Source organism: Chrysemys picta, chromosome 18, assembly GCF_011386835.1.
Source record: "Chrysemys picta bellii isolate R12L10 chromosome 18, ASM1138683v2, whole genome shotgun sequence".
In the NCBI taxonomy this organism is placed as follows: domain Eukaryota; kingdom Metazoa; phylum Chordata; order Testudines; family Emydidae; genus Chrysemys; species Chrysemys picta.
Window position 1 is genome coordinate 6,674,742 of NC_088808.1, and position 140,644 is coordinate 6,815,385.

Consider the following 140,644-nt stretch of genomic DNA (forward strand, 5'->3'; position numbering starts at 1 on the left):
TGGCATGAAATCCCCAATGGTGACAAAGTGGAGAGGCCATGGCTTATGTACTTAAAAACCCAGAATGCTGCATACTGTTTTGTTACAAGTCTAATGTTCCAGCCACATTGGGTTCTACAGGAACAAAGGACTGGAAAAATCCGGCTAGAAATCTGGTATGCCATGAGAAGGCAGCAAATCACCAGAGAGCATTCCATAGATGGAAAGAGCTTGAGATGAGACTGAGGTTAAAGGCCAGCATAGATGATCAGCATCAAGAGAAGATTGCATCAGAGTCTCTTTACTGGCAAAATGTTCTGAAAAGGCTCATTGCCATTGTAAGAATGCTTGCTACCCAAAACCTAGCGCTGCGTGCCACTTCAGATCAGCTGTATGTGCCAAACAATGGAAACTTCCTTAAAATTGTGGAGCTGATGGCTGAGTTTGATGCTGTACTCCAGGAGCAGCTAAGAAGAGTCACCACCCAAGAAATGTACACACACCACGACCTTGGAAAACCAATTCAAAATGAGATCATACAGTTACTGGCAACAAAAGTCAAACAGAAGATTGTGGTAGATCCGAAGTCAGCAAGATATTACTCTGTTATTCTGGACTGCGCACCTGACATCAGCCATATGGAACAAATGACTTTAATGGTACGTTTTGTAACAACAACAGAACCTAGTGAAAATGTCCCCGCAATGGTGACCGTCAGAGAGCATTTTCTAGAATTTGTTGACATTGATGATACTACAGGAGCTGGTATGACAAATGTGCTTCTTAAAAAGCTGGAAGATACAGGAATTGTGATAGCTGACATGAGAGGTCAGGGCTACGATAATGGTGATACCATGAGAGGAAACAACAGAGGAGTGCAAACATGGATCCGAGAGTTAAACCCTTGAGCTTTTTTTGTCCCATGCAGTTCTCATTCATTAAACTTGGTGGTCAGTGATGCAGCATCAGTTTCTAGTCAGAATGCTGAATTTTTTAATGTAATTCAAAGTATCTATGTATTTTTCTCTGCATCAACTCATCGATGGCAAATTTTGAAGCAACATCTGGGAACATTCTCTCTGACACTGAAACCACTGAGTGTCACACAATGGGAAAGTTGAGTGGAGGCGATAAAGCCTATCAAACACCAAATTGGGAAGATAGGTGATGCCATAGTTGACATTATGGAGGATAATGCTATGACAGGAACTGTTTGTGGGAGAACAGTGGCAGAGGGAAATGGAATCACCAGAAACATACATAACTTCAAATTTCTGTGTTGCTTAGTGTTGTGGCATGACATACTGTTTGAAATAAATGTTATAAGCAAGAGACTCCAAGGTGTTGACCTTGATATATCTGGAGCAGTGGAACAACTGGACAAAGCAAAGTCATACCTACAGTCTAACCAGTCAGATGAGGGATTTCAAAACATTCTGAAGAGTGCACAGAAGTTGGCAGAGGAACTTCACACTGAAGCTAGTTTCCCACCTATTCAAGAATACAAGAGTCACTGAAGAAGAAGACATTTTGATTACGAGGCACGGGATAATCCCATAAGAAACCCCAAACAACAATTCAAAGTTGAATTCTTTAACCAGGTGCTAGATTGTGCAATACAGTCAATTGAAGAACATTTCATGCAGCTCAAGGAACACAGCAGTATATTTGGGATGTTGTATGATATTCCAAAACTCCTCAGTATACCTGAAGAAGACCTACACCAACAATGCAGGGCACTAGAGACAGCGTTGACACATGATGACATATTGATGCGAGTGATTTAGGTGATGAACTGAAAGCCATTTCATGATATATTTCAGCAGGATCAACTCCAAAGGCTGTTCTGGAATATATGTGCACAAATAAGATGACCACCCTCTTTCCAAATGCTTTTGTTGCTCTGTGCATACTTCTAACACTTCCTGTAACAGTTGCCAGTGGAGAACGCAGCTTCTCCAAGCTGAAGTTAATAAAAACACATCTACGCTCCACAATGACACAGGAAAGGCTGGTCAGCCTTGCAACCATCTCAATAGAGCATGAGCTGGTCCAGACTGTGGACCTTCAGCAGGAAGCAGTTCAAATCTTTGCAACCAAGAAGGCACGGAAAGCACCATTTTGATTATTCAAACAGATAAAAATGCCAGTGTTTACTATGCAGACAAGAAAAGTTACATTTGCTGTTCAGGCATTTGAAAGTTAAGTGTTACTTAAAATTTTTGAACAAGGCATTTAAAGTTGTTAGTTATCCTTTATTGGGGTAGGTAGCAGAGCAGTGCCATGAGAGGAGTAGAACAGGAAGAAGACAGAATTGAGACCTTTCAAAGTTTTGGCCCAAACGAGCGGGCATAGGGGTGTCATTTGAGCTCCCAGCCTCTGGTGCCAAAATGTTGTGGGCCGGCCCTGGCCAGGCAGACATGGTCGTTGCCTCCACCCCAGGCACACCTCTCTTCGGCACAGACAGCACCCCAGCCAGACCAGCCATGAGTCTCACGGCTACACCTGCTGGCTCAGCCCCTCCTCTCTCAAGCAATGAGGAGGATGAAGTAGCTGTAGGGATGGGCACCCCATGCCATTCATCACCCAAACCTGGAACCTCAGGGCTACAACCCACAGTGTGGCAACCCGCTCAATGGATGCCCCCCCCCCCCGCATGGCTCTCCCACCAAACTGGCCATACTGGGACCCATGGGCACTGTATAGGGCTCACAATATTCAGCCATCTAACCAATCCAGGTCCAGAACACCAAGAACAGCTAGATCTACTTCACTGGTTGCCCCAGCCTCCCCTGAAGTTGCCGGGGAGGAGCATGAGGGCAATGAGGACTTAATAGAGGGTGACATCCTACCTCCTACCCATATTTCTTCATCATCCCCAGAGGACACAATCATGCTTCCCCCCACACCGGGGGACGACTTTAAATCTTTCCAAGATCTATTCAAGCATGTGGCTGATTCCCTAGGCATCTGCTTAGAACTGCTGCCAGAGACACAGCATAAGTTCACTGACATTCTCCAGACCTCTTCTGTGACCAAGATTGCATTGCCTATTCATTCTGCCATGATAGACCCGGCAAAAACGGCCTGTCAGACACCGGCCACAGCCCCACCTTCTTGTAAACGTTCAGACAAGAAGTATTATGTGCCAAGAAAAGGGGCTCAGTTCCTCTTCACTCACCCTAGCCCAAACTCACTGGTTGTGGAAGCCGTTAATCAAAGGAGAAAACAACACCTGGCTCGTATCAGGCCTTATGACAAAGACTGGGAATGCCTTGACCTGTTTGGTAGAAAGGCCTATTCCTTAGCGACTCTTCAGTTACGCATCGCTAACTACTCTGCGCTACTAGCCAAATAAACTCACAACATTTTTGCACAGATGTCTATGTTTATTGAGCATCTCCCAATATACAAAAAAGAACAATTCAAAGCGAGCATCTCAGAAGGTTCCCTGATTGCCAGGACGGCCTTGCAGGCATCATTGGATTGCAGACAAGGCAGCTCGCTCCATTGCCACGTCAGTAGTCATGCGGAGGGTCTCTTGGCTCCACCTTTCCAGCTTCCCCAAGGAAATCCAGGCCACGATCAAGGACTTACCTTTTGAGGACAGAAACTCTTTGTGGACACCACGGATGCAGCCTTGCATACACTCAAGAACTCCCATGCCACACTGAAAACCTTGGGAGTTCACATACCTGATAACAAAAAGAAACAGGACGTATTTTACACCCAGCGCTTCCGTACTGCTCTGTATACCCAGCCGCGGAGACAGTACTACCCATGTCGCAAAGATGGTCAGCCAAGACGACGACAGACACCGGGGCAATCCACCACGTCCCAACCATCTACTTCTAATCAGGCATTTTGAAGTGTTGGTTGAGGGCATGAGAGACCCTCAAATTCCATTGCCACAACCATCTCCCGATTCCAGTCCATTTGGAGACTGCCTAACACCTTTCTATCCAGTCTGGGCAACCATTACATCGGACAAATGGGTTCTGGAAATTATACGCAAGGGCTATTCCATCCCCTTCACCTCTATCCAACAACCCACCCCTGTTCCCCATCCCTCTTCAGGGACCCTTCTCATGAGCACCTACTACAGAAGGAAATAAATCAACTTGGTGCCGTAGAACCTGTACCTCCCAAACGCAGGAGAAGGAAGATTGTCTCTTGGCCCTCAACATCCAGGATGCTTATTTCCATGTTACCATACATCCTGCACACAGAAGGTTCCTTCGTTTCATAGTATCTCCCTTCTCCAATGCCGGGATTATGGTTGCCAGGATACCTCCCTTCGTTTCACAATAGGCAACCTACACTTCCAGTACAAAGTGCCTCCATTTGGATTTTCCACAGCCCCGCGAGTTTTCTCCAAAGTCCTTGCTGTGGTCGCAGCCCATCTTCGCAGACAGGGGGTAATTATATTCCCCTACCTGGACGTTTGCCTATTGAAAGCTTCTCCATACCAACAGGCGGTGGACGCTTTATTGCTCAATGCAACTCTGTTCATAAGACCAGGCCTACAAATCAATGCCCTAAAATCCACCCTAATTCCCACCCAACAGTTGGAATTCATAGGTACCCACCTGGACTGCACCACGGCATTGGCAAGTCTACCCCAACAACGCTTCCTCACATTAACGAACTTCATAGCAACCATACAAAACAGACTGCAGACATCTGCCAGGTTATGCCTCCAACTTCTAAGACACATGTCAGCAACCACGTTTGTCATGAAACATGCACGACTTCATACGAGGCACCTTCAAGCATGGCTCCATACAGTATACATTCCTCACACACATTCCATTCACAAGTGACTGACCATGCCCACCAGGATAAAAAACTTGTTATCCTGGTGGACAAACCATTCCAACATCTGCACAGGTGTCCCGTTCCAATGACACACCCCATCAGTAACAATAACCACTGATGCGTCTCTCCTGGGCTGGGGGCACACCTGTCTGAACATACCATTCAGGGCAGATGGTCCTCCATGGAGTCCATGCTCCACATAAATCTATTGGAGCTCTGGGCGGTCCGCAATGCATGCCACCATTACCTGCCCCTCATTCGCAACAAGACAGTACAGATCCTTACAGGCAATTTGGCCACCATGTTTTATATCAATTGCCAAGGTGGGGCTCGGTCTTACCTGCTCTGCACAGAAGCGGTTCACCTTTGGGAGTGGTGCATCTCCCACAACATAAACTCAAAGCAGCCTACCTACCAGGAAGTCAAAACAGCACAGCGGACGAGCTAAGCAGAAACTTCTCCCAGACACACGAATGGGAAATGGACCCAGAAATCCTCACCACTATCTTCTGGGTCCATTTCACTGGGGTTTCCCCACAATAGACCTTTTTGCAACGCCCCACAATACCAAGTGTCCTCAACAGTGCTCCCGGGCAGGACCTGGGGGAAACTCCCTTGGGGACGCCTTCCTCATGAAATGGGAAGCGCCTCTAATGTACGCTTGTCCCCTGATTCCTCTGATATCTCGTGTCCTTTACAAGATAAAACAGGACAGATCCCGAGTAATCCTGATCGCACCAACGTGGCCCACACAAACCTGGTTTCCCTACCTCAACCAGATGATCACACCACTGTGGCCCCTCCCACTCATACCTCACCTACTCACACAGGACTCAGGTCGTCTCCGTCACCCCAACATCCCAATCCTCTATCTCAAGGCATGGCTAATCTGTGGCTGACACCTCTGGAGACAGGCTGTTCCACAGAGGTCCAGGATATTTTGATGAACAGCAGATGATTAACCACATGAAAAACATATACTCAAAAGTGGCGTCATTTCTCCATATGGTGCGGAGACAAACAACTCTCCCCTCAAACAGCTCCATTACCCGCAATACTTGAATATATACCAACCCTAAAAAAATCGGGTCTTTCTATCAGTTCACTCCAGGTACACTTATCTGCAATCACAGCTTTCCATTCCAAAGTAGATGGCCTCACTATATTCACGCATCCTCTCACTAAACGCTTCCTCAAGGGTACACAGAATATTTACCCTAAGTTAAGGTCCCACAGACCCTACCCCTATGTGGGACCTTAATTTAATCCTCCATACCCTCATGGGCAAACCTTTTGAGCCTCTGGCTACCTGCTCACTATTACACTTGTCCATGCACGTCACCTTCCTAGTCGCAATTACGTAGGCACGACGGGTTGGAGAGCTTGGTGCCCTGATGGTAACTTTACCTTACACGATATTCCTCAAGGACAAGGTACTCCTTCACTCACATCCAAAATTCATACCTAAAGTGGCCTCATCCGTCCATCTCAACCAGCCCATCTACTTACCTGTATTCTTCCCGAAGCCGCACGCTGACAGCAGGGAAGCATCTCTTCATACGTTGGACATTCGTAGAGAACTCGCATTCTATATAGATAGAACAAAAACATTCTGAAAATCCACCAGACTGTTCGTTTCCACAACAGAACGATCTCAAGGACTAACCATTTCCAAACAATGACTTTCAAAATGGATATCAGAGTGCATTCGATTATGCTACTGCGAATATGACCTAGAACCCCCTCTGGCCTTCGCACGCACTCCACCAGGGGTATATTCACATCAATAGCCTTTCTTAAAGATATACCTATCATTGATATATGTAAAGCAGATACCTGGGCATCACCCCACACCTTCACAGACATTACGCCATAGAGAAGCAATCAGCTGCTGACGCTCATTTCGGGGAATTGGTGTTATCCACCGCTCAGTAAACATCTCCGAAGCCCCTTCTTCCACTGAAGGGTACTGCTCCATAGTCATCTAAAAGTGGAGCACCCAAAGGGACATTCCTCGAAGAAGAAGAGAAGGTTACTCACTTGGGAGCCCATGATAGCATCGGAGATGGTATAAACTGGCACGCCAGCAAAGGCAGCAAATATTCCTTCAAACTCTCAGAAATGAAATTTTGGCCTGTTCAGCAATGATGAGATGGCAGCACATGGTCCTCCTGCTTTCCCAGGCATCCGTTTGCAGTGAGCACATGTGGAAAAACTGCAGAGAGGAACCAGCCCAAACCTCCGGCCACTAGGAGCAGCTGCAGGAGCTGCCAAAGCAGGGACCTTCAGCCATTCACAGAACTTCCTCCTGTTTCTCTGCCCTCTGCTGATTTGTCTTTTGGCCCCAACCCTTTCCTCAGTCTCTTAACCTCACCATCACACTTATTCCTCTTACCCTTTTCCCTAACCCTGCCCCCTCAGCCTCCTTTCCTGCAATGTCCCTTCTCCCTTCCCCTTTCTTCCCATTTAGCTGATCCCCTCCTAATTAAACACCCCCTCTCCCCGCAACAACAAAAAATCGTGGCACTGAACTGACATTTGCTGCCATTGCATTGTTCACTCAGCTTGTGTGTTCTAGCCCTTCCCTCTGCGTCTGTCCCGTCAATGTAGATTGTGAGCTCTTCTGGGCAGGGACTGTCTGCTCTTCTGGGTTTGTTCAGGGCTGAGCACGCTGAAGCCTGATTCTTGGTTGGTTCTTAGGTGCTGCCATAATAAATATGGTTAATAATACCGTATATGTCTGCACAAGCGTCTACATTGCAAATGCTTGCATTGGCATTGTGAAAACACTTTGTGGATTGGGAGCTGTAAGAGGAAAAATGGGGTACTTTGGAAGAGGAGCAGGAGAAACAAAAACCAAGTAAGATAATGAGGGACAGCAGGAGAGATGGCGTGGGAGTGTGGTTTTGCAACTACTATGAAGAAAGGCGGTTTTACAGCCTGGCCCAATAACCCTTTACAGGGTCACCGGTCTGCTGGAAGTGGGCACAAATGCTGGGCCCCACGTGCTTCCAAGCTGCCTGGGTCTCGGCAGAGTCTAGCCACTATATATAGCTCTGGTGTGCTAAGGGACATTCCCAGACTCCACCCTTGTGTCTGATGCCTCTAGTAGTAGATATCCCCTGCCACACACACAAAAGATTAATGGAGGCGATAAGGAGGCGATAAGGAAGTCCCACCCACCTTATTTATACTAATAAATCATTCTGGAAAGAATACTAAGGGTAGGGTTTTCAAAAGCGCCTGAGAAAGTCAGAAGCAGAAGTCCCATTTTGAAATCTCTTTCTAAGTCTTTCTAAGGTCAGTTCTTTAGCATGGAGAAGGCTCAACAGGCCGTCTCTTTATTCTGTGTCCCTTATCCCAAACACACAATGACCTCTAAAGTTTTCTACCAGGACAATACAAAACGAGGAAGGGGTGAAAGGCCTTTTTTGCAACTGGCTAGAAGTTCAGAGACATTTTCTTCGTCCATTTTCTTTATGTGAAGCCTACAGCTTTCAGTTCAAAAATTCTGGTTTACGTTCATAATGTTTTTTTGACCAACTCTTTAAAGTCCTATCCTCCGCCTCACATGGTTTCTCTGGAAAACAGCTGGCAAGCACTGCCAATATCTGCCACCAGGGTCAGAAAAAAGGACCTTTGTTTTCTCACTGTCTTTAACAAGAGCACTGATCAAACCTCTAAACATGGATTTCAAATTATTCCTCTTTTTCATGGCACCTGGAAGCCTTCAATGCGTCTGTAAATGGCAATTTGACTGTCTCTGTGATACCCTTTTCCTCTTTTATCTAAAACCAGGAGGCCTCTTCACTGCTGCTTTACTTTACCTGCACTCCTTGTTCTTTTTTTACAATCCCTTCCTTGTCTATAACAGTTGTGTTTTACAAAAAAAAAAAAAAAAAAGCAAAACATGAACTCAGTCTGAGCAGAGGTTCTCAAATAGGGGTCTGCAGACAACTTGCTGTCATTCTCCAGAGAGCTGGCTAGTTGCATAGTAGTAGGTCTCCATCTTATATCCACCAGTTAAATTGCATTAAGAGAAAATATAATACTTTCCTAATACCACTTTGCCACCTATGCAAGTGCTGTAGTTGCCACAGGGCTGTTATGTGATCATGGATAGCAGTGAGATGGTTAGCACATTTGTCATGGGAAGGCCAATGTGCCAATCTCCGTTCTAAAATGTGGTTCTTACTATGAAAAACATGGAGAAGCCCGGCCTGAGGTGACTATTTTAGACTAGGGAAAACAACAAACATAAAATCTCCCCGAGAGAGAAAGCGGAGTCCCCCTCATTCATTGAGATCCCCCTGAGCCTCGCTCCCAGCAGACAGCAGCACACGTCTCGCAGCTAAGGGTTCAGTACACACAAAACGGAATCCTAGCTGCACAGAATCACAACATCCTCATTCAGGCCTCCACTTATCGGGGAATGAAATTGCAGCTGAACTAAGAGGAGGTGTGGGCCTCTGACTGTGAAGCACAGCAACATAGAAGATGGAGCGGAAGGGCTGCCTCTTCCAGCGAAGCTCCATACATCCATGCAGGAAAGACTTTTCCCTTTCTAGCACCTTGGCTCAGCTTGTAAACTGCTGGAAGAGGCCGAGGTTGATACTTGCTCTGCTGACCCAAAGGGCAATCAGAAGGGAGTACAGAGGCCCAGTTTTTTTCCATGGGTAAAGGATTACGCCTGTATCAGCTAAAATCAATGATAATTTCCCTCACGGGACTCGCCTAGCCCTGATTGCAGCCTTTTGTTCTGCTCATTTACTATATTAATAGACTGTCAAATTTAGATAATAAAATATCCCTACCCTTCTTGCTGGAGAAAAGAGAAATATGTTTGGTCAGCAAATGCCACTTCGCCAGAAATGTGAGCTTGCTCATTTTTCTCTGCAGCTGCTTCACTCTTCTCTTCATGATATTCACACTTCGCTATACATGACTTTCACTTCCCTTGACCTGATTCACACTCCCCTTTAAGCCAATGGCAGATGTGTGTGTGTGCATATCAGAGAACAGTATTTGAGACCAGATTTACAAATTGGGGTGTCAAAGTAAGTCACTTAAGTATCATGCGCTTTAGTGAGATTTGGGCACTTATGGCCAGATTTTCAAATGATTTCAGCTTAGAGTATGTAGCGAGATGCCCAGTGAGATTTTCAAATTCTATGGGGGCGTTCGATACCTTGGCACTTTTGAAAATCCCACTACACGTCTATCTGCATCTTAGGATGCCTAAATAACTTGGAAATTCTGGCTCCTCGATCCTAATTTAAGTCCCTACATAGGAACTTCAGGTGCTGAGCCTTAGGCACCCAGACTTGAAATTTTGACTCTTGACCACTAGTAGTTCTGTTTTGGAAGGTTCTCAACACAAAATTTCACAATTTTTATTTCAGCAAAGTTTGGAGAGAAAAATCGAATTTTTCTGAAATTTCACTACGATTTCTACCAAAGTTGGACAGAGTATTTATAATGCTGTAGCTGGACTCATCTCTTTGAAATATCCTGATACATAAGATTAAAAATTAATACTTAGAAATGGGCTCAGGGTTCAAAATTCTGATCTAGGTTCAAACACTCACAAAGTTAGGTGCTGTTTTGACCTGGGGTTTTATTTGGAACCATCATCATCATCTTGGCCAATCACAAAGGGATGTGGCCTCCTTGCGTATGGAGCACTACCTGGATTGATTTCTGGCTCTGTCCTTAAGGTTGTCTGGCTCGATATTCAGATTATGTCCATCACTTGCAATCTTATCACTCCACCAAAACTTTTGGCACCCACCATGCGGTGGCATTCCTTGGTTCATCAGGGGAAGTTTGAGTCGCAAAACTGAGGTCCCAGTTATGCTGGTACGCCCTGAATATGAGATTTGGACATTGGACTATGACCTATGAACTGAATTCTAAAGGAATTCTTTGCAACTACAAAGCTCACCATCTCTGCTGTGAATCTGAACCTCAATGAATTGAACTCATGTCTGTATGTACATTGATCTTTTAACCATACTCTCTCTCTCACATTTTTTAATAAATTTTAGTTTAGTTAATAAGAATTGACTGTAGCGTGTATTTGGGTAAGATTGGAAACATTCATTAACCTGGGAGGTGATGTGTCCGATCCTTTGGGATTGGTTGAACCTTTTCTTTATATGATGAAATAAGATTTACAGAAATTGTCATCATATTTGACGTGGGTACCTGGATGGAGGCCTGAGGCTGGATCACTTAAGGGAACTGTGTTGTTGGGACTTCTGAGTAACCAGTGAGGTAATAACTGGCCTGGTTATAACTGGTTTTATGCTGGCCTGGTGAATCTAGGTATTGGAATATCCACCAGCTTTTTGGGACTTGGTTGGCCCATTCTTTGCAGTTCACCCTGAGTGACCAGAGCTGGCTCCGCACTGGGACCCCGGTCACAGTGGCATAGTCCTGCTTGGATGCACATTACCACAAGTTAATTGGGTTTTTGGATCAGAACCACACGCTTGTCAAAATTTAATTTTGATATTGGAGAGTTTAAGGGTTAAAAATCAGTTACAGTGAGTGACCCAAGATGAACATCCTGACAGAAAAAGCCTGGAAGAATTGTGCTTACGGAGAGGGTTGTATTTTAAGCAAAGGTCCCCAGAGCAGGAACTGAAAACTCTGTTAATTGCCAGTGATAAGGAAGCAGACCCAGCAAAAATGCTTGCTGTGAGAAACCAGCAGCTAGAACTTGAATAAAAGCAAAACATAGCTGATTTGGAAGGAGAAGCTGCTGAAAGAGAACGCCTGTGTTTTGAACATGAACAAAAAATGGCATATTTGATTGCAGGAACCAGAAGCTAAGGCAAAAGCTAAATTAATCGCCAACTCAAGAGAAAAAAGGAACAACAGGAACTGTATCATACTGAAAACCAGTTCCTCTCAACAACAAAGATGGGGATAGAATCTATCCAGTTTGTAACAATGTTGGTATGTTGTGTGACTCTAAGCAGTTGTCTGTGTGTAACCAAATTTACCCCAACACTGCCACCTTTTATGTAAATACTTTTACTGTGAGCTCAGGTGAAGGTAACCCCATAACTTGTGCAGAGAATGTAAAAGTCAATGTTAAAAACTGTTTAGGGCAAATTACTGCTTCTAACATCACTCTTGTTAAAGCAGATTTTGTCAAAGAGGAAGATTATTTACCAAATCAGAGTGTGAATATTGTATTCCTCTATGAGTTTACTGTAGGTGTGCCTTTAGCCAGACTCCATCTTGACTGGAATGGTGTTAAACATGAAGTTATAGCTGGTGTAAGGAAGTTATTGCCTAAGGACAGTTTGTTTGGGAGACTTGTTTCAGTTCCTAACTGCCAGAGTCTTTCTGAGGTGTATAAATCCACTGTCTTTGCTTTGGAAAGACCCAGTGTGGATAGCTTTGAAAAGGGTTTAAATGGAATAAAAATGGTCAGAGAATGTGAACAGCCCTATGACCAAGTGGCTGCGCTTGACCAGCTTGTTGGGAAGACAAAGTTGTTGGCACAGGAATGTCTCCATATTGATTCTTTGAGTAAGCAGTCTGTGCCTCAGGGTCTGAGGAAAGATTGGGTTACTGGTTTTTCAGAGCAGAGCAGTCTTACGACTGAACTCACAAGGATGCAGGGGAGCGCAGGCAAACTCTCACCCTTAACCCTGGTCTACACTACGAGTTTTGGTCGAATTTAGCAGTGTTAGATCGATTTAACCCTGCACCCGTCCACACAACAAAGCCATTTTTGTCAACTTAAAGGGCTCTTAAAATTGATTTCTGTACTCCTCCCCGACGAGGGGATTAGCACTGAAATTGACCTTGCTTGGTCGAATTAGGGTTAGTGAGGACGCAATTCGATGGTATTGCCCTCCAGGAGCTATCCCAGAGTGCTCCATTGTGACCGCTCTGGACAGCACTCTCAACTCAGATGCACTGGCCAGGTAGACAGGAAAAGCCCCATGAACTTTTGAATTTCATTTCCTGTTTGGCCAGCATGGCGAGCTCATCAGCACAGGTGACCAGCCAAAATCACAAAAAAGCTCCAGCATGGACCAAATGAGAGGTACTGGATCTGATCGCTGTATGGGGAGAGGAATCCGTGGTAGCAGAACTCTGTTCCAAAAGACGAAATGCCAAAATATTTGAAAAAATTTCCAAGGGCATGATGGACAGAGGCTATAACAGGGACCTGCAGCAGTGCTGCATGATACTTAAGGAGTTCAGGCAAGCCAATCAGATGGCCGCTCTGGGTCAGAGCCCCAGACATGCCGTTTCTATGATGAGCTGCATGCCATTCTAGGGGGTGCCCCTACAACTACCCCAGCCCTTTGCGTGGACTCCGTCAGTGGACTCTCACACAATAGGTATGCGGATTTTGGGGATGAGGAAGATGAGGAGGAGGAGGTTGAAGCAGAGAAACTGTTTTCCCCGACAGCCAGGAACTGTTTATCACCCTGGAGCCAGTACCCTCCCAACCCACCCAAGGCAGGCTCCCGGACCTTGAAGGCGGAGAAGGGATCTCTGGTGAGTGTACCTTTGTAAATATAATACATGGTTTAAAAGCAAGCGTGTTTAATGATTAATTTGCCCTGAAGACTTGGGATGCATTCGCGGCCAGTACAGCTACTGGAAAAGTCCATTAACGTGTATGGGGATGGAGCGGAAATCCTCCAGGGACATCTCAATGAAGCTCTCCTGTACTCCCAAAGCCTTTGCAAAAGGTTTCTGGGCAGTGCAGCCTTATTCCGTCCTCCATGGTAGGACACTTTACCACGCCAGGCCAGTAGCACGTACTCTGGAATCATTGCATAACAAAGCCTGGCAGCGTATGGTCCCGGGGTTTGCTGGCATTCAAGCAACATCCATTCTTTATCTCTCTGTGTTATCCTCAGGAGAGTGATATCATTCATGGTCACCTGGTTGAAATAGGGAAATTTTATTAAGGGGACATTCAGAGGTGGCCGTTCCTGCTGGGTTGTTTGCCTGTGGCTGAACAGAAATCATCCCTGCTGTTAGCCATGTGGTGGTGGGAGGGGTGAAGTGATCATCCCAGAGAATTGGGTGTGTGTGTGGGGGTGGTTTAGCTGGGTTTGTGCCGCACATTAAGCCGAAAACCACAGCCCTCCTTTTAAATGGCCAACCCAATGGGTGCTTGGTATGGAAAATGAGGGCGCTGCTGTTTGAAACCATTTCCACATGTTATGAAGGTTATGAAGGTTAAAGAAGCCAAAAGACTGTGGCTTACCATGTCTGCCTGCAAGCCGAATTCTGTTGCCCGCAGTCCCTGCGTGTGTGATCTCTCACACCAAACTGGCAGGGCCTCGATATAAGAGGCAAAATGCGACCTTGTAAAGAAAGCACACATCTAAGATCTGGTTAGACTTCATCAGGGGAAGTTTGAGTCGCAAGACTGAGGTCCCAGTTATGCTGGTTCGCCCTGAATATGAGATTTGGACATTGGATTATGACCTATGAACTGAATTCTAAAGAAACTCTTTGCAACTACAAAGCTCACCATCTCTGCTGTGAATCTGAACCTCAATGAACTGAACTCATGTCTGTATGTACATTGATCTTTTAACCATTCTCTCTCTCTCTTTGTTTTTTTAATACATTTTAGTTTATTAAGAATTTAGTTAATAAGAATTGGCTGTAGCGTGTATTTGGGTAAGATCTGAAACATTGATTAACCTGGGAGGTGATGTGTCCATCCTTTGGGATTGGTTGAACCTTTTCTTTTCTATGATGAAATAAGATTTATAGAAATTGTCATCATATTTGACGTGAGTACCTGGATGGAGGCCTGAGGGTGGATCACTTTAAGGGAACTGTGTTGTTGGGACTTCTGAGTAACCAGTGAGGTAATAAAGAAGCTGTTTGATGCTGGCCTGGTGAATCTAGGTATTAGAATATCCACCAGCTTTTTGGGGCTTGGCTGCCCCATTCTTTGCAGTTCACCCTAATTGAGTGACCACAGCTGGCTCCCCACTGGGACCCCGGTCACCATTTCTGAACCACTAGCTCAGACCACAGCATTGCTACAGCCTCTTTCTGTTGAGTTCTTGCTCCCTGGTAGAAGATAAGGCGATTCCAGCAGCAAGCCGTTTCTCCTCCAGTCACAGCTTTTCTCTCTCAAGCTGCAGCTTTTCCCACTCCAGTTGCAGCTTCTGCCACTCCAGGTCCTGTTGATTGGAGGAACCTGGTCTGGATGGGGCCTAGTCTCAGCTCTGGGTACTACATATACCCCTGTTTTCATCCTCCTTGCCTCCCTCTGGGAATTTGTCCTCCATACAGCCTCCCTACCCTGCTGGTCTATCTTGGCCTCTGTCTCCTAGTTCACCCATCTTCCCTGTAAGAGAACCAAGACCCTCCTCTAAATCCTGGTTTGGGTACGATGCCCCATTCTACTACTTGTCCATCTTCATACAGCAGAGACGCCAGCTGCCTTTGTATGATCAGCCAGCGACAGACCCCTCCGTAAGCACAAACCCACAAGCTGATCTTTCTGAAGCACTGAGTAATTCATGTTGCTCTCTGTCTTTCCTGAACAAATTACAACAAGGAGTCTGGTGGCACCTTAAAGACTAACAGATTTATTTGGGCATAAGCTTTTGTGGGTAAAAAACCCACTTCTTCAGATGCATAGAGTGAAAGTTACCGATGCAGGCATTATATACTGACACATGGAGAGCAGGGAGTTACTTCGCAAGTGGAGAACCAGTGTTGACAGGGCCAATTCAATCAGGGTGGATGTAGTGCACTCCCAATAATAGATGACGAGGTGTCAATTCCAGGAGAGGAAAAGCTGCTTCTGTAATGAGCCAGCCACTGTCAGTCCCTATTCAAGCCCAAATTAATGGTGTTAAATTTGCAAATGAATTTTAGTCCTTGCAAGGTATTCCCTTCTCTTCATGTGTGGATACAGACTAACACGGCTACCCTCTGATACTGAACAAATTAGAAGATCAACGCTCTGCATTCAGTTTAAGACTGTGGTTTAGTTCTTTGTAAAAACATCCTTTTAAAAAGCTTTATCCTCTGCCACACTCATCCTTCTCAAGCTACCATCAATGTGTTTATGTTGTCCCTTGACCCAAGCAGTTAACCAATATTTGGATTCTTGCCAGGTTGTTTCCATTAGGAGGAGAAATTGATGCTAGAGTCAGCTATATTCTTTGGTGATATCCTGTTTATTTACAAAGAATGTACGAAGTCCTATTTCCCTGAACACAATAGGAATAAACAGGGAGAAGTTTCCTTCTTCAGAAATCCACATCTGCCTTTCCATGAGTCCTGTGTCCCAAGGAGCTTTGTCTCTGCTCCCTTTCAGGGCAATCAATCTCCAGGGAAACCATTTGGCCACATGATTTAGCTTCTGCTCAGTCCCAGGAATGAGGACTTGCAGCTGCACACAATAAACACCCCTGCCCTTTCTGCAGCAGGACAGAAGTCATACATTTAGGATTATAAATAAATAATGTGCAGGGTCAGCTAATGCCAATGCTTTAGAAATAGGAGTCAGCTCATTTTTTCGCTCCAGATGCTTCATTCTTCCCTTCATGTTATTCATACTTCTCTAAACACAACTTTCACTTCTCTTTACACAATTCCCAGCTCCCTATAATCTGATCCACACTTTCCTTTAAGCCAGTTGTAGATATGTATGCACATCACAGGGCAGTATTTGCGACCACATTTGCAAATAGGCAGTTTAATGTTAGTCATCTAAATCCCTGTTTTAACCAGTTTAGTAGGATTTAGGCCCCTATAACCTTATTTAAGTGGCTACATAGAGATTTCAGGTTCTGGGGTTTAGACACCCAAGTTTGACTGGTGGTCCCTAATTGTTACGTTCTTTGGGAAGGGCCCTGCCCCCAAAGTCACCATTTTTACTTCTGGAAAATGTGGGGAAAATCTTTCATTTTTCTAAATTGCCAATAATGGGATTGTAGATTTTCCTCCTCTCTCGTGGGTGAATCAATGGGGTGCTGTGATGTGTCCATACTGGGAAATTTTTCTTTACAGCAGATATTGAAAATTGAAGTTTACCAACAGCGTAGATGATGTGATGTGGGGAAAAAAGCCAATACAAAGGCAGTTAAAAAAACTCCAAAATGTCGCCTCTTCCTCTGGTTTCAAACCAATGTCATTCTGTCAATGACATGGAGGTCCCATCCAAAGGAAGAAAGGACCATTCTTTATGGCTAATCCTCAACACAGGTTGGATGGAGATTTTATAATATGGGCACTGGATTCATCTCTTTGAAACACCCGAATGCATTTGATTAATACTTAGAAATGGGCTCAAGGTACAAAATTCTATTCTACATTTCAAACAACCACCCTTCTCCCGTCCCCCCATACACACAATTAAATAGATCTGGGTTTTTGCTTTGAGACAAACTTCATATTTTCTAAGCAGTTTGGTATTTGGGGAAGTTCCCTTATATAACAGCATGTTACTAAAGGGCATTTTGTAATAACCAGGCTGACAAATTTACCTGACTTGTGAGCTGAAGTGTAAAAAAGTAAGTACAAGTTCTTAATAATCTATAATAACAAATGTTAATGGGAAATGGTGCAAAAGGCAGTCAAAAAAATCTAAATTAGACTAATCCGAAAGGACTACTAATATCATTTAAGGACTGTGTTAAAATTATACCTGGTAAACGGGGGATGTGTAGGACTGGAAATCAATGAACCAAAACTAGGCCTAGTTGCGGGACAAAATAATAAGATTGGTTATTCCGCCCATCACTCCCTTTTGGGGTCCTCGGAAAGAGACTTTGGATGGACGGATGTGAACGCTGGCTGAGGAAAGACAAAAGAAGGGGAAGGAGTGAGCTTCACTACCATGGTTGCCACCTCCAACATCTCCTGGGACCCCAGGCCCTCTTCATCCTAATCCTGAGAGACGTCCTGACCAGGCCAAGACAGAGAGAGGGAGCCAGATGATATCACCACCTTCACCAGCTTTGGCTAAATCCTGTAGAGCACCTGGGATGTGAGACTCTTTCTCTCTCACACACACATACACCCACCTGCCCCTGCATGTTCTTTTCCTTTCCTACCTTATTTCTTCTCTTCCTAGCCCTCTCCTTTTTCCTTCTGTCTAAGAAGAGTCTGGCTTTTGCAACACTACTGTAAGCCTGTGACCAGACAGAGGCAGCTAAAAGCAATGCCTTAAGCAGCTCTATGCTATACAAGTTTCTGGCTAATAAGACAATGTTCTGGGCCTTTGTCTCTCTGGCAGGGAGGTTAAAAATGAAAATCAAAGCCAGAGCCAGGAGCTGCATTTTCTGTCTTTGCTGTTTTTTTCTCCTTTCGAGGGTGTTTGTCCTGACTTGTTTTCTAGAAAATGGATTAGAGAGCTCCAGCCCATCTCAGCTGCCTTCTTTCCTTTTCCCCAAAAGGACAGTTATTAACATCTCTGCTACTAAAAACTGTCAAACAAGGGGGGTTTCTTTTTAATGGTGAGTTTGTCATGCTACTAAGGTCTCTGTACACCAAACCTCAAACCTTGTCCAATGTGGTTTAATGCTGAACAATGACACGGTCATGCTGCCACCTTTGACTTTTGGGGGGCATTTATTCCATCTAAATTAATACAACAGTCACTGGCCCCTGAAGGTTTCTGACCCGCTGGCTTAGACCACAGTATTTCTACAGCCCCCTGCTCTTGAGATCTGACATGGCGGTAGAACATAACAAGGTAATTCCAAGTGGTTTTGTTTTTAAATTCCGTTGGACCCATTGACTAGGGAGCATGAACTATATGAAAAGTGGATTTGTTACTCAGCTGCCTTTTGGGGGCTTTTAGTGCCCGGACCACCAGATCGGTGCACATTAGTTCACTTTTTACTGAGCAGAATGTAATCGATAATCCCCCATCAGGGAATCGCTGCTTTGAGGGAAGACACTTTCTCAAAGAGGAAATCCAGGGAGACTAAAGAAGGGAATGACTGTGGTTTGACACTGTAGAAATACAACATGAGACCTTGTGAAGGGAGATGGTGGAGAAATCACACAGAGAGCAGACACAGCAGAAACCAGTGGAAGGTGCAGATTGGTGGGAGGAGCTGAGAGTTGAGGGGAGAGAGTTCATGAATATTTATTTATTTGCTCTCTAAAAGGCTGCAAGTGGTGAACGGCTAACGCAGAGAAGAGGAGAAGTCTAGTGGAGCTGCCGTTGCAGAGACCAGCGTCATGGGGAGAGCTGCCCAGCAAACCCTCCTTGCTTTATTCTGTCTAGCAGCAGCGGTTTGTAAGGCTGAGGATGAGGCACAAACAGGTGAACAAATTGTGGTGTTTGTTTTTCAGCCTGATCTAATTGAGAGCCAGTGAGAGCGATCTGTAGGTTCTGAGGACCCGTTTTCAAGAGGGAAATTCTCACCAGTGTAAATACCTCAGTGTGGTAACAACAGGATAAGCCACTAATGCAAAAGTCTTGCACCAGTGCAACATGGAGTTTGCACCAGGGTCAACAGCTTAGTGTTAGCTGGCCTCGATTTGCTGAGCTTATTTACCACTGGAATTTTCAAAATATTTGGGATCCTGTGACTTCAAGAAATGTCACTTATTGATTAATTTCTTTCCTCAGAGGTGAATTCAAAGTGCTGTGGAATTCCTGGACCACGAGGACTTCCTGGATTTCCAGGTATGTTCCCCAGAGCAGAGTGAGACTCCGCTTTGGATGGTGATGCGTGAAACACTCTGGTCACCCTACAGATCTCTTCCCTGTGGTGAGAAGTTGGGCTTCATCATATTTCTGTTCTGAAATCATGTCCGTTTCCTTTTCTCTGCCCTGATAGTGATGTGGGCGGGGTGGGGGGGGAGGGAATAGGGAATGTCTCATAGACTCATAGACTCATAGATTTTAAGGTCAGAAGGGACCATTATGATCATCTGGTCTGACCCCCTGCATGCTGCAGGCCATAAAACCGTCCCTACCCCTTCCCTGGACTCTGCTGTTGAAGTCCCCAAATCCTGTTTTTAGTGACTGCAATCGGCAGAGACCCTCCTGCTAGAGATCCCCGCCCCATGCTGCGGAGGAAGGCGAAAAACCTCCAGAGGCTCAGCCAATCTGCCCTGGAGGAAAATTCCTTCCCGACCCCAAATGTGGCGATCAGTAAGACCCCGAGCATATAGGCAAGAGTCTCCAGCCCGACCCCGTTAGCCATTATACTATTTACCCACCATTGCTTGGCTTTCCTTGACTACTATGTTTTACCATGTCAGTGAAGTACGGAGCAGGTCACAAAAGCTAGTGCACTATTGGATACGGTGGCAGGGATGATGGGAAATGGAATGTTGGCGGTAAGATTGTTTGGGGGGTTGATGGGAATTAGTCCCTTGGGGTCACTAGAATGGCCAGTGGGGGGTCACTGCTGTCACAACCACATTTCACCTCCAATTCCTGCCGTGCTGCTGTCTCTGGAGACATCTGCCCCAGCCCTGCTCCTGCCTCAATCCTGATCCTTTTCTCTGGCACCTTTTCTGCCACCCCCTTGAGCTCCGCCTCCCTCTTTCACCTCAGACCTGTTCCTGGCCTCCTTCCTGCTGCCTTGGGAATGCTCAATCCATCCTAGAACATCACAGCCAACTGTGAGCGTCTCCGCTCCCACTCTTCCCGTCTCCTGGTTCTCACAGAGACCTGGGTTTGTGGCTCCCATTCTGCCTCTACGGACACCTTGTGGTGGCCTTTTCCTCTTCCATCCCCCTCATCCTGAATCCTCCTGCAAACACAGGGGTGGGACATTGGTCTGTACCAGTCCCAACTCTCACCCTCAGTCCTCCCTCTCGTTCTTTCTCCTCCTTGGAACAATGCTCCACCTGAGCCTCCTGCTCCATATTGCTGCGGTCTGTCACCCCCCTTCCTTCCTCACTTTACCTCCTTGCTCTTCCACATGTCACAATCCTCCGCCTTCATCTTCGGTGACGTCATCTTCCACGTCATTGTGTCTGGCCCCTGACTTCCTTGTCTGACCTGCAGCCCCGGATCAGCTCCCCTCTCACCAATATGGCTGCTCACTCTGGTCTTCTCCACATACTGCATCCTCTCTGGTCTCTGCATTGCTTGATCACCACCTCAGCATCTCCCGCCTGACCTTTCTGGGACTTCCAATCCATCGGTATCCACAAATTCTCTTCTGCTCTCAGCCCCCTTCCCTGGCCTTTTCTTGCCTCCCCTCCAGTGACTTGTGGCAGTGATTCCTTCCACCCACTTAGGGTTTCCAGGCGCCCCGTTGAAAAGGGATCCTGGTGGGTTTGGTCAGCACTGCTGACCAGGTCGTTAAAAGTCCAGTCGGCGGCCCAGCAGGGCTAAGGCAGGCTCCCTGCCTGCCCTGGCTCTGCGCGGCTCCCGGAAGTGGCCAACATGTGCAGCCCCTAGACACAAGTGCAATCAAGGAAGCTCCATGTGCTGCCCCTGCCCTGAGCACCAGTTCCGCAGCGCCCATTGGCCGGAAACTGCAGCCAATGGGAGCTGCAGGGGTGGTACCTGCCAGCAGCACACACTGCACAGAGCCACCTGGATGTGGCCGCCCCTGCGCCTAGGAGCCAGACATGCTGGCTGCTTCAGGGAGCCTGCCAGCCCCATTGTGCTGCTGACCGGGAGCTGCCTGAGGTAAGCACCGCCCGGACGGAGCCCACACCTCCGCCCACACCCTAACCCCCTGACTCAGGTTGGAACCCACTCCCACACCCAAACTCTCTCCAAGATCCTGCATCCCCCCCTGCCCCCCAGCCTCCTGCCCCAGCCCTGAGCCCACTCCTGCACTCCAAACCCCTTGGCCCCAGCCCGGAGCCCCCTCCTGCACCCCAAGCCCCTCATCCTAAGCTGCACCCCTAGCTGGAGCCCTCACACCTTCAGGCACCCCAATCCTCTGCCACAGCCCTGAGCCCACTCCTGCACTCCAAACCCATCGGCCCCAGCCTGGAGCCCCCTCCTGCACCCCAAGCCCCTCATCCCCTGGCCCCACCCCATAGCCCGCACCCCCAGCCGGAGCCCTCACTCCCTTCCATACCCTAAATCCAGACCCACCCCAGAGCCCTCTCAGGCACCATGAACCCCTCATTTGTGGCCCCACTTTGGATCTGCACCCCCAGCTGGAACCCTCACCCCCTCCTGCACAGTAACTCCCTGCCCCAGCCCAGTGAAAGCGAGTGAGGGTGGGGAAGCATGATCAACGGAGGGAGGGGGACTGGAGTGAGTGGGGGTGGGGCTCAGGGAAGGGGCGGGGTAGGGGGGGGGCAAGGGTGTTTGGTTTTGTACAATTAGAAATTTGGCATCCCTAACCCCACTCTTTCCGCCACCCTCATCTCCTTGGCTCCCCTCTCCCATGTCAAGGCCCATCCTGCCAAGTCCCAGCCCAGGGTTACCCCCCAACACCTCCTCCTCCACCCCAGTTCTCTTGCCATTGAGCATCTCTGGCAGAAGCTCTGTGACCAGGCTGAATTCCTCCACTACAAATTCACTCATTATTCCTTCAGTTTTATCTTCTTTCCAGCCAAATAGTTTGACTTCCCTCCTCTTATCCAACCCCACACCAGCAGCCCCTGCCACCTTTCCACCATCTTTGCCCCCTCCTTTAACTTCCCCCCTCCTGCCACCCTCCCCCCTCTCCACACAGGACCGTGGCACTTTCCTCAACCAGTAAGATTCCATGTGACCTTTTCCACTAGGCTCCCTGGACTCTCCCCCTTCTCCCCCATCACCAGCACTGAGACATCCTGCTGGCTCTGCTCCTCCACACATCTGGGGGTGGCAGAAGGACTCCAGCAATTGCCCTCTAGAGGAGAGGTCAGGACCTGAAATTAGGGGGCCATATTTTCCCAAAGGGAAAATGGGACACCCCAGGCCTGGTTTGGTCTGGCCCGAGCCCTCGCTGCCTCACGCCCGCACAGGGCCTGGCTGAGGTCCCCCTTTCCCCCCAGCACCTGGGGCTGGCCCCAGACCCCCACCCTGCAGGCCACTATATGTCCCATTTTGTCAGGGACCGTCCTTTTTTAGGCCCTGTCCTGGCCGTCACAACTTTTTTGGGGCGGGGGGGGGGGGACTCGGGCAGCGGAGTAGCGGGCCGGCCGTGGGCACCCATCTGAGCCGCTCTCCCTATGTCTTCCTCCAGCGCAGGGCAGCATTGCCACCCATACCCCCGCACGTTCTGCAGTACCACATTAGGGGTCCCACCCCACTTTTTTGGCGAAGCCGTTCATTTCTCCGGTTTTCTCTTGCCAGCTGATGGTCAGTTGACAAGAGCAAATGGATAACTGCCCAGTTTTGTCAAAAAAGTTGGGTTTGTCAGGGTATGTGGGGGAGGGATAGCTCAGTGGTTTGAGCATTGGTCTGTTAAACCTGGGGTTATGAGTTCAATTCTTGAGGGGGCCACTTAGGGATCTGGGGCAAAATCAGTATTTGGTCCTGCTAGGGAAGGCAGGGGGCTCAACTTGATGACCTTTCAAGGTCCCTTCCAGTTCTAGGAGATAGGATATCTCCTTTAATTTAACTTTTTTAAAAAAGGACTAAAATGGGACATAGGGTCACCCTAATTGAAATGGCTCCTTTTCTGTGATGGAGATGCTGGCAGTGGACGCTCAGGGGCCGGTTGAAGGCTTTCTGTTTGCAAACCGACCACCTGAGAGCACTGAAAACATTTGTCATTGGCCTTCCATTTGGCCAGTTTTGCAAGAGCTGAGAAAGGGGGCTTGATCCTGCATTCCTGGCTCGAGGGAAATTCCCAATAACGTCAGTGGGGGATCTGAGGACCAGGGCAGAGAAGAAATGTAATTCTAATTTTGAAATCTGGCTTTGGGGGAGGCATGTAGGAACTGGCCCATCACCCCATTTTAACCCTAACAAATAATTCCCTATTGTCATATGCAGGATAATAACTTGGAGTCTTTTGTGCCTGTAGGAGTAATGGGTCCTCCAGGGTTCCCTGGGGCGCCAGGACCACCAGGGCAAAGAGGTAAAATAATAAAATATTAATTCAGAATCTTTTGTGCTTTTAGGCTCCACTTCTAATGGCAGGAGATCCTGGGCCAAGAGGGAAAATACTAAAGAGCAAAGGGGAAAGTTGTGAGTTAACTATCCAGGGGAGGTTTTTAGACTGCGTGGATCTTTCCAAAAGTGCATGCACAAAGGGGTGGGTTCTCTTCTCGCTTACACTGGTGAACACCCCAGCTGGAACCAATCGGGTACTGGTGTCACTGAAGCGTGTCCCTCTCTGCCGCTACCCAGCTCCACTCACTGCCGTGGAGCAGTGGTGAAGGCACGGCTTTGCCTCACCCTCAACGCACCACCCTAGACAGCTTCATGTCTGAGCACCTTCAGTGAGTGGATTGGGCCAGTCTCAGAGAAGGGTAATTCCTGGGTCCTCTTCAAGGGTAGCTCTGTGCTGTGCCCGCCGGGGTCCCCAGCTGGGACCGTGCCTCCTGGAGCTCCCGCTAAGGTGGTGTGTCTGCGCTGTCCCCTGTGCCGGACTGTGCCCAGGAGGAGCAGCTGCACCCCTGGGGCCTGGATTCTTTCTCACACGCAAATAAACTCATTGAAGCTGTTTCTGATTGACCCCAGGGTCAGAGCTCAGAATCAGGTCCATGGTGTCTAAGCCACAAATAAATCATCGCTGCTCATTCTTTTGAATTTTTTTTTTCAAACAGGAGAACCAGGATTTCCTGGCGCCCCTGGACTGATGGGTGAGAGCCTTGCGATAGTTCTCCTCCCTGTTGAGCTGTGCACCTCCTTTGCTGTCGCTATTGATCTGCCCTCAGATACTGTGCTGATGGGTGGCAGTATAAAGCCCTTATAGACAGAGAGAGACAGATGTCCCCTTACACACCCCTTTATGAGAAGTTAGCATTAGAAGAAAAAACAAAATACATAGGTTTGAAAACCAGGAATTAACCAGAAGCTAAGATGATACTTTCTGCATAACATAGTCACTCAACCCTAACTCTTCCTCCTTTGATCCCTGTCCTGAGGAGTCCCTCATAGAGATCCCATCATAGTACCGTATCCTCAGCCTTTTCGTCCAGTGATCTCTGCCAACCAGCTGCAAATGCTTCCTGGGTCATGGTACTGCCCAGAGCACCGTGAGGAACTGTGGGAACAGGAGGGCTGATTTGCAAATGTGGTAGACACAGAGGAAATGGCAGATTTTGCTAGGGCCAGGCAAGGTACTGGTCTATTCCCACTTCCTATTGCCATCGCCAAAGGGGCAGAGTGAAAAATCGAACCCTACTTTTGAAATCTGGACTAGGGAGTGACCTGTAGAAACTGCCCTTCCCCTCTCCCTCTCCCTTGTTCAACCCTAAAATATCATCCCCTACTTACAGCTGTCAAATATTAATTCTGAGACTCCTGTGTTTGTAGGAATGCCTGGTCCTCCAGGGATTCCTGGAGCACCAGGAGAACCAGGGATGCCTGGACCACGAGGACCACCAGGGGCAAGAGGTAAAGTACCAAAGAGCAGAGAACAACTTTGTTCATTCAGCCTGTGATTAAATAGCAGGAGAGATTCTTAATCCATTTGCATCTTCCCTCCATGGTACATTTCCCCAATGCATACCCCAAAGGGGTAGGGTCTCCTCTCAGTTACAATGGTGTATAACCCTCGTGAAATCAACAAGGTTGTATTGGGGTAACCATGAGGAAAACTGATCACTAGGGAATCTCGATTCTGAGCTCTTCCCCCATCCTTGAGATTTCCAGCCTATTTCAGCTGGAGGAGGTGCTAGCTCTGATTGCGTTAGCATGCTAATAATAGAGAGCAGCACATGCTGCTGCACATGCGATGGGAGAGGCTACCTCCCCGAATACATGCCCATGATCTGAGATGGGCACATACTCAGGGCAGCTGGTCACTCCTGCCGCTCGCGCCGCTGTAGCTACGTTCTATTTTAGTGTGATCAGAGTTAGTGGGTCTGTCTCCTTGACCTGGGAATCACACCCCTAGATCGAAGTATAGACCTACCCTGAGGCTAATAAGGGAGTCTAAATTGGTGTAACTCACTACTCCCAGCTCCCTTTACACCAATTCAGACTCACACTCATTTACCTTCCCCGAGAGTGGGGCCCAACGTAGTAAAAACCCAGACCTGAGATTCTCCATTAGGGCACCTCCATGTGGGCCAGCAACAGGGGTGGGCTCAGCTGTTTTTAGCACCGTGTCATGAAAAGCCTGGGCCGTGTCTACACTGGCAGCAGCACCATTGCTAGAAACAGGTACCATAGTTATATTGTAGCAAATCCCCGAGTGTGTCACACTCAATCTAGCTTACCCGCCTCTACATATTCCTCAATTTGGCCATACCTTACCTCTTATTTCCAAAGTGCCCATCACCATAGGGCCAGATGTGCCCAGCCTCTGGGCAGTTGTGCAAGTGCAAGGGATGGAGGTACGTGTGCAACCTGCTTTTCCTGCTCTAAGGCTTCCATGCAAGGGGGACAAGGACCCTGCAGGGCTTGGGCGACTCTGGGCTGCTAACGTTGTACAAAGCTGGTGGGCTCAGGAGTGCTGCCAGCTTTTCTGCCGCCCTAGGCGTCGGAAGGTCCCGCCGCTGAAATACTGCCGCAGTCGCCACCCCCCAAATTGTAGCGCCCTAGGTGACCGCCTAGGTTGCCTAATGGGTTGCGCCGGCCCTGGGTGGGCTGGACTATGTCCTCCCCTCCCCTCCACACTGGCCAGAGGATATGCACATGCGGTGTCACCTTCATGGGTGGAAGAGCAAGTGGACTCTTAAAGTCTCTGGGGCACTGCACTTCCCTGACGTACATGGAGTTCCACCAGGGCAGGGCTCCAGGCTGCGCCCAGATCAGGGCAGTGCCTGTACAGGAGAACTGAGCTCACAGAATCGAAACAACAAATCCCGTATCTCTGATTATTTTTTCTGTGATCAGGAACAAAAGATGATCCTGGGAGCTGTGGACTGAAAGGTGAGAGACCTCGGATAAGTGTGTGAATAACTGGGGGCCACATTCCCCCCCCCCCACGCTCACCTAAATGTTTAAAGGGAAAGTGCTTGAAGCTGCATTTTTTGTGCACTGGGCTCTGTTGCTTATCCAGGTTTCATACTTTCTATTTTCCATGGTCCTTCCAGCGTTTTAAAAACAACACTCCCCAAACCTGTGTGTCTCTCTGTTTTTATACTGTTCATTTGCCTGGCACTTTTTTAAAGTAGCAAATTGGCCCGAGGCATCATAACCTGTCGGGGAGCTTGGCTGTTCACTGCCTCAGCTTTTGGAGAGGGACCATTAGTAACTTATGATTTCTTGTACTTCCTACATGCATCTGCCTGGGAACACATGGCCCCAGTTCAATCACTTCAGCTCATGCGCCCAGCACCGCGGTGCTCTCAGGAGGAAAAGGAAGCAGTGAGAATTTTCAGGGGTTAAGTCACAGGGAGTGGGACCCAGATTCTCTCTCTATAGCCAGACATGATGCTGGTTTCTGTTATCCCGATTGCACAGCATGGCAGGGCCTGTTCAGCCACCACTGATGTGTGAATGAACCTCCTCTCAATAGCAGGTACAAGCGTGCACTGAAGAGGGAATATTTCTTTTACTTGATAATTAGTTGATTTGTACGAATCTTCCCATCCTGGGCTCAGTCCTGCTCCCATTGCCGTCAATCAGAGTTTTGCCTTTGAGATCAGTGGGAGCAAGGTTTGACCTCCTCTGGCTCAGCCAGTTTGCTCAGTGTGTTTGCACGTGGACTGACAGTTGGGTTGACTGTTTTGTCTGTTAATTGTAAGGGCACAACACGTGAGGTGCTCTGTGTCTCCCGTCACATGCTGAACCCATCCCCTATTCCACAGAAGCCAATGGGAGATGAAGGAGCTTATTGCCCGGAAGAACCGGGCCCCAAGACCGGATCAGAGCAAGTCTAAGCTAGTCCACTGGTTAGCAATGGACACAGGTTAAACAGGACACAGTTAAGGCAAACTTGGTCCTTTCTCTCTATTTCATTGCTCCTGTGTGTTGTCTTACAAATCAAGGCGAGGGAAACAGAGTGGAAACCCTAACTGTGTCTTCTTTAACTATTGAAATGATTGGCTTCATTTTTTTAAACATCTCCTTTCATAATTTCCACTTCCTTCTATAGCTAAGCTGCTGGTCTCTTTCTAACTTGGCTTTTTTCTTTCTTTGCCTCTGAAACATTTTGTCTGAAATAAATAGTCAGAACTATTAAACTGCAGGAGTGAACAGCTGTTTAGAAACAACACACTGCTTTGTTTGTGCTCCCATTTCACTGCCATTGTGTTCCTTTTCCTGCACAGAGGAGGAGCTGGCAGACCTGCTGTGTAAAAAGGGTGAGTGTTTGCTCTAATGGCAGGGGACATGGCCCTTACCTCACAGGGCAGCCCACAAGGCAAGGGGTATGGAAACTTCCTTCACTTCGGTAGAAGAAGTTCTATCCTTGCTAGCAGGACAGGATGACGAGGGGGGGCAGTTACACACACCTGCTGCTAATGACAAGGGGCCGACTCCTGCTTGCCTTACCCAAAGAAATACTCCCAGCAGCAAAGTCACTCACCGGAGTCAGGCAGGCAGGATTTGGCCCAGAGAACAGATGATCCAGCTTCAAAGGCCGTGGGAGCCCATTTGAGGAAAGGTGGAGTTCGCATTTCCAGTGTGATGCTGAAAAATTAATTCCCACAAAGACACTTACGTTGTAGCGACGTTGTTTTTCAATGGTAGCCAGGGTTTCTGTAGCAAACCCATGAAAATGCTGTGTATGTAAAACAGTTACGCTTTGTCTGGGGTGGATATATACAAAAATGATCAGTGTAGGGCCCGAGCCTGAGAACAGTTCATTGTCAGAAGAAGTTGCCTTTGCCTCAGTAAAACCATTCAGACGCAGTATAATTTACTGCTTTAAATGCCCCTTTTGCCCAGGCCCGACGAGCTGCAAGGAGCTGTTGGCCAGAGGGAACACGCTGAGCGGCTGGTACACCGTTTACTCTTCGGCCTGCACTGCCATGACTGTGCTGTGTGACATGGCCACAGATGGAGGCGGATGGACTGTAAGTGAGACTAGAGCGTAGGGAGCCTCCCCAGGAGCCCTTGCGTAGAACAAGTGTGTGTGTTTCAGGATGGCAATGAGTTCTTGCCGAGATTTTCACCTGCACATGTATAGTCTGAGCCAATGAGATGAGGCGCATGCTTGAAGTTCAGCATGTGCTTAAGAACTCTGCTGGGTCAGGGCCCATTTCTTCAGTGCAATTATATTAAGAAGGATCTTGATGATGGTGACTTTAATTACATTGGACCAAATCTTAAGGGCCTTATTGAGCTTCCACTAGGGCAAACTCCAATTTTCTTCCATGGGATTGTCCCCTTATTAAGGAATGACTAAAAACTCAGTAAGGACCTCAAGATTTGGTCACGGGAAAGGCTTTCAGCTTCACCCTTTTCACCAGCTGTTCCTTTCTCAAACAGCTGATGAAAAGGATGTCCAAATTATGGGGTACATTTTAAACTCTTACATAGATGTTCACACATATTCTGATTAACCATAGTGCGTACTACGCTGACAACTTGTCCTTGAAGAACTGAAGAACCGAGCAGCTATTCACATACAGCTAAAATGAATGCGACCATCTTTTCACCTAAGGTTCTCTAATTTCCTGGCAGGTTTTCCAGAGACGGGTGGATGGTTCAGAGGATTTTTTCCGTGACTGGGACTCATACAAGAGAGGTTTTGGCAACCAGCAGATGGAATTCTGGCTGGGGAACGACAACATTCACCTGCTAACATCTCAAGGTAAGAAATCACAGATGCAATTTAATATATATATATATATATATATATATATATATATATATATATATATATATATATATATAATCACCATGCCCTCCGTTTCCTTGGTAACATGGCCCAGAGTGATGATAATATGGTAGCTTTATGTAGTGCTTTTCATCTGTAGATCTCAAAGTGCTTTGCAAAGGAGGGTAAGTATCATTAACCCCACTTGGTGAATGGCGATTTGAGGGAAGCAGAGATGAGGTCGTAGAAGAGCCATGATGAGGACCATATCTAAGTCCAAGTTGTGCATCCTGTCCACTGGACTATGCTGGTACACACCAGCTGTAGTGAAACTGCTCCCAGACTCACCACTGGCTGTTCCTGACACACAGAAACCTGCAAGGAAAAGCTTCTGAGACGGATTACACAGGAGCTCTTTGGGCTCCGGTCAAGGCTAGCTCACCTTACAGAGCATTAAGTGAACAGATCTGGAGATGTACCGTTCTGTCCTACTCACTGGAACAAAGACTATCCGTGGAACCGTTAGAGCTAAGACAGGAGCTGAAATTGTCCCTTGCTGCTTTGTCAGTGGATTGGTACCGGCAGAGGCCATAGAGAGATGGATGCTATAGATTCTGATCACTTAGCTGGAGCGCAGATGTTAGCTGTGAGCGCTGTTTGCTAATGGACAGGAGAGATAGGGGCATGAAACTAGGTTATTAAAGGCATCCCAGTCTGAGCATATGGGGATAGGCTGGTGGATGAATGATGTAACAAACCCAGATGCTGAAAAATATTAGTGGAACACACGGAATTGCTGATATTCTTCCCGTTTTTAACAGGAAATAATGAGCTGCGCGTCGACCTCGTGGATTTTGAAACTGAGAAGTATTTTGCCAAGTACAAATCATTCCAAATTTTAGGAGAATCTGAGAACTATAAGCTGATTCTGGGAGACTTTCTCAATGGCACAGCAGGTAGGTGCTGGCTGGGTTTTACTGTGATCACAGCTAAGACGGAATAGCAAATTCAGCTGAGATGTGCTGAAGTCTGGGGCAGCAGCAAAGTAAATTCCGCCCTGTCTGCACAATCTGAAATTAGCCACTTCGAGAAGCACATGCTCAGGTTCCGAGACAACACCTGAAAGCTCTGTCCCAGGCCCCTTATGTGCCACTGGGTTAATGAACAGGATTCCTGGGCATCCCTCACACACACTGAGAACATGCTCTGAAATCTCCGACAGCTGGGTTCATTTGGGGGCAGTGAAATGCATTGGAGAGGATTCACCAAAAGGAGGAGGAAGAGCATCATCGCCTCTTCTTCTCCCAGCGGGATGGGGCAGTTTCTCAGCTCTATCCCTCTGATTACCTGTGGGGTAATGAGCACCTCCCCTCTCTCTCCTTCCCAGCAGTTCTCCCATGAAGGCAGGGAGGGAACATCATCCCCTTGGAACATGGCTCCCAATTTCACTCACCACTGAGGACCCATGACACTGGCACCAATCACAGAAGTGCTCTTAGATCAACCCACAGAGCAGGAAGTACATCCTGTGCTCATTGCTGTGCCAACTTTGCCGGGGCCTAGGGTCTAACCTGAACCTGTAGTGGTGGGTTTTGGTTCTGCCAAGAGCCATGGACCCAGACTGGCTTCAGGTTTCTATACTTTCCATCTAGCACCTCCTGTCACCAGCCAAAAGTTCAAATCCTGAGGCCCTTACCCAGCCCAAAGTGTCAGGTCACACTGAGATCAATGGGATTTGGGGCAAATGAGGTCTGAGTAGAGAGCTCAGGAACAAGGCCTCTGTTTAGAGGGGTTTGAAAGTTTTGGCTTGAAATGTGGCCAAAAAATATCCCTTGGATCTGAACAACCAGAACTTTGGGGGTAGTTGGGAACTGGACTTTGTAGCTGGACTCATCTCTAGAAAGGGATGAACCAAAATCCCTGATCTAAGCTGCCGGAACTTGGGGAACATTTGGATTTGAAGCCAAAGTTTGTGATTTGTGCCATCCTGGTTCTGACCCTAGCGGTAAAGCTTAGGGGTAGTTTTCAGGGTCCAGATAGTTGAGCCTAAAACCCCAGTGTAAGCAAGACTGAATGTGTCATTCTCGGAGCACTGTTGTAAAAAGTTTCCTCTTCCTCCCCATTCCTGAGAGGCCTCCAGAGTGAAACAGCAGCCTCCCTCCTGTACTGTGAGGGGTTGGGAGTGCCCACAGGGGGAGTGAGCAATCCCCACACTGGAAGGCCAGGCCCTGCATTTGGGAGACTGAACTACAGGGAGGGAGGCAATGTGGACTAGTGCATCGCGCACTCTGTTGGGACTTGGGACAATGGAGTTCTATTCCTGGCTCTGCCTCTGGTCTCCTGGGTGACCTTGAAAGTCACTTCCCCTCCCTGTGCTTCAGTTTTCCCATCCATAAAATCAGGATAATGTAACTCTCTTTGAGGTTTGCTGATGAAAAACACAATATGAGAGCTAGTTATTGTATTACAACTTGGGAGAAAGCTACATCTCTTTCTTACAGGTGATGCCTTAACCTACCATAGGGACATGATGTTTTCGACCAAAGACCGCAACAATGGTCTGAATTCAGTTAACTGTGCTGTGTCCCACGAGGGAGCCTGGTGGTTCAAGGACTGCCTGCAGTCCAACCTGAACGGGAGATATTTGCCGGGAGAACACAAAACCCCTCATCACGGTGTGTTCTGGAGCACAGGGAAAGGGGACCAATATTCCCTTAAACGCTCTGAAATGAAATTCAGGCCTGTTTAGCAGGGTGAGGGGACAGCTGCATGTCTTTGTCTCACAGGAATCATTCCGCAGCTGCGTCTGGATGTTCCTGCTGGAAATAAAGCTATTCCCCAACAGTAAACTTTGTGTGAGTGGGATTTGTTCTTTGTAGTGGAGAAGACAAAGATTTTGTGTGGTCCCTCAGCCTCCTGTTCTCCGGTCCGGGAACAAAGAAGCATCTGGGAATATTCACTGGAATGAATGTTGCAGATCTGTTTTAATCATCCACACGCTCCCTTTTAGTCCCTTTCCCCAAACACACACACATGCCAGTCAAGGTCTGTTTGTGGGAAGCAAAGGTGTGGTGACTCCTCAAGTCTGTATTTGCTCCAGGGTTTAGTATTTCCAAGGGCCGTGCTCACACGGCCATTAAGGGAGCTCTGCTGGGGATTGGGCGCTGCGAGGAGGAAGATTTTTTGACAGAGGAGCAAAAGATTCTCACTATTACAGCGCAGAGTCTTTGGTACAGACACTGCGGCATGCAGCTCAGAATTTATGAAGAGAGTTACACCGGAGCCAAGCTAGGAGGTGTGTGGCTTCTGGCAGTGAAGCAGAACACCCTAGAAGGTATCATAGAATCATAGAATCTCAGGGTTGGAAGGGACCTCAGGAGGTCATCTAGTCCAACCCCCTGCTCAAAGCAGGACCAATTCCCAACTAAATCATCCCAGCCAGGGCTTTGTCAAGCCTGACCTTAAAGACCTCTAAGGAAGGAGATTCCACCAACTCCCTAGGTAACCCATTCCAGTGCTTCACCACCCTCCTAGTGAAAAAGTTTTTCCTAATATCCAACCTAGACCTCCCCCACTGCAACTTGAGACCATGACTCCTTGTTCTGTCATCTGGTACCCAGTAGCGTAGCTAGGGAGGGAGCAGGGGGAGCGGCCGCTCCCCTGAGCACTCACTCGGCGCTTCCCAGCACGTCCGGGTCTTCAGGCTCCGCTGCATGCATCCTGCGGTGGCAGCTCCTGCAGCGGGTGGCACCTTTTTTTCCTGTGTTCGCTCCCCGTGCTCTTAGAACCTGGCTACACCCCTGCTGGTACCCCGAGAACAGTCTAGATCCAGCCTCTTTGGAACCCCCTTTCAGGTAGTTGAAAGCAGCTATCAAATCCCCCCTCATTCTTCTTTTCTGCAGACTAAATAATCCCAGTTCCCTCATCCTCTTCTCGTAAGTCATGTGCTCCAGACCCCTAATCATTTTTGTTGCCCACAGCTGGCCTCTTTCCCATTTTTCCACATCCTTCTTGTAGTGTGGGGCTCAAAACTGGACACAGTATTCTAGATGAGGAATCACCAATGCCGAATAGAGGGGAATGAGCACGTCCTTCGATCTGCTGGCAATGCCCCTACTTATACAGCCCAAAATGCTGTTAGCCTTCTTGGCAACAAGAGCACACTGTTGACTCATATCCAGCTTCTCGTCCACTGTAATCCCTAGGTCCTTTTCTGCCTCTCCCAGCCACACCACCACGTAAGAGGCATATGTCAGGAATTATTCTCTTTCTGGCTCCCTCGCTCCACCTATAAACTGCTGGAGGATAACAGAGTCGATACTCTGCTGAATCAGGGAGCAATGGGAAGGAGATTTAAAAGGGCCAGTTTCACTCTCCCTGTAACTAATAGCAAATACCCCAATGATCTCCATGGGGCGGTGGTGCATGTCCTCACTAGGAGCATTGTGGGGGACTGAGAGCCAGAGCCCTGCCACCCCGGGGCTGACAGCCAGAACAGTCAATGCAGCGTCTACACTGAGGCTGCGTCAACCTAACTACACCGGCCTAAGCACTATGCCTCTCGCAGAGGCGGCGTTATTAAATCGGTACAGCGGGCGATTTACATTGGTGGGAGCAACATTTTAGTGTAGACGCTTAGAGAGTTAGGGTGACGTAAGCTGCCTTACGTCTCCCTAACTCTGCAGTGTAGACCAAAGGCCGTGGCTACCACACTTAAACTTACCAATAATTCAAACTCACATAAGCAAACAAAAAGCTATAAACTTTATGTAAGGGTTTGATTAAAGAGAAAATATTAAATGATTTGAGGTATTAATTTTTAATTACTAAAGGCGATGCTGGCAAGCACCCTATGTCACATGACCACAGAGTCCCCAATGTTCCTAACCAAAAGTGTCTCCCCCCCTCAGTTCCGACTGTTCCCCACGTCTCAGGACCGATGTGGTGCATTTGGGAACCCGTCACAGGCCTGTAAGGAGATGCTGTTACAAACATACTTTATTATACTGGGAATTGACAGTGCAGGTTGCAATGATCCCAGTAGATGAAAGTCGTTTTGCAGCTACAGTATGCTCTAATGGTGCAAGACTGAACCCTAACTGCCTAGCTAACTTTAACAGGCACTCACTCAGGTTCCTTGCCTGGCTGAGTGATCAAGAGATTGGTGCAGGCCAGCAGGTCTTGGGCATAAATCACAGGTAGCGAATGATTCCTGGGGATCGCTGGAGAAGGACTAACCACCAACTCCTTCCTGAAATGGTGCTGCCAGTCTTTAAAGCTTGGAGCCCACGGGTTCAGCTGCAGGCAGGTTGGGTCTCTGGATCCGAAATCCCAGCTCTGGGGTGGGCTGCTGCAGGGCCAGCAGGCTACAGGCCATGGCAGGAGAGAGGAGCTGTCTCCGGTTGCTGGCAGGAGGAGCAGTTTGTCCCCTCCTGGGGCTTTTCTGCAGGTTGAGGTCACAGAGAGGCCAGTTGTTGGGTCTGGAAGTTCTGCACTGGCTGGCTGCAGGGACACCTCCTTTCCTCGCCTCTCCCTGGCTGGGCTCTTCATGTGAGGGAAACTGGGCTATTCACAGCCTCGATCCTGTTTTCCTGGACATGAGGGACTCTGCTCTGTGCAGTGTTGGCCGCCTGGCTGTCTTCTTCCCTTGAACGGGATGCTGAGGACTGCTGTTGTGTCCCGTCCTCCCTTCGGTTGAGGGAGGAGGGTTGCCAGAGTGACTGGTGAAGTCGCTTCCCCTTCCCTCCTGCTGCTGGGGGAAGTCAACAGTGCAGTGTCTCTTCCCTTGGTCATCAACGCCAGATTAATGCATTGGCAAACTAGGCATCTGCCTAAGGCAGGAGGCCCAATATGTTGTTTTGTTTTTACCATGAGAGGCAGCCGGCCAGGCCAAATTAGAGTGAGTGGTGGTGTGACCTAGTCAGAGCACTGCTCAGGTTTGGGCCAACCACCCCCTCCATGGTGACTATAGTTTAAACCCCTTCTTCTGGACTAAGTACCGGGGCGGGAGACCTCCTGCTGCCAGCGTTACCTCTTTGGAGAGGAAAGAGGTCCCTTCTGAGGAAGAAAAGGATGCCCCATGCTATTGTCTCTGACTCCCTGGAAGGGGAGGAGGGCCCTGCCACCAGCAATCCAAGTTGGTGGGGGCCATGTTGGGGTAGTCTAGGGCCAAGGGTTGCTTTAATCCAGCATCAGTGGGAGAGACTATGGCCTGTTATGCCTCCCGAGGCCTGGGCTGGGCAGTGGGAGTTTCTAGTAGCCTGAGATCCTTGCAGAACTCTTCTATTTGCACCATCCCTCTTCTCTGACATGCCCCCTCTGGGGAACAGTGCTCCTGGCAGAGGTAGCTACCCTCTCTTGTACTCCCCAGTGTACCCAGACAAATTGGGTCTCCTTCTAGCATGGTTACACTTTGCCTTCCCACCTCTCTAATTCACCTAGTGCAAGACCAGGCATTTTTTTAGCTCTGATGAAATTGAACTGTCTTGTATGTTTAAAAAAAAAAATCTGCGAAATGCATATCATTGAGCCAGCGTTTGCTTTACTAACAGAGGGGAAGGTTCGCCACTGGCAGATGCAGCTTCCAAGGGAAATGATTCACTAGCAGCAGAGGAAAAATTGCTTGACCGTGGTAGGAGCTGTGGTGAGGCCTCTGGTAATGGAAGCAGCAGAAGACAGAGCATGGAGCTAAGGGCATGTTTACACTGCAATAAAAGACTTGTGGCATGACCGCAGCTAGCCTGGGTCAGCCAACCCAGGCTCGCGGGGCTCGAGCTGCGAAGCTATAACATTGCAGCAGAGATGTTTGGACGCAGGCTGGATCCCAGGCTGTGACACCACATACAGGGGAGAGTCTCAGAGCCCAGGCTCCAGCCCAAGCCTGAATGTCGACACTGCAATTTTATAGCCCTGTGAGCCTGAGTCAGCTGACCCAGGTGGTGAGACATGGTGCTCTGGGTTTTTTGTCACAGAGTCACCAGACACTAAGAGTTTTCTATGGACAAACAGCTTTTTTTTTTTTTAAATGAAAATTTTAATAAAATAGCACTGACGTCATGGTAATGTTTTGTTTGAAAGGAAAAAAAAATCACAATATTTCTTACTGAAACGTTTCAGCATTTCTTTTTATATCACAAATGTTCTCATGATGATGACAACAAATGTTTTTTGTCTATAGAATACCAGGACTTTGGTAAATGAGAACATTCAATGACATTTTTGTTAATACATATCGGGGGAAGGAATTGGGAAAAATATACAAAAAATTAAAAACAAAAAAGGTTCATTTTCAACCCTTTGAAATTTCATTTTTTTCCACAAAACTATTTTTGCCTTATTGTTTCCATCTTTAGTCCTAGTGCACTGCAGGGGCTGAGTGTGTAATTTGATGTCTTCCCTTAGTGGCTCATATAAAGACACACAAAAGACACACAGCTAAAGATACCTGAGCTAAGTATGTATTAGGGGTTTGCAGTTATTGCGCTGAAGGTGATGGGCTCTAGCCTTACTTATGACTTTGGGTCCATTTAACCATTTCTTTAGTAGCTTTGCAGAGATTTACCCATTCCATGACTCTGACTTATGAGCCCATATTTCTACTTTCTGTTACTTAAATGGCTGCACTTCTCATTGGGTGAACAGAAAAACAGAACATGAAAGACAAAGAAAACATTGTGCTATAAAAAGAATTCATCTCAGCACATCTCCAGATAAATTATCACTATGACAGGCCTATAATTGCTGTATAAAAGTTAAGTGTAATTACTATAACTGCCTCCCTGATTGGCTACACGGGCCTAAATTTCATCTCTGACACCTTGTAGTTGTGCCCTTTGCCTGTGGTCAAGTTCACCCCATCAGCATAGCTTTCATGGGCTCCTCTCAAGTGTAATTCGTTCAGGTTAGAGGAATGACAATTCATGTAACACCAGGCTCCTTTAAAGGATGTTGCACAGTTACCTGAATACAGGTCATTGTCACGGTCTCGGGTTGTAAACGGCATGTTGTTCTGCATTGTTAATGAATCCCCTGTGGAAACAATTGTGTGTACAGTATTTACTACATGTTTGTACAGTTCAGTTCCCACTGTCCAGCGTGGCTTGTTCTACAGTGGGGTTGCTAAATTTCTCCTTTCACTAGGCAATAAAATTCTCCCTGGAGTCCAGGAGAGAGACTGCAGTTCTACTTCCCAGAATGAAGATTTTCCACCAGACCATATTCTGATCTCAGTGACACCACTATAAATGCAGAGTAACTCACTGCAGTCAATGCGCTCCTAACACTAACAGCTTACCAGGGAATGGGCTGAGGATTCAGGACCAAAGAATCAGAGATGTAGGGCTGGAAGGGACCTCAAGAAGTCATCAAGCCCAGCCTCTTATAGACTTTAAGGTCAGAAGGGACCACCATGTTCATCTAGTCTGACCTCCTGCACAACGCAGGCCGCAGAATCTCACCCACCCACTCCCACAACAAACCCCTAACCTATGTCTGAGCCATTGAAGTCCTCAAATCATGGTTTAAAGACTTCAAGGTGCAGAGAATTCTCCAGCAAGTGACCCATGCCCTATGCTGCAGAGGAAGGCAAAAAAACCCCAGGGCCTCTGCCAATATGCCCTGGAGGAAAATTCCTTCCCAACCCCAAATATGGCGATCAGCTAAACCCTGAGCATGTGGGCAAGACTCACCAGCCAGACACCCAGGAAAGAATTCTCTGTAGTAACTCAGTTCCCACCCCATCTAACATCCCATCACAGGCCATTGGACATATTTACTGCTAATAGTCAAAGATCAATTAATTGCCAAAATTAGGCTAGCCCATTATACCATCCCCTCCATAAACTTAAAGCTTAGTCTTGAATCCAGATATGCTGAGGGAGGACCAAGTAAACCTAGACCAACCAGGACGGGGGTTTGGCCAATCTGTTTTTAAAAACTGCCATTGGTGGGGATTACACATCCTCCCTTGGAAACCTATTCCAGAACTTAACTATCCTCATAGGTTAGCTATTAGGAAAAACTTTCTAACTAAGTCTCCCTTGTTGCAGATTAAGCTCACAACTTCTTATCCCACCACCAGTGGACATGGAGAACAATTGATCATCGTCCTTTCTGTGTGAGCCCTTGAGCCTGTTATCAGGTCCCCTCTGTCTTCTTTTCTCAAGACGAAACAGGCTCAGCATTTTTAACCATTCCTCATAAATCAGGTTTTCTAAACCTTTTATCATTTTTGTTGCTCTCCTCTGGACTCTCTCCAGTTTGTCCACATATTTCCTAAAGTGCAGTATGCAAAAGTGGACACAGTACTCTAGCTGAGGTATCACCAGTGTGGAGTTGAGTCGAGCAATTACCTCCGGTGACTTGCATGCAATACATGTGTAAATAGATCCCAGAAGAATTCGCAACAGCATCACATTATTGATTCATATTATTTGCAATCCACTCTAACCCTCAGATCCTTTTCAGCAGTACTACCACCTAGCCCAGGAGTTCTCAAACTGGGGGTCATGACCCCTCAGTGGGTCACATGGTTATAACGTGGGGGTTGCGAGCTGTCAGCCTACATCCCCAAACCCTGCTTTGCCTCAGCATTTATAATAGTATTAAATATTAAAAATGTATTTTTAATTTATAAGGAGGGCTGCACTCAGGCTTCCTGGGTGAAAGGGGTCATCAAAACAAAGTTTGAGAACCGCTGCTTTTTCCTTCCTAAATGAAGCCCATGGCACTTGTCTTTATTGAATTTCAACTTGTTGAATTCAGGCTAAATTTGCTAAGGTCGTTTTGAATTCTAATTTTGTCCTCCAAAGTGCTTGCAACCTCTCCCAGCTTGGTGTCATCAGCAAATTTTAAAAGAATACTGTCCACTCCATTATCCCAGTCAGTCATTAATGAAAAGATTGAATAATATCAGACACAGGACTGACCCTTGTGAAACCCTACTAGATATTCCCTCGCTGTTTGACAGTGAACCACTGATAATTACGCTTTGTGTATGTTCTTTCAACCAGTTGTGCACCTATCGTATAGCAATTTCATCTAGATTTCGTTTCCTTAGTTTGCTTGTGAAAATGTCACGTGGGACTGTGTGAAAAGCCTTACTAAAAATCAAGATATATCACCTCTATTGCTTCCCACTTATTCACTAGACCAATAACCCTGACAAAGAAAGAAATCAGGTTGGTTTGGCATGATTTCTTCTTGACAAATCAATGCTGGCTCTTTTTTAGAATACTATTTTCCTCTAGGTGCTTACAAAACAATAATTTGTTCCAATATTTTCCCCGGTATTGAAGTTAGGATATCTGGTCTATATTATCCTTAAAAAGGGGAACAAAGAGAACCCGGAGAAGGACTATGTTTGCACTTCTCCAGTCCTCTGGAATCTCATTCACCCTCCAGGTGTTCTCAGAGATAATTACGAATGGTTCCTGGGATGAATTTTTTCAGGCCCCACTGACTGGAGTACATCTAACTTCTCTTTAATGTGTTCTTTCCCTATTTTGGGTTTCATTCATTTCCCCCTTATTGCTGATGTTAATCGTGTTGAGTATCTGGTCACCATTAACCTTTTTAGTGAAGACTGAACCAAAATAGGCATTATATACCTCAACCTTCTTGATATCATCAGATATTAGCTCTCCATCCCTACTAAGGAGAGGGGCTATACTTTCCTTTATCTTTCTCTTGCTCCTATTGTATTTAAAGAACCTCTTTTAACAGGTCTAACTCACTTTGTGACTTAGCCTTTCTGATTTTGTCCCAACAGATGATGCTATTCTTTTGTGCTCCTCCTTGGCATTTTGACCATGTTTCCACTGTTTGTAGGATCCCTTTTTGATGTTCAGGTCATTAAGGAGCTCCTGATGGAGTCCTAATTGCCTCTTCCTATCTTTCCTTCACTTTGGGATGGTTTGCAGTTTTGCCTTTAATATTGTCTCCTTAGGAAACTGCCAGCTCTCCTGAACTGCTTTTTCCCCCTAGATTGTCTTCCTGTAGGAACTAACCTACCAGTTCTCTGAGTTTGTTAAAGTCTGCCTTTTGAAATCCATTGCCTTTCTTCTGATGCTTTCACTCCTTCCTCTCTTCAGAATAATAAAGCCTATCATTTCATGATCACTTTCACCCAAATTGCCTTCCAACTTCAGATTCGCTACCAATTCCTCCCAGTTAGTCAGAATTAAATCTAAAATGGCTGGTCCCCCTGGCCACTTCCTCTACCTTCTGAAACGAAAAAGGTGTCCCCAACATCTTCCAAGAATTTACTGGAAATTGTGTTTTGCTGTATTATTTTTCCAAACAGATGACTGGGTAGTTATAGTTCCCCATTATCATCAAGTCTGGGTTTTGCCTATTTTTGCTATTTGTTCTAGAAATACCTCATCTTCCTACTCTTCCTGATTTGGTAGTCTATAATAGACACCCTATTATGAGGTGACCTCTATTTTTACCACATACCACAGTCTGCAATTTCACATTTGAGTTCCTTCAGAACTCTTGGGTGAATGCCATCTTGTCCTGCTGACTTATTACTAAAATGACGCCTCAGTCAGACAGTTCCTCCGATTTGTCACCTAAAAAGAAAAATGGCTCAGGTTTGGGAATCTCCCTCATACCCTCAACCGTGAAGACTGATGCAAAGAATTCATTTAGTTGCTCCGCAATTGGCTTTATTCTCCTTGAGTTCTCTTTTAGCATCTCAATTGTCCAGTGGCCCCACTGGTTGTTTATTAGGCTTCCTGCTTCTAAGGTACTTAAAAAAAAATTGTGGTTACTTTTTGAGTCTTTGGCTAGCTGTTAATAATTTAGCTACTGTGCTAATACTTCCAGTTCTTCCTATTCATTCCCCATACTGCTTACCTTTGTGTATAGACATCTAAGATGTTGAGCAGATTTCCCGCTCTTGTTGCTCCTATTTACCATACATATACAACCTCCCGCCCCCCCAACATCTAACCCTCTGATAAGGTGGCCCTCTTTTATTCTTAGCGGTGGACTTTGCTCACCTACCCCCTTTGAACCTAATTTAAAGCCCTCCATAATAGGTTGGCAAGGTGATGTGGCTAAGCAATGTGCCTAAGCAATCCTGCAGTGGCCTGCAAAAGACTCTGCATGTCAAAGAATGTTTCTGTCTGTGTGTGTGGGAGTCTGGATGCGTAGTTTGCACAAAATGCACATGTGCACCCACTCAGTGACTTGTAACAATCCAGCTGTGCCTACTTAGGTTAATTCAGATGTTTCTCAAGGGCATTCAGGTTTAATTTAGGAAAACAACAAGCAGTGGTTGTGCCTAACTCTGTTCAGAATTCTGCTTTCAGGCTGCCCTAGGCAGGATATCCATATTACACTACATAGCTGGTGTCACTAGTACATGGATTCCTGCTCAAATAGTTCAATAGCAGAATAACTGATGTTTTCCAAAAGAGATCACTTCCACAGATCACATCACCTTTTGCTTCTGCCATAGAATATTCTGCATCTCGCTTTCCATTTTTTCCCATCTGCCACAAAGGGTAAAGGACGAGCTCAGAACCTACCTGCAGTGCCATTAACAAAGGCTCCAAGGATCAGCTTGTATTTCTCAGTCTCCCTGCAATTTTGAATGATCTGAAGGTAGCAAATTGATACTTGTTGTCAAAATCTTGGAGATCAACACAAAGCTCATTGGTTCCTTTAGAAAACTATTTGAAAGCAAAATGTTCAGGAATTTCCATCCAGTCTGTAGCATTCCTGCTGTACTGTGGGCAAACCACCCGAGGACAAAATGCTGCGCCATGACTCATGACTGGAGTGAGCCCAGCTACCACAGCATTATTGGTTTCAATAGCTTTGTGTGGCAGGGCTGTAAGGAACAGGAAGAGGAAGGGGTGTCTGGAGCTGAAGTGTTACCTCTACTGATGGTACAACTCTATACCCTGTATCTATGGCTAAAGTGTGAGAACAAAACTTGGTGGAGAAGGTTGTTGGAAGGAAAAGAATGCATCAGTGATGTCTTTACCAAGGAATGATAACAGATGGATATTGTCGTTCCCCAGCCAGAATTCTGAGAGCCGGCTGCCAAAACCTCTCTTGTATGAATTCCAGTTACGGAAAAAAAAAAATTCCATGGAACCATCCACCCATCTCTGGAACACCTGCAGGGAAACAGGAGGTTCTTAGCGGGGAAATCCCACATTGATTTCCATCCTACGTAGAGCAGGAGACCAGAAACTGAGACTGTAAATCACTGGATGAGATTTAACGTGGTCAGATCTATTTCAGCCTCAGGTGAATATCGCAGCTGGAGGCTCGTCCCACAGGATCATATTAAATCTTGGCAGCAACAGCACTAGGTTAAAGGATCACATGGTCTGAAATCTACAGCACTGAACTGGCAATCAGGAGGCCTGGGTTCTATAACCAGTTCTGCCACTTGGGCAAGTCACATCCCCTCTGCTTTCTGTGCGGCCCTTTGTCTGCCTTGTCTATGGAGAGAGTGAGCTGTAAAGGACAGGAGCTGTCTCTCAGTGGGTGTGTTCAGCACCCAGCGCAATGGGACCCTGATCTTCATCAGATTCTCTAGGCACGACTGGGATATAAATAAGCAGAATAATAAATTGGAAGGTTTAAATGTGATGTACATACAGGGTTCAAACCCCTCAGCTCCCTCGAACGCTCTCTCCTCTCACACTCAGGGGGTACCTGAGCGACAGAGCAGCGGAGGCACCAGGCCTGTGACAGAAGGGGAAGGAAGAAGGAATTCTGGTTCCAGAGTCTGGGCAGCTATTGAGGAGGCTGTGAGAGCCGGGCAGAGAATAGCCAGGAGAAGGGAAACCTGGTTAACTGTGTCAGACCAGTGACAAATGTCCCCTCAGACGGGGGCTTTTTGATTCTAAAACTCCAGATTCCCTCCCTGGAAACCATTGTGTTCACAACCAAGGTGTCTGGAGACTTTGACAAGGATTAGAAGGGCTCAGGAAGTGTCTGTGGTTTTGTTTCTGCTGACCATGGTGAGCTAACAGCTTCAGAGTTTCCATCCTCATAGTTTTCTTCTAGCTACAACCCACTGGTTAAGGGCCACCTCCCATTCTTGGGACAAAAACTGTTGTGCAAGAGAAAAAATATCCAATGAGCTTCATTATGCTCTGTTCTTACAATCCATCCTCCACCATCTGTGTCCATGTCACACAGCACGGTCATGGCATTACAGTCACGGGGGTAGATGGTGTACCAGCCGCTCATGATGTTCCCTCTAGCTAACAGCTCCTTTCAGTTCTTTGATCCTGGTGGAAAGAGGAATTGAAATATGTAAATTGGTTGTATAACTCTCCTTGGAGCAGGGATTCATGGGCTTCTTTATGTTGCACTGAGGGCCAGATCAATTCCAGAATCTGGAGACTGGAAAATAATCTCCTCTCCTCCCACTGTAGTGTTTGAGAAATGGGTAGTATCCCTTTAAATACTTTGTAAGTCCTCTAGTGGTGCTCTGTGTTCTATCTTTAGAAATTTACCAGAATAGCAGCGTAGGTACCTAGCTAGGTTATTCATGCTCTCTGTAGTTAGCAAACAATTATTTAGACGTCACTGTGCTAGTGTGGTTCATATTAAGTTTGTTTGAAAGAGGAAAAAAGACACAACCAACTGCCCAACCCCTGTGCTCTGTGTGAGACCAGCTCAACCTGAACAGAGGATTAGCTCAAAGTGTCTTGAAAAAACCTCATGGAAATTGAAATGTGCACGAAGATTTGTACTGATGGAAGTGCCTGTGCAGCCATTCTGAAATCCCTGGTGAGTCATCATGTGACTTGGGTGAACAATCACTGCAAGGGAATATCAAACACTCATAGGAATACTCACATCAAAGAGACTGCAAGTGAACCCATTGGCTGAAATGTGTTTCCACAAAAGATTCACTGGCTAGTTGCACAAATCATTCATTTAAAAATACCAACCACCTGGCGGGTAAAACAGGAAAAGGGCGGAGTTGTCACATTAGTCATTTTAAAATATTGGTTCATCATTAGCCCTGGGTTTCCTTCTGTAGCTCGTTTCAATGATTTTTCTTTCAAGCCAAGACTCTCATGGTGGAGGAGTATTGGTGGGGTCAGTATCCCTGAGCATGATGCAAAATGCCCAGATCCGAAAAAGTGGGATTTAAAAACCTCCCAAGAAGTTCAAGAAATCAAAATTTTATAAAAAACTCATGAAGGTAAAACTATTCTTAAACTCTTGATACATTATTATCTTCCATCAGGGCATCAGAGTTCAGAGGGAAGTTGCTGCAGATAGACTCTTTCGGACCAAATTTCCTCTTTCATTAGATGCTGTTAGCCAGAGGACACTAAACTAGAAACAAAAAGCAAACAAACCCCAAATGAAAAGATAAAGTGATTTGGTTTCAATTAAGTGTAGAGATGGGCTCCAAAACTCAGTCACAGATCTGAATGCCCTGGTATTTAGCAAGTCTTTAAAAATGGAACCCAGATCTTCACAGGAAACTATGTTTTTCATGTTCTCTAATCGGACATTACATAATTAAATACACCAATTAATATATACATTTTGAAACAAGATCCCTGACAAAACAGGTTTGTTAGTATAACAGGGTATGTCTATACTTACCCGCTGGTTCGGCGGCAGGCAATCGAACTTCTGGGTTCGATTTATCGCTTCTTGTCTGGACGCGATAAATCGAACCCGGAAGTGCTCGCCGTCGACTCCGGTAATCCTGCTCGGCGAGAGGAGTACGCGGAGTCGACGGGGGAGCCTGCCTGCCGCGTCTGGACTGCGGTAAGTTCGAACTAAGGTACGTCGACTTCAGCTACGTTATTCACGTAGCTGAAGTTGCGTACCTTAGTTCAAATTGGGGGGTTAGTGTAGACCAGGCCACAGTGTCACAGAGAGAGGGCTGAAGGGTGGTCTTGTGGCTAAGGCAAAGAATTGACAATAAATTAATGATATAATCAGAGCCCTCATCACCTGAATGCATGCAATTCCCACTGACTTCAATGATAGTTCAGTCCACACAACTGACAGGATAACAACCTCCAGTCCAAGTCAGCAGAATCACAGCAGGGATGAATCTAGTCACAGGTGTTTGGTTAAAATTGGTTGTCTGGAATCAGACACCACGTCAGCTACATGAGGACTTTCAATGACGTTTTTGTTAATACATATCAGGGGGAGGAATTGGGGAAAAAAATACAAAAAATTAAAAACAAAACCAAAAAAGGTTCATTTTCAACCCTTTGAAATGAAAACAACTTAGAAGTTTCATTTTTTCCCCACAAAACTATTTTTGTCTTATTGTTACCAGCTCTAGTGCCAGTGCACTGCAGGAGCTGAGTGTGTAATTTGATGTCTTCCCTTAGTGGCTGGTATACAAAGACAATGGCCCATTACACCCAGCTAAAGAGACTTACTTAGCTCAGGTACTAGGGGCTTGCAGTTATTGCGCTGAAGGTGATGGGCTCTAGCCTTACTTATGACTTTGGGTCCATGTGTATTTAACCATTTATTTAGTAGCTTTGCAGAGATTTACCCATTCCATGACTCTGACTAATGAGCCCATATTGTTGCTTTATTTTATTTTATTCCTTTGTGTTTAAAAAGAGAGAGAGAGAGAGAGGAAAAGAACTTCAGTTTCCTGTCCTGTCTGGGGGCATTCCCCCCCCCCCCAGGCATCTAGTAGACTTAGGTGACCAGATGTCCCAATTTTATAGGGACAGTCCCGATTTTGTGTCTTTTTCTTATATAGGCTCCTATTACCCCTCACCCCCGTCTCGATTTTTCACATTTGCTGTCTGGTCACCCCAAGTAGACTCATAGTTTTGTTTTTCAGTTAAAAAAAAAAAAGTAAGGAAGTTGTTGTCCTGCATTCTCCCTGCTCGAGGCTGCCCCCCTGCCCGGGGAAGGCCTGGCTCTCTCTGTGCCGAGCGGTGCCGCTCCTGACAGGCGTCAGTCCCTGTGGCGGCCAGACACGCTGCCTGGGCCTGTGAGCGCCTCTCGAAGTGCTTCCCCCACCACAGCTAAACCATCAGCCGCCCCCTCTGGTGAGAACGTGTCAGTCTGTGGGGGGTTCGGAGGGGCTGAGACTGGGTCATCCTGGAGCTGTCACTTCAGAGGGGTGGAGCCATGAGGAGGGGAGGGGAGGAGACAGCGGCCTCCCCCCGGAACGGCTGCTCCGAGCGGCTGGCCGGGCAGTGGGGCTCCCCAGAGCGGCACCTCGGCAGGACACCAGCAGCTCTGCAGCAGCACCCAGAAGGGGCCCTGCTGTGAGCTCTGCTGCAGCCCCGTCTCCATGGAGACGCTGGGGGGGGGGAGCTTCCACAGTCAGGCTCTGAGGCACCTGTCCCACCCCCTAAGGAGAGGGGACCATTACCGTACCACCTCTAAAAGAGCAGCACCTTTGGTACCAGGTGCAACAAAACTCCCACCTAGGAAGTGTTCTGCACCTTCCCAACCATCGATATGACAACATACTATAGACACTCCTCTGTGGTGCCACGTGAGCCCATGGTAACACACCTGCTCTGGTACTCTGGAGAACTGTGGCCTCAGTACCCAGGGAAAGACAATTACCGGACCATCTCTAAAATAGTGGCACCAACAAACTTTCTGTACTGGGCACAACAAAACTCTCATGTAGGGAGTGCTCTGCCCAACTATCAGTACTGACAACGTACCACGGACACTCCTCTGTGGTACCAAATGAACCCATGGTACTGCATGAGCTCTGGTACCCTGGAGACCTGATGGTTGGGGAAGAACCGCAATCCCCATTACTTGGTACCAGGACCCCGGTATCGAGCACATCCCAATGCCCAGAATCGCTTTTGGCACCAGGCTGTATGCTGCCAATACCCCAGTCAGCGCCACCCTTACCCACTGACGAGTCTGACACTGGCCAGGAAGAGATCCTTTCCCTGGCCCCTTATCGTGGCCCACTGTCACACTACAAGGGTCCTCCCCAATTCCATCAAGCCAACCTACAATTGCGGTATGGGCCTCCTGAGGTAAGCCCACCGCCCATGCCCGCCTTCCTCCCTCTACCCCCACCCCCCAGGCCATATTGTAACTCTTGGGCGACGTACACTCACATGTCACGACCGTCCCCGGTGTCTCTCAGGGAGAGTCCACCAGATGGTTTGCTACAGCCTGACTGTCCAGAGCACCTGAGCCAGGGCAGGAGGAACTGGAAGCTTTTTTAGAACAGGAAAAAAGAACCCGAAGAGGAAGCTACCCCTCCAGCACATTTCTCCTCATCTCTCCCAGATGAGGCTGTGCTGCCCACCCCTCATCACTGGGGAAGATTTTAAAAACTTTCTGGATCTTACCAAGAGGGTGGCAGACAAGCTGCAGATTCCCCTACAGGAGGTGGCAGATACAAATCACAAGTTGGTGGAAATTCTGCACACCGCCGTCTCATCTAGAATTGCTCTCCCAATTAATGAGGCGATTCTAGATCCTACCAAAGTCATCTGGGCGACACCAGCCTCCATCACACCAACCGGCAACAGAGTGTAAAAAACAACAACCCTACATCTCTACCCAAAGAGGCAGACTTTGTTTTCAACATCCGCAACCCAACTCCATCATAGTGGATGTGGTTAATGCACATATGAAGTAGGCAACATAATCAACTCCATGTGATCAGGCTTGGCAAGATGGCGTATTCATCAACAACATCACTGTTTAGAGTCATGAATTACCAAACTGTCGTGGCCAAATACAATTTTATTAATTATGGGAAACCCAGTGTGTTTCTGGAACATTACCGGAAACACAAAAAGAACAGCTTCAGACCATTCTTAGAGACGGTCAGTTAATAGTCAGACTGGTCCTAGAGACAGCACTGGATACAGCTGTTACAGTTGCCTGCCCAGTCTCCATGACAGTGGTACTGAGGCGGGTTGTGGGTTGTTGTTTTTTTTTGGCTCTACCTCTCTAGATTGCCCCAAAATCGACAGACTTCCAGTTTGAAGGGCCAAACTCTTTGTGGAGAAGACAGATTTTCTCTCCACATCCTGAAGGATTCTCAGACTACGTTACACTTCTTAGGAATCTACACTGTGGAACAGAAGAGAAGATATACCTCTGAACCACACCACAGGTCACAATCTTCTCAATACCCACCATCCCAGGGCTGTGATGAGCCACAGTGTAAGAGGAACAGGGCTCAAAAGTGGGAACAGTCTGCACCCCAGTCCGTGACCTCTCAAATTGCCTCTTATAAGCACTTTTGATGAGCAGGTCGAGGGCCTGAACAATGATACCTTACAGCATCAGCTGCCATCTATACACGGGTCACGCCACTCAGAAGTCACCTTGCCCTAATTCACAGCAGTTAAGACCAGCTCTAGAGCAAGGAGATTGATTTCCAGCCCTGAACCTACAGGGTGCCTACTTCCATATCTCAGTACAACCATCGTACAGGAGATTTCCTACTGCTTACCTTTGGGGCAGGATCATTATCAGTACAGACTGCCCCACACACGGTATTCTCCAAGGTTCTCTTCATTGTAGCAGCATACTAACCCCGGTACAGTGACTGGACTTTATCAGCACCAACCTTGATGCAGTACAAGTGAGAGCATTCCTCTTGCTACCCACATTCACCACCCTGGGACATGTCTCCCTAATACACTAGGGAGCTCACCTACACAACCACAAGGTTCGGGAGAAATGGCCTTCCACAGAAATGACCTTCCATATCACTCTTTTGGGGCTAAGAGCTGTCAGGAATACCTGTGCACACTTTCTGCCTTTCATCAAAAACAACACACAAAGATCATCATGGATTTAATATGACTTGTATGTTTTGTATAAACCGCTAAGGGGCTGCCAGATCTCCCTCCCTCTACAAGACAGCACTCAAACTTTGGAATTGATGCACCCATCACAATGTGCTCATCTCAGCTGTTTATCTACCAGGGATACAGAACGTGACAACCGACAGTCTCAGTTGGAATTTTCTCACGACAATGAGTGTGTACTGAATTCAGAGGTGCTTCAAGATATATCCGCCCTTTGGGGGACCCTGACTATGGATCTCTTCGCTACTTAACGGAACAAGAAACATCCTTGTTACTACTCCAGGGCCGGCCTGGGGAAACATTCACTGGCAATTGCCTCATCTTCCCATGGGACAGGGCCCACTTGTATGGCTTTTCCCAGTTTCCTACTATTTCCAGATTCTTTTGAAAATTCAATGAGACAAAGCAAGAGTTATTCTGATTCCCTCTCTTGACCATGACAAGTCTGGCTCCCTTACTTGACACAGATGGCAATAGGCCCTCCTGTTTCTCTTCAGCCCATTCCTCACCCACTCTCTCAAAACAATGGGCTGACCCTTCACCCCAACCCGCGGGTCCTCTACCTCCAGGCTTGGCTCCTTCTTAGTTCCAAGAATGCTCTGACAAGCTGAAAGACGTGTTGCAACACAACCAAAAGTTGACCACTTGACATACTTATCTACAAAATGGAAACGACTCCAAGTGTGTGTCATTCCAAACACACGGACCCAACCCCATCTTTCCTCCCTCTGATTTTGCATTACATTTTAAACTCTCACTCAGCTCCCTTAAGGTACATCTCGCGGCGAAAACCGCCTCCCACTTGGAGAGAGAGCTCACCCACTAATGCGTAGATTCTTTAAGGGCATTGGGAATCTCTTCCTGCATGTGACACCACGCGCTCCAGCCTGGGACTTTAACCTAGTTCTCAGGGCTTTGACTAGACCTCCCGCCGAGTCCAGGGCAACTTGTTCTCTCTTATACCTGTCCATGAAGACAACATTTCTAATTGCCATCACCTCAACTAGGCACATAGAAGAAATAGCAGCCCTGATGGTACACCCACCATTCACGGCCTTTTTTTTAAAGACAAAAAGTAACTCTAAGGCCATATCCCAAATTTCTCCCTACTTTCTCTGCACTTTCCATATGAATCAACAGATCCATTTCCCTGTTTTTCCCCAAAACCACATTGTGACAACTGGGAGACAATTGTGCATATGCTAGATATTAGAAGGACATTAGCATTCTACTTGGACAGGACAAAGGACTTCGGGAAATCCCCTAAACTCTTCCTTTCATCCACAGAAAGGTCCAAAAGCTCTGTGATATCGGCCCAAAGACTATCCAAATGGGTCTCTAGTTGCATTAATCACTTATCAAGAGCGTATCTTGCTTCTGTCCAGAGTCCATACGCACTCCACGAGGTCAGTTTCTACCTCAATCACATTCTGTAGGGATACCCCTATCTCAGCAATCTATAGAGCAATGACTTGGGCCTCTGCCCGTACTTTCACAGAACATTATGCGATCACTGAAGATTTGACCGCTGACAACATCTTCGACTCCACAGTACTCTCTCTGTAGTAAAAGACTCCACTCCGAAGTCCCAGCCTCCAGTGGTGGGTACTGCTCGGGAGTCACCTACAGTGGAGCACTACTCGAAGAAGAAGAGGAGGGTACTCACCTTGTGCAGTAATGATAGTTCTTCGAGATGTGTGTCCCTATGGGTGATCCACAATCCACCCTCCTCCCTTCTACTTTGGAGTTCTCTATAGGGCTCTGCAGTGGAGAAGGAAGTGAGGGGGGTTCGCCCGTGCAGCGCTAAATACCTCAAGGCAGACCACGAGGGAGGGAGGGCACATGCGCGGGCTCAATGGACACTGCTACCAAAAATCTCCGATTAGAGGCACAGGGGCGCACATACACCTTCAGTGGAGCACCCATAGGGGGACACATCTTGAAGAACCATCGTTACTGCACAAGTAAGTAACTTCCTCTTCTTAAAGGAGCAGGTTTTAATGAATTTTAACTCCTAAATTAGCAGATTTACTTGTAAATGCTCAGAAAATTCATTCTGCACTTAGAGTAATTGCTGAATGTTTGCAGAGGATATGCTGTATTTTTCATACATGACAAAAAGGTTGATTCCCTTCTCTAAATGCAAAGTGGAACTCAACTTTAACTATTGTCCTGACTGATGCCTTCCTAATATTTTCAGATTTCACCTGTGGTAAACATCACAAACTCCTTTTTACAGGGCCACGACGAAAAGCTTCATTTTTGTTTGTTTATAGTGCTTTTATGGCATTACTTGCAGTAATACCTGAATGTCTTTTCTTGCACTCTGGCTTCACTTGCAAATTGCTGGAAGGTGACAAGCCTTCTACTTGCTCTGATAAATAAGAAAACAATGAATTGTAGAAACACAGGATTAGAAAGGACCTCGGTAGGTCATCTAGTCCAACCCCTTTCAGGACTAAGTATTATCTAGATCATCCCTGACAGGTGTTTGTCTAACCTGCTCTTAAAATTCCCAGTGATGGGGATTCTACAACCTCCCTAGAATATTTGTGCCAGTACTTAATTACCCTGACAGTTAGGAAGTTTTCCCTAATTTCTAAACTAAATATCCCTTAGTGCAACTTAAGACCATTCCTTCTTGTTCCGTCCTCACTGGATAAAAAGAACAATTTATCACCCTCCTCTTTATAACAACCTATTATGTACTTCAAGTCTGTTATCATGTCGCCGCTCTGTCTTCTCTTCTCCAGACCAAACAAACCCATTTTTTTCAATCTTTCCTCATAGGTCATGTTTTCTACACCTTTAATCATTTTTGTTGCTCTTCTCTGGGCTTTCTCCAGTGTGTCCCCATCTAACCTGAACTCTGGTGCCCAGAGCTGGACACAATACTCCAACAAGAGTAGCTACGTGGACCTGCTCCTCCTTTTAGTGAAGTCAATGGGAGCAAGACTGGACCCACTTCAGCTGTGACCATAAATTGCTAATGAGAATTTCTTTCCCATTCCTTCCTTCTGTCTGTATTCAGATCATTTAGCAGGTTAATTTGGGTCAGCACATTTTCAGTCAGAAAAAGACAATAACTTATGTTCACATGAAACTATGGTGGTGACCCACTGCTAGTTCTCTAAATAAGGAGTGCCACTTCTCTCTTTTTCCTTGTCCTCAATTCACACTTCCATCCCTGCTGCAGAGGGAAATGCAACATTTGCCTTCTACCACAGGTTAAATTTTTACCCTGGGACAAGTTGGAGATTTGTTGCCATGAGAAAATTGGGGAATTTACTTTAGGTTTAAATGAAAGTTGATTCTGTCATTGACATGTCGTTCAATGGAAGGTGAGACTTTTTTTTAATGGTTGCACTTCTTCCCAGGATGGACAGAGTTTGTAGTGGGAGGGATCCTCTCACCACTACCCAAGTGTAGAACTTTAATTATCCGTTTTTCATGAAATTAAAATACTACTTTGGACTCTAGCTATATAATTTATGATTCAAAGATCCCAAGGCCAGAAGGGACCATTGTGGTTATCTAGTCTGACCTCCTGTACAACACAGGTCATGATCTGGATTTCAACTTCCAAACCTTAGGTGGTGTTTAAATCTAGGATTTCAGTTCAGTCCATTATAAAAGTAGTCACAATTTGCAAAATTCAGAAGGTTAGAATTAGTGTCCTTCTAATTTGTATTGACTGTCATTCTATTACTGTCAAGCCTCACATCCATGTTGTATTTATTGTGCTCTAAGATGGTCTTGCTGCAATTCTCCTTATTCATAAAATGTCTCCCAAAAGTTTTGCTGGACACATACTTGGCAATTTATGGTTCCATGGCACCTCAAGGGCTGCAAGTGATTAATAGACTTTCACTAACAGCCTATTCCCATCAAGTTCTCATTTACCAAAGTCCTGGCATTCTCTGCCCTGGTCTACACTATGAGTTTTGGTCGAATTTAGCAGCGTTAGATCGATTTAACCCTTCACCTGTCCACATGACGAAGCCATTTTTGTCTACTTAAAGGGCTCTTGAAATTGATTTCTGTACTCCTCCCCGACGAGGAGATTAGCGCTGAAATCGACATCACCAACAGTTATTTTCTGGTCTGGGAAGTAAGTCCCTTCCTGCAGCTGATCAAACAGACCAGAGTTCCTGAAGATGCGAGCGTCATGTACCTTTCCCCGCCATCCCACGTTTGATGTCGGTGAAATGTCCCTTGTGATCCACCAGGGCTTGCAGCACCATTGAGAAGTACCCCTGGCAGTTCACGTACTGGCTGCCTTGGTGCTCCGGTGACAAGATAGGGATATGTGTTCCGTCTATCGCCGCACCACAGTCAGGGAATCCCATTGCAGCAAAGCCATCCCTATGACCTGCACATTTCCCAGAGTCACTACCCTTGATAGCAGCAGCTCAGTGATTGCTTTGGCTACTTGGATCACAGCAGCCCCCACAGTAGATTTACCCACTCCAAATTGATTTCCGACTGACCGGTAGCTGTCTGGCGTTGCAAGCTTCCACAGGCTATCGCCAACCGCTTGTGAACTGCGAGGGCTGCTCTCATCTTGGTATTCTTGCGCTTCAGGGCAGGAGAAAGCAAGTCACAAAGTTCCATGAAAGTGCCCTTATGCATGAGAAAGTTTCGCAGCCACTGGAAATCATCCCAGACCTGCAACACTAGGCGGTCCCACCATTCTGTGCTTGTTTCCTGGGCCCAGAATCAGCGTTCCACAGCATGAACCTACCCCATTACCACCATGATGTCCAAATTGCCAGGGCATTGAGAGAAGTCTGTGTCCATGTCCTCATCACTATCGTGATCGCGCCTCCTCACCTGCTTTTGCAGGTTCTGCACATACTGCAAGATAATGTGCGAGGTGTTTACAATGCTCACAATAGCAGCGGTGAGGTGAGTGGGCTCCATGCTTTCCGTGGTATGGCGTCTGCAGGAGAGCAGAGTTGCAGATGAAGCGGTGGATGACGATGGTTTGCAGACCTACTGCACCGTCTGCTGCCAGCAGCACCTAGGACGCAATAGCGGCGGTGTCCATGAGCTGAGCTGAGCGGGCTGCACGCTTGCCGTAGTATGGCATCTGCACAGAAAAAAGGCGCAAAACGATTGTCTGCCATTGGTTTCACTGAGGGAGGCGTGACTGACGACATGTACCCAAAACCATCCGTGACAGTGTTTTTGCCCTATCAGGCATTGGGAGCTTAACCCAGAATTCCAATGGGCAGCGGAGACTGCGGGAACTGTGGGATAGCTACCCACAGTGCACCACTCTGTGAGTCGATGCTAGCCACGGTAGTGAGGACGCACTCCGCTGACCTACTGCGCTTAGTGCGGACATGCACGATCAACTGTATAAAATCGCTTTCTAAAGATCGACTTCTATAAATTCAACCTAATTTCCTAGTGTAGACATACTCTCAGGCTCACAGGGTTTAAGCTGCAGGGCTATAAAATTGCAGTGTTGACATCCAGGCTTGGGCTGGAGCCTGGGCTCTGAGACTCTCCCCTGTATGTGGCCTCACAGCCTGGGATCCAGCCTGAGTCCAAACATCTCTGCTGCAATGTTATAGCTTCGCAGCTCGAGCCCCGAGAGCCTGGGTTGGCTGACCCAGGCTAGCTGCGGTCATGCCACAAGTCTTTTATTGCAGTGTAAACATGCCCTTAGCTCCATGCTCTGTCTTCTGCTGCTTCCATTACCAGAGGCCTCACCACAGCTCCTACCACGATCAAGCAATTTTTCCTCTGCTGCTAGTGAATCATTTCCCTTGGAAGCTGCATCTGCCAGTGGCAAACCTTCCCCTCTGTTAGTAAAGCAAACGCTGGCTCAGTGATGTGCATTTCGCAGATTTTTTTTTTTTTAAACATACAAGACAGTTCAATTTCATCAGAGCTAAAAAAATGCCTGGTCTTGCAGTAGGTGAATTAGAGAGGTGGGAAGGCAAAGTGTAACCATGTTAGAAGGAGACACAATTTGTCTGGGTACACTGGGCAGTACAAGAGAGGGTAGCTACCTCTGCCAGGAGCACTGTTCCCCAGAGGGGGCATGTCAGAGAAGAGGGATGGTGCAAATAGAAGAGTTCTGCAAGGATCTCAGGCTACTAGAAACTCCCACTGCCCAGCCCAGGCCTCGGGAGGCATAACAGGCCATAGTCTCGTCCACTGATGCTGGATTAAAGCAACCCGTGGCCCTAGACTACCCCGACATGGCCCCCACCAACTTGGATTGCTAGTGGCAGGGCCCTCCTCCCGTTCCAGGGAGTCAGAGACAATAGCATGGGGCATCCTTTTCTTCCTCAGAAGGGACCTCTTTCCTCTCCAAAGAGGTAACGCTGGCAGCAGGAGTTCCCCCGCCCCGGTACTTAGTCCAGAAGCAGGGGGTTAAACTATAGTCATCATGGAGGGGGTGGTTGGCCCAAACCTGAGCAGTGCTCTGACTAGGTCACACCACCACTCACTCTAATTTGGCCTGGCCGGCTGCCTCTCATGGTAAAAACAAAACAACATATTGGGCCTCCTGCCGCGTTTGGGCCTTAGGCAGATGCCTAGTTTGCCAATGCATTAATCTGGCCTTGATGACCAAGGGAAGAGACAGGGACGGCTCCAGCATTTCTGCCACCCCAAGCAAAAAAAAAAAAAGAGCGTGATTGCCAGCGGCAATTGGAAAAAAATAAAATAAAATAAAAGCCGCGATCGGCGGTGGCAGTTTGGCGGCAGGTCCTTCGCTCCTAGAGGGAGTGAGGGACCTGCCGCCCCCGAATTGCCGCAGGTGCCGCCCCTCTCCCTTGGCCGCCCCAAGCACCTGCTTCTAAGCTGGTGCCTGGAGCCGGCCCTGGGAAGAGACACCCCTTTGGGGCCCCTGCCAGCTCCATGGCAGAGCCCTGCACTGTTGACTTCCCCCAGCAGCAGGAGGGAAGGGGAAGCGACTTCACCAGTCACTCTGGCAACCCTCCTCCCTCAACCGAAGGGAGGAAGGTACACAACAGCAGTCCTCAGCATCCTGTTCGAGGGAAGAAGACAGCCAGGCAGCCAACTCTGCACAGGGCAGAGTCCCTCATGTCCAGGAAAGCAGGATCGAGCTGTGAATAGCCCAGTTTCCCTCACATGAAGAGCCCAGCCAGGGAGAGGCGAGGAAAGGAGGTGTCCCTGCAGCCAGCCAGTGCAGAACTTCCAGACCCAACAACTGGCCTCTCTGTGACCTCAACCTGCAGAAAAGCCCCAGGAGGGGACAAGCGGCTTCTCCTGCCAGCAACTGGAGACAGCTCCTCTCTCCTGCCACGGCCTGCAGCCTGCTAGCCCTGCAGCAGCCCACCCCAGAGCTGGGATTTCGGATCCAGAGACCCAACCTGCCTGCAGCTGAACCTGTGGGCTCCAAACTTTAAAGACTGGCAGCACCATTTCAGGAAGGAGTTGGTGGTTAGTCCTCCTCCAGCGATCCCCAGGAATCATTCGCTACCTGTGATTTATGCCCAAGACCTGCTGGCCTGCACCAATCTCTTGATCACTCAGCCAGACAAGGAACCTGAGTGAGTGCCTGTTAAAGTTAGCTAGGCAGTTAGGGTTCAGTCTTGCACCATTAGAGCATACTGTAGCTGCAAAACGACTTTCATCTACTGGGATCATTGCAACCTGCACTGTCAATTCCCAGTATAATAAAGTATGTTTGTAACAGCATCTCCTTACAGGCCTGTGACGGGTCCCCAAATGCACCACCTCGGTCCTGAGACGTGGGGAACAGTCGGAACTGAGGGGGGGAGACACTTTTGGTTAGGAACATTGGGGACATAGTGGGCTTGCCAGCATCACCTTTAGTAATTAAAAATTATTAATACCTCAAATCATTTAATATTTTCTCTTTAATCAAACCCTTACATAAAGTTTATAGCTTTTTGTTTGCTTATGTGAGTTCGAATTATTGGTGAGTTTAAGTGTGGTAGCCACGGCCTTTGGTCTACACTGCAGAGTTAGGGAGACGTAAGGCAGCTGTAAGTGTCTACACTAAAATGTTGCTCCCACTGATGTAAGTTGCCCGCTGTACCGATTTAATAACGCCACCTCTGCGAGAGGCATAGTGCTTAGGCCGGTGTAGTTAGGTTGACGCAGCCTCAGTGTAGACGCTGCATTGACTGTTCTGACTGTCAGCTCCGGAGTGGCTGGGCTCTGGTCCCCCCCAATGCTCCTGGTGAGGACATGCACCACCACCCCATGGAGATCACTGGGGTATTTGCTATTAGTTACAGGGAGAGTAAAACTGGCCCTTTCAAATCTCCTTCCCATTGCTCCCTGATTCAGCAGAGTATCGACTGTGGTCTCCCCCAGCAGTTTACAGGTGGAGCCAGGGTGCCAGAAAGAGAATGATTCCTGACATACGCCTCTACGTGGTGGTGTGGCTGGGAGAGGCAGAAAAGGACCTAGGGGTTACAGTGGACAAGAAGCTGGATATGAGTCAACAGTGTGCTCTTGTTGCCAAGAAGGCTAACGGCATTTTGGGCTGTAGAAGTAGGGGCATTGCCAGCAGATCGAGGGACGTGCTCATTCCCCTCTATTCGACATTGGTCAGGCCTCATCTGGAGTACTGTGTCCAGTTTTGGGCCCCACACTACAAGAAGGATGTGGAAAAATTAGAAAGAGGCCAACTGTGGGCAACAAAAATGATTAGGGGTCTGGAGCACATGACTTACGAGAAGAGGCTGAGGGAACTGGGATTATTTAGTCTGCAGAAAAGAAGAATGAGGGGGGATTTGATAGCTGCTTTCAACTACCTGAAAGGGGGTTCCAAAGAGGCTGGATCTAGACTGTTCTCGGGGTACCAGCAGGGGTGTAGCCAGGTTCTAAGAGCACGGGGAGCGAACACAGGAAACAAAGGTGCCACCTGCTGCAGGAGCTGCCACCGCAGGATGCATGCAGCGGAGCCTGAAGACCCGGACGTGCTGGGAAGCGCCGAGTGAGTGCTTAGGGGAGCGGCCGCTCCCCCTGCTCCCCCCTACCTACGCTACTGGGTACCAGATGACAGAACAAGGAGTAATGGTCTCAAGTTGCAGTGGGGGAGGTTTAGGTTGGATATTAGGAAAAACTTTTTCACTAGGAGGATGGTGAAGCACTGGAATAGGTTACCTAAGGAGGTGGTGGAATCTCCTTCCTTAGAGGTTTTTAAGGTCAGGCTTGACAAAGCCCTGGCTGGGATGATTTAGTTGGGAATTGGTCCTGCTTTGAGCCACACACCTCCTAGCTTGGCTCCGGTGTAACTCTCTTCATAAATTCTGAGCTGCATGCCACAGTGTCTGTAGCAAAGACTCTGCGCTATATTAATGAGAATCTTTTGCTCCTCTGTCAAAAAATCTTCCTCCTCGCAGCGCCCAATCCCCAGCAGAGCTCCCTTAATGGCCGTGTGAGCACGGCCCTTGGAAATACTAAACCCTGGACCAAATACAGACTTGAGGAGTCACCACACCTTTGCTTCCCACAAGCAGACCTTGACTGGCATGTGTGTGTGTTTGGGGAAAGGGACTAAAAGGGAGCGTGTGGATGATTAAAACAGATCTGCAACATTCATTCCAGTGAATATTCCCAGATGCTTCTTTGTTCCCGGACCGGAGAACAGGAGGCTGAGGGACAACACAAGATCTTTGTCTCCACTACAAAGAACAAATCCCACTCACACAAAGTTTACTGTTGGGGAATAGCTTTATTTCCAGCAGGAACGTCCAGTCGCAGCTGCGGAATGATTCATCTGAGACAAGGACATGCAGCTGTCCCCTCACCCTGCTAAACAGGCCTGAATTTCATTTCAGAGCGTTTAAGGGAATATTGGTCCCCTTTCCCTGTGCTCCAGAACACACCGTGATGAGGGGTTTTGTGTTCTCCCGGCAAATATCTCCCGTTCAGGTTGGACTGCAGGCAGTCCTTGAACCACCAGGCTCCCTCGTGGGACACAGCACAGTTAACTGAATTCAGACCATTGTTGCGGTCTTTGGTCGAAAACATCATGTCCCTATGGTAGGTTAAGGCATCACCTGTAACAAAGAGATGTAGCTTTCTCCCAAGTTGTAATACAATAACTAGCTCTCATATTGTGTTTTTCATCAGCAAACCTCAAAGAGAGTTACATTATCCTGATTTTATGGATGGGAAAACTGAAGCACAGGAAGGGGAAGTGACTTGTCAAGGTCACCCAGGAGACCAGAGGCAGAGCCAGGAATAGAACTCCATTGTCCCAAGTCCCAACAGACTGTGCGATGCACTAGTCCACACTGCCTCCCTCCCTGTAGTTCAGTCTCCCAAATGCAGGGCCTGGCCTTCCAGTATGGGGATTGCTCACTCCCCCTGTGGGCACTGCCAACCCCTCACAATACAGGGGGGAGACTGCTGTTTCACTCTGGAGGCCTCTCAGGAATGGGGAGGAAGAGGAAACTTTTTACAACAGTGCTCCGAGAATGACACATTCAGTCTTGCTTACACTGGGGTTTTATGCTCAACTATCTGGACCCTGAAAACTACCCCTAAGCTTTACCGCTAGGGTCAGAACCAGGATGGCACAAATCACAAACTTTGGCTTCAAATCCAAATGTTCCCCAAGTTCCGGCAGCTTGGATCAGGGATTTTGGTTCATCCCTTTCTAGAGATGAGTCCAGCTACAAAGTCCAGTTCCCAACTACCCCCAAAGTTCTGGTTGTTCAGATCCAAGGGATATTTTTTGGCCACATTTCAAGCCAAAACTTTCAAACCCCTCTAAACAGAGGCCTTGTTCCTGAGCTCTCTACTCAGACCTCATTTGCCCCAAATCCCATTGATCTCAGTGTGACCTGACACTTTGGGCTGGGTAAGGGCCTCGGGATTTGAACTTTTGGCTGGTGACAGGAGGTGCTAGATGGAAAGTATAGAAACCTGAAGCCAGTCTGGGTCCATGGCTCTTGGCAGAACCAAAACCCACCACTACAGGTTCAGGTTTGACCCTAGACCCCGGCAAAGCTGGCACAGCAATGAGCACAGGATGTACTTCCTGCTCTGTGGGTTGATCTAAGAGCACTTCTGTGATTGGTGCCAGTGTCAAGGGTCCTCAGTGGTGAGTGAAATTGGGAGCCATGTTCCAAGGGGATGATGTTCCCTCCCTGCCTTCATGGGAGAACTGCTGGGAAGGAGAGAGAGGGGAGGTGCTCATTACCCCACAGGGTAATCAGAGGGATAGAGCTGAGAAACTGCTCCATCCCGCTGGGAGAAGAAGAGGCGATGATGCTCTTCCTCCTCCTTTTGGCGAATCCTCTCCAATGCATTTCACTACCCCCAAATGAACCCAGCTGTCGGAGATTTCAGAGCATGTTTTCGATGTGTGTGAGGGATGCCCAGGAATCCTGTTCATTAACCCAGTGGCACATAAGGGGCCTGGGACAGAGCTTTCAGGTGTTGTCTCTGAACCTGAGCATGTGCTTCTCTAAGTGGCTAATTTCAGATTGTGCAGACAGGGCAGAATTTACTTTGCTGCTGCCTAGGGTGACCAGATCACCCAAGTCAAATATCGGGACGCGGGGGGAGGGTGACGCGGGGGGGCAGGGCAAAAAAAAAAAAAAACCTTCCTCCACAAGTGCTGGAGGGAGGCCCGGGAGACGCAGGGGAAGCGCGGGGCTGGGGTGAGTAAGAGTCTGGCCTGTCCCCCAGCAGGCAGGACTCAGTTGGGTGGTTGGGAGAGGAGGGGGGCGGCTTGCGGTGTCAGGCGGCGGCTGTTCTCCCCCCCTGGGCAGCGGGACTCGGGAGCAGCCGCTGCTGCAGCTCCCACTGCCGCGGGGGGAGGAAGCGGCTGCTGCCCAGCTGGTACTATCCCGCGGCGGCCCCACCCCCCCGTCCCGCTCGGGTCCCACAGGGGAACGAACGGGGCTGGGCTGCCGATGCCTCCGCCCTGGGGCCGCCGCGGGATTGCCCCAGCTGGGCAGAAGCCCAGACGCGACTGGCCATGGGGTGGGGCGCAACGTGCGCGCTGCTGGGTCCCCGCAGCAGGCCCCGGCTCGGGGGGTTTGGGGGCACCAGAGCCGCAGCCGCCGAGCTTGGCCATCGGCCGCTTCCTCCCCCCGCGGCAGTGGGAGCTGCAGCAGCGGCTGCTCCCGAGTCCCGCTGCCCAGGGGGGGAGAACAGCCGCCGCCTGGCCCCGCGGGCTGCCCCCCTCCTCTCCCTACCGCCCGACTGAGTCCTGCCTGCTCGGGGCCAGGCCGGACTCTCACTCACCCCGGCCCCGCGCTTCCCCTGCGTCTCCCGGGCCTCCCTCCAGCGCTTGTGGAGGGAGGAGGAATGGTGAGCCTGGGGAAGAGGCGGGGATTCGGGGAGGGAGCCAATCGGGGGAGGAGGGGGCGGAGTCGGGGCGGGGGAGGGGGGGTGCAAGCACTTCCGGGCTCCAGGCTCCGGCGCATTTCCTTGTTTGTCCAGTGTCCCGACTGCACGTCGGTCGGGACGCGGGACAAACAAGGAAATATCGGGACACTCCCGATAAAATCGGGACGTCTGGTCACCCTACTGCTGCCCCAGACTTCAGCACATCTCAGCTGAATTTGCTATTCCGTCTTAGCTGTGATCACAGTAAAACCCAGCCAGCACCTACCTGCTGTGCCATTGAGAAAGTCTCCCAGAAGCAGCTTATAGTTCTCAGATTCTCCTAAAATTTGGAATGATTTGTACTTGGCAAAATACTTCCCAGTTTCAAAATCCACGAGGTCGACGCGCAGCTCATTATTTCCTGTTAAAAACGGGAAGAATATCAGCAATTCCGTGTGTTCCACTAATATTTTTCAGCATCTGGGTTTGTTACATCATTCATCCACCAGCCTATCCCCATATGCTCAGACTGGGCTGCCTTTAATAACCTAGTTTCATGCCCCTATCTCTCCTGTCCATTAGCAAACAGCGCTCACAGCTAACATCTGCGCTCCTGCTAAGTGATCAGAATCTATAGCATCCATCTCTCTATGGCCTCTGCCGGTACCAATCCACTGACAAAGCAGCAAGGGACAATTTCAGCTCCTGTCTTAGCTCTGATGGTTCCACGGATAGTCTTTGTTCCAGTGAGTAGGACAGAACGGTACATCTCCAGATCTGGTCACTTAATGCTCTGTAAGGTGAGCTAGCCTTGACCGGAGCCCAAAGAGCTCCCGTGTAATCCGTCTCCGAAGCTTTTCCTTGCAGGTTTCTGTGTGTCAGGAGCAGCCAGTGGTGAGTCTGGGAGCAGTTTCACTACAGCTGGTGAGTACCAGCATAGTCCAGTGGACAGGATGCACAACTTGGACTTAAGTATGGTCCTCATCATGGCTCTTCTACGACCTCATCTCTGCTTCCCTCAAATCCCCATTCACCAAGTGGGGTTAATGATACTTACCCTCCTTTGCAAAGCACTTTGAGATCTACAGATGAAAAGCACTACATAAAGCTACCACATTATCATCACTCTGGGTCATTTTACCAAGGAAACGGAGGGCATGGTGATTATATAGATATATAGATATTAAATTGCATCTGTGATTTCTTACCTTGAGATGTTAGCAGGTGAATGTTGTCGTTTCCCAGCCAGAATTCCATCTGCTGGTTGCCAAAACCTCTCTTGTACGAGTCCCAGTCACGGAAAAAATCCTCTGAACCATCCACCCGTCTCTGGAAAACCTGCCAGGAAATTAGAGAACCTTAGGTCAAAAGATGGTCGCATTCATTTTAGCTGTATGTGAATAGCTGCTCAGTTCTTCAGTTCTTCAAGGACAAGTTGTTAGCGTAGTACGCACTATGGTTAATCAGAATGTGTGTGAACATCTATGTAAGAGTTTAAAATGTACTCCAAAATGTGGACATCCTTTTCATCAGCTGTTTGAGAAAGGAACAGCTGGTGAAAAGGGTGAAGCTGAAAGCCTTTCCCGTGACCAAATCTTGAGGTCCTTACTGAGTTTTTAGTCATTCCTTAATAAGGGGACAATCCCATGGAAGAAAATTGGAGTTTGCCCTAGTGGAAGCTCAATAAGGCCCTTAAGATTTGGTCCAATGTAATTAAAGTCACCATCATCAAGATCCTTCTTAATATAATTGCACTGAAGAAATGGGCCCTGACCCAGCAGAGTTCTTAAGCACATGCTGAACTTCAAGCATGCGCCTCATCTCATTGGCTCAGACTATACATGTGCAGGTGAAAATCTCGGCAAGAGCTCATTGCCATCCTGAAACACACACACTTGTTCTACGCAAGGGCTCCTGGGGAGGCTCCCTACGCTCTAGTCTCACTTACAGTCCATCCGCCTCCATCTGTGGCCATGTCACACAGCACAGTCATGGCAGTGCAGTCCGAAGAGTAAACGGTGTACCAGCCGCTCAGCGTGTTCCCTCTGGCCAACAGCTCCTTGCAGCTCGTCGGGCCTGGGCAAAAGGGGCATTTAAAGCAGTAAATTATACTGCGTCTGAATGGTTTTACTGAGGCAAAGGCAACTTCTTCTGACAATGAACTGTTCTCAGGCTCGGGCCCTACACTGATTATTTTTGTATATATCCACCCCAGACAAAGCGTAACTGTTTTACATACACAGCATTTTCATGGGTTTGCTACAGAAACCCTGGCTACCATTGAAAAACAACGTCGCTACAACGTAAGTGTCTTTGTGGGAATTAATTTTTCAGCATCACACTGGAAATGCAAACTCCACCTTTCCTCAAATGGGCTCCCACGGCCTTTGAAGCTGGATCATCTGTTCTCTGCTGTTGGGCCAAATCCTGCCTGCCTGACTCCGGTGAGTGACTTTGCTGCTGGGAGTAGTTCTTTGGGTAAGGCAAGCAGGAGTCGGCCCCTTGTCATTAGCAGCAGGTGTGTGTAACTGCCCCCCCGTGTCATCCTGTCCTGCTAGCAAGGATAGAACTTCTTCTACCGAAGTGAAGGAAGTTTCCATACCCCTTGCCTTGTGGGCTGCCCTGTGAGGTAAAGGCCATGTCCCCTGCCATTACAGCAAACACTCACCCTTTTTACACAGCAGGTCTGCCAGCTCCTCCTCTGTGCAGGAAAAGAAACACAATGGCAGTGAAATGGGAGCACAAACAAAGCAGTGTGTTGTTTCTAAACAGCTGTTCACTCCTGCAGTTTAATAGTTCTGACTATTTATTTCAGACAAAATGTTTCAGAGGCAAGTTAGAAAGAGACCAGCAGCTTAGCTATAGAAGGAAGTGGAAATTATGAAAGGAGATGTTTAAAAAAATGAAGCCAATCATTTCAATAGTTAAAGAAGACACAGTTAGGGTTTCCACTCTGTTTCCCTCGCCTTGATTTGTAAGACAACACACAGGAGCAATGAAATAGAGAGAAAGGACCAAGTTTGCCTTAACTGTGTCCTGTTTAACCTGTGTCCATTGCTAACCAGTGGACTAGCTTAGACTTGCTCTGATCTGGTCTTGGGGCGCGGTTCTTCCAGGCAATAAGCTCCTTCACCTCCCATTGGCTTCTGTGGAATAGGGGATGGGTTCAGCATGTGACGGGAGACACAGAGCACCTCACGTGTTGTGCCCTTACAATTAACAGACAAAACAGTCAACCCAACTGTCAGTCCACATGCAAACACACTGAGCAAACTGGCTGAGCCAGAGGAGGTCCAACCTTGCTCCCACTGATCTCAAAGACAAAACTCTGATTGATGGCAATGGGAGCAGGACTGAAGCCAGGATGGGAAGATTCGTACGAATCAACTAATTATCAAGTAAAAGAAATATTCCCTCTTCAGTGCACGCTTGTAACTGCTATTGAGGGGAGGTTCATTCACACATCAGTGGTGGCTGAACAGGCCCTGCCACGCTGTGCAATCGGGATAACAGAAACCAGCGTCATGTCTGGCTATAGAGAGAGAATCTGGGTCCCACTCCCTGTGACTTAACCCCTGAAAATTCTCACTGCTTCCTTTTCCTCCTGAGAGCACCGTGGTGCTGGGCGCATGAGCTGAAGTGATTGAACTGGGGCCATGTGTTCCCAGGCAGATGCATGTAGGAAGTACAAGAAATCATACGTTACTAATGGTCCCTCTCCAAAAGCTGAGGCAGTGAACAGCCAAGCTCCCCGACAGGTTATGATGCCTCGGGCCAATTTGCTACTTTAAAAAAGTGCCAGGCAAATGAATAGTATAAAAGCAGAGAGACACACGGGTTTGGGGAGTGTTGTTTTTAAAACGCTGGAAGGACCATGGAAAATAGAAAGTATGAAACCTGGATAAGCAACAGAGCCCAGTGCACAAAAAATGCAGCTTCAAGCACTTTCCCTTTAAACATTTAGGTGAGCGTGAGGGGGGGGGGGGATTGTGGCCCCCAGTTATTCACACACTTATCCAAGGTCTCTCACCTTTCAGTCCACAGCTCCCAGGATCATCTTTTGTTCCTGATCACAGAAAAAATAATCAGAGATACGGGATTTGTTGCTCCCACTGATCTCAAAGGCAGAACTCTGATTGACGGCAATGGGAGCAGGACTGAAGCCAGGATGGGAAGATTCGTACAAATCAACTAATTATCAAGTAAAAGAAATATTCCTTCTTCAGTGCACGCTTGTAACTGCTATTGAGGGGAGGTTCATTCACACATCAGTGGTGGCTGAACAGGCCCTGCCACGCTGTGCAATCGGGATAACAGAAACCAGCGTCATGTCTGGCTAATATTCCGGAGAGAATCTGGGTCCTACTCCCTGTGACTTAACCCCTGAAAATTCTCACTGCTTCCTTTTCCGCCTGAGAGCACCGCGATGCTGGGCGCATGAGCTGAAGTGATTGAATTGGGGCCATGTGTTCCCAGGCAGATGCATGTAGGAAGTATAAGAAATCATACGTTACTAATGGTCCCTCTCCAAAAGCTCAAGCAGTGAACAGCCAAGCTCCCCTACAGGTTATGATGCCTCAGGCCAATTTGCTACTTTAAAAAAGTGCCAGGCAAATGAACAGTATAAAAACAGAGAGACACACGGGTTTGGGGAGTGTTGTTTTTAAAACGCTGGAAGGACCATGGAAAATAGAAAGTATGAAACCTGGATAAGCAACAGAGCCCAGTGCACAAAAAATGCAGCTTCAAGCACTTTCCCTTTAAACATTTAGGTGAGCGTAGGGGGGGGGGGGGGAGATTGTGGCCCCCAGTTATTCACACACTTATCCGAGGTCTCTCACCTTTCAGTCCACAGCTCCCAGGATCATCTTTTGTTCCTGATCACAGAAAAAATAATCAGAGATACGGGATTTGTTGTTTCGATTCTGTGAGCTCAGTTCTCCTGTACAGGCACTGCCCTGATCTGGGCACAGCCTGGAGCCCTGCCCTGGTGGAACTCCATGTACGTCAGGGAAGTGCAGTGCCCCAGAGACTTTAAGAGTCCACTTGCTCTTCCACCCATGAAGGTGACACCGCATGTGAATATCCTCTGGCCAGTGTGGCGGGGAGGGGAGGACATAGTCCAGCCCACCCAGGGCCGGCGCAATCCATTAGGCAACCTAGGCGGTCACCTAGGGCGCTACAATTTGGGGGGTGGCGACTGCGGCAGTATTTCAGCGGCGGGACCTTCCGCTGCCTAGGGTGGCAGAAAAGCTGGCGGCACTCCTGAGCCCACCACCTTTGTACAACGTTAGCAGCCCAGAGTCGCCCAAGCCCTGCAGGGTCCTTGTCCCTCTTGCATGGAAGCCTGAGAGCAGGAAAAGCAGGTTGCACACGTACCTCCATCCCTTGCACTTGCACAACTGCCCAGAGGCTGGGCACATCTGGCCCTATGGTGATGGGCACTTTGGAAATAAGAGGTAAGGTATGGCCAAATTGAGGAATATGTAGAGGCGGGTAAGCTAGATTGAGTGTGACACACTCGGGGATTTGCTACAATATAACTATGGTACCTGTTTCTAGCAATGGTGCTGCTGCCAGTGTAGACACGGCCCAGGCTTTTCATGACACGGTGCTAAAAACAGCTGAGCCCAGCCCTGTTGCTGGCCCACATGGAGGTGCCGTAATGGAGAATCTCAGGTCTGGGTTTTTACTACGTTGGGCCACACTCTCGGGGAAGGTAAATGAGTGTGAGTCTGAATTGGTGTAAAGGGAGCTGGGAGTAGTGAGTTACACCAATTTAGACTCCCTTATTAGCCTCAGGGTAGGTTTATACTTCGATCTAGGGGTGTGATTCCCAGGTCAAGGAGACAGACCCACTAACTCTGATCACACTAAAATAGAACGTAGCTACAGCGGCGCGAGCGGCAGGAGTGACCAGCTGCCCTGAGTATGTGCCCATCTCAGACCATGGGCATGTATTCGGGGAGGTAGCCTCTCCCATCGCATGTGCAGCAGCTGTATGTGCTGCTCTCTATTATTAGCATGCTAACGCAATCAGAGCTAGCACCTCCTCCAGCTGAATTAGGCTGGTAATCTCAAGGATGGGGGAAGTGCTCAGAATCGAGATTCCCTAGTGATCAGTTTTCCTCTTGGTTACCCCAATACAACCTTGTTGATTTCACGACGGTTATACACCATTGTAACTGAGAGGAGACCCTACCCCTCTGGGTTACGCATTGGGGAAATGTACCATGGAGGGAAGATGCAAATGGATTAAGAATCTCTCCTGCTATTTAATCACAGGCTGAATGAACAAAGTTGTTCTCTGCTCTTTGGTACTTTACCTCTTGCCCCTGGTGGTCCTCGTGCTCCAGGCCTCCCTGGTTCTCCTGGTGCTCCAGGAATCCCTGGAGGACCAGGCATTCCTACAAACAGAGGAGTCTCAGAATTTATATTTGACAGCTGTAAGTAGGGGATGATATTTTAGGGTTGAACAAGGGGGGTGGGGGGAAGGGCAGTTTCTACAGGTCACTCCCTAGTCCAGATTTCAAAAGTAGGGTTCGATTTTTCACTCTGCCCCTTTGGCGATGGCAATAGGAAGTGGGAATAGACCAGTACCTTGCCTGGCCCTAGCAAAATCTGCCATTTCCTCTGTGTCTACCACATTTGCAAATCAGCCTCCTGTTCCCACAGTTCCTCACGGTGCTCTGGGCAGTACCATGACCCAGGGAGCATTTGCAGCTGGTTGGCAGAGATCACTGGACGAAAAGGCTGAGGATACGGTACTATGGTGGGATCTGTATGAGGGACTCCTCAGGACAGGGATCAAAGGAGGCAGAGTTAGGGTTGAGTGACTATGTTATGCAGAAAGTATCATCTTAGCTTCTGGTTAATTCCTGGTTTTCAAATCTATGTATTTTGGTGTTTTTTCTAATGCTAACTTCTCATAAAGGGGTGTGTAAGGGGACATCTGTCTCTCTCTGTCTATAAGGGCTTTATACTGCCACCCATCAGCACAGTATCTGAGCACATTCCAGGGCAGATCAATAGCGACAGCAAAGGAGGTGCACAGCTCAACAGGGAGGAGAACTATCGCAAGGCTCTCACCCATCCATCCAGGGAGGCCAGGTAATCCTGGTTGTCCTGTTTGAAAAAAAAAATTTAAAAGAATGAGCAGCGATTATTTATTTGTGGCTTAGACACCATGGACCTGATTCTGAGCTCTGACCCTGGGGTCAATCAGAAGCAGCTTCAATGAGTTTATTTGGGTGTGAGAAAGAATCCAGGCCCCAGGGGTGCAGCTGCTCCTCCTGGGCACAGTCCGGCACAGGGGACAGCGCAGACACACCACCTTAGCAGGAGCTCCAGGAGACACGGTCCCAGCTGGGGACCCCAGGGGGCACAGCACAGAGCTACCCTTGAAGAGGACCCAGGAATTACCCTTCTCTGAGAAAAAAACTCCCTGACAAAGCACAGGAACAAATCTGTACAGACACATGCCCAGAACCCCGACCAGGGGTATTCTATTTGCTACCCAAGATCCATAAACCTGGATATCCTGGACGCCCCATCATCTCAGGCATTGGCACCCTAACATCAGGCTTGTCTGGTTATGTAGACTCTCTCCTCAGACCCTACGCTACCAGCACTCCCAGCTATCTTCGAGACACCACTGACTTCCTGAGGAAACTACAATCCATCGGTGATCTTCCAGAAAACACCATCCTGGCCACTATGGACGTAGAAGCCCTCTACACCAATATTCCACACAAAGATGGACTACAAGCTATCAGGAACATTATCCCTGATAATGTCACAGCTAACCTGGTGGCTGAACTTTGTGATTTTGTCCTCACCCACAACTATTTCACATTTGGGGACAATATATACCTTCAAGTCAGCGGCACTGCTATGGGTACCCACATGGCCCCACAATATGCCAACATTTTTATGGCTGACTTAGAACAACGCTTCCTTAGCTCTCGTCCCCTAACGCCCCTACTCTAGTTGCGCTACATTGATGACATCTTCATCATCTGGACCCATGGAAAAGAAGCCCTTGAGGAATTTCACCATGATTTCAATAATTTCCATCCCACCATCAACCTCAGCCTAGATCAATCCACACAAGCGGTCCATTTCCTGGACACTACTGTGCTAATAAGCGATGGTCACATAAATACCACCCTATACCGGAAACCTACTGACCGCTACACTTACCTACATGCCTCCAGCTTCCATCCAAGACACACCACACGATCCATTGTCTATAGCCAAGCTCTAAGATATAACCGCATTTGCTCTAATCCCTCGGATAGAGACAAGCACCTACAAGATCTCTATCAAGCATTCTTAAAACTACAATACCCACCTGCTGAAGTGAAAAAACAGATTGACAGAGCCAGACGAGTACCCAGAAGTCACCTCCTACAAGACAGGCCCAACAAAGAAAATAACAGAACACCACTAGCTGTCACCTTCAGCCCCCAACTAAAACCTCTCCAGCGCATCATCAGAGATCTACAACCTATCCTGAAAGATGATCCTTTACTCTCACAGATCTTGGGAGACAGACCTGTCCTCGCTTACAGACAACCCCCCAACCTAAAGCAAATACTCACCAGCAACCACACATCACTGAACAAAACCACTAACCCAGGAACCTATCCTTGTAACAAACCCCGATGCCAACTCTGTCCACATATTTATTCAAGTGACATCATCATAGGACCTAATCACATCAGCCATACCATCAGGGGCTCGTTCACCTGCACATCTACCAATGTGATATATGCCATCATGTGCCAGCAATGCCCCTCTGCCATGTACATTGGCCAAACCGGACAGTCTCTACGCAAAAGAATTAATGGACACAAATCTGACATCAGGAATCAAAATACTCAAAAACCAGTGGGAGAACACTTTAACCTGTCTGGTCATTCAATGACAGACCTGCGGGTGGCTATATTACAACAGAAAAACTTCAAAAACAGACTCCAACGAGAGACTGCTGAGCTAGAATTGATATGCAAACTAGACACAATCAACTCCGGTTTGAATAAGGACTGGGAATGGCTGAGCCATTACAAACATTGATTCTATCTCCCCTTGTAAGTATTCTCACACTTCTTATCAAACTGTCTGTACCGGGCTATCTTGCTTATCACTTCAAAAGTTTTTTTTCTCTTAATTAATTGGCCTCTCAGAGTTGGTAAGACAACTCCCACCTGTTTATGCTCTCTGTATGTGTGTATATATATCTCCTCAATATATGTTCCATTCTATATGCATCCGAAGAAGTGGGCTGTAGTCCACGAAAGCTTATGCTCTAATAAATTTGTTAGTCTCTAAGGTGCCACAAGTACTCCTGTTCTTCTTTTTGCGGATACAGACTAACACGGCTGCTACTCTGAAACCTTCTCTGAGACTGGCCCAATCCACTCACTGGAGGTGCTCAGACATGAAGCTGTCTAGGGTGGTGCGTTGAGGGTGAGGCAAAGCCGTGCCTTCACCACTGCTCCACGGCAGTGAGTGGAGCTGGGTAGTGGCAGAGAGGGACATGCTCTCAGTGACACCAGTACCCGACTGGTTCCAGCTGGGGTGTTCACCAGTGTAAGCGAGAAGAGAACCCACCCCTTTGTGCATGCACTTTTGGGAAGATCCACGCAATCTAAAAACCTCCCCTGGATAGTTAACTCACAACGTTCCCCTCTGCTCTTTAGTACGTTCCCTCTTGGCCCAGGATCTCCTGCCATTACAGTGGAGCCTAAAAGCACAAAAGATTCTGAATTAATATTTTATTATTTTACCTCTTTGCCCTGGTGTTCCTGGCTCCCCAGGGAGCCCTGGAGGACCACTTAATCCTACAGACACAAAAGACTCCAAGTTTATTATCCTGCATATGACAATAGGAAATTATTTGTTAGGGTTAAAATGGGGTGATGGGCCAGTTCCTACATGCCTCCCCCAAAGCCAGATTTCAAAATTAGTATTACATTTCTTCTCTGCCCTGGTCCTCAGATCCCCCACTGACCTTATTGGGGATTTTCCCGGAGCCAGGAATGCAGGATCAAGCCCCCTTTCTCAGCTCTTGCAAAACTGGCCAAATGGAAGGCCAATGACAAATGTTTTCAGTGCTGTCAGGTGGTTGGTTTGCAAACAGAAAGCCTTCAGCCGGCCCCTGAGCATCCACTGCCAGTGTCTCCATCACAGGAAAGGAGCCATTTCAATTAGGGTGACCCTATGTCCCATTTTAGTCCTTTTAAAAAAAGTTAAATTAAAGGAGACATCCTACCTCTGGAAGGGACCTTGAAAGGTCATCAAGTGGAGCCCCCTGCCTTCACTAGCAGGACCAAATACTGATTTTGCCCCAAATGCCTAAGGGGCCCCCTCAAGAATTGAACTCATAACCCTGGGTTTAACAGGCCAATGCTCAAACCACTGAGCTATCCCTCCCCCCATACCCTGGCAAGCCCAACTTTTTTGACAAAACTGGGCAGTTATCCCGTTTGCTCTTGTCAACTGACCATCAGCTGGCAAGAGCAAACCGGAGAAATGAACGGCTTTGCCAAAAAAGTGGGGTGGGAGCCCTAGCAGGGCGCAGAGGAACGTGTGGGGGTGGCAATGCTGCCCTGCGCTGGAGGAAGACATAGGGAAAGCGTCTCAGACGGGTGCCCACGGCCGGCCCGCTACCCACCTGCCCCAAAAAAGTTGTGATGGCCAGGACAGGGTCTAAAAAAGGACGGTCCCTGACAAAATGGGACATATAGTGGCCTGCAGGGTGGGGGTCTGGGGCCAGCCCCAGGTGCTGGGGGGAAAGGGGGACCTCAGCCAGGCCCCGTGCGGGCGTAAGGCAGCGAGGGCTCGGGCCAGACCAAACCAGGCCGGGGGTGTCCCATTTTCCCTTTGGGAAAATATGGCCCCCTAATTTCGGGTCCTGACCCCTCCTCCAGAGGGCAATTGCTGGAGTCCTTCTGCCACCCCCAGATGTGTGGAGGAGCAGAGCCAGCAGGATGTCTCAGTGCTGGTGATGGGGGAGAAGGGGGAGAGTCCAGGGAGCCTAGTGGAAAAGGTCACATGGAATCTTACTGGTTGAGGAAAGTGCCACGGTCCTGTGTGGAGAGGGGGGAGGGTGGCAGGAGGGGGGAAGTTAAAGGAGGGGGCAAAGATGGTGGAAAGGTGGCAGGGGCTGTTAGTGTGGGGTTGGATAAGAGGAGGGAAGTCAAACTATTTGGCTGGAAAGAAGATAAAACTGAAGGAATAATGAGTGAATTTGTAGTGGAGGAATTCAGCCTGGTCACAGAGCTTCTGCCAGAGATACTCAATGGCAAGAGAACTGGGGTGGAGGAGGAGGTGTTGGGGGGTAACCCTGGGCTGGGAGTTGGCAGGGTGAGCCTTGACATGGGAGAGGGGAGCCAAGGAGAGGAGGGGCTGCACATGCTGGCCGCTTCCAGGCAACCCTAAGTGGGTGGAAGGAATCACTGCACAAGTCACTGGAGGGGAAGGAAGAAAAGGCCAGGGAAGGGGGCTGAGAGCAGAAGAGAATTTGTGGATACCGATGGATTGGAAGTCCCAGAAAGGTCAGGCGGGAGATGCTGAGGTGGGGATCAAGCAATGCAGAGACCAGAGAGGATGCAGTATGTGGAGAAGACCAGAGTGAGCGGCCATATTGGTGAGAGGGGAGCTGATCCGGGGCTGCAGGTCAGACAAGGAAGTCAGGGGGCCAGACACAACGACGTGGAAGATGACGTCACCGAAGATGAAGGCAGAGGATTGTGACATGTGGAAGAGCAAGGAGGTAAAGTGAGGAAGGAAGGTGGGTGACAGACCGCAGCAATATGGAGCAGGAGGCTCAGGTGGAGCATTGTTCCAAGGAGGAGAAAGAACGAGAGGGAGGACTGAGGGTGAGAGTTGGGACTGGAACAGACCAATGTCCCACCCCTGTGTTTGCAGGAGGATTCAGGATGAGGGGGATGGAAGAGGAAAAGGCCACCACAAGGTGTCCGTAGAGGCAGAATGGGAGCCACAAACCCAGGTCTCTGTGAGAACCAGGAGACGGGAAGAGTGGGAGAGGAGACGCTCACAGTTGGCTGTGATGTTCTAGGATGGATTGAGCATTCCCAAGGCAGCAGGAAGGAGGCCAGGAACAGGTCTGAGGTGAAAGAGGGAGGCGGAGCTCGAGGGGGTGGCAGGAAAGGTGCCAGAGGAGAGGATCGGGATTGAGGCAGGAGCAGGGCTGGGGCAGATGTCTCCAGAGACAGCAGCACGGCAGGAATTGGAGGTGAAATGTGGTTGTGACAGCAGTGACCCCCCACTGGCCATTCTAGTGACCCCAAGGGACTAATTCCCATCAACCCCCCAAACAATCTAACCGCCAATATTCCATTTCCCATCATCCCTGCCCCCGTATCCAATAGTGCACTAGCTTTTGTGACCTGCTCCGTACTTCACTGACATTCCCTATCCCCTCCCCCCACCCCACGCCCACATCACTATCAGGGCAGAGAAAAGGAAATGGACATGATTTCAGAACAGAAATATGATGAAGCCCAACTTCTCATCACAGGGGAAGAGATCTGTAGGGTGACCAGAGTGTTTCAGGCATCACCATCCAAAGCGGAGTCTCACTCTGCTCTGGGGAACATACCTGGAAGTCCAAGAAGTCCTCGTGGTCCAGGAATTCCACAGCACTTTGAATTCACCTCTGAGGAAAGAAATTAATCAATAAGTGACATTTCTTGAAGTCACAGGAACCCAAATATTTTGAAAATTCCAGTGGTAAATAAGCTCAGCAAATCGAGGCCAGCTAACACTAAGCTGTTGACCCTGGTGCAAACTCCAAGTTGCACTGGTGCAAGACTTCTGCATTAGTGGCTTATACTGTTGTTACCACACTGAGGTATTTACACTGGTGAGAATTTCCCTCTTGAAAACGGGTCCTCAGAACCTACAGATCGCTCTCACTGGCTCTCAATTAGATCAGGCTGAAAAACAAACACCACAATTTGTTCACCTGTTTGTGCCTCATCCTCAGCCTTACAAACTGCTGCTGCTAGACAGAATAAAGCAAGGAGGGTTTGCTGGGCAGCTCTCCCCATGACGCTGTCTCTGCAAGGGCAGCTCCACTAGACTTCTCCTCTTCTCTGCATTAGCAGTTCACCACTTGCAGCCTTTTAGAGAGCAAATAAATAAATATTCATGAACTCTCTCCCCTCAACTCTCAGCTCCTCCCACCAATCTGCACCTTCCACTGGTTTCTGCTGTGTCTGCTCTCTGCGTGATTTCTCCACCATCTCCCTTCACAAGGTCTCATGTTGTATTTCTACAGTGTCAAACCACAGTCATTCCCTTCTTTAGTCTCCCTGGATTTCCTCTTTGAGAAAGTGTCACATTCTTCCCTCAAAGCAGCGATTCCCTGATGGGGGATTATTGATTATATTATGCTCAGTAAAAAGTGAACTAATGTGCACTGATCCGGTGGTCCGGGCACTAAAAGCCCCCCAAAGGCAGCTGAGTAACAAATCCACTTTTCATACAGTTCATGCTCCCTAGTCAATGGGTCCAACGGAATTTAAAAACAAAACCACTTGGAATTACCTCGTTATCTTCTACCGCCATGTCAGATCTCAAGAGCAGGGGGCTGTAGAAATACTGTGGTCTAAGCCAGCGGGTCAGAAACCTTCAGGGCCCAGTGACTGTTGTATTAATTTAGATTGAATAAATGCCCCCCAAAAGTCAAAGGTGGCAGCATGACCGTGTTATTGTTCAGCATTAAACCACATTGGACAAGGTTTGAGGTTTGGTGTACAGAGACCTTAGTAGCATGACAAACGCACCATTAATTTTTTTAACTCTTTATTAAAGATACAGAAAAGAAGGAAAAACAGTTAAAGCATCTGAAATGCAAAGTATTAAATTAGGCTTTCGTTTTACCAACATCCCTTGGTTTAAAACAAACAAGGAAGTATTTCTTCACACAACGCACAGTCAACCTTTGAAACTCTTTGCCAGAGGATGCTGTGAAGGCCAGGACTATAACAGGGTTCAAAAAAGAACTAGATAAATTCATGGAGGATAGGTCCATTGGGGGCTATTAGCCAGGATGGGCAGGGATGGTGTCCCTAGCCTCTGTTTGCTAGAAGCTGGGAATGGGCGACAGGGGATGGATCACTTGATGGTTACCTATTCTGTTCATTCCCTCTGGGGCACCTGGCATTGGCCACTGTTGGAAGACAGATTACTGGCCTAGATGGACCTTTGGTCTGACCCAGTATGGCCGTTCTTATGTCCCTGTTCTCTTTTTTCTGTAGCTGGAGAGCGGTTTTAAAAAGAAACCCCCCTTGTTTGACAGTTTTTAGACAGTATCAAAGATGTTAATAACTGTCCTTTTGGGGAAAAGGAAAGAAGGCAGCTGAGATGGGCTGGAGCTCTCTAATCCATTTTCTAGAAAACAAGTCAGGATAAACACCCTCGAAAGGAGAAAAAAACAGCAAAGACAGAAAATGCAGCTCTTGGCTCTGGCTTTGATTTTCATTTGTAACCTCCCTGCCAGAGATACAAAGGCCCAGAACATTGTCTTATTAACCACAGGCTTGTACCATCATGGGACTGTTTAGGGCATTGCTTTTAGCTGCCTCTGTCTGGTCACAGGTTTACAGTAATGTTTCAAAATATATACTCTTGGCCGGCTAAGCCAAACTCTTCTTAGACAGAAGGAAAAAGGAGAGGGCTAGGAAGAGAAGAAATAAGGTAGGAAAGGAAAAGAACATGCAGGGGCAGGTGGGTGTATGTGTGTGTGAGAGAGAAAGAGTCTCACATCCCAGGTGCTCCACAGGATTTATCCAAAGCTGGTGAAGGTGGTGATATCATCTGGCTCCCTCTCTCTGTCCTGGCCTGGTCAGGATGTCTCTCAGGATTAGGATGAAGAGGGTCTGGGGTCCCAGGAGATGTTGGAGGTGACAGCCAATGTAGTGAAGCTCACTCCTTCCCCTTCTTTTGTCTTTCTTCAGCCAGCGTTCACATCTGTCCATCCAAAGTCTCTTTCCGAGGATCCCAAAAGGGAGTGATGGGCAGATGTCCCTCAACTAGGCCTAGTTTCTGACACACCAGTTTTGGTTCATTGATTTCCAGCTCTACATGTCCCCCGTTTACCAGGTATAATTTTAACACAATCCTTGAATTATATTAGTAGCCCTTTCGGTTTAGTCTAATTTAGATTTTTTTGACTGCCTTTTGCACCATTTCCTATTAACATTTGTTGTTATAGATTATTATGACATTTTATGAACTTGTACTTACTTTTTTAAACTTGAGCTCATAATTCGGGTAAATTTGTCGGCCTGGTTATTACAAAATGCCCTTTAGTAACATGCTGTTATATAAGGGAACTTCCCCAAATACCAAACTACTTAGAAAATATGAAGTTTATCTCAAATCAAAAACCCAGATCTATTTAATTGTGTGTATGGGGGGACGGGAGAAGGGCGGTTGTTTGAAATGTAGAACAGAATTTTATACCTTGAGCCCATTTCTAAGTATTAATCAAATGCATTCGGGTGTTTCAAAGAGATGAATTCAGGGACCATATTATAAAATCTCCATCCAACCTGTGTTGAGGATTAGCCATAAAGAATGGTCCTTTCTTCCTTTGGATGGGACCTCCAAGTCATTGACAGAATGACTTTGGTTTGAAACCTGAGGAAGAGGCGACATTTTGGAGTTTTTTCAACTGCCTTTGTATTAGGTTTTTTTTCCCCACATCACATCATCTACGCTGTTGGTAAACTTCAATTTTCAGTATCGGCTGTAAAGAAAAATTTCCCAGTATGGATACATCAGAGCACCCCATTGATTCACCCACGAGAGAGGAGGAAAATCTACAATCCCATTATTGGCAATTTAGAAAGATTTTCCCCAAATTTTGCAGAAGTAAAAATGGTGACTTTGGGGGCAGGGCCCTTCCCAAAGAAGATAACAATTAGGGCCCACCAGTCAAACTTGGGTGTCTAAACCTCAGAACCTGAAATCTCTATGTAGCCACTTAAATAAGGTTATAGGAGCCTAAATCCTACTAAACTGGTTAAAACAGGGATTTAGATGACTAACATTAAACTGCCAATTTGCAAATTTGGTCTCAAATACTGCCCTGTGATGTGCATACATATCTACAACTGGCTTAAAGGAAAGTGTGGATCAGATTAAAGGGAGCTGGGAATTGTGTAAAGAGAAGTGAAAGTTGTGTTTAGAGAAGTATGAATAACATGAAGGGAAGAATGAAGCATCTGGAGAGAAAAAATGAGCTGACTCCTATTTCTAAAGCATTGGCATTAGCTGACCCTGCATATTATTTATTTATAATCCTAAATGTATGACTTCTGTCCTGCTGCAGAAAGGGCAGGGGTGTTTATTGTGAGCAGCTGCAAGTCCTCATTCCTGGGACTGAGCAGAAGCTAAATCATGTGGCCAAATGGTTTCCCTGGAGATTGATTGCCCAGAAAGGGAGCAGAGACAAAGCTCCTTGGGACACAGGACTCATGGAAAGGCTGATGTGGATTTCTGAAGAAGGAAACTTCTCCCTGTTTATTCCTATTGTGTTCAGGGAAATAGGACTTTGTACATTCTTTGTAAATAAACAGGATATCACCAAAGAATATAGCTGACTCTAGCATCAATTTCTCCTCCTAATGGAAACAACCTGGCAAGAATCCAAATATTGGTTAACTGCTTGGGTCAAGGGACAACGTAAACACATTGATGGTAGCTTGAGAAGGATGAGTGTGGCAGAGGATGAAGCTTGCAAAGAACTAAACCACAGTCTTAAACTGAATGCAGAGTGTTCATCTTCTAGTTTGTTCAGGAAAGACAGAGAGCAACATGAATTACACAGTGCTTCAGAAAGATCAGCTTGTGGGTTTGTGCTCACGGAGGGGTCTGTCGCTGGCTGATCATACAAAGGCAGCTGGCGTCTCTGTGGTATGAAGATGACAAGTAGTAGAATGGGGCATCGTCCCCAACCAGGATCTAGAGGAGGGTCTTGGTTCTCTTGCAGGGTAAACGGGTGAACCAGGAGACAGAGGCCAGGATAGACCAGCAGTGTGGGGAGGCTCTACGGAGGACAAATTCCCAGAGGGAGGCAAGGAGGATGACAACAGGGGTGTATGCAGTGACCAAAGCTGAGACTAGGCCCCATCCAGACCAGGTTTCTCGAATCAACAGGACCTGGAGTGGCAGAAGCTGCAACTGGAGTGGGAAAAGCTGCAGCTTGAGAGAGAAAAGCTGTGACTGGAGGAGAAACGGCTTGCTGCTGGAATCGCCTTATCTTCTACCAGGGAGCAAGAACTCAACAGAAAGAGGCTGTAGCAATGCTGTGGTCTGAGCTAGTGGTTCAGAAACTGTGACCGGGGTCCTAGTGGGGACCCTGCTGTGGTCACCCAATTAGGGTGAACGGCAAAGAATGGGGCAGCCAAGCCCCAAAAAGCTGGTGGATGTTCCAATACCTAGATTCACCAGGCCAGCCTAAAACAGCTTTTTTATTACCTCACTGGTTACTCAGAAGTCCCAACAACACAGTTCCCTTAAAATGATCCAGCCTCAGGCCTCCATCCAGGTACCCACGTCAAATATGATGACAATTTCTATAAATCTTATTCCATCATATAAAAGAAAAGGTTCAACCAATCCCAAAGGATGGACACATCACCTCCCAGGTTAATGAATGTTTCAGATCTTACCCAAATACACGCTACAGCCAATTCTTATTAACTAAACTAAAATGTATTAAAAAACCAAAGAGAGAGAGTATGGTTAAAAGATCAATGTACATACAGACATGAGTTCAGTTTATTGAGGTTCAGATTCACAGCAGAGATGATGAGCTTTGTAGTTGCAAAGAGTTCCTTTAGAATTCAGTTCATAGGTCAGAGTCCAATGTCCAAATCTCATATTCAGGGCGAACCAACATAACTGGGACCTTAGTCTTGTGACTCAAACTTCCCCTGATGAAGTCTAAGCAGATCTGAGATGACAGAATCAGGACCCAAGGAACTTTTATACAATTTCATGTCCTCTTTGACAAGTTTTGTGCCTCAGGGCACAAAAGGTGATTAGGATGACTTTGAAGGAGATCCATCACCAGGTACTTAGCGATACAAATTAACATAAGGCCATTTGCTTTTTCCTCCCCCATTCACAGTACATTTCAAAGAGAGATGAATACAGAGATATCCCGTGTTTACAATTCATTTAAATATTAGAATACAGCACAGACAGGGACTGTTGATTACATTGTGGACCCTACTCATACATATGTAAATACACAAAAACACAAACATTATCTCCCTCCATGTCTTTTGAGGGTTATGTATTTTGCAGGATGTTTAACCTTTTCTAGCCATCCCTCACACCCTCAATGTGAGACTGGTGTGGAAGGTTTCAGGGTAGCAGCCGTGTTAGTCTGTATCCGCAAAAAGAACAGGAGGACTTGTGGCACCTTAGAGACTAACAAATTTATTAGAGCCTAAGCTTTCGTGGGCTACAGCCCACTTCTTCGGATGCATAGCTCCTGGATACACCTTTAGGACCTCCCAACATGGATATGATTTGTGCTTCCACTGAATTCTTTGTGAGGCCAAATTATCGATGCAGGCTTTGGCCCAAGTTAAAAACTTGCCTATACTTTGTGAAACACTTTAGTGATTCCAGGGTTTCGTCTATGTGTTAACTTAACATAGCCATGAATGTTCTTTAGAGAGCACTTACTCTGGCATTCAGCCATGAAGGCTGTGAGGAATTGTACCTCAGTTTCCCCTTTTTTCACAGCAGTTCAAACTTGTAGTGGTTTTTCTGCTGTGCACTGTTTCAAGATTAGATACAGGCACTAACTGAGAAATATCGGTATCACCGGGCCTTTTAACATAGTGTGTGTTGTCATGTAATGAAACAGTATACCCATGAAGGTTTTTACAACATAATGAGTTCTTATGTATCACCCCCAACATGTTCAAGGGTTTTTCCACACAAAAAATGCACCTTGTACATTTTTACAGTTCTTGGTATCGGCACCACAGTCACAAAACTTAACATTAGCATTAACATTCACATCACATGTGTACATTCACAATCATTTTTGTCGTGCCACGCCTTTGGCTCAATACCATTGGGGTTTTGGCATTTTAGGGTTAACCCGTGGCTTTCATCAGCATGATAAACTTTTTCCCTTTCTCCCTGTCCCAGAGGGTCAAAATCTGAGCTCTTTTGCTTAGCAGAATCCATTGGCTGGCTGGCTGGGTCCTTTTTGCTAATAGCTCCAGGCAAATCTTTCTCCCCCACAGTCAGTCAGGTAATTTGCATCAACACAAACACCAGCTTTCAAATTCTGCGCTGCTACCAATTTCAAGGCTGGACACTTATTCTTCCTTTCAGCAGGATTGGGTTCTTCCCTCCACCATTTTCCTAGAAGGTTGAAAACTGAGACTTCCTGCTCACAGGAATTCCTTTGCTGGCTAGGTGTGTTCACCAACTGCAGACCCTCTGTACTATGAACATCTCCACAGACGCTCTCCTGCATGCTTGCTTGTGAATCTACCATCACCAGCAACATAGGGCATGGCTACACTTGCAGATGTAGAGCGCTGTGAGTTAAACCAGCCCTCGCAGAGCGCAGTAGGGAAAGCGCTGCAGTGTGTTCACACTGTCAACTGCCAGCGCAGTGGCATGGCCACATTTGCGGCCCTTGACGTGCCGTGACGCACACATCTTTCGGAACACAGGCCTGTTCAGGAAGCTGCAAGCTGTGACTTTTTTCACCATAGGGAAAGTCAAAATGCCCATTGTGATCCTTGGAGATCCCGCTTACCCTTTAATGCCATGCCTTGACAGCAGCAAGGAGTGGTTCAACAACAGGTGCAGAATGACTGTGGAGTGTGCTTTTGGCTGTTTAAAGGGCCGCTGGTGCTGTCTGTATGGGAAGCTGGACCTGGCCGATGACAACATCCCCGCGGTTATATCCGCGTGCTGTGCCCTCCATAACATTTGTGAAGGGAAGGGTGAAAGATCCACTCAGGCATGGACCTTGGAGGTTCAACACCTGGAGGCTGAATTTGAACAGCCAGAGGGGCAGGGCTATTAGAGGGGCCCAGCGCGGGGCTGCAAGGATTAGGGATGCCTTGAGGGAGCAATTTGAGGCTGAAAGCCACCAGTAATGTTTGGTGCCCTGCACGGGAGAGAAGTGCAGTGGTTCCAATGTTAGTAGGAATCTATGTTTGCTACACTGACTTGCAGTGCCTGTTGCTTTCCTGGGCTAAGGTATCTTTTACTTAGTGCAATAATAAAGAATGTTTTCAAAGCCAAAAAATCCATTTATTGAAAAGAAAATTCATATATTGAAAAGAAGCACAAATGCTTTGGAAACAGAAAGGGCAAAGGGGTGGGGTGGGGAATGGTTCAATCACAGATTTGCAGATGTCCTGTTATCATACTCAGCCTTCCTGTCTGGAGTGCTGTGTGGTGAGTGCTGCAATACTGGCTGGCTAAAATGCACGGTGATGGGGATTGAGTGCAGTGGGTAAGGGTCATAGTTTGCAGAGCTGGGTGGTGAAGCTACAGGTGTTGGAGGCAGTTGGTGGCGATAAGAACCCGAATGTTGGGGAAAGTGGGTTGGAGGTGACATGGGGGCACAAGGGAAAGAGTTTTGTGACAAGGGCTGTGGGGGGGGGGTTGGGCATGGAAGTGCTCCGCCTGCATTGCTACGAGCGCCTGTATCGAGTCTGCTTGGCGCTCCATAATGCTTAGCAGTCACGCCGTCCTTTTGTGCCGGTGATCCACATTCTGCTGGCGGACCCTCCTTTCACTCTCCCGCCACTCCTCTGCTTTTTGATTTTCATTAAGGGATTGCTGCATTACTTCATACAGCATGTCCTCTTTGCTTCTATGTGGCCACTTCCTAATTCTTTGGAGTCTTTCGGCCTTTGATAACAAGGACGGCTGAGATCTCAAGGTTGCATCGGTAAAGCCAAAATGCAACACTTAACAGAGGCAGCATTGTTCACACCAGACAGAGCAATGATTCACCCATACTTAAAGACAAGCACAGTCTACACAATAGCAGAATGTGCCCATCCCAAGGCGAGCACACATACCCACAGGAGCCCCAAAATGGTGAGTAAGCACAGGGGCAAGGGGGACTGATTGTTTCACGGTCTTATTGTCCTCTGGGGTTCTGTGCCTTGGGGAGAGCCAACAGCGGCAGGGGGCCCCTGTACTGAACACTGTCCCCACATTTTCCACAGGAGTTCGTCCGGGAAGATATCTCGCTGCTGAGGGTGACCTGGGAAGCAAGGGAGGGTCTTCTACTGCAATGCGGCTTCCGCCGTGGCCCATATGCAGCTTGCCTGTGTGCAGCAATGGTCCCCCCGCCCCTCAAGGCACAGTGGTGCGGACATGTTAGCCTGACTGGGACAAGGACCACAGTAGCTCTGCCAAGGAACCTGCGCAAGCGCATTGCCCAGCTTCTGCATGAGACCTTTGAAGAGATCACTGAGGCTGATTACCGCGATGTGAGAGAGCACAACAGCGCCCCATCTAGGCTTGCATGCTGCCCTAACCCTCCTCGCCCCAAGAGCCCGCACCGAACAACTTCCTCCCCAAAATAAAAGCCACTTACTGGGAACCTCCTCTGGTGTTTGTCCTTCCCCAAGCCCCAGCCACTGCGACTGGCTACCTTCCTCCTGGCTTGAGAACAGCTCCTGGCTGCATGCATCTAGGGATGCTGGGGTGTCTTCCTCCTCCTCAGCACCCTCGCTCCCGCTTTCCTCCTCCTCCTCCTGCCTTGTTGAACTGGACTCTGAAGTGTCCATGGTGATCTTCAGAGTGGAGGTGGGGTCGCCCCCCAAGTATTGCGTCCAGCTCTTTGTAGAAACGGCAGGTCGCAGGGCAGCACCAAAGCGGTGGTTTACCTCGTGGGTTTTTCGGTAGGCATTCTGAAGCTCCTTCACTTTAACCCTGCACTGCAGTGCATCCCGATCATGGCCCCTTCAATCATGTCCCTTGATATCTGCTGAAGGTATCGTAATTCCTACGGTTGGAGCGCAGCTGAGACTGGACAGCTTCCTCCCCCCCAAACACTGATGAGGCACCTCGCCATTGCTCCATACTGGGGATTGCCTGGCACGTGGAGACATGGTCACCTGGAAAGATTCGCTGAGAGCACTCCACGCCTTGCTGAGCAAACAGGAAGGGGATTTTCAAAATTCCCAGAGAATTTATAGGGCGGGTGTGATGGTTGGTCACCTGAGGGCAGGGTAGTAGAGTTCAAACTGATGACCAGAATGGCTAGAACAGGCATTGTGGGACACTTCTGGAGGTCGATCAGAGCGCATTAATAGACCAGGGCGTCCACACTGGTGCCGCAGCGCTCCAGCCAGGGCGCAGCAAGCGTTATGCTTCTCATTGAGGTGGATTACCAGGAGCGCTCCAACCGCAGAGTCCGGGCGCTCTATGTGCCTTGCCAGTGTGGACGCATCATGAGATAGGGCACCTGGGGCTGCTTTAATGCGCTCTAACTCGCAAGTGTAGCCAAGCCCTTAGGGACTGGACTTTGTTTTAAAGAGATACCAAACAAATTCAAAGTGTCTAAGGATGAGAGTTTGCCTGCTCTCCCCTGCATCCTTGTGAGTTCAGTTGTAAGACTGCTTACTCAAAGAATCAAGATGGAGACATTCCTGTCCCAACAAAATTGGCTTCCCAACAAGCTGGTCAAGCACAGCCACTTGGTCATAGGGCTGTTCACATTCTCTGACCATTTTTATTCCATCTAAACCCTTCTCACAGCTATCCACACTGGGTCTTTCCAAAGCAAAGTCAGTGGATTTATACATCTCAGAAAGACTCTGGCAGTTAGGAACTGAAACGAGTCTCCCAAACTGTTGCTTTTTTTATACAGTGATTCACTCTCAGTTAACGCAATCAAATCACTTCCACACCCAGGGCCAGCTCCAAGTTTTTTCTGCCCCAAACAAAAAAAATTTCTTGCGCCCCCCCCCCCCCGTCCACTCCAACTCCGCCCCTTCCCTGCCCCATTCCAACCTCTTCCCCAAATCCCCAGCCCCACCTCCTCCCCCTGGCGCGCCGCATTTCCCCTCCTACCCCTCCCTCCCAGGCTTGTAACCCTGGGGGGGCGCAGAGGGAACCCCCCCACCGCTGCAGCTCACCTCCGCTCCACCTACTTCCCTGAGCGCGCTGCCGCTGCTCCGCTTCTCCCCCATCCCTCCCAGGCTTGCCGCAAAACAGCTGATTCGCACGGCAAGCCTGGGAGGGAGGGGGGAGAAGCGGAGTGGCGGCGGCGGTGAGCTCAGAGGAGCAGGCGGAGCGGAGGTGAGCTGCGGCGGTGGGGGGCGGTTCCTCTGCCCCCCCAGGGTTACTTCCTGCGGCCCTCCCCACGCCCCCCACCTCCACTCAGGGCCAGCTCCCGGCTTTTTGCACCCCAAGCAAAAAAAAAAAAAGGAGCCGGAGTGCCACCCCTTGGAAAGTGCCGCCCCAAGCACATTCTTGGAGCGCTGGTGCCTAGAGCCGGCCCTGTCCACACCCATCAGTTGCAGCAAACTGCTTGCCAAAACTACCCTGATGATTTTTCTCTTCAGGACTCTTTCTAAGCAACAACTCAGTTCTCACAGAAATTCTGTCCTGAACCTTTTCACCTAGGGCTCGCGCTAAAGGAACATTTTCCTGAGCAACAACAGACCCTTTCTGGTTCTCACTTAAATCCGGAATCACCTCTGACTCATCACGAGGATTTGTACATAACCCCCTTTCTGGCAAGCTGATAGACTCATTAGATAAAAGGTTAGAAGCACTTTCTTTCCCTCTGCCACACACAAGCTTAGGAATCATTTCCTCCTTGTTACAAGTTTCCACACTGTTAGTGGGTAACACAGTTAAATCAACTTCATGCCTATGATATCAACCTGGTTAAACTGAGTTGTCATACTTTTACCCAGCAACACACTAGCAACAGGCAAAATAGAAGCACCAGAATCGCTTGGTCTCTGGGAGCTATTTATGACATTAACTGGATGCAACCTAGTTACAAAGTCACCACCCCTAGCAGACACAAATTCAGGACCACTTCCTTCCTGGGCTTTAGTTATATCCAGAATCAACTCTGGGTCTACTGATAAATTGTCAACCATCATAGGCTGACAGGCTTCTTCTGTCTGCTTTACAGGCAGAAAAGAGCTGGAAAAACATTCCCCTATAACAGAGAAACAGCTTGGGATATCCTTTCCTTTGTGCCAGCACACATGGCTATTCACAGACAATTGATTGGAGATTGGGGTAGTTCCCTTCATGGGCAAGTCATTACCCCTAACAGACACAGGAACATTTCCTTCACTGTCACAATTCTCCGCACTGGTAACAGGTAAGGTATTGGCATACTCATGTTCCACTAACCTTCCAACAATCCATCACTCGCCAAGACTGTACCCCTTCCTTCCTCAGTTAGGGCTTTAACCTGATCACCAACTTTAATTTGCTCTAGAGCAGGGGTCGGCAACCTTTCAGAAGTGGTGTGCTGAGTCTTCATTTATTCACTCTAATTTAAGGTTTCACGCGCCACTAATACATTTAAAAGTTTTTAGAAGGTCTCTTTCTATAAGTCTATAATATATAACTAAACTATTGTTGTATGTAAAGTAAATAAGATTTTTAAAATGTTTAAGAGCTTCATTTAAAATTAAAATAAAATGCAGAGCCCCCCGGACCAGGACCCGGGCAGTGAGAGTGCCACTGAAAATCAGCTCACGTGCCGCCTTTGGCACGCCTGCCATAGGTTGCCTACCCCTGCTCTAGAGAAACATCTTCCTGAGCCTTATCTAATGCCAGATTCACTTCTGAGATACCAGACAGACACTCAGAAATTTCTTCCACATATGCACTGCTTCTTTGCACAGATAAACAGCCATCTTCCTCAGACAAACATTTGGAGAAACTTTCCACAGGCAAGTCCAAGGCCCCTAGTAGACACAGGTTCAGGATTATTTCTTTCCTGTGACTGGTTTATGTCATCAGCTTGACTGAACAATGTTTTAATATCATCCCCAATCAAAAGTCCCTTAGGCAATAACTTCCTTACACCAGCTATAACTTCATGTTTAACACCATTCCAGTCAAGATGGAGTCTGGCTAAAGGCACACCTACAGTAAACTCATAGAGGATTACAATATTCACACTCTGATTTGGTAAATAATCTTCCTCTTTGACAAAATCGGATGTTAGAAGCTGTAATTTGCCCTAAACAGTTTTTCCCATTGACTTTTACATTCTCTGCACAAGTTATGGGGTTACCTTCACCTGAGCTCAGAGTAAAAGCATTTACATAAAAGGTGACAGTGTTGGGGTAAATTTGGTTACACACAGACAACTGCTTAGAGTCACACAACCTAACAACATTGTTACAAACTGGATAGATTCTATCCCCATCTTTGTTGTTGAGAGGAACTGGTTTTCAGTATGATACAGTTCCTGGTGTTCCTTTTTTCTCTTGAGTTGGAGATTAACTTAGCTTTTGCCTTAGCTTCTGGTTCCTGCAATCAAATGTGCCATTTTTTGTTCATGTTCAAAACACAGGCGTTCTCTTTCAGCAGCTTCTCCTTCCATATCAGCAATTTTTTGCTTTTATTCAAGTTTAGCTGCTGGTTTCTCACTGCAAGCATTTTCGCTGGTCTCCTTCCTTATCCCTGGCAATTAACAGAGTTTTCAGTTCCTGCTCTGGGGACCTTTGCTTAAAATACAACCCTCTCCATAAGCACAATTCTTCCAGGCTTTTTCTGTCAGGATGTTCATCTTGGGTCACTCACTGTAACTGATTTTTAACCCTTAAACTCTCCAATATCAAAAATTAAATTTTGACAAGCGTGTGGTTCTGATCCAAAAACCTAATTAACCTGCGGTAATGTGTATCCAAGAACGACTAAGCAACTGTGACCGGGATCCTAGTGGGAGCCAGCTGTGGTCACTCAATTAGGGTGAACTGCAAAGAATGGGGCAGCGAAGCCCCAAAAAGATGGTGGATATTCCAATACCTAGATTCACCAGGCCAGCATCAAACAGCTTCTTTATTACCTCACTGGTTACTCAGAAGTCCTAACAACACAGTTCCCTTAAAGTGATCCACCCTCAGGCCTCCATCCAGGTACTCACGTCAAATATGATGACAATTTCTATAAATCTTATTTCATCATATAAAAGAAAAGGTTCGACCAATCCCAAAGGATGGACACATCACCTCCCAGGTTAATGAATGTTTCAGATCTTACCCAAATACACGCTACAGCCAATTCTTATTAACTAAACTAAAATGTATTAAAAAACCAAAGAGAGAGACTATGGTTAAAAGATCAATGTACATACAGACAGGAGTTCAGTTCATTGAGGTTCAGATTCACAGCAGAGATGACAGGTTTCAGAGCCATGTTAGTCTGTATCTGCAAAAAGAACAGGAGTACTTGTGGCACCTTAGAGACAAATAAACAAATACATTTGTTAGTCTCTAAGGTGCCACAAGACCTTCTGTTCTTCTTACAGCAGAGATGATGAGCTTTGTAACTGCAAAGAGTTCCTTTAGAATTCAGTTCATAGGTCATAGTCCAATGTCCCAATCTCATATTCAGGATGTACCAGCATGACTGGGACCTCAGTTTTGCGACTCAAACTTCCCCTGATGAAGTCTAAGCAGATCTGAGGTGACAGCATCAGGACCCAAGGATCTTTTATACGATTTCATGTCCTCTTTGACAAGTTGGGATTCCCGGGGGGGCGGGGGGAGGAGGGAGACAAAAGGTAATTAGGATGACTTTGAAGGAGGTCCATCACAGGTACTTAGCTATACGAATTAATATAAGGCCATTTGCTTTTTCTTCTGCCATTCACAGTATGTTTCAAAGAGAGATGAATACAGTTCATATAAATGATAGAATACAGCATAGACAGGGACAGTTGATTACATTGTGGACCCTACTCATACATATGTAAATACACAAAACACAAACATGATCTCCCTCCATGTCTTTTGAGGGTTATTTATTTTTCAGGATATTTAACCCTTTCTAGCCATGTGTCACAGATACTATTTGAGTTTGGTGACCTCTGAAGTAAGAGGCTGTTAGCCAAGGCACCTAAACTAAATACCAAATACAAAGTGTGGTTTTAATTAAGATCCTAGATAAGCCCAAATTGAAACTACAAGTTGAGTTTCCAAAGGCACATTAGTGGAGAGCAAAAGCTAGGGCTGAGTGGGTTTGACTTTGGAATGTGGTCAAGTCATTGATAGAAGAAGTCTATAATGGAATGAAAAGTTGTATTTGAGTCAATGACAGATACATGCCCTGGTTTCCTATCTCCATGGAAGTTCGGTCCCCATCAAAGTTCAGTATTGGCATTGATTGGTTGATGGATAAGCTTGAGGAGCAGCTGTTGGTGGCATTGAGCTGAACACCATTCTGCTTTGAAGTGAGGTGACATTGCCTTGTTAGCCCTGTTTGGTGAATGGCTGCAGCTGATGGCCCAATCTGGTTTGGGCAAGAAGTAGCATGCCCCCAGCTCCAGATTACAACCAGATCAGTATTAATGTCTCTGGATGGGACACAGAGCAGGTGGCAACTGTTAAATATTTGGGAAGTGTCAAAGATAGTGCTGGAGGATGCTCAAAAAAGGTGGACACTTGTACAGTGGCAACTGCTGTCATGTTGCGGGTCCTTCAGCAGTATCTGTTGTGACATCAAACGTGCCATGAACCTGCACACCAACTCCACTGCATGGAAGTAAGATGTGGGCACTGAAGAAGGCCGACGAACCCCGGATTGATGTTTTTGAGCCTCATCATCTCCATCAGCTGCTCCATATCAAGTGGCAGGACAAGATCCAAACTGAAACTATTCAAACTGAATCCAGCAACTGCCTCCATCAGCACTAGCCTCCATTAGCAGCTTTTTTGATCTGGACGTATTATTAGACTGGAAGACCAGCAAATCCCAAAGCATGTACCAAGGAATGCCACCACATGGTGGGTGCCAAAAGTTTTGGTGGAGAGATAAGATTGCAGGTGATGGACATAATCTGAATATCGAGCCAGACAACCTTAAGGACAGAGCCAGAAATCGATCCACGTAGTGGTCTGTATGCAAGGAGGCCACATCCCTTTGTGATTGGCCAAGACGATGATGATGGTTCCAAATAAAACGAAACGCCACCTAATTTTGTGAGTGTTTGAAACCTAAATCAGAATTTTCAACTCTGAGCCCATTTCTAAGTATTAGTTTTTTAATGTTATGCATCAGGATATTTCAAAGAGATGAGTCCAGCTACAGCATTATAAATACTCTGTCCAACTTCGGTAGAATCATTGTGAAATTTCAGAAAAAAATAGATTTTTTTTCTCCAAACTTTACTGAAATAAAAATTGTGAAATTTTGTATCGAGAACCTTCCAAAACAGAATTATCAGTGATTAAGAGCAGGGCCGGCTCCAGGCACCAGTGAAGGAAGCAGGTGCTTGGGGCGGCCAACGGAAAGTGGCAGCACGTCCGGCTCTTCGGCGACGGGTCCCTCAGTCCCTCTCAGAGGGAAGGACCTACCGTCGAATTGCCACTGAAGAATGAAGCGGTGGCGGTAGAGCTGCCGCCGAAGTGCCGCCGATCGCAGCTTGGCTTCCCCCCCCCCACCCCCCGCCACCTGGGGCAGCAAAAATGCTGCAGTCAGCCCTGGTCAAGTCAAAATTTCAAGTCTGGGTGCCTAAGGCTCAGCACCTGAAGTTCCTATGTAGAGACTTAAATTAGGATCTAGGGGCCAGAATTTCCAAGTTATTTAGGCATCCTAAGATGCAGATAGACGTGTAGTGGGATTTTCAAAAGTGCCAAGGTATCGAACGCCCCCATAGAATTTGAAAATCTCACTGGGCATCTCGCTACATACTCTAAGCTGAAATCATTTGAAAATCTGGCCATGGGTGCCAAATCTCACTAAAGCGCATGAATCTCATATTTAAGTGACTTACTTTGACACCCCAATTTGTAAATCTGGTCCTCTGATATGCACACACACACCTGCCATTGGCTTAAAGGGGAGTGTGAATCAGGTGAAGGGAAGTGAAAGTCGTGTATAGCGAAGTGTGAATATCATGAAGAGAAGCGTGAAGCAGCTGCAGAGAAAAATGAGCAAACTCACATTTCTGGCGAAGCGGCATTTGCTGACCCAACATATTTCTCTTTTCTCCAGCAGGAAGGGTAGGGATATTTTATTATCTAAAGTTGACAATCTATTAATATACTAAATGAGCAGAACAAAGGCAGCAATCAGGGCTAGGCGAGTCTCATGGGGGAAATTATCATTGATTTTAGCTGATATGGGCTTAATCCTTCACCCATGGAAATCACTGGGGCATCTGTAATTGCTAAAATTAGGCTATCCCATCATACCATCCCCTCCATAAACTTATCAAGCTTAGTCTTAAAGCCAGATATGTCTTTTGCCCCCACTACTCCCCTTGGAAGGTTGTTCCAGAACTTCACTCCTCTAATGGTTAGAAACCTTCGTCTAATTTGAAGTCTAAACTTCCTAATGTCCAGTTTATATCCATTTGTTCTTGTGTCCACAGTGGTACTAAGCTTAAATAATTCCTCTCCCTCCCTGATATTTATCCCTCTGATATATTTATAAAGAGCAATCATATGTCCCCTCAGCCTTCTTTTGGTTAGGCTAAGCAAGCCAAGCTCTTTGAGTCTCCTTTCATAAGACAGGTTTTCCATTCCTCGGATCATCCTGGTAGCCCTTCTCTGTACCTGTTCCCGTTTGAATTCATCCTTCTTAAACATGGGAGACCAGAACTGCACACAATATTCCAGATGAGGTCTCACCAGTGCCTTGTATAACGGTACTAACACCTCCTTATCTTTACTGGAAATACCTCGCTTGATGCATCCCAAGATCGCATTAGCTTTTTTAACGGCCATATCACATTGGCGGCGCATAGTCATCCTGTGATCAACCAATAATCCAAGGTCTTTCTCCTCCTCTATTACTTCTAACTGATGTGTCCCCAATTTATAACCAAACTTCTTGTTATTAATCCCTAAATGCATGACCTTGCACTTTTCACTATTAAATTTCATCCTATTACTATTACTCCAGTTTTCAAGGTCATCCAGATCTTCCTGTATGATATTCCGGTCCTTCTCTGTATTAGCAATACCTCCCAGCTTTGTGTCATCCGCAAACTTTATTAGCACATTCCCACTTTTTGTGCCAAGGTCAGTAATAAAAAGATTAAATAAGATTGGTCCCAAAACTGATCCCTGAGGAACTCCACTAGTAATCTCCTTCCAGCCTGACAGTTCACCTTTCAGTATGACCCGTTGTAATCTCCCCTTTAACCAGTTCCTTATCCACCTTTCAATTTTCATATTGATCCCTATCTTTTCCAATTTAGCTAATAATTCCCCACATGGAACCGTATCAAATGCCTTACTGAAATCGAGGTAAATTAGATCCAATGCGTTTCCTTTGTCTAAAAAATCTGTTACCTTCTCGAAGAAGGAGACCAGGTTGGTTTGGCACGCTCTACCTTTTGTAAAACCATGTTGTATTTTGTCCCAATTACCATTGACCTCAATGTCCTTAACTACTTTCTCCTTCAAAATTTTTTCCAAGACCTTGCATACTACAGATGTCAAACTAACAGGCCTATAGTTACTCGGATCACTTTTTTCCCCCTTTCTTAAAAATAGGAACTATATTAGCAATTCTCCAGTCGTACGATACAACCCCTGAGTTTACTGATTCATTAAAAATTCTTGTTAATGGGCTTGCAATTTCATGTGCCAGTTCCTTTAATATTCTTGGATGAAGATTATCTGGGCCCCCCCAATTTAGTCCCATTAAGCTGTTTGAGTGTGGCTTCTACCTCGGATGCGGTAATATCTACCTCCATATTCTCATTCCCATTTGTCATCCTCCCATTATCCCTAAGCTCCTCATTAGCCTCATTAAAGACTGAGGCAAAGTATTTGTTTAGATATTGGGCCATGCCTAGATTATCCTTAACCCTTACTCCACCCTCAGTGTTTAGTGGTCCCACTTCTTCTTTCTTTGTTTTCTTCTTATTTATTCTAGCTGACAGCTAGACCTCCATATGGAGATGTCAGAGAGACAGGTAGAGATTTTAGCTTGGACAGGAGACTAGTCAGGTGTAGAGAAGTAGATTTGTGAGTTGTCAGCAGAGAGATGGTAACTTTTCATGTTTCAGGGTCTGGTTTAAGGATTGACTAAATCCTATTGGCTTCCCTTGCTAGGTAAAACAGGCCTTCTTGTTGAGGGTTAGGGGCCATAAGCTGGGGGATTGGCCATTCCCCAAAAGGGAGTTGTCATCTCTGGTTAAGGCAGGACTTGTGGTGGCAATGAGGTGGGTGGGACTTCTTGTGCCATCCTCCTTATCGCCTCCATTAATCTTTTGTGTGTGTGGCAGGGGAAATCTACTACTAGAGGCATCAGACACAAGGGTGGAGTCTGGGAATGTCCCTTAGCACCCCAGTGCTAGATATAGTGGCTAGACTCTGTCCAGACTCAGTGAGCTTGGAAGCACGTGGGGCCCAGCACTTGTGCCCACTTCCAACAGACCGGTGACCCTGTAAAGGGCTATTGGGCCAGGCTGTAAAACCACCTTTCTTCATAGCAGTTGCAAAACCACACTCCCACGCCATCTCTCCTGCTGTCCCTCATTGTCTTTACTTGGTTTTTGTTTCTCCCGCTCCTCTTTCAAAGTATCCCTTTTTTCCTCTTACAGCTCCCAATCCACAAAGTGTTTTCACAATGCCAGTGCAAGCATTTGCAATGTAGAAACTTGTGCAGACATATATTATTAACCATATTTATTATGGCAGCGCCTAACGACCAACCAGAGTGTTACCCACAGTTCTTCCAACCCAAAGCTCTTGGTAACTTTTACTCTGTGCGAGATGGTGTCAGGAAATAAATCAGGGGAGACACAGGCGTCCGACCGATCGATGGCTGGCACAAACAGAACAACACAAGAGTGCTTTCACTTAAAGCTAAACGTCACTTAGTCTCAGGCACTTACACACGTCTGCAACAGGTTAGTAACACACCCCCAACCCTCGATAATTACTGAAGCTAAGTGTGGCTCTCGAGTGGCACAGCGGCAGCTGGTGGGGAACACAAAATGCATCCAGAGGGAGAGTCCCGCTACCTCAAACTTTTCCTCCTCATTTATACATTAGTAATACAATGACATGTCACTTAAAGAAAACTTGTTAAGTAAGCAGTTTCAACGGTCAAGCAAGAGGTTTCCTTCTGATTATTGATTAACCAGGGGTGGTTTTTCCCCAGAGTTTGCAGCCTTGAGGCCCTGTCAGACACATTCCTGACAGCACATCCTGCTCTTCTAAAATGCATGTATCAGCAACTTCAACACAATTCTTATCAGGAAGGACGTGGGGTCAAGCTGCCCTTTCTGTGGCACCCAAAACCCCCCTCCCCTCCTGCCTTGGTCAAGCTAAGGCTGCTGCATGGCCAATTTACGGCCTGCTGACTTGGCTGCTTTTAGCAATAAGCAATCGTGGTTTCAGGCATTTCACCGGTTTGCCAAAATCTCCATGTACAAGAGTGCTCAACCTGAAGAGCTCAGACAGTCCCTGCCCAGAAGAACTCACAAGCTACATTGACAGGACAGACACTGGGTGGGGGAAGCGCTAGAACACACAAGCAGAGTGAACAATGCAGTGGCAGCAAATGTCATTTTAGTGCCATGATTTTATTGCTGTTGGTTGGAGAGGGGGTGTTAAGTTGGAGGGGATCGGCTACATGGAAAGAAAGGGGAAGGGAGAGGGGACATTGCAGGAAAGGAGGCTGAGGGGGCAGGGTTAGGGAAAAGGGTAAGAGGAATAAGTGTGATGGTGAAGTTAAGAGACTGAGGAAAGGGTTGTGGCCAAAAGACAAATCAGCAGAGGGCAGAGAAACAGGAGGAAGTTCTGTGAATGGCTGAAGGTCCCTGCTTTGGAAGCTCCTGCAGCTGCTCCTAGTGGCCGGTGGTTTTGGCTGGTTCCTCTCTGCAGTTTTTTCCACCTGTGCTCACTGCAAAGGGATGCCTGGGAAAGCAGAAGGAACATGTGCTGCCATCTCATCATTGCTGAACAGGCCGAAATTTCATTTCTGAGAGTTTGAAGGAATATTTCTTGCCTCTTCTGGCGTGCCAGTTCATACCATCTCCGGTGCTATTATGGGCTCCCAGCCAATACATCCCATTGAGGTTTGAGTCATGGCACTTACGGTACCACCAGCCCCCCTTCAAATCTGTAGCACAATTGGAGGAAGCTAGATCATTATCACGGTCTTTTGTTGTAAAGAACATGTTCTTGTGGTATGATAATGAATCACCTGTGATAAAAACAAAAAAGATCTTTTTACCCCAGTTGTTTCTTAGTTACTGGTTCTAGAGTCGGATAGTTCATTTCCCATGTCATGGGGTAAAACAAAGCCCTTGCAATACATTCCGGGTGCTGCAGAAACAACATTTTTCTGAGGAGAGAGAAGGGTGGGGCTGTTTTTAAAGCAGGCAGGGCCGGCTCCAGGCACCAGCTTAACAAGCAGGTGCTTGGGGTGGCCAAGGGAGAGGGGGGGCACCTCTAGGAGCGAAGGACCTGCCGCTGAACTGCCGCCGCCGATCGCGGCTTTTTTTTTGTTTTGTTTTTTGTTTTTTGCTTGGGGCGGCAGAAATGCTGGAGCCGGCCCTGAAAGCAGGGCTCAGAGGCCCACCCTCTCAGCCCTACATATACAGGGAATTGTATCAGTTTAGAACAGGGCACCACCAAATACTGTTTCCTGTCTCCAACTATGTCCAGTAACTGGCTCACAGAGGATGTTTCTTCCTAACCATGTCGGTTAGGAGACTGATTTCTGCCCAGAATGGTGAGGTTTTACATGCCTTATAATGTCTTGCCTAAGAAAGCTGGGAGCATTCGAATTATCCATATAAATGTCCCATCCTTTCCTGAATCCTACTGAATAGCTGGTCTTGATATACTGTGGCAATAAGTTCAATGGGTTAATTAAATCTTGCATATGAAAATATTTCCTTTATATGTTTTAAATTTACTGCTGTTCACTTTAATTGGAGGTTGCCCTATGTTTGTATTAAGAGAAGGGTAACTGGGAGGAGCAGATTCACCCTCATTTGCCTCCTCTTCAGACTACACAGTTCCAATCTTTTCATTCTCTCTTTCAGTGGCAGCGTCTCCAGGCTTCTAGGCTGAGCGTTAAGAGGGAGCCAGACACACAACTTCCATTACATTTCAATGGGATTTGGGCACCCTCACATTCCCAGGGCTTGTCTACATGAAGCAGAAGTCCAGAATAGCTATTATAGAATAGCTCACTGCGCGAACATTTATTTCGCATGAAAAGTGCCTTTCTGTGGTTTAGCTTAATTCAGTGGATTAAACTGAATACACAACGGCGCTTTTAGTGAGTGAGAAGAGTGTCCACATGGGGAGTTAGCATGGTATAGCTATTGCACTTAAATTCACACCTTAATTTATTTTGCAATAGCTTCTGTCTGTGCACAAGCCCTTAGGCTCCTTTGAAAATCCCAGTTTTAATCCTTTTTGTTGCTCACTTCTGAACCTTCTCGGTTTAGGTTGTACTGCTGAGTCATCTGGATCAAAACTGGACACACTATTCCACGTCAGGGCATACAACAACATTGCATTATAAATAATTCCTTCAGTATTTGCTCTCATTCCTTAGGCATCTCAATACTTGGCTGCTTTTTAAGCTTTGCTACATAATGAGTTTCATTGAGATGTCCACAGTGATGCCCAGATCTTTTTCCTGAGTGGCTGCAGCTAATTTAGAACCCAGCAATGTGTACGAGAAGCGAAAATCATTCCTTCTGATGTGTGTTACTTTGCATGGGTCAGCAGTGAGTTTCATCTACCATCAACCAACCTGGGCTAGATCCTCTGAAGTTCCTCACACAACATTTTTTAAGATTATCAGATGCAGCTGTTGCCACCTTATTACTCAGATTTCCCTCTCATTAATAAACACATTAGACACCACCAGATCCTTGCAGCCTGAGAGTGTTAAACTTTAACCACGTTCAAAATTGACCAGTTATTCCTTATTTTAGCCCATTTCTGATCCACACTAATACACTGCATCTCACTCTATCACTATTTAGTTTCCTTTATAGCTTTTTTTTGAGAGGTCTCAAAATTTCAAAGACTTTTTCAAAGTCTAAATATATATATTTTATTTACTGTTTAGTTGACATGCTCAAATAATTTTAAGAACATAAGAATGGCCCTACTGGGTCAGACCAAAGGTCCATCTAGGCCAGTATCCTATCTTCAGACAGTGGCCAGTGCTGGGTGCTCCAGAGGGAATGACCAGAACAGGTGATCATCAAGTGATCCATCCCCTGTCGCTCATTCCCAGCTTCTGGCAAACAGAGGCTAGGGACACCATCCCTGCCCATCCTGGCTAATAGCCACTGATGGACCTATCCTCCATGAATTTATCTAGTTCTTTTTTGAACCCTGTTATGGTCTTGGCCTTCACAGCATCCTCTGGCCAGGAGTTCCACAGCTTGACTGTGCATTGTGTGAAGAAATACTTCCTTTCATTTGCTTTAAACCTGCTGCCTATTAATTTAATTTGGTGACCTCTAGTTCTTGTGTTATGAGAAGTAGTAAACAACACTTCTGATAGGGAATTCTGATAGGGAAGACACAATTTTCCTTTACAGGACCAAGGTGAATTTGTCACAATCATAACATGTTGGTTTACAGCTTTTATACATGTCTTCAGTTTTATTTCCATTAACGTACCTGGCCTTGTTTACATGGGGGTCATGCTTACACATTTCTAAACCCTGGAAACTAATAAATAATAATAAATAAATTAATGGAGATATCCCATCTCCTAGAACTGGAAGGGACCTTGAAAGGTCATCAAGTCCAGCCCCCTGCCTTCACTAGCAGGACCAAGTACTGATTTTGCCCCAGATCCCCAAGTGGCCCCCTCAAGGATTGAACTCACAACCCTGGGTTTAGCAGGCCAATGCTCAAACCACTGAGCTATCCCTCCCCCCACAAAAAGGCTTTTCAGTGGCTCAGGTTACCTCTCTGACTTCCCTTCACTTACATGACTTGCACATGCACAGGAAAATATCTTTGTTCCTCGCCAGAATCATCTCCTAAAGTTCAAGTCCAAATGCCTTGGTATGCAGAATGTTTTTGTGTATCTGTGTATGTGGCCAAACACCTCATTTCATTTCTCATCCCCTTCTTTACAGAGGGCTTCTACCAATGCTGGCTGCCAGCAACAACCCGACCTCACTAATGAGGTAACATTGAGTCCTGCGAGGTACCTATGACCTGCTATCTAACTGTTGGCGTCAGGTGGCAGGAGTAGTGTATGATTACTCTCAGCATATAGGAGAGTGGAAAGAGAGCTTCTCTAAATCAGGCCAGCAGTTTATTCAACCCCTATGCTGGCAGAGTGGCTTAGACTGCCTCTATTTTAACACTAGAATGAATGCACCCTCTTTTCTTAATCAAGAAGCCCCTTTTATGGTTTCCATACCTATTTCCCTCCCACTTGCAGAATCATCATCTGAGACTATTTTTGCTGCAAACTTATTGGAGGAAACTTTTTACACCAGTCCTATGACACTGAACCATCATAGGAGTAATCGTAACAATCCCAAATCTGACTTCACAGGATTCACAGGAAGCCTATTCTTTTACTAAATGATGCTTGAGGTGACATCTTCCCAGATTATGTCGGGGGTGGAGTTTTCAGATGCTGTAATTAAACATGAGCCTGTGGTTTTCTAAGAGGCTAAACTCAGATTTTGCCGATGGTGGGATTTCATGTTTAGCCACAAGATCGTGTACATTTTAGCTCTATTTCCATGTGCTCCCTCTGGTATGATCACTGCAGAATGGGGCAACCACCTACCTGCACTGCTGTTAATAAAGTCTCCTAGAATCAGCTTGTATTTCTGAGTCTCGCCTAAAATTTTAAACGACTTGTACTTGGCAAACACATAGTTATTTTCAACATCTCGGAGGTCAATGCGCAGTTCGTTAGTTCCTGTTAAAGACATGAAGATTAGCAAATATTCAATACATTCCATTAGCATCTTGTATAATTTTGGGTTTATTTTTGGGTGAGCCTCATCTTCACAGGCCAAACCATCAATTTATGAACCATTGCTAACCCAGAAACACCCCCCAATCTCACCTCCCCATTAGCAAAGCGCACCTACAGCTAACACTTCTGTTCCAGCTAATAGATCAGAATCGGGAGCATTCACCACTCCGTGGGCTGCCCAGAGTCAGTTCACTAATGAACCAGCAAAAGGCAACCTCAGCACCTGTCTTGCCCCCACTGGTTAGCTGAGAATCCCTGTCACTGGAATTAGTTCACAATTCTGGATCTCAGAGGTTTTTAAGGTCAGACTTCACAATGCCCTGGCTGGGATGATTTAGTTGGGGATTCATCCTGCTTTGAGCAGGGGGTTGGACTAGATGACCTCCTGAGGTCCCTTCCAACCCTGATATTCTGTGATTCTATGAGTCAAATTGGAGACAAGAAGGAACCATTAGGAACATGGAGAAAGACAGAGAGAATTTAGCTAGATTTGAAGCTGACTTATTCTGCAGATGCTTGGTAGATAGCTGTGTCTACAGTCATAGGTGGACTGGTTATTTTGCTGCTTGCTAACCTACTGGGCAACGACAGCCTAAGAGCTTCTTGCACCGCTCATTCACAGGATCACAGTCTCTGGCAAGAGCCGGGTCGCTACCTTAGGAAATTATGCAACAGGGCTGAAACAGTTAATTGGCCAGGATTTCGATTTGTCAGTTTGGATGTCTCACCTTCTGGAGAAGTTGGGTAAAATCCTGGCCCCATTGAAGTTAATGACATTTTTGCAACTGACTTCAATGGGACTTCATCCATTGTCTCTGTAAATGACATGACATAACACTGCGCAGGTCCGAGTTACCCAAGGAGGGAGCGGGATTAGATTTAACATACGATCAGATGCTGGATATTCACTATTCAGTCACCTCTACCATCTCTAAATGTAACCAAGCTTACTTGTAGCCAGCACAGCTAGAGAGTGTTGCTAGTTTTGATAACTTTTCCTGGCAGGACTGTTCTATAGGGAATAACCAGTTTGGATTCGGGCAGCAGTTTCAGTGCTACTGGTGTGCTCCACCTTGTGCTAAACTTTCTTTCTTGGTTACAGAATTGTAGGGGGAAAATGTATCCATAATGTCTATACCAAGAGATGTTAATAGGTGAATATTGTCGTTCCCCAGCCAGAATTCTGTCAGCGAGCTTCCAAAACCCCTCTTGTACGAATCCCAGTCACGGAAAAAATCAACGGAGCCATCTGCCCGTCTCTGAAAGACCTGAGAGGAAATAAAAAACTCAGGTGGGAAACTGATAAAGTGAACCTGAAGTTTTATGTCTCATAGCATCTCTGGAGAATTTCTGAGTGATGTGTGCTGTTAATAGGAATGATGAGTCTAAATGCCTCATGCCCAGAACTGAAAATTTACCCATAAAATTTAGCATCTTACATCAGTTGTTCTATAAAAAGGAAACTTAACTGAAAGGCTTTCAGCAAAATTAAAATCAACACCAACTACATTGATCATTTGCTTGCATTTAGTTTTGCCTGTGAACAACAGGTTCCATGAGCTGAACCCTGAGAGGGCAGTGCGGAGAGAAGGTGCTGCAAGAAGAGAGCATCAGGTAGGCCTACCAAATACCCACAAATATAGTGACTTGCAAGGGGATAGAGTGAACAATGGGACACATGCATGTTGCTAACCTCTGCAATAGTGAATTCTGTCTTGCTTTCATTTAAGAATGAAATTTTATTTTCACTCTGACACTATGTTCTATGGATACACTTGCTTTTATTTACCTATATAAAACAGGTTTCAGAGTAGCAGCCGTGTTAGTCTGTATCCGCAAAAAGAACAGGAGTACTTGTGGCACCTTAGAGACTAACAAATTTATTTGAGCATAAGTTTTCATGGGCTTATGCTCAAATAAATTTGTTAGTCTCTAAGGTGCCACAAGTACTCCTGTTCTATATAAAACAAACACTCTTGGAAAGAGTTGACTCCCACTTTGAGACATGAAGCTGTCTGACGAGCATCATTATGCTCAATTCTTACTTACAATCCAGCCTCCACCATCTGTGTCCATGTCACACAGCACACGCATGGCAGTGCAGCCTTTGGGATAGATGGTGTACCAGCCGCTCAGAATATTCCCTTTGGCTAACAGCTCCTTGCAGTTCCTCAGTCCTGGTCAGAGCAGGAATTTCAAAATAGAAATATACTGTAACAGAATGGCTTTCACTGAGCCAAGGGCATCTTATCCCTTGATATGATAACTGAGATTTGTAACATAAAATAAAAGTGTTACCTCATCTCACCATTTACGTCCGCACCATTGTCATCAGGCCTATTACATAAGCCCTGACTCCCATTTAAAAAGACTAAAATGTAACTGATCTTCTTGGACGTGAATTCCTCAGCATGGAACTGAAAACAGGATATAACGATTCATACTGTTATAGGTCGGCTTAAAGGCCCTTCAGCTGATGAGTGTAGCAGCTGCCCTTCATTTAGGTTAAACATAAGAAACAATAGCAGTTTAAACAGGGTTTCTCAGTGCATGGGGTGCAGCCCCTATTTGGGTCACCAAAATGTGTCAAAGGGTGATGCAGGAGGCCTGGGGAGGGGAGGCAGGAGTCTCCCTGGAGAGGGGAGGCAGGGTGATTGGATTCTCCCTGGGGAGGGGAGGGTTGCAAAGCCTGCCCCGCACTCAGCCTGCAGTGGTGGCTCCTATCTCATCCTAATGGAGGGACACAACATCACACAAGTTTGGTCCAGTTACCCCCACGTCATGGTAATGGAGGGGCTGGCTGGGCCAAATTTGCTTGTGTGGCACTGCAACCCCATGTACCCGGTCACAACACCTGGAGCGGGGAGCCATGCCCAGCCAGCCCTGTGGCACAGGAGTTGGGGAATGTCAATTAGTTAGCTATTTACTGAGTCGCAAGAGGCCATCAAGGTTTACAAACAGGTTCAGAACCACTGTTCTAAACCACAGTGGCAGTCAAGAATTTGAGCTATGTAGTCAGAGAGCTCTGCTGGGCATTGTCTTTGGGTAAGGGTGTGTGTGTGTGTGTGTGTGTGTGTGTGTGTGTGTGTGTGTGTGTGTGTGAGAGAGAGAGAGAGAGAGAGAGAGAGAGAAAAGCAGAAAGAAAGCTAGGCACACACAGCTGAACTGTTGGAGCTGTGAGCAAGAACACTCTCTCATGGTTTTTTATTCCTCCTGTGTTTGAAGAAGCAGGACTTTGTATGTTCTTTATAAATAAAGATGATTGCATCAAAAGGTACAAGACTCCACTGTCAACTTCTCCTCTTAACTGGAAATATCTGGAGTGCCCTGAACTTTGACTAGCTGCAGCTGCTTCAATTGAAAGGGGTAAAAATAAAATGGATTCCTACTATCTTTGGTAATTAACTCCCCTTCCAAAGGTAACAGACTCTCTCGTTATTGACCAAATCCTGTTTGCCTTACTCTTGTGAGAATTTCAAGAAGACTTTTCAGGTTAGTAGGGCAAACAGGAGTTGACCTATTGTCATTAGCAGTAGCTGTATGTCACTACACCCTTTGAATGGGAATGAGATAACAGGCCAGTAATTAAAGCAAAAACTCACCTTCTTTACAAGCTGCATCTTCCAGATCCTTCAATGCTATGCAAGAAAAGGAACACAATGGAAATGGAATAAAAACTGGAAGCAACTGTTTTTTTCGAACAGATGTTCAGACCTAAAATATAAAAGTTAATCTATTTATCTGATGTATCTTATTCCATAAATGCAGCCAGTTGATTATTCAGCAGCCTACCTGTATCTGTTAAGACTCATGTTCAAAAAGAATTGGCAATTTTAACGGTTAACTTAAATAAAACACATTTAGCGTTCAACTTGATTCCTCTCTCGGTCAGCGAGAATGGGTAGAAATTAAGGATAATCCAGGTATGGCCCCAAAACAACATGAATATTTTGCCTCAGTTTTCTACAAGGAGGAAGATGTAGAATGTAGGGGTCAGAATGTAGGGGCAAAGATAGATCATGCCGGACTAACCGGATATCTTTCTTTGATAACACTGCTCTACAGCCAAAATGCTTCTGAAATAAATGTAGTCAAACTTTACCAATTCTGGGTCACTGAGAACGAAAATGATGCTTAAAATTGTTGATTGGCTCTATTTTTCAAGATATGCTATTGGGTCAGTATATACGACCCTGGACTTGGGAATGGCGGAGGATAAGTGAGTTATAAAGGGAAGGGATCTCAATTTAAACCAGAAATGACTGAAATACACCTTTGGCTGGATCTATGAATAAATCTATGACTGGGTTTGGACAGTACTTGCTTTTTAGGCAAAACAATGAATGATGCAATCTGAAGCTGGTATTGCGTCATACATGATATGAATTGCATCATGTTATTCCTAGAAGTCATGGATGATGCAATCATAACGAAGCTTACATCACTCTGCTGAACTAATTGCCCTACATCAGCTCTAGAAATCATACAGTGTCATGCTCTCTTATTTGTCAGTGTTTGATTTTGCAAAGGGACACATTTCTGTTTAGCCAAAGTGAGCAGAGATGCCTTGTACTTGTGTGAACAGTGCAGATAACTTCTGCTATGTTTGTGGTGAAGTGACTTTTGCATCACAAAAGCGCAGTATAACCACTATGGTTAAGAAAGCCTATCACCTTTATTTTGGCTGCAAAATTGGAGATCAGGACAAGAGGTGGGCCCCACACATATGCTGCAACACTTGTGCAACAAAGCTTTGCCATTGGTTGAACAGGAAAAGGAAATCTATGCCTTTTGCAGTGCCAATGATTTGGAGAGAGCCAACAGATCATACCAGCAATTGTTATTTCTGCATGGTGCCTCCAGTTGGGAAAGGTGTGTCAAAGAAGAAAAAGTGGACTGTGCATTATCCAAACATTCCATCAGCTATACGCCCAGTACCCCACGGAGAAGGACTGCCAGTTCCTGATGCACCAGAATCATTCTCACTTGAGTCAGACGAGGAAGAGGAAGAGGATGAAACTTCTGGTCCTGAACCATCAATGTCACAGGACCCACCTTTTCTCCCATCCTCCTCCTCTGAACCACACCTCATAACACAAGGTGAACTGAATGACCTTGTCAGGGATTTGGAACTACCCAAGACTAAGGCAGAGCTGTTGGGCTCCAGACTACAGCAGTGGAATCTCCTGGCAGGTGATGTTAGGGTTTCCATGTTCTGTGACCATCAAAAGGATCTTGTCCCATTCTTCTTCATGGAAGGTGATCTTGTAGCCTGCAACAACATCGATGGTGTGATGGCAGCCCTCAACATCGTTCACGATCCAGATGAGTGGAGACTGTTCATTGATTCATCAAAGATGAGTCTTAAAGCTGTTTTACTGCATAATGGCAATGTTTTGCCATCAATTCCAGTTGGTCATGCAGTCCATATGAAGGAAACCTATGACAACATGAAACAACTTTTGAGGTGCATAAACTATGACCAACATCAGTGGCAGCTTTGTGGCAATTTGAAGGTTGTTGCTCTCTTGCTTGGTCTGCAGACTGGATACACAAAGTACTGCTGTCTTCTCTGAGAATGGAATAGTTGTGCAAGAGATTCCCACTACATCAAGAAAGTTTGGCCACTCCGACAGTCATTGGAGCCTGGGAGGAAAAGTGTTCAGCATCCACCACTTGTTGAATCAAGGAAGATTTTGTTACCACCCTTACACATCAAGCTGGGTCTGATGAAGAACTTTGTCAAGGCCATTGACAAAACACAAGCAGCTTTCAAGTACCTCCATGGAAAATTTCCAAGGTTAAGTGAAGCTAAGATAAAGGAAGGTGTCTTTGTTGGTCCTCAGATTCGTGAACTTCTTCGAGATGATGCATTTGATCATGCATTGCGTGGCAAGGAAAAGACGGCATGGAAAGCCTTCCAGTTAGTGGCAATAAATTTTCTTGGAAACAACAAGGCAGATAACTACAGGTTGTTTGTGAAAAACCTCCTCAATGCATACAAAAGCCTTGGTTGCAACATGTCACTAAAGATACATTTTTTGCACTCTCATCGAGATTTTTTTCCACCGAACTGCAGAGCAGTGAGCGACGAGCACGGTGAGCGATTTCACCAGGACATTGCAATAATGGAGAAACGCTATCAGGGCAAATGGAGCCCATCAATGCTTGCAGACTATTGCTGGACAGTGACAAGAGATGCTCCATTTAATGAATACAAGAGACAAGCCAAGAAGCGCCGAATAGACATTGAATAGGACTAAACTATATACATAATAGTTTTTTGCCTTTTGTTTCATAATAAATTTTATTTATATAACCCTTTTGCTGATTTTTAAAGTGTTACATAAACAGGGCAGGTGAATATTATCATGTAAAGCAACCATAAACACATGAAAAGACCTAGGTTTACAATTTATGATTAAAACGCTACTATCTACACAATATACATAGACATAAAATGTAAAAACTTAAATATCTTAGAAACAGTAGCCAATCAGTTGTTTTAATTGTCATATTTGAATTCAGCACATCAAAATACATAATAAATAGCACATTTTATCTCTGAAGCAGACGACTTCTCAAAAATTGTAGACCAGTGTAAGAGAACTGTTTTCTCAGAGAAGAGAAATGCAGTAGATCGAGTCTAGCTGAATGTCAATAAAGCATTTAACATGGTATAACATGAGAAATTATTGGTTAAAATGGGGAAGATGGGGATTAATACAAGTGTAAGTAGAGTCAGAATGAGCTCTACCCTGACATCTGGTGGTGAGCTGTGGAAAAGAACTTCAGGGGCTGATCTTGTTTGCATGGACACACCCACCCTGCCAAACATGATGGACTGCCTGCCCAAATGGTCACTTTGGCTGCTGTGGGATCCCCGGTCTCTTTGTTATTGGGGCAGGAGTAATAAAGTGTTATTATCCTAGTTATATGAATCAAGGACAGTAGAATTGTACTTGGCATTTTATGATGGAGGGACTCGCCCTCAACTAAGCAGCACTCGCTAGGCAAGGGACATGGGTTCCAAAACCCAGTGATTTGAGAGAGGCTGGGGGCAAGGATGTTTACCTGGTAGTGTGGGGGCCTTTTGGGGGTGGGGCCCTCAAATGTTATTTTGATCCCTTCTCTCTCTCCACTGTGTAATAGCAGAGCTAATTTTGACTCCCTTAGGAATCTTATTACATGCTACAGAACTGAAATCTCTGATACTTAGGTCTAAGTATTAGACCTGCTTTGGACTAGTGGTGCATCAGCAGTGAGGCTGCCCTACTACCAGCTAAACTCACTGGGAGCTGTATTAAGTTGGTGGGGGGGGGGGGGCGGCTGAAGACAAGTTGGTGAGCAGCTAGCAGGATGGCTAGTGGTGAAGATTGCAGCAGAACCCCATGGAGAGGTGTGGCACTCAGCTGTCAACCTGAGCAGCGGAGCATGTAAGATGCCCCCCCATACCTCCCTCCACTTCCACCCAGGCTGGGAGGTAAACTCTGCAGATGAACTTCTGAATTCTGGGGGCTGCACTGACCAAGGTCAGAAACTGTGGGTGGGGTGACTTTTGGGTTGCTGGACTTAAGACCCTGAGGGGAAAAGGACACTGCCAAACTTACTTGGGAGTGGGTCTTTTGCTCATGGTTTGTGTTATGAATTCTTTTTGTGGTGTTTCCCCAACATAATGCCACATTGTTTTCCTCTTTTATTAAAAGGCTTTTGCTACACTCAGACTCCGTGCTTGCGAGAGGGGAAGTATTGCCTCTTAGAGGTGCCCAGGGGGGTGGTATGTAATTGTCCCAGGTCACTCGAGCCGGTTTTGCATTGTGTTATTGAAACGGAACCCCTAGATACTGAACCCGGCCCTTGTTGCTGTCAACTCTGACGGGCAGAAGGATTACACAAGAATTGCTAAAGAAGAGCTAATGGATTGTGCTGAAAGGATAGCTATCAATCTGGAGGGAGGGTACTAGTGTTGTTCCTCAAGGACTGGTCTTGGGACCATAATAATTTTAATATTAATTTTAATATTTTCATTAATGAGAAAAGATCTGATTGCTTTCTAGAAATAGATCAGGGGCATAAAAATCCTGCAGAGGAAGAGCTATTGAAGTCAAAGGACAATATTAGCACAAGTACATATGGGCATAAACTGATCAAGAATAAGTTTAGGCTAGAAATTAGCAGGGGGGTTCTAACCATCAGAGGAGTGACGTTCTGGAACAGCTTTCCAATAGGCGTAGTGGAGGACAAACAACCTAGCTAGTTTTAAGCTGGAGCCTGATATGTTTATAAACAGGACTGCAGGATGGGGTTGCCTGCCATAGCAGAGGAGTGGACTCAATGACCCAGAAGGTCATACATCCTTTAATTGTGTCTTGTTAAGTTCCCTGTTTCAAAGAATTAACCAAACCTCATCAAGTGAAGTCATCCTCTTTTCCTAACATGTGTCTGAATCTGCCATAACTACCAATATTGGCAGAGCGGAACGTTTTAGAAATGGTACCAAACATCCTGAGTTAGAGGATATTATAAAAACCATGAATGTGGCCTGGTGACAGGTTCCAAAAGTCCTAAACTCCACTCCTCTGGTAGCTATTTATAAAACAGTCTTAGGGCCCAACTCCATTGAGTGGTGACCTCAGGAGGAATTGCAAAGGAGCGCGGCATCTTACCAGAGACACTTAGCACTCTGCAGAGTTGACTTTGGAGCGCCTTATCTCCACTGTGTTTTTACCTTTGCAAAGCTCAGTGCCCAAGGTAAAAAACGCTGCTATGTCTTCACTGTCAAGAAAGGTGTGTTAGTTACCCATGGGGTAACTAATACATGGGAGCTTTCTCACTAACAACACAGAGAGATAAGGCACTGTGGTTTTGCTGTGAGATAGCTAGGTGAGGTGAACCATGGGTGAGGTGAATCATGGGTGAGAGCTAACCTCATCCAGTTACCTCATGGTAAACACTACAAGTGCCTTGTCTTCACTGAGGTTTTACAGCAAGATGGCTATTGCTTGACACAGACCTTTTTACCAGAGAATAAAAGTCAGAGTCTTTGGACTAATTGGTCCACAGTGTGGCACAGGGCAGTGTACAGGAAGTTGCAGCAGTTCACTACTAGACCTACCATAAAACCTCAGGCAGGACCCTACATGATAGAATGTCGCATGCAGATTTGTTACTTAAAAGTCACCAAGCAAATGATTTGCAAAAATCAGAGATAACAAAAGTGGGGTCTGTGGAAACCCTGGACGAATCATAACTAACCAAAGCACCCCGTACAGTAAGAGAGAGAACAAATCTCATTGCCTCAGACCTTATTCTTGTTACACATCTATGCCTCGGTGTTGCACAACAGTAACATCTCAATGCAAGGGGGGGAGAATGTGCTTCCACATTGCACATCCAAATCTCGACTCACTCCTGCAGAGAGAGTTCAGCGACCCCTGTGAGCTACCACATCTCACCCCTCCAATGGGTAACATGAAGGTCCAGGGCCATGCGCAGTGGGTAAGAAATGTTAAAGAGTAACATCTGATCAAAACATTCAACCAGTTAAAAGCACCAATTAAGGAAGAGAACAGATCAGCTATATGAAGGATTAAATGCCCATTAAGAGGGTCCAGGTTAAAAAAAAAGTCAGTTGAAATGGCCACAGAAAGAACCCCTCTCATTTCTCCAGAGTTTGTAACCCCACCCCACACACGGGAATTCTGGTGGAGCAGGGACCAGGAATTTAATGTGAGTCTTTATATAATTGTTGAAGATGAGGCAACATTTGGATGGCCACAGGCAGAGCATTCCATAGTATGCAAAGAAATTACTGTCAGTACGTGTCCCGTGTCATTTCAAGCACTAGCACTAGAATATCAAACCTGACATGTTTTGAGGAGTTCAGAGGTGCTCACCTATTTTTGCTGGTGCTCCAGGGTTTCCTTTGATTCCTAAAATAAAAACACAAGGTCAAATCCTTGCATTACTTGGAGCCCACACCTGGATGGGCTTGGGGCTGCAATTACACTGTGGTGTAAGAACATGGAGAGTTTTAGCAGAGAAGCTTTAACCTCCTTGGGTGGTTCACAACTGAGGCTCTTGTGGATCACTCTGAAAAAACAACTTGATGTATCTGGTGGAATCTGCTTCATTTGTCAAATGAGTCATATTTGTTAGCTATGTTAGTGTCTATGTTAGTGTGTGTTGTAAGTGGCCAATAAAAAGAGAGCACCGCGTAGGATATTCGTTAACGTATTGAGAGGCTTTGCTCCAAAGCAGGATGTTTCCTCAAACACACAAACGGGCAGAATAAACTCCGAAGCACATAGGCAGATCTTCAGGGCTATTTCACTGGATTCATGCGCAGGTTTTTAAACACAATGGTCCTTGTTCACACTGACAGCAACATTTTTAACATCACGTTTGCTGACATGATAATACATGTTATCCTAGCGTAGAAATTGACATAGACAAGTTTTAAAGGCATCTTTTTAGTAGAGTTGCCAACTTTCTAATCCCACAAAACTGAACACTCTAGCCCTGTCCCTTCCCTGAGGCCCTGCCCCCCGCTCACTACATTCCCCCTCCCTCAGTGGCTTGCTCTCCTCCACCCTCACTCACTTTCACTGGGCTGGGGCAGGGGGTTGGAGTGCAGGAGGGGATGAGGGCTCTAACTGGGGCCAGAAATGAGGGGTTCAGGGTACGGGAGGGCACTGCGGGATGAGGCAGGGGGTTGGAGTGCAGGAGGGGATGAGGGCTCTAACTGGGGCCAGAAATGAGGGGTTCAGGGTACGGGAGGGCACTGCGGGATGAGGCAGGGGGTTGGAGTGTGTGTGGGGGGGTGCGGGCTCCATCTGGGTGTGCAGGCTCTGGGGTAGGGCCAGGGATGAGGGTTTGGGATGTAGGAGGGTGCTCCAGGTTTCAGGGCGGCTCAGGGCTGGGGTGGGGGACTCAGGCGCAGGGTTCGGGCACGGGGTTACCTCTGGCAGTTCCCAGTCAGCGGCGCAGCAGGGGGGCTAAGGCAAGCTCCCTGCCTGTCCTGGCAACGCGGACTGCGCTGTGCTCCGGAAGCGGCCAGCAGGTCTGGCTCCTAGGCGGAAGTGCAGCAGGCGGCTCTGCACACACTGCTCTCGCCCGCAGGCACCACCCCCAGTGCTGACTGGCAGGGCCAGCTCCAGGCACCAGTTTAGCAAGCAGGTGCTTGGGGCGGCCACACCGGAGAGGAGCGGCATGTCCAGCTGTTCGGCGGCATTTCGGCGGATGTTCCCTCACTCCCGCTCGAAGTGAAGGACCTCCTGCCAAATTGCCGCCGAAGTGCCGCAGATCGCGACTTTTTTTGTGGGGGGGGGGGGGGGGAGGGGCTTCTTGGGGCGGCAAAAACCCTGGAGCCGGCCCTGCTGACTGGAGCTGCCAGGGTCCCTTTCCGAGTGGCTGTTTCGGTCGAAAACCGGACACCTGGTAACCCTACTTCTTAGATGGGCCAAAAAACACAAAACCCACAACCTATGAAAAGTATTGATGTCCCTTTTTACAATATTTGGAAAGATCATTAAGTGGTCCGTCGAGACCCTCCATGATTTTCAAGTGGTCTGTGGAAAAATAAGTTAGACTACAAGAACAATCAAGGTACCTCACTTTATTTTCATTTACTTGTTATTACTTATGGGAGGAAGATGACGAAAAAAATAATGAAAAACGGGGGCAGGGGGAGATAAGAGGGAATGGTCTTTTTCTTGACTGGGTCCCAAGGAGGAGCCCCAAAAATAAAGCTGAGCACAGAGCTGGGGGGCCCCCACTAACTCTAAATCCACCACTAGCTGTCATGTCACCTGGGCTGGGGATACTGTCAGAGCCGGTGTAACCACTAGGCGCACTAGGCGACCGCCTAGGGCGCCAAGATTTGGGGGTGCCAAAAAGCGGTGCCCTCAAATTTTTCTTTTACACTACAGTGGAGTCACATTTTACACGGGGCTTAGGTTCTAAAGCCACCGCGTAAGAGGAAAATTGTGTATAGTGAAAATTACCATAAAGTACAGTATACACTAGAACAGGGGTCCTCAACCTACGGCACGTGTGCCAAAGGCGGCACGCGAGCTGATTTTTTTTTTTAATGGCAGGCTGCGGGTCCCGGCTGCCGCTGAGCCTGCTGCCGACCTGGGGGTCAGTGGGCCGGCTCCTGCCAGCCAGGGTCCCAGCCACCAGCCCTGCTCAGCCCGCAGGGGTCCCAGCCAGCTCCGCTCAGCCTCCTGCCGGTCTGGGTGAACGGTCTGGGGTTCCGTTCACCCACGGTTCCATCCGCCACCCTGGGGTTCCGTTCACCCAGGGTTCCATCCGCCACCCTGGGGTTCGGTTCACCCAGGCCGCCAGGAGGCTGAACGGATCCGGTGGCCGGGATCCCGGCTGGCAGTGGGCTGAGCAGGATGAGTGGGGCTGGCGGCTGGGACCCCGGCTGGCAGGAGCCATCTCCTGGAGTCAGGGGCCTGAGACGTCTCTTGCAAGAACAGTGGTGCTCACCTAGCTCCACTTCAAAGGATTGGAGAGGGGTCACCCTCTAACCTTTAGCCCAGTGGTTAGGGCATTCACCTGGGATGTGGGAGACCCACATTCAACTCCCCCCTTGTTTGACAAGAAAGGATTTGAACGAGGGTTTTCCCACCTCCCAGGTGAGCGCCCTAAACATTGGACTATAGATTCACAGTGGAACAGCTTCAACATTGAGAGAGCCCCACATCAGGCAATCCTGCAGTCCAGTGGCCAGTGCACTCTCCTGAAGGGCGTGAACCCCAAGTTCATACTTCTTTGCCACAACCAGCAGATGAAGAAACTGAACTGGTGTTTACCACATCCCAGGTGGGCATCTTAACCATTGGGCTAAAGGTTATGTGGGGGACCACCTCCTTCCTCCCCTCTGTCACCCCTTATGCTAGACCAGAAGCACTATTCCATACTTGGCAGTTTAAGCTTTTTGCCAACTTGACAATATTGTTAGAAATATCCATCTAAGGCATGTTCATGTCTCACCTCTTCTTATTTTATGATTTCCTCTGGTTTCCTGAAGGGAGGACAGCCTTGTTTTCATCCACACGACCAGCACAGCTCAGCTGCCATGTTTCTCAAGTCCTCCTTGCTCCCAGAGGAATTGTACTGGCCTCTAAGGCCATGTCTATACTAGGGCTTTATATACACTGGGATTTCAAGGTGTGACGTTAGCACATCCTGCCATGTTTTAGAGTCTAGTGTAGGTGAGGCTCACTGCCTTTAACATGTGTTAAACTGGTCAAGTTAAAACCTAGGGGGGAAGCCTTGATGAGCTAAAGGTGTTAAAGCTACATGCCTTGTCTACACTAGGATTTTAATACACGTTAATATGTACTAAAAATACAGATTTCTTCCTAGCGAAGAAAAGACCCTAGTGGCTGAAGAGCCCCAGTCTCGCCCTGGGTATCAGTGAAGGGTTCAGTACAGGGCCTCAGGAGATGCTGTTCTCTTTTGAAGAGCGGGGAATCCTTCACAATGGCCTTCCCTCTATTGAAAGCGGCTGGACATCCCCCCTTCCTATAGTTAGAATTTCAGCCTAGATTGGCTTACAGTCTCCAAGTGATCAAAAGTACTCCTCATTTGCAACTTTATGTCACTTGGTCCCATCATTCCAGGATTCTCCCCAGAAGTTGCTTCTCCTGAAATCACAGGTGATTCTGAGTTACAGACACAATCTCTCTGAAACAGAGAACCTGGGCCCGATCATGCAGCCTTAAATCACGGGCAGTTGCTTTCAAGGCAGATCTGGCCCTTGAGGGGTGCTGAGCCCCTATTAATGTCAGACCCTAAAGCATTTGTATTGCCCTCCAGCCAGAACCATCTGAGGTCTCTCACCTTGCGATCCAGGGAGGCCAACATCACCTTTCTTTCCTGGGGGAAGAAGAAAAAGAAACGTTTGAAAGATTTAGCAGAGACACAGTATTTGGTGCTTAGATACTATGAGCTCAACTGTCCCTTGCAGGCCCTGCCCTGCACTGGGGGAACTACAGAGTTGCTGGGCCCAGTGGGAATTCCAGGATGCATAGCACCTCAGGGGGCACATCATCACCCAGAGATCCTGGAGAGAGCTGATGCTGTGACACCCTTGAAGAAGATGCAGAAATGCCCCTCAGTGGCTGCTCCGTTCTGCTGGCTGTTGTGGGTAAGAAGACAGGTCAGTGCCCTGACCCACAAGCTTGTCAGAAGTTAGCACCCATAACGGCACCAGCCTGGCAGATTCCTTGCACTCCCCGTACGAGGGACCAGAGTAGAGAGATTATTTTTGCCTTCCAGCTCTGTTGCCCATCTGCCTAGGGACTGAGCACAATCATGACCTGTGTTGATAGGGACGTTAGAGGTACAAGACAAGATAAATTGAGAGGTGATACATGAAGTGGTGTAAATTACCCTGAGTCAGAGGGTATGAGTAGGTGTAAGGGAGACAAACTCTGGCCATGTCTACAGAAAAAAAAATACTATGTGGTGGTTTCTAGCACTAGTGCATCCCCACATGAGCAACTTTTCATGAAAAAACACCTGAGACTTGTTTACACTAGAACTTACACCATTGTGTTGGGATTACTAGGCCTGCCTGAGCCAGAGTTCTTCCATGTTTAAACTCTGTCCTTCCATGTTTAACTCTGATCGGCCTCAACAACCAAGGACAGGAATTGGAATGTGTAAACAGTCAGTTAGCAATTACGACCTTGCTCATACCAGGTACCAAGCGATAATGATGAGGTTTGCATGTTTCTAGCTGGAGAAGAGGTAATAAACTAAGGATAAACAGAACCAAATAACTGTTTAGAGGAGTGTTACTAACAAGCTAGATTTATAGCCCTAGAATGATTTAATTGCTTAAATGTATAAACATGCCTTTGGTAGAGGGGGGAGAGGGTGGGGCTTAGTTGTAAAGTGTATAAAGAAGAGAGAAACTGTTTTTGCTTGTGTGCTTGATTTGAGACTTGCCTGTCTCCTTGCACCACTTTGAGATCTCAAATACACTTTGATTGTTTCTCCACCCCGGTATGTTTATTGACGCGAAGCACACCGGGCAATGAACCCCACTGTTGCTGTCCTCGGGCCCCTGTGCCGGCAACAATTGCTAGCACTGGTGGTGCTGCTCTGGGGGAGCTTCACAGGTCCACATTTTCTCAGAGAAAGTTACTTCTGGGGAAATTCTGCACTACTGCGTGTATTCATAATTAATGAGCCGTGCATATTTTTAATTTTTTGCACAGAAAAAAGCTTCTGCTGAAATGTTGCTGCAGTTCCACCTATTGCCCAGCAGAGGGCGCTGTGGCGCAAGGAAAGCACCCAGGTCGCCAGGAGGCTGAACGGATCCGGTGGCCGGGACCCCGGCTGGCAGTGGGCTGAGCAGGATGAGTGGGGCTGGCGGCTGGGACCCCGGCTGGCAGGAGCCAGCGGATGAAACCCCAGACGGGCAGTGGACTGAGCAGCTCGGCCCACTGCCAGTCTGGGGTCCCACCCGCCGGCCCTGCTCAGCCCGCTGAGGATCTGTGGTTCCGGCTGCCGGCCCCTGGCCAGCCAGAGTCTCGGCCACCAGCCCCGCTCAGCCTCCTGCCAGCCTGGGTGAAAGGCCGGAGGCTGAGGGGAGTCGCCGGCTGGGATCTCGGCTGGCAGCTGAGTGAACGGACCCCAGGCCGGCTGCAGGCTCAGTGGTGACCGGGAACCGCAGGCTGCCATTAAAAAAAAAAATCAGCTCGCGTGCCGCCTTTGGCACGTGTGCCGTAGGTTGAGGACCCCTGTTCTAGTGTAGACAGTGTATATTATGTATACCGTGTGTATTGCAGTTTATGGTAATTTTCACGATACGCGATTTTCCTCTTACGCGCTGACCTTAGAACCTAACCCCCGTGTAAGATGTGACTCCACTGTATTCATTTTTGAAAATTTATAATAAGAGATGCTCCGGAGGAGGTTGGGGGGGGGTGCAAGGTCGAAGTTTCACCTAGGGTGCAAAATATCCTTGCACCAGCCCTGGATACTGTGTCAGCTGATCCCCACAGTCTCCAACCTACCTGGGCAGCACAGCAGACATGGCCCTGCCCACTAGCTTCTCTCCACTCCCTAGCCCACCCACCACTTCCCGCTCCCCCCTCCCCCGCCGGCTTAAGGCTTAGCTCTCTTACTTTTAAAAATGATTGCTTGTCCCTCTCCCCCCCTTAGGCTTTTTTTGGCAGCCCTGTTGCCAGGTATCCAGTTTTAGACTGGAAACTCCAGTAGAAAACAGGACCTGAGTGTCCGGTTAGCAGTGCTGAATGGAAACTAAATGTTCAGTTATAGGAGAAACCACATTAGCCTCCGCTCCTCCCACTCCCAACACCCACCCCAGAGGGCTGGAAGAGAACCGGTCTTGCTGCTGTGGGAGGAGGGGCAGCTCAGTGCAGAGAGAGACAAAGAGAATGGGCTAGAACCAGGTAGGTATCCGCTCCATGTGGGTAGGGGTGGGGGGGATCCTGTTTACCCCCTCCCCAGCCCTGCTGCACTTACAGTTTACCCCTGACCCCTCCCTAGCTCCTGCCCCACTGTCCTTTTACCCCCGGCCCCTTTTACAATTATTCCCCGGGGGGCCCACAAATATGTTTGGCGCCGGGCCAACAAAAAGTTAATCCGGCCCTGGGGTGCCTAAAGTTTGTCACCAAATCCTCATTTGGCCACCTCAGCAAGTGAACTGATTTTCCCTGGGTGCCCAACACTGAGAGCTCAGACCAACTTGGTAGGTTCCAAACTTTAGGCATCCCGGTTTGAAAGTCTTGACCTAAATCATTATTTAGGAACCCCAGTATAAATTGTCCAGATCTGGAATTAAGCCCAAACCACAATTGGACTGACCACTGCAGCGCTTCACTTTTAAGTACCCAGCCTCCCAGTGGAATCCCCAAACCCTGTGGTAGGTGTCTAGGCTCCTTATACAATGCATGGGGAGAGACGGGCACCTGACAATGGGATCTACTAAAGCCAGCATGCTGAGTGGGGAACAGCCTAAGCTAGCCAATAGCAAACACTGAGGGGATGGTGTGTCGCCCTAAGCTCCACCCCTCTCAGGGATTTAGGTGCCTAAATCCAGGCTGGAAGGAGGTGCCTCTCTCTGCTTGCGATCCACAGTTAGAACCATCTCCTGGAGTCAGGGGCCTGAGACGTCTCTTGCAAGAACAGTGATGCTCACCTAGCTCCACTTCAAAGGATTGCAGAGGGGTCACCCTCTAACCTTTAGCCCAGTGGTTAGGGCATTCACCTGGGATGTGCCCTATAGATTCACAGTGGAACAGCTTCAACATTGAGAGAGCCCCACATCAGGCAATCCTGCAGTCCAGTGGCCAGTGCACTCTCCTGAAGGGCGTGAACCCCAAGTTCATACTTCTTTGCCACAACCAGCAGATGAAGAAACTGAACTGGTGTTTACCACATCCCAGGTGGGCATCTTAACCATTGGGCTAAAGGTTATGTGTGGGACCACCTCCTTCCTCTCCTCTGTCACCCCTTATGCTAGACCAGAAGCACTATTCCATACTTGGCAGTTTAAGCTTTTTGCCAACTTGACAATATTGTTAGAAATATCCATCTAAGGCATGTTCATGTCTCACCTCTTCTTATTTTATGATTTCCTCTGGTTTCCTGAAGGGAGGACAGCCTTGTTTTCATCCACACGACCAGCACTGCTCAGCTGACGCGTTTCTCAAGTCCTCCTTGCTCCCAGAGGAATTGTACTGGCCTCTAAGGCCATGTCTATACTAGGGCTTTATATACACTGGGATTTCAAGGTGTGACGTTAGCACATCCTGCCATGTTTTAGAGTCTAGTGTAGGTGAGGCTCACTGCCTTTAACATGTGTTAAACTGGTCAAGTTAAAACCTAGGGGGGAAGCCTTGATGAGCTAAAGGTGTTAAAGCTACATGCCTTGTCTACACTAGGATTTTAATACACGTTAATATGTACTAAAAATACAGATTTCTTCCTAGCGAAGAAAAGACCCTAGTGGCTGAAGAGCCCCAGTCTCGCCCTGGGTATCAGTGAAGGGTTCAGTACAGGGCCTCAGGAGATGCTGTTCTCTTTTGAAGAGCGGGGAATCCTTCACAATGGCCTTCCCTCTATTGAAAGTGGCTGGACATCCCTCCTTCCTATATTTAGAATTTCAGCCTAGATTGGCTTACAGTCTCCAAGTGATCAAAAGTACTCCTCATTTGCAACTTTATGTCACTTGGTCCCATCATTCCAGGATTCTCCCCAGAAGTTGCTTCTCCTGAAATCACAGGTGATTCTGAGTTACAGACACAATCTCTCTGAAACAGAGAACCTGGGCCCGATCATGCAGCCTTAAATCACGGGCAGTTGTTTTCAAGGCAGATCTGGCCCTTGAGGGGTGCTGAGCCCCTATTAATGTCAGACCCTAAAGCATTTGTATTGCCCTCCAGCCAGAACCATCTGAGGTCTCTCACCTTGCGATCCAGGGAGGCCAACATCACCTTTCTTTCCTGGGGGAAGAAGAAAAAGAAACGTTTGAAAGATTTAGCAGAGACACAGTATTTGGTGCTTAGATACTATGAGCTCAACTGTCCCTTGCAGGCCCTGCCCTGCACTGGGGGAACTACAGAGTTGCTGGGCCCAGTGGGAATTCCAGGATGCATAGCACCTCAGGGGGCACATCATCACCCAGAGATCCTGGAGAGAGCCGATGCTGTGACACCCTTGAAGAAGATGCAGAAATGCCCCTCAGTGGCTGCTCCGTTCTGCTGGCTGTTGTGGGTAAGAAGACAGGTCAGTGCCCTGACCCACAAGCTTGTCAGAAGTTAGCACCCATAACGGCACCAGCCTGGCAGATTCCTTGCACTCCCCGTACGAGGGACCAGAGTAGAGAGATTATTTTTGCCTTCCAGCTCTGTTGCCCATCTGCCTAGGGACTGAGCACAATCATGACCTATGGTGATAGGGACGTTAGAGGTACAAGACAAGATAAATTGAGAGGTGATACATGAAGTGGTGTAAACTACCCTGAGTCAGAGGGTATGAGTAGGTGTAAGGGAGACAAACTCTGGCCATGTCTACAGAAAAAAAATATACTGTGTGGTGGTTTCTAGCACTAGTGCATCCCCACATGAGCAACTTTTCATGAAAAAACACCTGAGACTTGTTTACACTAGAACTTACACCATTGTGTTGGGGTTACTAGCCCTGCCTGAGCCAGAGTTCTTCCATGTTTAAACTCTGTCCTTCCATGTTTAACTCTGATCGGCCTCAACAACCAAGGACAGGAATTGGAATGTGTAAACAGTCAGTTAGCAATTACGACCTTGCTCATACCAGGTACCAAGCGATAATGATGAGGTTTGCATGTTTCTAGCTGGAGAAGAGGTAATAAACTAAGGATAAACAGAACCAAATAACTGTTTAGAGGAGTGTTACTAACAAGCTAGATTTATAGCCCTAGAATGATTTAATTGCTTAAATGTATAAACATGCCTTTGGTAGAGGGGGGAGAGGGTGGGGCTTAGTTGTAAAGTGTATAAAGAAGAGAGAAACTGTTTTTGCTTGTGTGCTTGATTTGAGACTTGCCTGTCTCCTTGCACCACTTTGAGATCTCAAATAAACTTTGATTGTTTCTCCACCCCGGTATGTTTATTGACGCGAAGCACACCGGGCAATGTATCCTTGCACCAGCCCTGGATACTGTGTCAGCTGATCCCCACAGTCTCCAACCTACCTGGGCAGCACAGCAGACATGGCCCTGCCCACTAGCTTCTCTCCACTCCCTAGCCCACCCACCACTTCCCGCTCCCCCCTCCCCCGCCGGCTTAAGGCTTAGCTCTCTTACTTTTAAAAATGATTGCTTGTCCCTCTCCCCCCCTTAGGCTTTTTTTGGCAGCCCTGTTGCCAGGTATCCAGTTTTAGACTGGAAACTCCAGTAGAAAACAGGACCTGAGTGTCCGGTTAGCAGTGCTGAATGGAAACTAAATGTTCAGTTATAGGAGAAACCACATTAGCCTCCGCTCCTCCCACTCCCAACACCCACCCCAGAGGGCTGGAAGAGAACCGGTCTTGCTGCTGTGGGAGGAGGGGCAGCTCAGTGCAGAGAGAGACAAAGAGAATGGGCTAGAACCAGGTAGGTATCCGCTCCATGTGGGTAGGGGTGGGGGGGATCCTGTTTACCCCCTCCCCAGCCCTGCTGCACTTACAGTTTACCCCTGACCCCTCCCTAGCTCCTGCCCCACTGTCCTTTTACCCCCGGCCCCTTTTACAATTATTCCCCGGGGGGCCCACAAATATGTTTGGCGCCGGGCCAACAAAAAGTTAATCCGGCCCTGGGGTGCCTAAAGTTTGTCACCAAATCCTCATTTGGCCACCTCAGCAAGTGAACTGATTTTCCCTGGGTGCCCAACACTGAGAGCTCAGACCAACTTGGTAGGTTCCAAACTTTAGGCATCCCGGTTTGAAAGTCTTGACCTAAATCATTATTTAGGAACCCCAGTATAAATTGTCCAGATCTGGAATTAAGCCCAAACCACAATTGGACTGACCACTGCAGCGCTTCACTTTTAAGTACCCAGCCTCCCAGTGGAATCCCCAAACCCTGTGGTAGGTGTCTAGGCTCCTTATACAATGCATGGGGAGAGACGGGCACCTGACAATGGGATCTACTAAAGCCAGCATGCTGAGTGGGGAACAGCCTAAGCTAGCCAATAGCAGACGCTGACAGGATGGTGTGTCCCCCTAAGCTCCACCCCTCTCAGGGAGTTAGGTGCCTCTCTCTGCTTGCGATCCACAGTTAGGGAGTCAGGGGCCTGAGACGTCTCTTGCAAGAACAGTGATGCTCACCTAGCTCCACTTCAAAGGATTGCAGAGGGGTCACCCTCTAACCTTTAGCCCAGTGGTTAGGGCATTCACCTGGGATGTGGGAGACCCACATTCAACTCCCCCCTTGTTTGACAAGAAAGGATTTGAACAAGGCTTTTCCCACCTCCCAGGTGAGCGCCCTAAACATTGAACTATAGATTCACAGTGGAACAGCTTCAACATTGAGAGAGCCCCACATCAGGCAATCCTGCAGTCCAGTGGCCAGTGCACTCTCCTGAAGGGCGTGAACCCCAAGTTCATACTTCTTTGCCCCAACCAGCAGATGAAGAAACTGAACTGGTGTTTACCACATCCCAGGTGGGCATCTTAACCATTGGGCTAAAGGTTATGTGGGGGACCACCTCCTTCCTCTCCTCTGTCACCCCTTATGCTAGACCAGAAGCACTATTCCATACTTGGCAGTTTAAGCTTTTTGCCAACTTGACAATATTGTTAGAAATATCCATCTAAGGCATGTTCATGTCTCACCTCTTCTTATTTTATGATTTCCTCTGGTTTCCTGAAGGGAGGACAGCCTTGTTTTCATCCACACGACCAGCACTGCTCAGCTGACGCGTTTCTCAAGTCCTCCTTGCTCCCAGAGGAATTGTACTGGCCTCTAAGGCCATGTCTATACTAGGGCTTTATATAGACTGGGATTTCCAGGTGTGACGTTAGCATATCCTGCCATGTTTTAGAGTCTAGTGTAGGTGAGGCTCACTGCCTTTAACATGTGTTAAACTGGTCATGTTAAAACCTAGGGGGGAAGCCTTGATGAGCTAAAGGTGTTAAAGCTACATGCCTTGTCTACACTAGGATTTTAATACACGTTAATATGTACTAAAAATACAGATTTCTTCCTAGCGAAGAAAAGACCCTGGTGGCTGAAGAGCCCCAGTCTCGCCCTGGGTATCAGTGAAGGGTTCAGTACAGGGCCTCAGGAGATGCTGTTCTCTTTTGAAGAGCGGGGAATCCTTCACAATGGCCTTCCCTCTATTGAAAGTGGCTGGACATCCCCCCTTCCTATAGTTAGAATTTCAGCCTAGATTAGCTTACAGTCTCCAAGTGATCAAAAGTACTCCTCCTTTGCAACTTTATGTCACTTGGTCCCATCATTCCAGGATTCTCCCCAGGAGTTGCTTCTCCTGAAATCACAGGTGATTCTGAGTTACAGACACAATCTCTCTGAAACAGAGAACCTGGGCCCGATCATGCAGCCGTAAATCACGGGCAGTTGCTTTCAAGGCAGATCTGGCCCTTGAGGGGTGCTGAGCCCCTATTAATGTCAGACCCTAAAGCATTTGTATTGCCCTCCAGCCAGAACCATCTGAGGTCTCTCACCTTGCGATCCAGGGAGGCCAACATCACCTTTCTTTCCTGGGGGAAGAAGAAAAAGAAACGTTTGAAAGATTTAGCAGAGACACAGTATTTGGTGCTTAGATACTATGAGCTCAACTGTCCCTTGCAGGCTCTGCCCTGCACTGGGGGAACTACAGAATTGCTGGGCCCAGTGGGAATTCCAGGATGCATAGCACCTCAGGGGGCACATCATCACCCAGAGATCCTGGAGAGAGCCGATGCTGTGACACCCTTGAAGAAGATGCAGAAATGCCCCTCAGTGGCTGCTCCGTTCTGCTGGCTGTTGTGGGTAAGAAGACAGGTCAGTGCCCTGACCCACAAGCTTGTCAGAAGTTAACACCCATAACGGCACCAGCCTGGCAGATTCCTTGCACTCCCCGTACGAGGGACCAGAGTAGAGAGATTATTTTTGCCTTCCAGCTCTGTTGCCCATCTGCCTAGGGACTGAGCACAATCATGACCTATGGTGATAGGGATGTTAGAGGTACAAGACAAGATAAATTGAGAGGTGATACATGAAGTGGTGTAAACTACCCTGAGTCAGAGGGTATAAGTAGGTGTAAGGGAGACAAACTCTGGCCATGTCTACAGAAAAAAAAATACCGTGTGGTGGTTTCTAGCACTAGTGCATCCCCACATGAGCAACTTTTCATGAAAAAACACCTGAGACTTGTTTACACTAGAACTTACACCATTGTGTTGGGATTACTAGCCCTGCCTGAGCCAGAGTTCTTCCATGTTTAAACTCTGTCTTTCCATGTTTAACTCTGATCGGCCTCAACAACCAAGGACAGGAATTGGAATGTGTAAACAGTCAGTTAGCAATTACGACCTTGCTCATACCAGGTACCAAGCGATAATGATGAGGTTTGCATGTTTCTAGCTGGAGAAGAGGTAATAAACTAAGGATAAACAGAACCAAATAACTGTTTAGAGGAGTGTTACTAACAAGCTAGATTTATAGCCCTAGAATGATTTAATTGCTTAAATGTATAAACATGCCTTTGGTAGAGAGGGGGGGGGGCTTAGTTGTAAAGTGTATAAAGAAGAGAGAAACTGTTTTTGCTTGTGTGCTTGATTTGAGACTTGCCTGTCTCCTTGCACCACTTTGAGATCTCAAATACACTTTGATTGTTTCTCCACCCCGGTATGTTTATTGACGCGAAGCACACCGGGCAACGAACCCCACTGTTGCTGTCCTCGGGCCCCTGTGCCAGCAACAATTGCTAGCAGTGGTGGTGCTGCTCTGGGGGAGCTTCACAGGTCCACATTTTCTCAGAGAAAGTTACTTCTGGGGAAATTCTGCACTACTGCGTGTATTCATAATTAATGAGCCGAGCATATTTTTAATTTTTTGCACAGAAAAAAGCTTCTGCTGAAATGTTGCTGCAGTTCCACCTATTGCCCAGCAGAGGGCGCTGTGGCGCAAGGAAAGCACCCAGGCCGCCAGGAGGCTGAACGGATCCGGTGGCCGGGATCCCAGCTGGCAGTGGGCTGAGCAGGATGAGTGGGGCTGGCGGCTGGGACCCCGGCTGGCAGGAGCCAGCGGATGAAACCCCAGACGGGCAGTGGACTGAGCAGCTCGGCCACTGCCAGTCTGGGGTCCCAGCCGCCAGCCCTGCTCAGCCCGCTGACGATGTGGGGTTCCGGCTGCCGGCCCCTGGCCAGCCAGGACTCTCGGCCACCAGCCCCGCTCAGCCTCCTGCCAGCCTGGGCGAAAGGCCGGAGGCTGAGCGGAGTCGCCGGCTGGGATCCCGGCTGGCAGCTGAGTGAACGGACCCCAGGCCGGCTGCAGGCTCAGTGGTGACCGGGACCCGCAGGCTGCCATTAAAAAAAAAAAATCAGCTCGCGTGCCGCCTTTGGCACGTGTGCCGTAGGTTGAGGACCCCTGTTCTAGTGTAGACAGTGTATATTATGTATACCGTGTGTACTGCAGTTTATGGTAATTTTCACGATACGCGATTTTCCTCTTACGCGCTGACCTTAGAACCTAACCCCCGTGTAAGATGTGACTCCACTGTATTCATTTTTGAAAATTTATAATAAGAGATGCTCCGGAGGGGGGTGGGGGGGCGCAAGGGCGAAGTTTCACCTAGGGTGCAAAATATCCTTGCACCAGCCCTGGATACTGTGTCAGCTGATCCCACAGTCTCCAACCTACCTGGGCAGCACAGCAGACATGCCCTGCCCACTAGCTCCTCTCCACTCCCTAGCCCACACACCACTTGCCCCCCTCCCGCCCCCGCTTAAGGCTTAGCCCTCTTACTTTTAAAAATGATTGCTTGCCCCTCTCCCCCACTCAGGCTTTTTTTGGCAGCCCTGTCGCCAGGTATCCAGTTTTAGACTGGAAATTCCAGTAGAAAAGAGGACCTGAGTGTCCGGTTAGCAGTGCTGACTGGAAACTAAATGTCCAGTTATAGGAGTAACCACATTAGCCTCCGCTCCTCCCACTCCCAACACCCACCCCAGAGGGCTGGAAGAGAACCGGTCTTGCTGCTGTGGGAGGAGGGGCAGCTCAGTGCAGAGAGAGACAAAGAGAATGGGCTAGAACCAGGTTAGGTATCCGCTCCATGTGGGTAGGGGTGGGGGGGATCCTGTTTACCCCCTCCCCAGCCCTGCTGCACTTACAGTTTACCCCTGACCCCTCCCTAGCTCCTGCCCCACTGTCCTTTTACCCCCGGCCCCTTTTACAATTATTCTGCAGGGGGGCCCACAAATATGTTTGGCGCCGGGCCAACAAAAGTTAATCCGGCCCTGGGGTGCCTAAAGTTTGTCACCAAATCCTCATTTGGCCACCTCAGCAAGTGAACTGATTTTCCCTGGGTGCCCAACACTGAGAGCTCAGACCAACTTGGTAGGTGCCAAACTTTAGGCATCCCGGTTTGAAAGTCTTGACCTAAATCATTATTTAGGAACCCCAGTATAAATTGTCCAGATCTGGAATTAAGCCCAAACCACAATTGGACTGACCACTGCAGCGCTTCACTTTTAAGTACCCAGCCTCCCAGTGGAATCCCCAAACCATGTGGTAGGTGTCTAGGCTCCTTATACAATGCATGGGGAGAGATGGGCACCTGACAATGGGATCTACTAAAGCCAGCATACTGAGTGGGGAACAGCCTAAGCTAGCCAATAGCAGACGCTGAGAGGATGGTGTGTCCCCCTAAGCTCCACCCCTCTCAGGGATTTAGGTGCCTAAATCCAGGCTGGAAGGAGGTGCTGAGTCCCTATTAATGTCAGACCCTAAAGCATTTGTATTGCCCTCCAGCCAGAACCATCTGAGGTCTCTCACCTTGCGATCCAGGGAGGCCAACATCACCTTTCTTTCCTGGGGGAAGAAGAAAAAGAAACGTTTGAAAGATTTAGCAGAGACACAGTATTTGGTGCTTAGATACTATGAGCTCAACTGTGACTTGCAGGCCCTGCCCTGCACTGGGGGAACTACAGAGTTGCTGGGCCCAGTGGGAATTCCAGGATGCATAGCACCTCAGGGGGCACATCATCACCCAGAGATCCTGGAGAGAGCCGATGCTGTGACACCCTTGAAGAAGATGCAGAAATGCCCCTCAGTGGCTGCTCCGTTCTGCTGGCTGTTGTGGGTAAGAAGACAGGTCAGTGCCCTGACCCACAAGCTTGTCAGAAGTTAGCACCCATAACGGCACCAGCCTGGCAGATTCCTTGCACTCCCCGTACGAGGGACCAGTGTAGAGAGATTATTTTTGCCTTCCAGCTCTGTTGCCCATCTGCCTAGGGACTGAGCACAATCATGACCTATGGTGATAGGGACGTTAGAGGTACAAGACGAGATAAATTGAGAGGTGATACATGAAGTGGTGTAAACTACCCTGAGTCAGAGGGTATAAGTAGGTGTAAGGGAGACAAACTCTGGCCATGTCTACAGAAAAAAAAATACCGTGTGGTGGTTTCTAGCACTAGTGCATCCCCACATGAGCAACTTTTCATGAAAAAACACCTGAGACTTGTTTACACTAGAACTTACACCATTGTGTTGGGATTACTAGCCCTGCCTGAGCCAGGGTTCTTCCATGTTTAAGCTCTGTCCTTCCATGTTTAACTCTGATCGGCCTCAACAACCAAGGACAGGAATTGGAATGTGTAAACAGTCAGTTAGCAATTACAACCTTGCTCATACCAGGTACCAAGCAATAATGATGAGGTTTGCATGTTTCTAGCTGGAGAAGAGGTAATAAACTAAGGATAAACAGAACCAAATAACTGTTTAGAGGAGTGTTACTAACAAGCTAGATTTAAAGCCCTAAAATGATTTAATTGCTTAAATGTATAAACATGCCTTAGGTAGAGAGGGGAAGAGGGGGGGCTTAGTTGTAAAGTGTATAAAGAAGAGAGAAACTGTTTTTGCTTGTGTGCTTGATTTGAGACTTGCCTGTCTCCTTGCACCACTTTGAGATCTCAAATACACTTTGATTGTTTCTCCACCCCGGTATGTTTATTGACGCGAAGCACACCGGGCAACGAACCCCACTGTTGCTGTCCTCGGGCCCCTGTGCCGGCAACAACTGCTAGCACTGGTGGTGCTGCTCTGGTGGAGCTTCACAGGTCCACATTTTCTAAGAGAAAGTTACTTCTGGGGAAATTCTACACTACTGCGTGCATTCATAATTAATGAGCCGTGCATATTTTTAATTTTTTGCACAGAAAAAAGCCTCTGCTGAAATGTTGCTGCAGTTCCACCGATTGCCCAGCAGAGGGCGCTGTGGTGCAAGGAAAGCACCCAGGCCGCCAGGAGGCTGAACGGATCCGGTGGCCGGGACCCCGGCTGGCAGTGGGCTGAGCAGGATGAGTGGGGCTGGCGGCTGGGACCCCGGCTGGCAGGAGCCAGCGGATGAAACCCCAGACGGGCAGTGGACTGAGCAGCTCGGCCCACTGCCAGTCTGGGGTCCCAGCCGCCGGCCCTGCTCAGCCCGCTGACGATGTGGGGTTCCGGCTGCCGGCCCCTGGCCAGCCAGAGTCTCGGCCACCAGCCCCGCTCAGCCTCCTGCCAGCCTGGGCGAAAGGCCGGAGGCTGAGGGGAGTCGCCGGCTGGGATCTCGGCTGGCAGCTGAGTGAACGGACCCCAGGCCGGCTGCAGGCTCAGTGGTGACCAGGACCCGCAGGCTGCCATTAAAAAAAAAAAAACCAGCTCGCGTGCCGCCTTTGGCACGTGTGCCGTAGGTTGAGGACCCCTGTTCTAGTGTAGACAGTGTATACTATGTATACCGTGTGTACTGCAGTTTATGGTAATTTTCACTATACGCGATTTTCCTCTTACGCGCTGACCTTAGAACCTAACCCCCGTGTAAGATGTGACTCCACTGTATTCATTTTTGAAAATTTATAATAAGAGATGCTCCGGAGGGGGTTGGGGGGGGTGCAAGGTCGAAGTTTCACCTAGGGTGCAAAATATCCTTGCACCAGCCCTGGATACTGTGTCAGCTGATCCCCACAGACTCCAACTACCTGGGCACTACAGCAGACATGCCCTGCCCACTAGCTCCTCTCCACTCCCTAGCCCACACACCACTTGCCGCCTCCCCCTCCCCCGCCGGCTTAAGGCTTAGCCCTCTTACTTTTAAAAATGATTGCTTGTCCCTCTCCCCCCCTCAGGCTTTCTTTGGCAGCCCTGTTGCCAGGTATCCAGTTTTAGACTGGAAACTCCAGTAGAAAACAGGACCTGAGTGTCCGGTTAGCAGTGCTGACTGGAAACTAAATGTCCAGTTATAGGAGTAACCACATTAGCCTCCGCTCCTCCCACTCCCAACACCCACCCCAGAGGGCTGGAAGAGAACCGGTCTTGCTGCTGTGGGAGGAGGGGCAGCACAGTGCAGAGAGAGACAAAGAGAATGGGCTAGAACCAGGTAGGTATCCGCTCCATGTGGGTAGGGGTGGGGGGATCCTGTTTACCCCCTCCCCAGCCCTGCCGCACTTACAGTTTACCTCTGACCCCTCCCTAGCTCCTGCCCCACTGTCCTTTTACCCCCAGCCCCTTTTACAATTATTCCGCAGGGGGGCCCACAAATATGTTTGGCGCCGGGCCCACAAAAAGTTAATCCGGCCCTGGGGTGCCTAAAGTTTGTCACCAAATCCTCATTTGGCCACCTCAGCAAGTGAACTGATTTTCCCTGGGTGCCCAACACTGAGAGCTCAGACCAACTTGGTAGGTGCCAAACTTTAGGCATCCCGGTTGAAAGTCTTGACCTAAATCATTATTTAGGAACCCCAGTATAAATTGTCCAGATCTGGAATTAAGCCCAAACCACAACTGGACTGACCACTGCAGCGCTTCACTTTTAAGTACCCAGCCTCCCAGTGGAATCCCCAAACCATGTGGTAGGTGTCTAGGGTCCTTATACAATGTATGGGGAGAGACGGGCACCTGACAATGGGATCTACTAAAGCCAGCATACTGAGTGGGGAACAGCCTAAGCTAGCCAATAGCAGACACTGAGAGGATGGTGTGTCCCCTAAGCTCCACCCCTCTCAGGGATTTAGGTTCCTAAATCCAGGCTGGAAGGAGGTGCCTCTCTCTGCTTGCGATCCACAGTTAGAACCATCTCCTGGAGTCAGGGGCCTGAGACGTCTCTTGCAAGAACAATGATGCACACCTAACTCCACTTAAAAGGATTGGAGAGGGGTCACCCTCTAACCTTTAGCCCAGTGGTTAGGGCATTCACCTGGGATGTGGGAGACCCACATTCAACTCCCCCCTTGTTTGACAAGAAAGGATTTGAACAAGGCTTTTCCCACCTCCCAGGTGAGTGCCCTAAACATTGGACTATAGATTCACAGTCATGTTAAAACCTAGGGGGGGAGCCTTGATGAGCTAACAGGTGTTAAAGCTACATGCCTTGTCTACACTAGGATTTTAATACATGTTAATATGTACTAAAAATACTGATTTTTTCCTACTGAGGAAAAGACCCTGGTGGCTGAAGAGCCCCAGTCTCGCCCTGGGTATCAGTGAAGGGTTCAGTACAGGGCCTCAGGAGATGCTGTTCTCTTTTGAAGAGCGGGGAATCCTTCACAATGGCCTTCCCTCTACTGAAAGTGGCTGGACATCCCCCCTTCCTATATTTAGAATTTCAGCCTTGATTGGCTTACAGTCTCCAAGTGATCAAAAGTACTCTTCATTTGCAACTTTATGTCACTTGGTCCCATCATTCCAGGATTCTCCCCAGGAGTTGCTTCTCCTGAAATCACAGGTGATTCTGAGTTACAGACACAATCTCTCTGAAACAGAGAGCCTGGGCCCGATCATGCAGCCTTAAATCACGGGCAGTTGCTTTCAAGGCAGATCTGGCCCTTGAGGGGTGCTGAGCCCCTATTAGTGTCAGACCCTGCAGCATTGTGTATTGCCATCCAGCGAGAACTATCTGAGATCTCTCACCTTGCGATCCCGGGAGGCCGACATCACCTCTCTCCCCTGGGGAGAAAAAAAAAAAGAAACGTTTGAAAGATTTAGCAGCGACACAGTATTTGGTGCTTAGATATCATGAGCTCAACTCATGCCCTGCCCTGCACTAGGGGAACTACAGAGTTGCTGGGCCCAGTGGGAATTCCAGGATGCATAGCACCTCAGGGGGCACATCACCCAGAGATCCTGGGGAGAGCCGATGCTGTGACACCCTTGAAGAAGATGCAGAAATGCCCCTCAGTGGCTGCTCCGTTCTGCTGGCTGTTGTGGGTAAGAAGACAGGTCAGTGCCCTGACCCACAAGCTTGTCAGAAGGTAGCACCCATAACGGCACCAGCTTTGCAGATTCCTTGCACTCCCCGTACGAGGGACCAGAGTAGAGAGATTATTTTTGCCTTCCAGCTCTGTTGCCCATCTGCCTAGGGACTGAGCACAATCATGACCTATGGGGATAGGGACGTTAGAGGTACAAGACAAGATACATTGAGAGGTGATACATGAAGTGGTGTAAACTACCCTGAGTCAGAGGGTATAAGTAGGTGTAAGGGAGACAAACCCTGGCCATGTCTACAGAAAAAAAAATACTGTGTGGTGGTTTCTAGCACTAGTGCATCCCCACATGAGCAACTTTTCATTAAAAAACACCTGAAACTTGTCTACACTAGAACTTACACCATTGCTAGCACTGGTGGTGCTGCTCTGGTGGAGCTTTACAGGTCCACATTTTCTCAGAGAAAGTTACTTCTGGGGAAATTCTGCACTACTGCGTGTATTCATAATTAATGAACCATGCATATTTTTATTTTTTTGCACAGAAAAAAGCCTCTGCTGAAATGTTGCTGCAGTTCCATCTTTTGCCCAGCAAAGGGCGCTGTGGCGCAAGAAAAGCAGCAGCTCCCACCAGAAAATAATATCAGCATTTCTGTCTTTCCCAACAGAGGGCAATGTAGTGATAGAACACAGCAGCAGCTCCCAGCCAGCTAAGGAAGAGAAAGATCCTGCCTTCTTCGCAGCACCTGTCAGGCCAGGAGACGGGGTTATGGAGAGACAGACAGCATGGAGTGCTGGGGGGTCAGACAGGGGCTCATAAGGGCTAGTGGGAGAGGACAGACTGGGGCAGGGGCTGAATGTAAGTGGAGTGCAGGGCCACTGGGGGGAGGGAGGTGCAGGGCCACATGATGATGGGGGAGGGGGTGCAGAGCTATATAGGGACAGGGGAGTGCCTGGGTGGGGCACAGAGTTATGTGGGGACAGAAGGTAGGGATACAGAGACACATGGGGCAGGGGGTGGCTGAGTGGGGGCACAGAGACACAGGGTGGCTGAGTGGGCATACAGACACATAGGGACAGGGAGATGGGGTACAGGGACACATAGGGAGAGGGGCGTGGCTGGGTTGGGGCACAGAGCCACATAGGGATGGGGGGGGAAATGGGTGTGTGAGTGGGGATGGAGGTGTAGCCCTAAGGATTAATTTGCTTGCATGGATATCTTTTTTTATATGTTTAAGTATTTGATGTATTGTAATAGGTTTAGAGAGTTATATTAACAATAAGTTTAGCTGTAATGCAAGAGACCTACAGGCCAAAAATGTGTATGTTAAGCTAAGGCAAAGTTGGCATATCTATATTGGGACCTTTTTACCCAGAAAAGTAAAGTTGACCTACATTTGTTACCCAAATAGATAAAACACCCACGCCTATGTCTAAGACCTTTACCTAGACCAATAGACAATAAAGGATGGCAGAGGGGGATTTTTCAAAGTTTTACCCACAGACTTAATAAGTACACCAGAAGTGCGCAGGTACCCGTCATCCATACGCACATACAAACTAGCCTATGGGGTAAGTGTACCCTAACATTTCTGTGGGGGAGGAATGACATTTGGGCATAAGAGGAAGGATTTCCGGCATTTATGCCTATAAAAAGGTGATCCACTTCGCTACTGGGGTCGATCTATCTATCTCCATCTTCAACTACGCCTCGATGCTACCCATCTACGACGGCTATTAACTATTAATAGGACGTACTTCATTTCTTTTCAAAATTTAAGCTTTAAAGGGACTAGGCTAAGCTTGGTATCCCTAAATCTTTATTTTTCAGTTTAGTTTAATTAGTTAAGTTAGAGAGTAAACAGCTTTAACAGCTCTTCGCATTAGTTTCCTCTGCATACCTCTGCGAGAGATGTGAAATCGTAACCGCCAGAGGTGAGGTCCTGTATCTTTCAACACCAGGTTACCCAAGAAGGGTGTGAGTATTAGCTAAAGTTTTGCAGAACATAATATTGTATTACCCTATGTATCTCTTGAATAACTGTGATACAACTATAATTTTGTAACTCTGACTATTTTACCATTTGCTTACTATTTCATTGATTTTAATAAAAAGTCTTTATGACTATATCTGTCGGAGTGTGAGTTTCCTGTCATACCCCCGAGGGTCCCTGATTCGGGACAAGAACTTTATCTTCTGATCAAACAGACTGGCGAGCCACAAACCCATATTAATTATTAATATTATTAATAGCATTAATTAATTAAAATAAATAAAATTAAATTAAATGAAGTTGATAAATTAAATCAACATTATTAGCACACCCCAAATCAGGCTACAGAGGGACATGTGGAGAGGGGGTGAAAGGACACATGGGGGTGCAGGAAAAAATGGGGATGGGGCAGATGTGCTTGACTGATTGGGAGATGCTAGGGGTCAGCCAGGGTCTGCATGGGGGAAGCTCCCTAACAAACCATAACCGCCCCCCCACAAAAAGCCTGTTCCATACTTTTCCCACCCATACCCAACAACTCTCCAAGTTCACACCCAGGCTCCTTCCCAGCAATTTACTTCCCTCTCCCTCAGCTCCTCCGTTACCTCTCACTCCAAGTTTTTGAGGCGTGCGGGAAATATGGTTCTATGTTGTAGTTTAAATGAATAATTATTACTCGGCGTTCTGTATTAATATGCCTAATAAGGAATCTATTTGTCAAAAAACGTTTCCTGAATCTTTTTTGTTGTCTGTATTGTTACAGACGTACTTCCTGACAGGTATTTTGAAATAAATGACCAAAAATAATTGAAATTGATAGGACTATATTGTGTTATTTTGACATAATATGCAGAATTTTAAAATATTGTGCACGGAATTTTTAATTTTTTGTTGCAGAATTTCCACAGGAGTAGTAAGTGCACCTTCAGGAAGAGTGTGTGAATAAGTGTAATATAGTGAAACAGACAGACCAAGGAAGCCGGAAGAAGATATACGTTACGATGATAAGATAAAGACAGACTACCTGAGATGCATTTAGAGTCACCTCTGAATCAGGCCTGTACTCTTTGCTGTGGTGGTACATGCACAGAAATGAGGTTCCCTAGTGACCAATATTTTTGGCCACATTTTCTTCTTTCCCCATTCTACAGTTTAACCCTACTGAGTTGAGTGAGGTTTTAAACCTGTGTAACAGCAGGTACATCCACGTTACAAATGAAGGTGCGATTGTAGCACAGGTAGGTGGACCTGGATTAGCTTTCATCTAGCTAGTGGGGGTAATAACAGCAGTGAAGACATGGCAGCATGGACCCTGGCACAGCCAGTAACCCAAGTATGTACCCAGAGTTCCCAGTGGGTTTATACTGGGGCCACTAGTCCATTGGCGCTGACTCCGGGGCTCAGCAGCACCCACTGGCAGCCAAGCTTCCCCTGTTCCCCAGCCAGGGCCGTCCCTAGGGGGGTGCGGTGCCTGGGACAAATCAGCCTATATGGGCCCCCCATGGAGCAGGGGGTGCACTGGGTCTCCCCCGGGAGTGCTGGTTGGAGGGGGCTGGAGGGGGCTGGTTGGGGTGATGGGGCTCCAGCTGCTCCATGGAGCGTGGGCCGAGGAGGATTACCTGGAGCAAGGCGCACCCACTGGTGGTCAGGTGTGCCTCTCCAGTGGGTGCTGGTGTTGCCTCCTGCTCAGCCTGGGGTGGGACCCCCCACACTCCCCAGCCTCCGCATCCAAGAGCCCAGGGCGGAGGTGCGGGCCACGCGATGTATGCGCAGGTGCCACAGGGGAGCCCAGCTGTCTGGGCAGCAGTGAGAAACCCCTGACCCGGGCCTACCAAGCCCCCCTCCCCAGCTATGTCAAATGGTATTTTACCATTTGCTTACTATTTCATTGATTTTAATAAAAAGTCTTTATGACTATATCTGTCTCAGTGTGAGTTTCCTGTCAGACCCCCGAGGGTTCCTCCCGCTGGGGGAGTCGGGGCCAGACACACCACACTGCCTCCTGCTCTGCTCAAGGCAGACAGCTGCTGTCCTCACCCCATCTGACACCGTGCTGTCGAAACGTGGGGCCCCCCAAAGCACGGGGCCTGGAGCGGTCGCCCCGATTCGCCCTACCCAAGGGACGGCTCTGCCCCCAGCACCTCTCGCCTGCCGGCGGCCCCACTAACCAACTCCTCCCTCTTTCCCAGTGCCTCGCGGCGTGTAGGAAGCTCCGAGAGGGAGAGGGAGGAGCGGGGATGGGGAAAGAGGTGGGGTGGGGTCTTGGAGGAAGGGGTGGAGTGAGGATAAGGCCTCGGGGGGGATGGGGTCAAGCACCCCCCAGCTAGAGGGGAAGTCGGCGCCTATGCACTAGCCTGTGCTGAAACCCACAGTGCCATGTCCTCACTGACACGGTTACAGCCACTAGCTAGATTGAATCTGGAGCGGGTATGTCTACCCACGCTGCAGTCCCACCTTCATCTGCAGTGTAGACCTACCTGAGAGAAGGATTTTCTCCTTGGTCAATACCCATTCTGGCACATACACCAAACAGAGGAGATGCAAATAATTTAAAGATCTTTCTTTGTGATTTAAATCATGCAGTGAATGGACATAAATAACAACTCTGTTCATTCCGTTACCTTTCTCCCCAGCTGGTCCTGCCTTTCCAGGGATCCCCTCAGCACCTCTGTCCCCTACAAAACATAAAAGGCTCTGAATTAACATTTTAAAGATGCTCGTGGGGATGTATTTTAAGGGTAAAGTTAGGAGGGAAGGGGGCTGGGAAGTCAATTCCTCCTTTCCCCCTGCAATTCAAATGGGGAAATGAGGGTTAAACCAGAAAACACACAAGTTTTAAGGGTTTAGCCGATGTGGCTGATCTCTAGCTTCAGACAGAACCTGGATTCCTTACTAAGGCAAAATTCTCATTGAACTTCAACTGCTGTTTGTCTGCACAAGACATACAGGATCAAGCCAGTTCTCTCGGCGGCTTGGTGAGGATGTCTCGCAACCAGCCAACCAAAAGGCGCTAGCTCAGGTTTTGTCCTAGCTGTCAGCTGGCTTGCAAATCGATGGCCTTCAGCAGATCCATAATTTGTGTGAGTGTGTGGATGTGTGTAAGTAAAAGTAGGGCAGATCCTGAACAATCAAACATGAGGGGAAATACAGAGAAGATGGAGCTGATGCTATGTATTACCCCAATCAAGTTCGGAGGTTTTGTCAGTCCAAACCCTGGTCATAAGCGAGGTGCACCATAGATGAACTCCCTTAATCGGGGCTGGCTCCAGCATTTCTGCCACCCCAAGCAAAAAAAACAAAAAAACAAAAAAAACACCACTGCGATCGGCAGCGGCAGGTCCTTTGCTCCTAGAGGGAGCGAGGGACCTGCTGCCCCCGAATTGCCGCAGGTGCCGCCCCTCTCCCTTGGCCGCCCCAAGCACCTGCTTGTTAAGCTGGTGCCTGGAGCCGGCCCTGCCCTTAATGCACTGAGGAAAGGCCATGGTGCATCATGGGAGACGTAGTCCGACAAGGGAGCCTAGCCGCCAGAGAATGGGAGCATGAGGCAACTGTACTGCAACTCCCACAAGGCAACATGGTGGCATTTTCAGATGAAAATGTTTTGGGTTTCGATTTTTTGCAACTCAAAACTGTCCATGACAAAAGCCCATTTTCTGACCAGCTCTTGTGCGGCTCCATTTACTGCAATGCCCATTTACACCAGCTAAGGATCAGAGCCCATGTTCTGGGGTCTGACTCTGTGTTAGCCCTGCTGCAAACACACTAAACTCTTGTGTCCTTGGACACAACTTATTATACAGAACACCACAAGAAACCCAAACGTTGGTGTTTGCTTAGAAAACAATAAAATTTTGATCTTGACTCCCCTAATTGTTTTATGCAAACCAAACAACAAATAAATCCCCTAAATCAAATGGCCTATTTAGTGTACAATAGAAATAATGTAAACTGTCCAACATACCAGCTGTTAACGCATCATGTTATAACTCTGCTGTTTCTCATCTCAGTGATGCTAATGGATAAATTCTATGAACATGATATCTAGGGTGGCCAACCCTACAGGAATGTCCTGGAGTTTCCAGAAATTAAAGATTATGTCATGTGATGAAATGTCCAGGAATATGTCCAATGAAAATTGGCAGCCCTGTGAACATCCCAAACAATACATCTGCCATTGGTATTGAAAGGATTCATTTGAATAATCAATTACATTTCCATTTTAAATCATCTCTGTATATAATCATATGGTATATTAGTATCTGTAACCTGGTAAATACACGACTGATGTTTCCCTACACACCTCCGTGCAAGTGTCTGATGTTCCATCCAGACAGAGAAAAGGAAAAGGATATTATTTCATTCAGAGCAGGGACATAATGAAGCTCAAATCCCTCACCACAGGCTAAAAGATCTGCATTGGGACAGAGAGGTTTTAGACATCACCAGCGACATCAGATTCTCACTTAGCCCCTGGGAACATACCTTTCATTCCTACAGCTCCGGGTTCTCCCTTGGGACCTGCGGCTCCAGCCATCCCAGGGCATCCTTGGAGAACAGCGAGTTTGTCGGAACCGTTGAGACCCACAATCTTGACCTCTGAGAAAAGAGATGAAACAATAAGTAACATGTGAGAGAGTCTCAGGATGTGGAATATTCTGCAGATTCCGGTGGGGGGTGGGGTGGCGGGGGAACTTCAGCAAATGGGAACCTACAGATCTCATCTGTTGGCTGGGAGTACAAGGACAGTTAACCAATAGTTTAAGCAAATAAAAATTGAAGTTGTCATTTATTTGAGAATAAAAGAACCTGAATTTTTTAAAGTTACACTTTTTGGTTTTAAGTTTGACATGAGGCAGCTAGGAAGGTGCTGGATGTTTTAGGACAATATTGTAGTAATGTTGCCTTCTGCAAATATTTGGTATTATTTAGGTTAGTGACGTCCAATTAGAGGCCTTCATATCCTTGTGTCTTATAAACAAGCATTCATTAATGCTGGTTTCTTGTTTTTGAATAGGAAGCCATGAGAGATGCAAAAATCTCATTGGTTCTGCAATGCCTGAGGTACCATCTGGTAAGTCAAAGATGAAGTTTCTTTCCATACTAATTAGGAAAATATGAACCTTGAACAAAATTTAGAAATGTAGATGTGAAAGTGTCAGTGTGAATTTTAATCAACATTGCAGAGTCTCACACAACTCTACATTCATGCCAGCGCTCTGAACAGCACCACAGCATTTAGGCACCGAATGAATGTCATTTTCTGACGGTCCCAGAGAATGGATATCCGGTAATACACACAGCAGCAATATGCTAAATGTATTATAGTACTAATTAGACAAAAAATTCTTGTAAAAAAAGAGAAGTCCCAGCTCTAAAATATTAGAGTGTCAGGATTGTCGTTTGGTAACTAGCAGTTCTATAGTCCATGGATCTGTACCAGAGAAGAGCTCAACATCAGGTAGGAAAGGATGGAAGCTATAAGTCAACAACTCAGTGTCAGTAATAACCAAATAATTTTAAGGAAGGCAGCGACCAATTCACCACAGATGAATCTGATCAGTTCCACTAGTTCTGCAGAGTCTGGCTTGGTAATGAGTCTGTTAAGAAAAGCTGTTACTGGGTTTGTTTCCTACTCACCTGGACAGCTGTCCTCACCCATGCAAACTGCTGCTGCTATGCAGAGTAAAGCAGTGAGGGTTTGCTGTGCAGCTCTTCCCATGGCTGGTGCTGGGCTCTGCAACTGCAAGCTCCACTTAGCCTCTTCTCTGATTAGCATCTCATCAGTTGGTGCCTTTTATAGGCTAAACAAAAACAAACTCCACCTCTTAAATTCTCAACTCCTCCCACCCATCCTCCACTTTACTGCTGTTTCTGCTGAGATTGTTCTATGGTGTCTCTATTTTAGCTCATCTGAGGGCCTGGTGTTATATTTTTACAGTCACTCCCTTGTTCATTAGCCCTGGGTTTCCTTCTGTAGCTCGTTTCAATGATTTTTCTTTCAAGCAGAGACTCTCATGGTGGAGGAGTATTGGTGGGGTCAGTATCCCTGAGCATGATGCAAAATGCCCAAATCCAAAAAAGTGGGATTTAAAAACCTCCCAAGAAGCTCAAGAAATCAAAACTTTATACAAATCTCATGAAGGTAAAACTATTCTTAAACTCTTGATACATTATCATCTTCCATCAGGGCATCAGAATTCAGAGGGAAGTTGCTGCAGATAGGAAATTTGGTCCGAAAGATTCTTTCATTAGACACTGTTAGCCAGAGGACACTAAACTAGAAACAAAAAGCAAACAAACCCCAAATGAAAATATAAAGTGATTTGGTTTTAATTAAGTGTAGAGATGGGCCCCAAAACTCAGCCACAGACCTGAATGACCAGGTATTTAGCAAGTCTTTAAAAACGGATGCCAGATCTTCACAGGAAACTATATTTTTAATGTTCTCTAATCTGACATTAGATAATTAAATACACCAATTAAACAAACTTCAAGTACATAACAGGTTGTTATAAGGAGAAGGGTGATAAATTGTTCTCTTTATTCAGTGAGGATGGGACAAGAAGGAATGGTCTTAAGTTGCACCAAGGGATATTTAGTTTAAACATTAGGAAAAACTTCCTGTCAGGGTAATTAAGTACTAGCACAAATATTCTAGGGAGGTTGTGGAATCCCCATTGTTGGGGTTTTAAGAGCAGGTTAGACAAACACCTGTCAGGGATGATCTAGATAATACTTAGTCCTGCAAGGGTTTGGACTAAATGACCTATCAAGGTCCTTTCTAATCCTATGTTTCTACAATTCACTGTTTTCTTATTTATCAGAGCAAGTAGAAGGCTTGTCACCTTCCAGCAATTTCCTAGTGAAGCCAGAATGCAAGAAAAGACATTCAGGTATTACAGCATGTAGTGCCATAAACGCACTATAAACAAACAAAAAATCAAGCTTTTCGTCGTGGCCCTATAAAAAGGGGTTTCTGATTTTTACCATAGGTGAAATCTGAAATTATTAGGAAGGCCTCAGTCATGACAATCGTTAAAGTTGGGTTCCATTTTGCACTTGGAGAAGGAAATAAACCTTTTTCTCATGTATGAAAAATACAGCATATCCGCTGCAAACATTCAACAATTACTCTAAGTGCAGAATGAATTTTCTGAGCATTTACAAGTAAATCTGCTAATTTATGAGTTAAAATTCATTAAAACCTGCTCCTTTAAGAAATTTAGCATCTGTCTCAGTTTTTTCTTTGTTTCAAATAATTTTAATAATGGAGTAACACAGACTCTTGAAACTTTCCATGTAGTTAAAATTAATTACAATCTTGTGCATAGGCTAGCTTTGAAGAAATTAGGTTGCTATTAAGGTAGTAATGATTGTTATATATAATTGCTATACATACTGTATGTGGGCAACAGACAGGCTCAGGTCAATTGCTCAGGTATTTCTTAAACAGAGCATTGTGACATGAGAAATAATTCAGCCAACCTCTACTCGGTCTCTATAGCTAATTTGCATGCAACAATTCTATTGCTTGTAATGACTCAGTAATATGAAGGAGACTAGACACGTGTGCCAGGATGGTAGATTTCTTGCTCCAGCTGTCACTGCTCTTTAACTGGTCCATTAGCAACATGCTCGCTTGGGCATCAGTGCTGGAAAGTCTCCCCATGGCACTACTGCCTTGGATCCACTCACAGCAAGGCAGCACTGCCAGGGAAACTGAGGCAGGAGTATAAGCTGAGCCCCTAAAGTGCACAGACACTGGGACTCAGGGACTGGACTTTCCCTGGCCCCTTTCACATAGCACTGGCCTTGCTAACACAGCTCTCTAAACCTATGTCAATTGCAAACTAAGGGGCAGACTCACCATATGCTTCAGTTGCTTTGCACTGCTTTGGTAAACCAGAAGTAAACGTAGCTTAAATAGCTGGTGTACTACAGGAGTTTCGCATTGATTTGATGAACCAGTGAGTCTGTCCCTAAAAATGTTCAATTAAAAATGATTTGAGGTTGAGATGTACAAAACTTTTAAAAAACAAGGACATTCCCAGACAGAAAAGTACATGAAGATGGAGTTAAGGTTGAGAGTATGTATCAGTGACTTAAGGGAAAAACATTAGTGGGATGTTGCAATATCCCTAAAACAATCATCATAAAACCAGAAAATTCAGAAGTAAGGTGACACTCAAAATAAAATCAAACATGTTTAAATATGGAAATGCATCATTAAGGCACCCAAATAATCTTAATTCTGCCCTGTAGTTATACCACAATGTCTATAACTATAGTATATATCTATAAGACGGAAGAAGAGAATGAGGTCACCTATGTACAATCCAAAAAAGCAACAAGGTGCTAAATTAAAGAAGTTATTAGATGTATCATTAGAAATATTTTTCCATCAAAAATGCCATTTTGTCAAAACTGAAATATCACTGGAAACATCAGTTATGGCAGTTTTTTTCTCAGGTCTAGGATGGAATTTCAGGATGGGACGGGGGGGCTGGGACGGACAAACACACACACACCTGTCATGTTGCAGACCCAGGTTCAAGTTCTACAAATCAAGGTTGTGTAGTGAACACAGCTGTTGTCTTTAGGACCCCTGCCCCATTTGTTGCAGAAATTGGAAGATGTGTACCTATGGCAGGTACTGGGCTGGGCAGGTTGGAAGGTGTGTAGTGAATTTGTCAGGGGACTGCAGGAAGAGAAAGCTCAGTCCCATGGTTAACACATTTTGCTCCTTTTGGCCCAGGGAGCTAACCAATGTTCAGGCCTTGTGGATTGTTTCTGTTAGGAGGAACAGTTGATAGGTATTTCTTAGGTGCAGTCCAGTTTATTTACAAAGAATGTTCACTAAGTCCTGTTTCCCTGAATACAGTAGAAAAAAACAGGAGGCAGTTTCCTTGTTTACAATTCCAAACCTTTTTCCAAACAGCACTCTGCCCAAAGAGCACTTCTGTCTTCCTCCCACGGCCATGCTGCCAGAGCTTCTCCTAGCTTTTCTGTTTTACATTTGTGAGGTATTTAGCACACTGGGTGCTAATGTAAATAAATAGTATCAAATGTTTCTTTCCCAGTGTGAAAAGCTGAAAGGCTAAAGAGGTGAACTGGAATGCCTAGCTACGTAAGAGGACTTTAACCTATAAAAACAGCCATTTCTGAAGCATCATAGGAAATAAAAAGTGAAATATTGTGATATCTGGATGGACAGATTCGGTCATATGCATTGGGGAGTAGAACTATGCCTTAAAGTATTCTAGAGAATTTAATGAATTAACATTTCTGAGCGGACAGGACTATAAGGTAGAATCTGTATGTCTATATAACCCATCTCAGAAAAATAAAAATGCTAGTAAGTTTTACTATTATAATCAGGATAGTACAGTAAGTTCAAAGTATAAAGGGAATTCAAAAAGACAAATCACCAAATCTAGTAAGACATTGGGTTCTGTAGTACCCATTGGGGAAAACAACAGTAATGTGGGATTTGACAGAATCACCTAGTCAACTGATGAAATGTCACACTGGGATACAATAAAAAAGGAGCAATTTCTTGATCATATCATGACTTCTTAGAATATCTAGCCTTAGGTAACACAGTTAAGTAGCCTCTCATCTTAAGTAATATACCGGAGTTGGTTGAAGTAGTAACTATTGTTTAGCCTTTTACTAACAGGCAGCAGAATATATTTAGTTAAAGTCTTCATAGGACAGTTGATACCAAAACCAGCAGTGTGGCATTAGTCTTTAGAAAGTGGGACATAAAAATTAAAGAAGGAAACTAATTTAAAAGGATACAAAAGTCAAATGTGAAGAAATTAAAATCTTTACTCAACATGGGGGCTAGTTAAGGATGTTTTACCAT

At 47.2% G+C, this 140,644-nt stretch overlaps 3 protein-coding genes and 1 pseudogene across 10 annotated transcripts; 1 reads left to right on the forward strand and 3 right to left on the reverse strand.

Moving 5' to 3' along the window:
• Nucleotides 1-18,922: 18,922 nt before the first annotated feature.
• On the forward strand, nt 18,923-32,419 carry LOC101953548 (ficolin-1-like). Its single transcript, XM_065572349.1, has 11 exons — nt 18,923-19,093; nt 19,403-19,459; nt 23,715-23,768; nt 24,460-24,495; nt 25,172-25,252; nt 26,699-26,734; nt 28,078-28,110; nt 28,697-28,824; nt 29,435-29,564; nt 30,392-30,526; nt 32,072-32,419. The coding sequence occupies exons 1-11, from the start codon at nt 19,009-19,011 to the stop codon at nt 32,317-32,319; spliced, it is 1,023 nt and encodes a 340-aa protein (XP_065428421.1). The 5' UTR covers nt 18,923-19,008; the 3' UTR covers nt 32,320-32,419.
• A 4,801-nt stretch (nt 32,420-37,220) lies between these two features.
• On the reverse strand, nt 37,221-54,286 carry LOC101953833 (ficolin-2-like; annotated as a pseudogene).
• Nucleotides 54,287-59,037: 4,751 nt separating this feature from the next.
• Nucleotides 59,038-74,838, reverse strand: LOC101954117 (ficolin-1-like). 3 transcript variants are annotated; one of them, XM_065572350.1, is made up of 12 exons: nt 74,664-74,838; nt 74,298-74,354; nt 71,461-71,514; nt 68,759-68,794; nt 67,996-68,076; nt 66,511-66,546; nt 65,700-65,735; nt 64,338-64,370; nt 63,618-63,745; nt 62,878-63,007; nt 61,956-62,090; nt 59,038-59,385 (listed from the first exon to the last, which is right to left on the reverse strand). In XM_065572350.1, exons 1-12 carry the CDS (start codon nt 74,746-74,748, stop codon nt 59,138-59,140), a joined length of 1,059 nt encoding a protein of 352 aa, XP_065428422.1. In that variant the 5' UTR covers nt 74,749-74,838; the 3' UTR covers nt 59,038-59,137. The 3 variants fall into 3 exon arrangements, with proteins under 3 accessions (XP_065428422.1, XP_065428423.1, XP_065428424.1); XM_065572351.1 differs by lacking the exon at nt 66,511-66,546 and having other exon boundaries at nt 74,664-74,821; XM_065572352.1 differs by lacking the exon at nt 65,700-65,735 and having other exon boundaries at nt 74,664-74,821.
• Nucleotides 74,839-93,549: 18,711 nt separating this feature from the next.
• On the reverse strand, nt 93,550-136,569 carry LOC103307452 (ficolin-1-like). Of its 6 annotated transcripts, XM_065572170.1 has the most exons (14): nt 136,414-136,569; nt 135,259-135,372; nt 133,398-133,451; nt 128,487-128,522; nt 124,374-124,409; nt 121,064-121,099; nt 117,331-117,366; nt 112,727-112,762; nt 108,769-108,804; nt 102,475-102,510; nt 100,922-101,049; nt 100,011-100,140; nt 98,678-98,812; nt 93,550-95,089 (listed from the first exon to the last, which is right to left on the reverse strand). In XM_065572170.1, the coding sequence occupies exons 1-14, from the start codon at nt 136,550-136,552 to the stop codon at nt 94,836-94,838; spliced, it is 1,206 nt and encodes a 401-aa protein (XP_065428242.1). In that variant the 5' UTR covers nt 136,553-136,569; the 3' UTR covers nt 93,550-94,835. The 6 variants fall into 6 exon arrangements, with proteins under 6 accessions (XP_065428242.1, XP_065428243.1, XP_065428244.1 ...); XM_065572171.1 differs by lacking the exon at nt 128,487-128,522; XM_065572172.1 differs by lacking the exons at nt 121,064-121,099; nt 128,487-128,522.
• Nucleotides 136,570-140,644: the final 4,075 nt, after the last annotated feature.

What these genes read in the sequence shown, in the direction of transcription:
- LOC101953548 (XM_065572349.1), top strand. Translation starts at nt 19,009, where the DNA reads ATGGGGAGAGCTGCCCAGCAAACCCTCCTTGCTTTATTCTGTCTAGCA. An exon ending in TGAGGATGAGGCACAAACAG is followed by an intron (nt 19,094 to 19,402) that starts GTGAACAAATTG and finishes TTCTTTCCTCAG; the next exon opens with AGGTGAATTCAAAGTGCTGT. An exon ending in TGGCGCCCCTGGACTGATGG is followed by an intron (nt 24,496 to 25,171) that starts GTGAGAGCCTTG and finishes CTGTGTTTGTAG; the next exon opens with GAATGCCTGGTCCTCCAGGG.
- LOC103307452 (XM_065572170.1), bottom strand. Translation starts at nt 136,552, where the DNA reads ATGCTAATCAGAGAAGAGGCTAAGTGGAGCTTGCAGTTGCAGAGCCCA. An exon ending in GGGTGAGGACAGCTGTCCAG is followed by an intron (nt 135,373 to 136,413) that starts GTGAGTAGGAAA and finishes CTCTTTTCTCAG; the next exon opens with AGGTCAAGATTGTGGGTCTC. An exon ending in TGGCCTCCCTGGATCGCAAG is followed by an intron (nt 112,763 to 117,330) that starts GTGAGAGACCTC and finishes TTCTTCCCCCAG; the next exon opens with GAAAGAAAGGTGATGTTGGC.
- LOC101954117 (XM_065572350.1), bottom strand. Translation starts at nt 74,748, where the DNA reads ATGGGGAGAGCTGCCCAGCAAACCCTCCTTGCTTTATTCTGTCTAGCA. An exon ending in AGGACTTCTTGGACTTCCAG is followed by an intron (nt 71,515 to 74,297) that starts GTATGTTCCCCA and finishes TTGTGTCTGTAG; the next exon opens with GATTAAGTGGTCCTCCAGGG. An exon ending in TCACCTGCTAACATCTCAAG is followed by an intron (nt 62,091 to 62,877) that starts GTAAGAAATCAC and finishes CGTTTTTAACAG; the next exon opens with GAAATAATGAGCTGCGCGTC.